Genomic DNA, 144,179 nt, shown 5'->3' with positions numbered 1-144,179 from the left:
TTTTATTTATGTATTGTCTTGCACTCATCATTCCTTGTGCAAATCAAATCATTGAAAAAAATTCGGGTTGATTAGAAGCTTCTAATCGTAATATATATAAAAAAAATTCATACATAATGTTACCAAATTTGCTAAACTGTTGTCACCTTAGTTTTGTGTTTTGAAATTAAAAGGATATTTTAGTCTTTTTAATATTTAAATATCAATGATAAATATCTACCATTTTGTGTTTAAACATTCATTATGTATACTTTTTTTAATTCATTGGGATAATTTCTTTATTTAAAATTTTATGATTTTATAATATTATTTTTTGTATTTTTAATAGTCATTTGATTTGGTCGATTATTTGAAGTATGACCCATCGTCTGTTAACGATTTAAAGAAGCCTATCAACTACCTCCGTAAATCCGGTCCAATTTTGGAGAAATTTCACACGACAGACAAATACAAGCTTACATTTGAAAGAGTATTCGCTGGAGAAGGGAAGATGCTAGAGAGATGGTGTGATAAGAAGAGACGTTATGTTCTTGCACGGCATTGCGTCTGTATTGTTGGTATGACATCTGTCGTACACAATGAAGTGCAAAAGGAGGCATTTGAGTAACTTGAATGTGATAATCCAACTTTGAATTCGGCTAATGGAGATGATTCATGTTACATACTAACGGATGTAATTAAGTAGTTTCTGTAGTGACTTAAATTAGGATATATATTTAGGTGTGTTAAATTTGTTAATACGAACTATCATAATTCTAATTTGTTATTTTCAAACACTTATTAGTCAATCAAAATTAAGTATTGTACATAGTAGTCATTTCAAGGATGAAAAAGGTAGGTTTTTTTTTAATCCCTCCGTGTATTAAATATTAATAAGTGTTGCACTTATTGTGTACACTTCCTTTTTTGGCAAAAAAACTACATTTTAATATTACATCTCTGATCTCTCTCATCTCATGGTCTCCACTCAAAACCATTACTACTTTAATATTATTATTATTATTTCTCTCCTCTCACATTCATTACTTTTTCATAAATTATTAACCACACTATCTTTCTTTTACAATATTTTAATATTTCAACTATTTCACTTACCTCTTATTTTATTTAAGTCAATTAAATTGTCTAAAATTATGTACCAGTTAAAGTGTAACACTTATTAAAACACGGAAGGAGTAAATAAAAATTTAAAGTGGAAAAGTAAAATTACTTGGAAAATGGAAAGAGATCGACTATTCCTTAAGAAATTCAAAGTAGCTAGTCAATTGTCATTAGAGTTTTGAGGAAAATGTACAAATAACGACATTCTTTCCTAACCTTTATAGAGAAAGGAAAAAGTTAAACGATGTCACAATAGTTTTAGCGGGAAATTTTGTTATGAGAAATCAACACATGAACTATAACTATGTCAGGGATAAGTAATCTAGTTATAATTATAAAAAATAAAAAAATAAAAAGTACTCCCTCCGTCCCTAAATTAAATTTCTATTTCTAACATTTAATCCTCACATAATAAGGAAAGTAGGAATGTAAACGGAGGGAGTACTCAATATACCCTTGAAATTTAAAGTTCTTCAGAAAAGACCATTAGTACAAAATTTACTCCCTTGTTAGTGGCAGTTTAAAAAAACAATCAACTAGGAACACACATTCAAGGAAATGTAGTTAGTATTAATCAAAATTCTACTTCGTAATTATTAATGCTTTGGTACATTCAAACGTTCAATACATTTCTGATTATCTCCTATGTGAAAGAATTCAGATACTATTCCTTCATATAATTACAGACATGAAATATTATGTAGGCCATTTACAATGTGAAAAAAGAGTAAGACATGAATTTCGCTAAATGTTGTCTACTCTAATTTGGAAAAACTTTGAGGTTTGCTGCTCGCAAATGCCAACCAAACTACAGTGCCCGTCAAGTAGAAGAAGATCGAGGGTGCGAATAGTGCAATCTGCAAAATAGAATGACATAAAAAGTAAGCAAAACATAGGTCATGGCACGATAACAATTGATGAAAGGTAATGATGACGGGCATACACTCCATGAATGAGTTGAATCGAGTAGATAACCCGTAAGAGCCACACCAACAATGCCCGGTACTGCCCCAACAGTATTCGTTATACCCTATATTAACATCAGTGATTAGAAGATAAGAGAACATTTAAATGACTCAGGAAAGTATTTCTTGCACAAATTAACGTCAACAAGCTAGGATCAAGAAGGGAAAGCATCATTTGAACTATAGACTTTAACATCCTCAGAAACAGCAAGAAAACATTCATCATTGCAGTAATCCTTTCTTAATATATATCCTGTGCAATAAAAGCCCCTTCATGCATCCTCACTAATTTGATTCAGACTAATTCATGTCTGTAAAAACGGGGATGCTAACATTCATTCATACCAGCAGCACACTTGCATATTCACGTGATATATCTTGATGCGTGCAATAGAGCCCTGCATCAAAATAGGGCCATAAGCGATTAAGCATGTGTTCTCCCTAGATAAACTTGCTCAAAATTCAACAACATATCAAATTTGTAACATATTACCGGACAAAGCAAAACTTGAGAGGGCTAAACCACCAGTTAGTAGCCCCACAACTTCCCAAGGTGGTAACCCTAAATCTAACGAGGAAAGAGTCATGCAGAAAGCAGGGGAGAGAAAGGATATAGCTTGGCAAATCTTCCTTACCTGCATGTACAAAAACAAGTCATTAGATAAAAAGACGACAATGTAAAAGCAAAGTATACATAGGTGAGCAACAGATAGGAACCAACGTAGAGCTGGTCAAAGTTAAGGAGTTTATAAGTACAAAAGCTATGTAGCATGTTTGGCTGCTTGATATAGCGGATAGCCCAAGAAAACAACTATACGAAATTGCACTCCTGTACTAACAACTAGAAGATTTAAAGCTAACTGAGAGGAAAAAAATAGAGAGAAAGAAAAAGGGATGGAAGGATTTAAGGGTTGATAGGATCGAGAGGAGATAATCTTTAACTCAAAGATGTGTCACGAGATTAAGGAACGGCAGAAAAAGGGACGTTGAAGAAATATCAGGACAGACAAAGTACTGTCAATGTACCTAATATTAGCTTAAGTATGATAGCTTTCACTGTTATACAGAGAGTGAGATAGCCTTATAGGCAAGGTTGGTAAAATGAGAGAGACATTGATGTTTGGGACTGGGACATCTAAAAAACTGAAAAAGTTTATAGGACGGAGGGAGCAATTTTTACTTCAAATAGTAATTACATTCTAGTTGAATTCACGATTTTAGATTATGATTTTGCTCTTGTTTCAATGTGTTGACAACGTTGAAGAGCTGCTTACTGCTCATATTAGAACTTTAGAAGTTTAGATTGCAAGCAAAATGTAAGCACTTAGACCATGTAAGAACTTCTTACTGTGGTTGTCTCAACTCCACGGGAAATCAAATTATCAGCAAATTGTGCGGCAAGGTTGGTAGTAATAACTGAAGCCAATGGAGGAAGTACAGCAACCTGAATCAGAAAGTATAAAAGACATAAGCTTCTGATTTAACATTCAGTATAGGATATTTAAGGGAGACATTTCCCAATTCAATACAGCAATGTTTAAGAACAGGACATGCATGTCTTTCCAAACGTCCAATTCGAGGACATGAGGTTTAGCTCAATAAACGGTAAAAAATTATCCAACTTCAACCACCACAAGAAAAAGAATAACTTTGAATGCAGAGACGTTAAACAAGACGTATTTGGGTTCCTTTGTAAGAAGCACAAAACTCCTTTTTTGGCTTTTATGAATAGAGTAACGGAGTATATTATGAGTCAAATAATTACGTTATCTTTTCCTTTGTAATTGGTAGGACAGGTTCAGGCCAATTACATTGATGACACACCTGATCTGAATTTGGCCTTTTACTTTTGAAAACAGAGGGGGAAGGGGGGAGAGGGAAAGAGAAGGGGGTTGAGTGCAGCACTCGAATTTAAAGCTTACCCCTGCAGCTTCAGTCAAATTAAGATTAAGTTCCTCACTGCAAGAAACGAAAACTAATGTCAATGCTTTTATCACATTAAACATATGGAAAACAAAGATGACCAAAGCAGACACCAACTCGTCAAATGAATTGTCCCAGTCTCTTAGGCATCCATTTACATGATTAATACTTCTCTTAAGAAATTTCAAGAGTATCACTCTGTGAGGAACGTCAAATAAACGCAGTGTTTCTCCAAACCAGTCAAAATTTCAAGACTATAAGAGAAATAGTTTAAACAGAACATATATAGCATCCAACTATAGATAACAGTTTTGTTCCCCTTGTAATCATATTACCACAATGTTCTTACCTAAAGTAAGTAGGCAGCCAAGATAGGCAAGTATAGTGCCCCCAACTTCCACAAAAATGAGCATAAATCATAGCCCAAATAGCTGGACTTCGGAAAAATGCTTTCCATGGAACATCCTGTAAATAAGGAGGAAATAACCAATCCTTAGAGTCCAAAGATTTAAAAGCAATCTCTTGACCTAATAAATTGAATAATGAAAAAGGAAGATCAGCAATTTGGCAACATTTTATCGTGTACTCTGCCATGCACAAGACACAAGAAAATCATGCATTTTCCAGCCATACAGTAACAATATCTAGTAAAATGAAAGTTAAGAAATTAAAGAGAGCTATGTTCTGAAACTTGTATAACATTATAAGCTAGTAAAGTGAATCAAACCGTTGAAATCTAGTGAATTTCTGCATTTCACTCATCTTGTCAATTTCATAGAGTATAATTAATTATAGATAAGTTTGAGAAGATTTAACGGACATCTCACTTCATAAAGCCTAGACATATTGACATAATCCTCGAGGGTGTGCTATAAGTTTCAGCAAATTCTGTACACGAGACACAGCTACCTTGAGCAGATAGTGCAGTTGCACTTACAAAAATTCCACTTTAGAAGAGATCATTATACACTACTAATCTAAAGCTATCAAATAAATTTCTAGCTAATGACAAACTCCATGTTAATCCTCCCCATAACATATGTTCAACAATAAATACGTTCTTGCACCATAGGAAGAAGATTCTTTCATGAAAAAAATCAGTCAAGTTCTTCGAAAGATCATTTGAAATGTGGCTATCTCCTTTCCATGAAGTGGAGCATCAAAATAAAGGGTCAGCAGAACAGGCAGTAAAATCTTACTTTCTTCTTGCACTGTTTCACATTTATCTCAGTTTCTTTGGCACTACACTAGATACCAAAAGAGCTAATAATGTGTCAAGAAGAAAAGATGTAAGCTCTGAACAGCAGGATCTGATTGCGAAAATAGAATCATGCAAACCATGTTAATGGCTCTTGACATGTATAAACTGCTTATTTAGAACATAAAAGTCCTCAAGTTTAAGGTTGAACAGAAAAGTGGTAGTCCTTCCATATGACGAATACTTAAACAAGAAAAAATGAAACGATTATTAAGGTGACTTATGTAATCAAATGGGAATCTTTGCCCATGTGTCAGGACTCCGGAGAGGATGGAATTTATCACGAAAAGGACCAAAGAAAAGTGTTACAGTTACTGACAACCAGAGGGAGTATTTGATGATAATTTTAAGAATGTACAATCAAAGTATTAATTACAATGTTACACAACAGAGTATGTTGTTCTTACCTTCAATGAGCTGTTTTGCTCCTCCAAGGAATCTAACCATGATTTCTTATTCGATGTAGACTCTACACCTATAATGAAAAGAAGTACTATTAGAAAGAATAGCAATCATCAATTCAATATATAACATATGAATTTTACATATCAATTAGTTTATATCCATGCCTCCAGGGTGTTATCCAGAATCAGTGCGGCACATAGATTTGTTACAAAGACTTGGCTACAGGTGCCAGCACAATATAAATTTAAGTATTTGACATTTCCATTTTCCAAAGACTTTGCATGATTTTTTTCAGAAAAGGTCACCAAGGCTTAATTTTAGAGTCCGACATGGAGGCTTAGGGTGAATAAGTAACACATTAATGTAGACAAAAACATACCAATATGTATGCATGACAGATGTAAGTCAATTTCAAAACAAGGAGAAAATTCACAGGCTTCCTAAAGAATAGATGTACTAATTGACATATACTCCGTAATAAATTTCATTGTCAATCAGGATGAGCTAAAAGGATACTTCTAATTACATGCGCTAAAGGCTTAGCACATATACAGCACTACACCTGGATTATTATTTTATTGGTAACATAACATGCATGATGCACCTTTAACTTGGCACTTACAGGCCTCAGGTTATCATCGGACCACTCCACAGAGTTTCAAGCTAGTTTCAGAAAAAAGTATCCCAGCACACAAGTATATTGTCAAGACGATATACCAATATAATTACTAATGTTCGCTACTGAAGCAGGATAAAGCAGAAAATAATCAGGAAAGAATTACTTGATGTTAGTTACCATTTGTAAGAAAATGCAGTTACATTTGAAAACAAAGGTTTTGAAAACAAACAGGGTGTGGAAAAGGGAGAGAATAATCGTAGCTTACTAGGAATAGTGGAAGCAGCTGACTTAGTCTCTCCTCCTTCAATATACTGAAATCCCAAAAACCTTCAAGTAATTTTTTTGGGTATAAAAGTTATACTTCAGTCAAGTTTGACATTGGCAAGTGAAATTGTATTGCTATGAAAATCCAAGCAAGAATCTTAATGGAGTATGTGCAAAATAGAGCAATCAAACTACTTTCACATGGAAAAAGACGCCCATGTTGAATATCCAGCAAGATAACAGGTAGTACATACAACTTGATTGTTTATTGTATCAAAATCATTTAAAAACCCATAAGTTACTGACTCCCATAAACATATCAAATAGCTGTACCAGTTAACTCTTCACAAGCCAGATATCTACATCTTTAACCAGAAAGTAAAATACTCTTTCCTAAACTCACACAAATCTTTCAAATGAAGTTGATAAGTGAGAAGTTTTTTACCCCTCTTTACATATAGGAGAATCAATATTAACGGTAAAAGCTGAGCAATGCACGTGCAATAGAGCAAACACTTGAATGTTTCAACAATAAGAACAAATCATGACATAAATCCCAACAGAAGCAGGTCTGAACTCTGAACACATTAGATGTATGAACCTAGTAGATACTCTAGTAAGATGGTTTGACAACGGAAAAAATGATTATGCAACATGGAAAATTGGTATTCTAACACTTGAGTGATTCATAATTTTGCGGCGGATGTCACAGAATTTAATTAAAAGGAGCACAAAGTGTAGCGTAAAAATTACCGGAGCTAGAACTTATTAAAAAAGGAGCACACAGTGTAGCATAAAAAATACATGAGCTCACCAAGTTACTCCTAATAAACCAAATAGGTAAAATACAGATTCCCAGCCAAAATTCTGAATAAGTGGAGGAGCCAAGAGAAGCCTGAAGAAAAATCAAAGACAGAAAGTATTATTGGAAAACTATATTATCAATAAATACAGAGTCACACAGCCAATGTTGACACAAGTTTGTTGTCTTCTTTTGTTATATCTTTGACATGCATCACAGTACCATGCTTTCTTTCCTATGCAATAGCAGATGAAAAAAAAAACAGTAATCTTGCACCATTTACATTTATGAATCAATTATCCTGCATTTACAGGTTTTCCTTTTTGATCAATTACTCTGAGAATAAGTAAAAGGAACAATTACACTCTTAAAGCACAATGTAAGACAGAGTCATGAATCTTAAGTCTACCTACTCCAATTACAGAAAAACAATAAGAAAAAATATATAAGGCAATACCCAGCTACACTCCCTACACTTAGTCCACCGAAAACAAATGCAACAGCTCGTGATCTCTCCTCCACAGGTATGGATCTGCATAACCACCAAGGGAAAAATATCAGGAAGAAAGATATTAGCTAACATTGTTGGCTTTGTTGCCTTCTAACAGAAATTAGACCTTGAGAAAATGCATACAGAGCTAATTATACATGTAGCAGCAACAAAAAATTTCCATTAGACAATACATTGCATAGAGCATAATCCTGACAAACATCAAGCAAGCAATTTCATTAAATTCAGATAGGGAGCAGCACAATTGGACTCAAATGATGTAATGACCTAAGTTACCTATCTAATTTTGAAAGCAAACCAAGCATATCTAGCCAACCAAACTATGAATTTAAAGATGCATAGTTATGGACAAGGAATTAAAAGAATCTGCCAAAACATTTATGATACCACTTGGATTTACTTTAAGATATCACTAGCTCCGTGAATTGAGTGTATTTCAACAAAAACTTTCAACCCTTAATTTAATTTTTCTTTTTCTTAGAAGTGGTGTTGCGAGGCGCTTTGGATATGACATGTTATAGTATTAATATTGAGAAAATGACCAGCACAAAATCACATAGAAAATGAAAAACCTGCTAGCTATTGAACCACAATCAGTTGATGGCATATCACTAATTAAAAAACAAAAAACAAAAAAAAAAGTAGAAACCTTCACAAGACATGATTAACTAGAAAGGTTTCATGATTTTAAATTGATGTCAAAATAACAACAGGATTATTTAATTCATACCATATTAAGCTACTTTCTTACAATAAATATACCTGGCAATCAGATCTGTGGCAGCCGATGGTGAAACACCTTCACCTATTCCAACCTGAATTACAATGCAATTACATGCTCAATAATTAACAACTTAATATTGAGTATAATACAAGTTGAACTCAATTGAAAATCAATGAGGTAGCTCAAAGATTATTAACAAAACAAATTAAAATATTAAGAGTGGCATAACGTATCCAGCTAGAACGGGAATGAGGAAATCAAGTAATTACCATACCAATATTCTAGACAAAACTAGTCCTGGCATGTATCCAGCTAGAACAGGAATGAATGCTGTAGCCAACGACCAAGTCAAGACTCCAAATGCAAGAACTTGCCTGTATTTTAGAAGTACATACATCATACATGAGAATGAAATGACACATAGATCTCGATATTAGGGACCACACATGTGTAGAAAGAGTGTAAAGAATCACAAGAATGAGAGAACAATAACTAGGAAACAATCACTGGTATCAGTCAAATGTAAATAAAAAAAATGCTGTAACTCAGGTTTCATGGATACATTATGTAGAGGATGCAATAAACTGATATTTCCAGGATTCATGCATCAACTAAGACAGACAGCTTTTAGTTCTCTTATACCCCACCCCCCCCCCCCCCTCCCCCTCAAATTCTATATATTTCTACACTGTCAGGTCCGTTAGATGGGTATATAAGTATGTCTTCAGGGAACAACAAGACGATATTGTGTTATAGACTAAGTATGGGTGCTGTAAATATTGTAATAAATTGTAAGATGAAGAAGAAAGCTTGAGCATTTTTATTGAAACTAGCAAAAGGTTACAAAGATATATATAGCTTTAGGCTATAACTCTCAATGGTAGCTTGAGGCTACTAATCTCACATTCAAAATATCACTCAATTTTCTGCCTAACTTCCTACTGCTACCCTACTTCTCTTATATACTCAAGCACTACCCTAACATTAATGTATTTTGGCCCCATTATATTGGAGTATCTCAGGTCTGCTATTTCATGTTGCCTCCTCTACAAGTGGAATGTTAATTGCAATTGTCTCCTAGTGCATAGCTGTCCCCTCCTTTGTCTGAGTCTGCAAATTGTCTCTCATTGTTGGTTCATCACATATTGAACACATACAAGATAGCAAACGCAGAGTAGTGAGTATTTTACTAACACATAAACCAAGGACCTTGTTACCTATAAGCTTTTCATGCTCAAACTTCACAACCATTATGCATTGTATAATTGTTCAAGCACAACAATAAATCTGAAGGTGTGTCCAACTTATATTTATTAGTGATGCAGAGATTCTGTTATATCTCAATTCAAATAGGGTAAGGAAAGTTCTCATTTGCACAATGGTAGTTGATCCTTTACTTTAAGAAATGCCAGCTAGTTTATTGGTCACAATTACAAAGAGCTACTGGGCTACTGCATATATTCATTTTTCCCAATGGCAAAATTGACATCGGTAACCAAAATCTATTTTAAAATTCAGGGACAAGGTTGTAGTAAGTTAACCAAATACTAGATGCATAAGATAATAGTTTGGATAAAAACAATAAAACCACAGCAGGCATGCTCAATTGTTTGATAGTAGCAACAGTCACACAATGACTCATTAATCTTTTCAACTTGATGCGTGAAAGACAAAAAGGCTTACAAGAAGATCTTCATTTTTAAAGGGAATAATGAATGTAATTGGATACACAACCTATACCCTTTTCCAACATTTAGCAAGAAAAAGATACCATAAAAATCATCTGTGAGAGCAGATTCCACTATGTCTTATGCTAGGTTCCTCGAAAGCATTATGGTGTCTAATCAAGTAGTAAATATCTCTAGTACAATGAAAGTTTAGATCTAAACAGGTAGTTGCCTAGTTGGTGCAATAGAAACAGACAAATAGGCTCAAAATCTTTAATGTTCATTTTGAATAAGTGTACAAACTAATGGGAATGTTTACATAAAAGACTATACTCAACTTAGGGAGACTTACCCAGAGAATCATGGCGACACAAGTAGCATGTTTTAACCCTGGAAAGAGGGTGAAATAACCAGTAATTAAAAAGAATCGACGAAAAAAGATATTCGTCTACGTGGATGCATAATCTTTGACAATTGAGAGAAAATTTTATACTATTAATTTATCATGCAATATGTATTTTTTTTTTTTTTTTTTTTTTTGGTTACACTACCACCAGATCAACCAAATCCCCCTCAGCATATGAAAATCCATCATGTAACTAGGGCTTGTTGTGCACATGTCCAACCTCTAACTCTTATGAACTACTTCGTATTCAAAAAGTAGGCAACATCTTTTTTTTTCACAGTTCAAAGTGAATAAGGAACTAACCAGTAAAGCAAGAAGGCTCCCCCTTTGTTGTGCAAGAATTAAGAGAAACATAAATCTCAAGGGGACTAATAACCAAAGTACGCTGGAGAAAAAGATCAAATCTTCTTATAAAAAGACCTTGATTTCCCCAGACTACCATAAATTAAAGAATCAGCAAATCGGCTTTGAAGTACATGTGACTAAGGTTGCCAATTATCTGACCAATGAAAGACAAAAATAATGCCACTATTTGTTATGCAAATATCACATATTAATTGGCATTTTCAGCCTTCCATTTTCCATACTCCATAGTAAGCTATTACCAACCTGCCTCCGTATATTTTTGCAAGCCATCCTCCTGGCAACTGACTTAGTGCGTAACCCCAAAAGAAAGATGATTGTACCAATCCAGCCACTGATGAATTCCACCCAAACTGGTGTGACATTGGAATTATAGCCACACTCAAGTTCACCTATTGACATCAGATTAATTCTAAATGTAAGTATTCAGTCTGGTACAAAATACAGATGCACATAAGACATAAAATGCCTTAAAAACCAATTTCCCGATAGTTGATACAGCACACAATTCACTAAACTAGTATAATCAATTATACACAATCCCTTCCATCAAATGATTATTAACCACCATAACAACAGATTTTTTTGTATTAACTACTTAATACTTACTGCCACAGTGCCACTGATATCAGCAGGAACATTCTATGAATGAAGATGAGATTTTGGTTGATACGTTCTTTAACTTTGAATTGTATATTCTTTACGGAGTACATCATACAACCAGTACAGGTTTAATTGCTACCATTAAACTAAAAACTAAATGAAATGCAATGACAAACAACATTATGGCAAACACAAACCTCAAATTTCCAACAAAACCCACTTCCTACTAAGAATAATAACCTTAACATACACAAAACAACCCTACAAACCCAAATAACTTGAATTGCTTAACAACAATAAAAACAAAATCAATCAATCAATAAAAAATACCCAAAAATTTTAGTACCTTATCCATGTTACAAATGACAAAAGCTAAGGAAGTGGTGCCAATGAGCTTATATCTTTGAGGCAATTTCTTCCAAGGTGGCCAATTCCACTCAAAACCCTCCTCCTTCTCACTGCTATTGTGCTCAATTTCATCAACCAATGGTAGTGATTGATCAACATCATCTTCTACTCTTAATCTAGTGATGGTACTGCATACCCTTTTGCCCAAACATTCAATTTCTCTATTCTTAAAACTAGGAAACAATCTCAATTTCAAATGGGTTTTTGTGGGAAAATGGTGAAATAAATTATGAGGGTATTTAAGAATTGGTGTTTGGTAATTTTTGTTTCCTGGTTTTTGAGTAGTAAAGTTGCAAGCTTTATGAAGCTTAATGGTGAAATTCGCCATTGTTACAAGCTTTAAAGCTTTGATTCAGCTCCAAAACCAAATTCATATGACAGCGAAGTTCAAAAATGGTCTCAAAACTCTAAAGTTTGGGTAAAAAAACTCGTTTATTTGCTCGAAGAGAGAAAAATCAGAGGATGCTAGATTACCACGCAAAATTTGATACAAGGTTGTGATATTTTAGGGACCCACACCCATGGAAGAAGTGACAAATAAAAGTGTTCTCAACTTGTTTTTTTTTTTTTTTTTTTTTTTTTTGGTGAAAGAGAGGGGCAAGCCCCTAAGAAAGCAACACACAAACAAAACAGAAAACAAAAAGAAAAAGCAGGAAAAAAGAAAACAAAAGCTAAATAAACCTGGAAGCTAACATAATGCCATAGAGGCACAACTAAGCAACCTTATTTTGCGGCACCATACGAGGCAGAGCAACACCCCCCAAATCCTCCAATAAAACGGTCTGAAGGTCCTTCGGGACCGCCTCAAAGAGAGTAAACTTCGGTGTTGCATCCACACCATAATTCGCAAGCCAATCTGCTGCCCGATTAGCCTCACGAAAACAGTGTGAAATCTCAACTTCCCAATCTCTAGACGAAATCAGGGCTTTGCACTTGCGAATGATATGAATGTAAGGTGAGTTAGCAGGATTTTCATCCACCAACATTCCAGCAACAACTTCCGAATCCATCGAGAGTTGAATTCTCCTATGTCCTGCATCCCAAGCCACCATAAGACCACGCATCACTGCCATCAATTCTGCCTTAGTGCAGGAACAAATACCACAGTTAAGAGCAAAAGCTTCGAATAATTCACCACTACAGCCTCGGATTAACCCTCCTGCTCCAGCCCTTCCTGGGTTCCCCTTCGAAGCACCATCCGTGTTCAACTTAACCCACCCAACCTTAGGAGAATTCCACCGAATAAACATCAATTCTCTCTTGCGTTTCCCTCCCTTTTGCTGCATGAGAACCCTGTTATCCATTGCTTGCTTGATCAAACCAACCCTTGCGAAAATAAAAATCACCTGATCCACTGGAATACTAGGGGCCGGATTGAAAGCTCTCTCGTTTCTCCACCTCCATAACCACCAACAAGTCACCGCAAAGACTCGTGGTCACTCCTCACCTCTGATTTCATCCCCCTCAACAATGTTCTTCACGATCCAACTTAGAAAGGACAACGAGCTATCCTCAGCATTTAACTGAACCCCAAGCCTCTGCCATATTACACGAGCAGCAGGACACTTTCTCACTATATGCTCTGTATCTTCATCATTTGCCCCGCACATTTGACATCGAGGGTCTTCAGTTAGGTGTCGAATGAACCTATTTTTGTTAGTCATCAACCTATCTTGTGCTGCTAACCAAAGAAAAAATCTTATTCTTTGCGGAACAGGTAATCTCCAAATTGCCTTCCATTCTTGAAAAGCATTTGTCTCGACAGATTCTTCTTCCCTGATAATAGCAATAGCCGACTTGATTGAAAATCCCCCAGAAGGTGTACCCTTCCAAAACAATTCATCTACTGCCTCTTCATCTTCAACAACACAATGAGAAGAAATTTCCCCTAGGACCTGATCAGGCAAGTAATCAACAAATAATTCGAGTTTCCACCCCACATTGTAATCCCACATTTCATTAACTGTCATATCTTGGATTGGTAACGGAGGTTCTTGCGTTGCTAAGTCAATGAGAGGTTGAGAAGTAGCCCAACGATGGTGCCAAAAGAACGTGCGGTTTCCATTACCAACCGCCATATTCACTCCCTTTCTCACAATGTCAATGCTGCTCAAAATACCCTTCCAAGTGCTCGAGGCATTAGGCTTTCCTTGAAACATATCCAGATCACATCGATGGTCGCAATACTTAGCACGCAAGATTCTCGACCACAAGGCAGTTGGTTCTGCTAGAAGTCGCCAGCCTAATTTAGCCAAAAAGGCTTTATTAGCATCTCTCATGGAATTAAATCCTAGCCCTCCAACTTCTTTCGGCTTAGTAATTTTATCCCAAGCAACCAAATGCACTTTTCGTTTACCTTCACTCTCACCCCACAAAAAATTACGGTTTTTCCTATCTATCTCATCACAAGTTGAGCGAGGTAACTTTGTTGATTGCATAGTATAGAAGGGGATGGTGCTCAAGGTGGATTGAATCAAGGTTGCACGCCCCGCAATTGAAAGAGTTTTAGCCTTCCACCCCGCTAATTTTCCATTCACTTTGTCCACAAGATATTAATACTCCCTTTTCGAAGTTCGACCATTTATCGTGGGCACACCCAAGTACTTTCCAAAATCGTCAGTTCGATCCATACCCAACACTTCACACACCTTGTCCCTTGTGTCAAAGTTAGTGTTATTCGAAAAATAAATCTTTGATTTCTCAACACTGACTTTACTACCAGACGCTGCACAAAATTGCTCTAAACAATGCTTCATGACAGCATCCTTCTCCTCCGATGCTTCGCAAAACAAAATTAAATCATCGGCGAAAGCGAGGTTAGAAATTTGAGGGCCATCGAAACTAGCTTTCACCGGCTTCCAACTCCCCAACTTAACTTCTCTCTCAATTAAATGAACCAACCTCTCCATACAAATAACATATAAATATGGAGAGAGGGGATCACCTTGTCGTATGCCTCTAGTCGGAGAAAAGGCCTCTAAGGGTTCACCATTCCACAGGATTTGCAGCTTAGCCGATGTAATGCATTGCATGGTCAAGTCAACCATAAGTTGAGGAAGTCTAAGTTCCATCAAAGATTCTCTAATGAACTTCCATCGGAGTCTATCATAGGCTTTCTCAAAATCGATCTTCACCGCCATATAACCAATTTTGCCTTGCTTTCTCCTCATAGAGTGAAGCATCTCTTGTACTATTATCACATTATCAGTAATTTGCCGTTTAGGGACAAAGCTACACTGCGTGGGAGAGATAAGGGTAGGTAAAATCGGTTTGAGCCTATTAACAATTACCTTAGTCACGATTTTATAGGTAATGTTGCAAAGCCCAATAGGCCTAAATTGATTAGCCTTCTCCGGTATGTCAATCTTCGGGATGAGCACCAAAAATGCATCATTTAAACCCTCCGGGAACTCCTTGCCTTCCAACACATTTTTTACCAGACTTACCAAACTCGGACTCACAAGATCCCAAAACTTTTGATAAAAGAGGGGTTGAAAGCCGTCCGGTCCAGGCGCTTTGAAAGGTTGCATACTCTTTAGGGCTCTCTGAACTTCACTAGAGCTAAAAGGCCGAGTCAAAGTTTCCATATCCGAGCTTGCTATTTCTGGAAAGTAATCCCAACGCAAACTCGTATCGACATATCCTTGAACCTCCTCTTGAAACAGCTTTCGCCAATAATTAACTACCAATTGCTGCACACGATCATGATCAGTTTCCCAATCCCCTGCATTGTTCTTCAGAGTCTCGATCCTATTCCTCTTTCGACGAATCACTGTGGACAAGTGAAATTATCGCGTATTTCTATCACCATCACAAATCGCATCAGCTCTTGATTTTTGGAACCAAAGTAGCTCCTCCGCATTGAGAACATCCTCCATTTGCTGTCGAAGCTAAGCCTCAAGGGAAATTAGATGTTTTTGACGCCCTTTTGAGAGTTCAATTTGAATGCCCTCTAATCTCGCCCATAACTCAGATTTCTTGCGGAATATGTTATAGAATTCCTCCTTATTCCACTTATCTAGCAGGTCTGCAAACTTTCGCAAGAAAGGCACTAATGGAGTATCACTTCTCCAATTCGAATGCACGAATTCCTCAAATTTCTGATGAGTTAACCAAGCTGCTTGAAAACGGAAAGGCTTCAAAACTTTTAGGATTGGAGCGAACCCCGAAGTGCTGATCAGAATTGGGCAGTGATCCGAGATTGATTTTGGGAGATTGCGCACTGCTCCTTCATCGAATCTCAACCTCCAAGCATCGTTAGCTACACCCTTATCTAATCTAGCAGATTTAAACGTATCCGGAGTCAAACCATGAAACCAGGTGTGGGCCGGGCCTGAACAACCCAAGTCGATCAAACCATTATTCTCTACCCAATTAGTAAAATTTCTACACCTTCTCTGCATCTCAGAACCACCAACTCCATTCCTCTCAACCATCGACATCGTCTCATTGAAGTCACCTGCAAGAAGCCAGGGACCAGAGTATGCATCTTTTATTCTTTCCAACTCCTCCCAAAGTTCACTTCTCAGATTGCTTCCCGGGCTTGCATAAATTGCTGAAAAGAGCCAAGGGTCTTCGCCTGCCTTTTTCAACTCCACAGTTAAGTGTTGAGTGTGTTCTCCGTAGACAGAAACAGAGATCCTATCCATCCTCCAGAAAAGCCAAATACCTCCTCGAAATCCTTGCGCCTCCACTCGACGCTGACCTGAGAAACCAATCTTATTGCAGATTTGTTGAGCATTCTCACCACTCATATGAGTTTCAATTAAAACTAAGATTGTCGGATCATTAATTCTCACTAGTTCCTTAATGATAGACAATTTATTTCCAACACCCTGAACATTCCAGCTTAAAATCTTAATTGACATATTAAACTCTGGGAAATTTGGGTATCTATCCCTCACGTTCATCGGAACATCAGGCATCAAGCTTAGGAAAGCTTGTCGGAGCGCCTTCATTGGCCCCTCTGTTTCTATCGGCAGAGTGAAATTCGCCATCATGCTTGGAGGGTCGTGTTCCGGTTGGATGTACATATCCACCTGAATCGTCGCCTTGTTTGCCACAGGGTGCACAACTATCAAGTATGGCCCCTCCGTCTGGTAATCCACAAACATCTCGAAGCTCGGGGGAATCCTCATCTCCATTGTTACAGGGACTTGCAACGGGTTCATGGTGAGAAGATTTCAAGTTCGAGAGAATACGGTTTTCCTTGCCTTTGCTTCCAATCAACTTAGCATAAGGTGAAGCCGAGTCCGATTTTTTGAAGCTATTTTTAGAAACAGAATAATTATTCTTATTAGTCAAAGGGAGTCTATTATCTTTTCCTAATTTCTCAACAGAATTCGAAAAGATATTATTCTCCTTAATTCCCTTGTCAATATCTCCAATAAAATGATTATTATTTTTAAAATTCTATCCTTGACTAAATCAACATGATTTCCCCGAATCAAATCATTCACTTCCAAATCTTCAAGATTCTGGTCAACATTCATGACATCTTCCCTATTCTTAGTTTCCAAATTCACAACAGAATTATCTCCTTGCATAATTACTCCAGAATTATCTTCCACCATAATTACTTCCAAATTATCACCTTCCAAAATTGCCTCTTCAGTTCGAAAATTTTCCTTGTTTGTCTCAACAACCTCCGCAGGATTTTCCTCTGCTCCTGAAAATTCTCCTTTGCCATTAGGAACTTTCTTCCAAATTTTATTCTTTCCATCCTTGACTATTGTTGACTGACGTTGTTCAGTTGAATTCTCCATTATGCCCTCCTCTGCACCAAGGATTGCAAATCTAGACCCACTGTTGCTGCTCTTTCCCACCTGAATGCTATTTTTTGTAGCAGGTTTCCCTGTTTCTTTGTTTGCTTGAGCACTTTGTTTTGGCTTCGAAGGAACTTGGGGTTTCATAGTACTTTCTGACTTAGACTTAGGATTATTCCTCCTACTTGGCTTCTGGACAAGCATCCAAGCTCCATATTTATCACTAGTCTCAGGACGTTTCCCTTGCACTTGGCTTTTATCGAACACTCCTCTATTGATATCAACCCAAGGAGCACCAACCTCTGGTTGTTCCTGTCCCCTCCGATCATTAGCAGTTCTGAAAGCAGGGCAACCTTCATCCTTATGACCCAAACGACCACACTTGAAGCAAATCATCCTAAGACCTTCATATTGGACACGTCATACTCTCCCATTTAACTTAAATTTAGACAGTAATGGCTTAGTAAGATCCACCTCGATACAAAAACGAACATACTGTCCTCTGTCCTTCGATTCAGTGTTTCTGTCAATCTTAATGACTTTGCCAATATTTGACCCAATCTTAAACAAGAACTCCCTGTCAAAATACTCAACTGAGAGCTGTGGAATACGAACCCAGGCCGTTAACTTCTTAATAGGTTCTTAATCAGAGACAAAATTAGGAACCCATTTTCGAATGGTCAGGTAGCTATCCCCTATCATCCACGGACCCTCAGTCATCACAAACTCATAATCATCTCTATTATTGAACCTAACAACATAATAAGCATGTCCCACATCTGTCAAGGCAATCTCACCTTTCAAACTCCATTTTAATCTTAGTCTCTTCATGAGAACTTCATAGCTCAGACGCCTATCAAAAAGCTTGATGATAATAACATCTCTCCAAGGGCGACACAGCCTCATTTTTTCCTCTTTTGTCAGATAAATAACAGGACAACTTTCATCATCCGATTCACAATCCAACGGCACATACCAACTGTTTCTGGAACAACGGAGCAGTCCTCCATTGCAGCATCACCAGAAGAGAATTCTTCAATTGCATCCCCATTCAGTTCTAAATCTGATTGGGTTCGTTTGCATTTTTTATTAGATCTCTGTAAAAGATCATTTTCCTCAGAGGACAGACTTTTTTCTCTCTCGCTCTCACTCGACATATTTCAAGTACCAAGTATGTAAGTGTTCTCAACTTGTTCAACCCCAGAAATATTCGACAAAGGATTAAAATGAGGAAAAAAAATGTAAATAACCATCCATTAAAATACCTAAAATTAATTTTACCATTTTATTTATTTATTTATTTTAAAATAACTACTCTTTAAAAAATTACTACTCCCTCCGTTCCTCAATACAATGCCTCTTTTGAGCATTTATTCCTCACATAATAAAGAGAAAGAGGCATTGTATTAAGGGACGGAAGGAGTATAAAATTATCATCCCAAAAGTTTTATATAGTGCGCACGTAGCTAGCCATATGCGAAACTGTTTTGATTTGGCCTTACATCACAAATTTGGTTGTTAGCAATAATGAGAAGATATGTAAACAAATGTCCACACACTATTCTTAAGAGTTAAGAAAAAAATTATCATAAATAAGGGTAAATAATAAATATTTTAGAGGGTATAATTGTCCAATCACTATTGATTAAAAAAAAAACTTGTACATAATTAATGAGGGCATATATATAAATACACATTTGAAGGGTATAATTGGCATTACACTATTCATAAGAGTAACCTCGTACTTTTTATAAGGTAGGGATTTGTATTAGGACTTTCTATTTCATATTTTCATAGTATAAATTAATATGTGTCACAGATAACAATATGCATGCTTATTTTAACAATATGCAATTTTAATTCTGTTTTGTGGTCTCATGTAAAAAGAGATGGGAATAATGTTGCCCATTATCTTGCTAAGATCGTTCCTAATGGTGTCGAACAAGTTTGGGTGGATCATTTCCCTAGGGAGGTATCCCCGTATGTATTCTCGGACACTTTGTCCCTTGATTAATAATATTGTTCGGTGATTTGTCTCAAAAAAAAAAAAATTTAAACCAATTTCTTTTTTCACAAATAAAAAATCTCTAAACCTGATACGGAGTACTAAGTTTCATTAGAAAATCTTAGAGATGCTCTATTATACTTACACATTAAAAATTACTCTTAATAAAAATTACAACAATATTAAATTGATTTAAAATCCTCAAAATCTTATATTTGGAGTAATTTGTGGTTGGTGCACCCGGGTGGTGCACCCAAAAGAACATTTAATATATTTAAAAGAACATGGGTAAAAAATGAACATGTTTTTATTTTATTGCAACTGCAAATCTATCACTTTCTTCTCCTGCAATTTCTCACTCCTCTTTCCCTTCCTATCACTCTCTTTCTTGCTGCCAATTTTCTCTCTCCTTTACACCATTGTTTTCATCTAAGAATTTCAATGAAGTTCTCAAACTGGTCTCATTTTGCTTCAATCTTATAATACTGGTACTTCTTCTACTTTTTGGGTAAAAACCATTTCCAAAGTACTAATTTTCTCTCTCTAGAACTTTACTCTCTATCTTTTTCTATTTTTTCAAAAAAAAAATCAAAATAGCAAAATTGTTCATCTTCAAAGTGAAACCCAAGAAAAAAATTGAACTTGTTTCAACAATTCAACCTTCAAACTTGAACAAATGGTGGATTCAAGTAAAATGTAAGTATAAAGTTTGTACATGCAAATTATTTTCATCAATAATTTTAAAGTCAAAGTGTTTAATTTTGTGAATTTGGGGTTTTTTAAAAAAAATAAAAATAAAATAAAGCTATGAAGTACGAGTTGTTCAAAAAAGAACAATTGGAGGAGAAAGAAGAATAGTAACGAATTGAAGCCAGCTGGAAGATAACCAAGCAAGGTTAATTTTTCAAACACTAGCTTGTTCTTTTTCAAACAGTAACATGTTCTTTTTATTCCATGTTCTTTAAAATATGCCTAATGTTCTTTTCGGAGGCCATGTTCTTTGTCAAACACAAACATGTTATTTTGTTGAAGATTATTATGCATGTTCTTTTTCAAATACTAGCATGTTCTTTTTCAAACACTAGCTTGTTCTTTTTTCAAACACTAACATGTTCTTTAAAATATGTCTAATGTTCTTTTCGGAGGTCATGTTCTTTGTCAAACACAAACATGTTCTTTTGTTGAACACTATTATACATGTTCCTTTTTCAAATATTAGCTTGTTCTTTTTCAAACACTCGTATGTTCTTTTTTTTTTTTTTTCCTCATGTTCTTTAAAATAAGCCTAATGTTCTTTACGAGTGCACCATGTGCATGGTGCACCCGGGTGCACTATACTATTTTCATTTATATAAACCTCTAAGTTTAGCTTTTTTAATCACAAAATTCACAAATATAATACTAACGATGGAGATTGTGAAAATCCCTCCTGCAGTTGACGCCCTTGATGGACCGTAAATCTTCTACCTCTCTTCTTTCTCCTTTAAATTAATTTCCTTTCAATTTTATTTTATTTTTTTCTCATATGATCTTATCAAATTTTAATGTGGAAAATAAATTACCTAAATTTTATCGATTTAATTAATGTTTTTTCAGAGATGCTCTAATGGATGCTTTGTCTTCTTTAAAGGAAAGTGTCGTACACCCCTCACAGTAAGTGTTAATTTCTTGAGTGCATATTGTTAATCTTGGAACAATTTTAGCATAATGTTAATCTTGGAATTATTCTAAATATTCAGTTTTAATTTATATTATAACATGGAAAAGTTGAAATTTTATATACCGAAAATTATCTTTATATTTTCTTTTGTGTATTTTCAGTGTCAATTTTATTCGTCGTGATAAACCAAAATCTAAAAGGTACGTTTTATTGCAAGCTAACGATGCTTTTATTTGTATATTCTCATCGGTAAAATTTTTGAATCCTTTAGAATAATTTATACTTCGTATTATGTTTTAATTGATCAACTTTTATGCTCATTAATGGTGTATACCTTTGACCATTGATACCATTAATTATATTACGTGTTAAAAAAAATTATCAATCATTCTTTATTTGATGATACTTTGATGATTTGCAGTGATACAAAAGACATGGATTATAATGAAATTTCTCGTGAAAGGGTTCAAGTGGCGCTGGACTATTACAATTCAAATCACAAGGTTTTCTTTGCTTGATCTTTTCTCTGTTTTTTTTGCATATTTGTATTTTCTTAGCTAATAATGTGGTGATATATATTCTTTTTGTTTCAAATGTATTTAGGATGATGCTGATTATGAGTGTGTAAAGATTGTTTCCCAAAGTCCATATAAGGCTATGGCACAGCACTATGCTTTTGGTTTTCATATGAACTTCTTTGCTCGTAAAAAAGACGGTGATTCTTCTCCAGTGCTGTTTTATGCCGATCTTTTATCTTCTCCTTCATATGAAGAAGATGAGATTGAGTGTTGTATCCTGAATCCTAGTCCGATTTCTTTTGGTAAGTTTTCAAGGGTATATCCTCGGAACTTATTAAACCTTATTAAAACTTAGTTCAGTTGTAATCTAAACTTGGCTAACCCTTTCTCTTTGTTATTAGATTGTAACATGTCTTAAGGACTAAAATGGCTTTCTTGTGCATCTTTCTTCAGATGAGTTTCGCCCCAATGGTGTTGGTATTGGTTCATCGGTTTACCATCCTTCATATGTAATAAGATGTGGGTATTGCGAGGATATGGATAAGGTGATGGCTAAGTATGAACTTGACAGCGATGATAGTGATGATGGTATTGATATGTTCTGATCTAGGAGTATCATTTATATCTAAGTTTGCTGTTTATATGTTAGTGTTGTGAGGATGTATTAAGTACTTGTTTAGCACTTGCTAGTACCTATGAAAGCTATATCATTCATATATGTGATGCCCAAAACTTATCTAGCATTTGTTTCTGAGTTTGCAAAGAGTGACTGACTGCTATGTTAAATAGCGTCTAATGTTCATCTTTCATCCTCGAAAGATAACATCACGGTCATCATCTACATCTTCCTAATGGATTAGATACTTTGTTAAGAACTGAACTTAACACCATTCCTATTTATAGGTCAAAATTATACATGCCTCTGCATTAAGAGATAATCAATTTTTGCAATAGTATTTGAAATTGCTTCAAAAGGGCATAAGACAGGTATAGTTTTTGATAAAATTTTGATGCTATGATTTATTAAAATCTAAGCACAATCAATAGACCATAGGTCAAAGTTTTATGACCTATGCAAAGAACAAAAGCAGATGAAATCCATTTCGATTTCACCACTAAGACTATTCCTAATACCTTAAAAAACTTATTTATGAATTTTATGATAAACCAATTATTACAAGATGAACACCATTCTGGTTCCACCTTTTTATTTGCAAGCAGGAAGAATGATGTAAGGCATGTGAACAAATACAATCGAGAAAGGTCCTACAACTATCGGCTCTGATGAGTTAACATGTAAAGGAGTTAAGGAAGGTATTTCTCCTGATGAACTCACACCCAAAACCTCTCCATTAAGAAGCATTGTTTGGCTCTGCAAGTCGCCATCTTTTGCTGTCAAATGATACTCGGCTCTTACTCTTTCTGTTGCTTCTTTCTGATGCCACTTAATCGCTCTATTCTTGTGGATATGTGGATGCTTGTTTAGAAGACTCCAAGTTCCATTGAAGCCTACATTCGCTTCAACGGTTGTATTTCCATCTAGGTTGATAAACAGCAGCATTACCCCTTGCTGCAGATAAAATAAAAACATCACTTAATCATCCATTTGTAAGGTAAATGGTGTTGAACTGTTGATCTTTCATGAAATTAATTTTTGTAAGAGTTTTAACTTACAGATACTTTTGAACAATGAGCATACGTTCGGATTTTCTTAGTCCCGGAAAAACTTGTTGATAGCACATTTCTTCCCATCAGTCTATGCCACAGAAGGGCACTGCAGAAAGAAAAATAACCAACCATCAAATCAGAGTTTTTACCATATCTTGGAACTTTGTAATGATCTGTTTTCAAACACACAAACCTGTAATAGTCAGGATTAGGAACAAAGGTAGTGGTGTTGAGCAAGCCGTAGTTTCCTCCAATCAGAGTTTGTCTACAATATGTTTTCGTATCAAAAGTTGATGACATTCCAAGCTGATCTAAATACCTGTTTTTAACATCAAATCTATCAGGTTTTTCTGTCAAGCATAGGAAAAACTCACAAACAAAGAACTGGTGTATGCAGTATTTAACGATTACATACCAGAAACTGAACACGAATGCATTAGTAACATGGTTATGACCGCTGTTATAAGCACCTCCTGCTTCCCCGACCCATGAAACTGCAGAAGTCCCAGAACTCCTGAGAATGTTCTGTAGCCTTCTAAATGTATCAGCCTCTCCATCGAGATATGATGGATTGAGGATCTTATCAATAAGGTGTGTATCAACTCCTACAAATTCATCAAAATGCAATGAATTCAGTTTCTGTCCTATGATCTTAGGAAACAATAATTGTTTAAACAGATTGATGAAATGTGAAATACCTGGCCCTAGGTTGTATATATGGTGTGTCATAACATCAAGGTTGTTGTGTGTTTTATTAATGAATTCTGTAAACCAGTTTTGATCAAAGAAACCTCCAGGTGCTATGACAAGAGGCTTAGAATTGTTCGCCTTGTAAACTTCTTCCAGCATATTTTTCAGAGAAATCAGATCAGATGCATACTGAGCTGCAGAAACTCGAGTTCCAACTCCGCTTCCACTTAGCTCATTTCCTGCCAGACAGAAGGATATTAAAACTCAAAGAACATAATACACAAACTCACTAACTTCCAATATTATAACATTTGGAATATATACAAGTTGAAATATGTGGATCACCTAGCTCCCAGCCATGGATATCATAGCCCTTTTCGACTGTATAACGAACAAGAGATTTGGCATTTGAAGGATCCCAAGCACCAGTAGCTGAGCCATCAGACTGAATGGTTCTTCCAGCAAGAGCATTTAAACCAAAAACAATCAATGCCCTGAAAACGAACGAAGAAAGTTCAATTATGTGTGATAAAAAATGCTTAACTAACAATCAAAGCTGTTAATCACGGTACATTTACAAGTGATGAGATCAAACAGGATTTTTTTTTTTTTTTTTATATTTACCCTGCTTTTTCGAAGAAGGCGTTTAGTTCATCCCATCGCTTCATTGGTAAGCATCCAGGAGTAAAACCAAACATTTCTGTGCTTCTATTGCTAAACTGATTACATGGTAGTTTAGAATCTTTGCTTTCATAAATCACTTTATCTTGCAAAGTACCACCAAGCCTAATCTTCAAAGGCGAAAAGGCTGCATTATTAACATTTTTAAGTAAGGAATTTCATCTATACAACTTTATATGTAAAAACACATGACACCATGCTAAACACTTGACCATCCAATACAAATCATATGAACACTTGACACCATTTTGAGCCAAATATGCTTATAAAATGCATAAAATAGCCGAGTCAAACACTTAAACGGACACACACTCATGTCCCACCCTGATAGTCAAAGTCTGATTAACACAGTAAATGCAATTGTCGAAACTACTCAACATAAGTTAAGATAGTATATTACACACCTTGTATTGCTTTTAAAAATATTTGATTGCTGAGATCCTGCACATAAAATTCATAAACCAACATAAATTTCAAGAATGTACAAACAGATCAAAAATAAAACATTCTAGCCAAAAAATTAACTTATTTTTATTCACTTGAAAACATAATTTTCAAACAAAAATTCAAGATAAATATACTAAAAACTCCACAATTTTCAATTTTTAATTTACAACCAGTTGTGCCTTGAGCATGGTACAACCAAGGCTATTTTTCGCCCATATACTAACAGATTATATGGTAAAAATCCTGCTGAATCACAATGTAATACAACTAGAACAAAATTTTCAACAAAAAAAAAGCTCAAAGTTCATATTTTGATATTCAACAAGAGTTGCAAAGAAAAATTACCAGATTAAGGAGAGAAGCATGATCCCAAGCACAAGTACCATAATCACATTTCTCAGGAGGCCACCAATCTAAAGTAGCACAAATAAAATCTTCATCAATTTTACCAATGGCATTTCTTCCATCAATAAAAAATGTTCCTTTTTCACTCTTTCTTCCTAAAACTGAGCTTGAACTTACTAAAACTAAGTTTAAGCTCAGAAAATACACCAAAATACACATACCCATTACATAAATCTGAGTACCCATTTCAGATTTTTATTTTCCCACCAAAAATATCCCAGATTTATGTGTTTTTCACCTATTAACAAGCATTATTTATGCAGCTTTTTTTTTTCTTTCTTTTTATTTTTTGGAGTAAAATGGGGAAGAAAGTAAGGAGTGTGGGAAACAGGTGGGAGCTGAATTTTAAAGAGGGAGAGAGAGAGAGAGAGAGAGAGAGAGAGAGAGAAGAGAGAGGGGGAAGAAGAGGATTAAAGAGGTGGGAATTTGGAGGTATTCAAGTTATGTCTATTCTCTTTATTTTTATAAGTTTTTACTTTCAAGTAAAAAATAAGTTTTTGATTAACAATCAAGTTTAGTCCTTTTTAATATTTTAAAATTAAAAATAGAGGATAAATCTAACGGGTTTGACATCACTATGTTTTGATCTATATATTTTCAAAAGAACGTATATCTATAGAAATTACTAACTACAATTATTACAGATTTCGCATGTCTATTGGTATATTGGTTATTATGGCATGGTATCCCTTGATATCTTGATTATTATAGTACGGAGTACCCTTTATTAATACTGGGTGTGTGATATTATCAATGTGTATCTTAATATTTTCGATTTATATATCTTAGTGATCACGTGAGACTTTGATACTTATTTTTAAGGCAATAATAATTGTATCAAGTCATTAATAGCTTTCTAACACGTTCTATTATCAACAATATTATTTAATTTATTAATTTCTTTTTAATTGATACGTACATTTATTTATTTTTTTAAAAAATACCTAATCGAACATTTATTTCTTTAGGTGCAATGCGTGAATTTTTGCAAAATAATATCTCCAATTTCTATTAAGAAATTTATTTTAATACTTTTCAAGGTCAAAACATGTCATATAAGAAGAAATAAACAAAGAAATTATATAATAGGCAATAAAAATTAGTCGTACTCTTTAAAGTCAATTCAACAACAACAACAACAACAACAACAATAATAGTACAAGAAGAAAATTTTAAAGCTTTATACTCATGGATGTTATTGGCTTTATGAACCAATAATCTAGCTAATCCATTGCTCTTGCAAATTGCAATAATGCTCACTTTTTCTTGTCAATTTTAACTCTTTCCATCAAAATTATTTTGGGTCTTCCTCAGTGCCTTTTATTTTCATTCTCTCAATCATTCACCTTCTATATTGATGCATACACAAGTAAAAATCTCACGTTTTCAAGCCAATGAACTCATTTTCATTACCAAAATTTAATTTAAGATAGTGAATTCAGTAACGTCACTTATTAATTTACCAAAAGTTTATACTTACATCATCATATACATTCAGATGTTACAATCTCACAAATAATACCCAAAGTTGCAAATAATAAAAATCGGAGGTAGGCCTTGTTTGGCAATTGGTTGCTGGCTGTTGGCTGTCGGCTGGTTTCATTGGCTGGTTTGACTGGCTGTTTGTATTGGCTTTTTTGTTGGCTATTTGACTTTTTATTAATCTAAAAACATGTTTGGTAAAATTGGTTGTTGGATGTTATTAGTAACTTAGGTAGCCAAAAGCTACTCTAAGTAGCTTTTTTATTTTGGCTTAAAAGCTAGCTTTTCAGCTGGCTGAAAAAGTAATTTATCAAACACAAATTTTGGATGTTTGATCAAATGAAAAAGCCAAAAGTCAATCAAAAAGCCAATGAAAAGCCGTTTACCAAATAAGTCCGTAGTATATTATTAGATACAACTCACTGTAAACTTCTAAACATCATTTTTATACGGAGTATTAAGAATTAAGAAAGTAATTCGTACAAAGTAATTTTTAAGTTTATGCTAGACTGCTGTGTTACTCCATGTTAGAAAGCAAGTTAGTTGAAAGTGGGCCTTTTGCATCTCTGGTTCCTTAAGAAAGTAGTAAATCAACTGTTTCCTTTATGCAACTCTGTTATTTCACAAAGGACCACAACTCTTCTTGGGCACATTTTTTGTTGTTTTACACTAGTACTAGTTTTGGCGGGAAGATCATGGTGGGACACCAATTAAATTTAAACGCCTTATTTGATTGTCAATCTTAAATAGTGATAATGAAAATAATGTTTATAAGTATTTACACCCGCTAGAAAAAGAAGGGACATGACACAGTAAATGTATCATATAAATTTTTCTATACCTATGTACTAATAAGCTACTAGCTTAGAGCCTTAGAATAGTTCTTACTGCTCTACTTTTAAACTACCACTCCGTATCTCTCTAACATTTATACATAGAGAAGACTTTATTTTTTCAAACTATGAGAATTTATGGATCAAGATAATTATTACTCTTACATCCAACATTTTTTACTAATCAAATATAATTATACAAGGTTTATATACAGTACTCTGTACTTGACCACAATCCTTCAATAAGAAGTACTAGATTATATGAGTGCATAGTTCGTACGCTTAGGTAAGGTTTCCACTACTATTTTATCAACCAAATACAGTAAGTTTAATGCAAAGTAAAATAAAAAAAATATATACTAGTATATCGAACGTATTAATAAAGGAGGTGGGGGCGGCCGGGCGGGTAGCAACTTGGCTCCACAACCCAAGATCCAAACAATATCCTGAAAAAAAACGTATTAATATGATTTTTTTTTTTTAGGGGAAAAAAAAGTAAAGTATGAGTGTATGACCCAATAACAAAAAGTAGAACTTTCCTTCCCCCACATGAAATCTGTAAAGTGAAATAGATCTTCTTAATCTGATAGGAGTATAAAATTCTAAATATAGATTTAGTTTCTAGCCTTTCTACTGCGTACTCATAATTATTTTTTTGTTACAATAAAAAAAAAAAAAAAAAATTGATGGGTACATCACTTCTCATTTTTAATTTCTCCCTTTTTTTTTTTTTTTTTATTACTCCATCCGGTTCATTCTTTGGGTTAATCCGAATTCGGAGATCATTGTTAGGTTCCAATCCCCTCCCAATTGTTGTTGTGGGGGATCGAACACGGTCCTCCCTATCAAGTTTGTCATTGTAATTTAAAATGTGGTATTATGAATATGGACTATGGTAGATGCTTGGATGAAAAATTATTCGTAATTAGTAATTAATCTCCTTTTAATTTCGATTGCTTTTTACATGTTATTCAGTATTGTTAAAGACATGTAAACTCGTATTCTTTACGTAATATTTTACTCTATTCAATTCCTTTTTCTAAAACTAAATGTCAATTAAGTTAATACACTTAAAAAACGGAAGGAGTAAAACTTAATGTAGTTTATCTAGCCGGTGGGCCAAGGAAAATAGATATGTAGTTAAAAATTAAGCTTTGAAGACAGTGTTTCTGACCTTGTTAAGGTCACCAATGCATGGTATGATCAACTGCTACATATCATTGATTGGAATAAAGAGTTGAATTAATGATTTATAGTACTCCAAATCTGGCAATGGTCAAATGCCTTAAGACCACAAATATTGGGCCCCAAAATAAAACCTAATTATATTACTATATGGTCTTATGAAGTGTATAAAATAATACTAGTACTATTTGGACTGTTGTTAGCAACTTCAAAGAGATTATAATGTTTATTCAAATCCTTAATTTATTAGTTTAATTCCTCTAAACAAGTATTCTGTTTTGGGATAATAGATTGAATTATTCCCATGTTTAACAAAACCATATTGGGTTAACTAGTGTATAGTGACATATTATAAACGGAATATTAATGTCATTAAGCTAACCTACCAAAAAAAATTTATACTTCATTATTGCTCCTACCTTATATCTGGGAATTATTGGTATATTATTCAAATTAAATGTTGGATCTTGGAGTCTTTCATTTAATCACATTTTGGTGGGTGTGTTTGAGTTGTTAGATCTAATAGTTGAAATTACAATATAAGTTTCTTAGAAAATACGGAGTAAGTACGTACACAAAATCTTCAACTTAATATTATAAAGAACATCTTGTTCATACATACATTTCTAAGTAAGGCTGCTAATCGTATATTCAACTAATGAAATTTTATGGTGAATATATATATTTCACTTGGTTGTTAGAAATAGATAAAATGTTTTCATATGTGTATATATATTTATATTACGGTAAAATAAACTACAATCTTATGATACACTTGATAAAGTTAAAAGGAAAAAAAATCATGCTCATGTACACGTAATTTCTAATGAACTTAAATCATGTGGTTTGATTGAAGAGTGCTTTTTCATTCTTTTATTTTCCTAAAGAAGTTCTCAATAATGAGTATATATAAAATTTCTTTATACATCCATATACAATTATACATGAATGAATCAAGTTGCACTTGGTTGGCTTGAACTAAAGTAGTATAGATTTATTTGGAAACAAAAAAGAAAAAGTAATCTTATATCCCAAATTAGACTACACTTTATGTGAATCAAATCACAAAATTATAAAAAATGGTACAAATCATGTGGATCAGGTAAGCACTTATTGAAGACAGATCATCTAAATTTTGGAGTCTAAAATTGATGGGAGTTTAAAGAATACTCTCATGTGTTGTTTGGTGGATAGAAGTTGGAAGTTTAACCTAACTTTACCAACCAATTGGATTCAGTTTTTTATTATGCTTGCCCTTTAATTTGCTTATACCAACCTCAATTTTTGTGCTTTGATTTGATTTTTACTTCTCTATTAACAAGATATTAATTAACGTCAACCTTACTAAAATTATTACTCATAAAGTATTTGACTTCATTGGGGGTTCGGTTATTTGAGTTACGTTTTCTTAAACTCAAAAAAAAAACTTTATATATTTATGCTTGTCATTTATTTTTATTATTTTTATTTTTTCTTTGCTTGTTTTGTCAATGTATAGTTTTAATCTTTAACTTTATGTGTAACAAATTAAGATTATAAAACAAAAAAATTATTATCGAGACAATTTACTAGGATTTACAAAAAACAACTACATTTTTCGTATGTATATACACCATATCACAAAAGATTATCAAAAAGGAATGTGTATATAGAGTTAAAGTCTAAACGTATCAACGGCAAATTAAAGAAACAAAAAAATACTGTACTCGATATATATATAGAATTTAGACAATAAATTGAATAAAACATTAAAATCAACCTAATTTGAAAGTATATATATATATATATATATATATATATATATATATATATATATATATATATATATATATATATATATTTATATATATATGACAAAAGCTTCTAATACTACGTAATTTTAATGTGTACTCAATAAATAATTTCTAAAATTGACAGTCTTTATCCAGCAGCAAAGTACAATTGTATTTGTTGAACAGGCCCACTAAGCAAAACCACACATTATGTTGAGTCAAATATATATCACCTAGACCAAATGAATGCATAATTACACATTTCTTTGTCATCTCTAGATAAAGTTTTACTAGATTTTAAACACTTTTTTCTTAAAAAGTTGCTGATCTAAAACGTAAAGAATTAGATGCTTGAACCAAATGCATGTTATTACTCAAAAAAAGCATTGCTTTTACAGGTTAAAAATGAAATTTTTATCAATCTTTACAAACTAAGATGAATACTAATTAGCTAAAGTTAATCAAAAAGTGAGCATATAACGTTTTATTTAAGGTACAAAGTATTTAATTAACTTAAATTACCTAATGGAGAAAAACATCTAATGTATTATAAAGTTGTATCCATCATTTTATATGGATCTATAATGAAATATGCAAGTGAATTAGTAACACGTTTTACAAAACTTAAAAGTGAGACAAAGTTTTGTATTCTAACAAATATATCCAATGTATTTGTTTTCTAACAAATATATCCAATATCATATTACCATTTTGTCATAGATATAACAAAGTTATGAAAGTTACAGGTGCATGGTGAAAGGTTGATAGTGGCTTACCATCAACCAATTTCAAGTTGAAAATGTAAGTTTCTAAGTCAATTTTCCAACAAATGTTTGTAGTTATGGTACTCCAATAAAAATTGGACACATTGACATTAATTGAAGAGCAAGTATCTTTAACTTGAATTTAAGGTGAGGATTTATAAATTGATTGTAGTCGTAGTAGTCCTTTCAAAATCAGGTAACAAATTTAGAAGATAGTAAAAGAGTGCTTGCTATTCAAGACTCTTCACTTCTAAGAGAAAACCTTGTAAATTAACTTGTCAATTGTCTATGTCATTACAAAGAAATAACTCTTGAATAATTAATGAAGCAAATCAAAGGTCTTAACAAAAATTATAAGGCCAATAAAAAGTGCAAATTTGACATTGAATAGAAATCGAAACCCTCGTTGTTGTTTTATAAGAGATAAGAATCGAACCTCTCTCTTATAAAGGTAGAATCGTAGAAGGATAACCTTGTTGGTACACTACAATATCTCAAAAAATTATTTTCATTGAAAAGTATACAATATTATTATATAAATTAGGAAAAATTGAGTTTATAAATCCCAATTTTGGGCGATTTTCTATGAAAAATCCCAACTATGCATTATCCCTCAAAAATCCTAACTTTGATACTCGTTTTCTTTTAAAGATCCCAACAGGTCACCAAACTTGTTACTTTAGGTTACAATCCACGTGTCAACACGAGATTGGTAAAAAAATAATTCAAAAAAAACAAAAAAAAAAAAATTAATTCAAAAAAAAAATAACCAAAAAAATTAAACAAAGCAGCCCCCACCCATCATGGAAAACAACCTACCCGCACCCCACCCCCGCCGGATTATCGCCCCCCACCCCCGACAACCCCTCCCCGTCGCCAGAATCCAATGACCAACCCTCTCCCACCCTCGAAACCTACCCCTTTCGCTCCTCCCACCATCGCGAAACCCACCCACTAACCCCCCTAACCCGGAAAACACCCCTCCCCTAACCCCCACCTTCGAAAACGCCCCTTCCCCTTCCCCAACCGTGGGTCGATTTCAAGGGTAGGGGAAGGGAGGAGGGGCGATTTCGAGGGTGGGGGTTTTGGGAGGGGGTTTTACGGTTTAGGGTGGGAGGATTCGTGAGGGTGGGGGGAGGGTTTTTCGCCGGATTCCGGCGACAGGGAGGGATTATCGGGGGTGGGGGAAGGGTGGGCGCCATTTTCCAGCGGCGGGGGAGGGGTTTTCGGGGATGGGGGCGATTTCCCGGCAGGGTGGGGTGGGGGTGAGGTGTTTTCCGGGATGGGGGTGGGGGCTGGGTTGTTTTTTTTTATTTTTTATTTTTATTTTTGAATAAATCAGATTTTTTAAAAAAAAAACAATTAATTTTATTTTTTGGACCACTAAAATTCTGACAAGTGGCAATTTTTTTTTAGAAAAAATGAGTTAACTTTCTCTTCAGGTAACCGGTCATCTGGGATCTTTAAAAGAAAATGGGTATCAAAGTTGGGATTTTTTAGGGATAATACATAGTTAGGATTTTTTTATAGTAAACCGCCCAAAGTTGGGATTTATAAACTCAATTTTTCCTATAAATTATTACTAGTAGATAAGAAATTCCAACCTTTATTATCGTAACTAAACACTCTTCAGAGCCATGAGATAAATCTCCCTTTAAACTTTCAGTTTGTAATTAAACACTTGATTAATTAACTTTTAATCAAGGAAATCTATACTAATCTATTAAAAGGCGTTTATAAAAACGTCCATGTGCCACGTAGACTCTTCTATATTACGCCATGTCACTTCACAAACAATTCATGTCGCCATGTCACTTTGCCACATCACTTCACAAACACTTCATAACGCCACATCTCATATATTAAAAATATGAAGACTCGGAGATTCGAACCCCAAACCACTCATAACAAAATTGACTTTACAACCACCTAAGCCAATTATCACACATATTATAAATATGAAAAAGAAATATACAAAAGTGTATATAATTATTTTAAAAAACACTCACATTCATTCTTGATCTTTTAATCCAAATTTATATATAAATACATATAAGTATTATAATATAGAATAAACATAATAAAAAAAATCCAAAATTAGTTTTTTTTTTTTTTTAATTAGAATATACTCATAATATGGTTTCAAAAAAATAAAAATAAAAATAAAATACCCATAATAAAAAAAATTAACATGTCTTTTAAAGTGTCTAAAATAAAAATGAAATTATTCAAAGTGTTACACGAGGCAAAGCCCGGGGTCACATACTAGTTCAATTTTAAAAAACAAGAAAAATTTTCCAAGAATAACAGGACCTTTCGGCGATCTTCCAAAAATAGAACAACCATTGGATTATCTCAAAATAACACGACCTCTGACACAAGTCTTTTGTAGATGGAACAAAAAAATCTTATTTTAAAGGTTATAGTTAACACGTGTTGCGTTGTAATTTGTTAAGATTTTTTTTTTAAATTTGAACTTTTTTTAAATAATGATTAATGATTTTAATTTTTTTTAAAAACCTGAAATTTTTTTTTAAAAATCTGGAAAAAAAAAAAACCACCATTTTCCACCCTTTTCCGCCACCTCGTACTCCCCGAAAACAACCCCACTTCAACCCTAGCACAACGGAAACAACCCACACCAAGTCGACTCAGATCCAGATCCGACGGGTCCAATGGATCCGGGTCCAATACATTTTGCTTAATTTTTTGCAATAAATGTAATGTTTGGGTCAAAAAAATGCATTTCAAACTTTCGTCGGGGATATTAAATGTCTGCTCTGATTTACTGAACTGAACAGATTGGAGCTGAACTAAACTGAACTTAACTTAATATAGCCTTAAATGAATTGTTTATGAGAGAAAGAAATTAGAAATAAAACTGAACTGATCTAAATAGAGCTGAAATGAATCATTTATGAAAGAAGAAAATTAGGAATTTAACTGAACTGAACTGAAATTAAGCTGAAAAGAACAAGCCCTAAGTTCAACCCATTAAACTTATACAACTCATCTAAAAACATAAATCAACCGACTTATAAACTTATGTTTTGAAATAAAAATTATAAACAACGAAAAAGTATGATATTACAAATAAGCAAGCGAAAAAACAACGATGATGTCTCCAATATAAGCATTCAAAATCCATTACTGACAACTTGTCTTGGAAAATAAAGGGATGAAAAATAAAGCACTATTCAATCAAACTACATACTTTATGTTCTTTTTTTTTTGACGAGAAGAAAAAGGATTTCATTAATGAAAGATAGCCAAACGGCACTTACAAACAATTTCAAGGAAATCTAAAATTCCAATACAAATACAAATCACCTTAGAACTAGTTACATAGCAGATTCGATCGACGATCGTCTTAATAAAAAACTTCATCTGAAGCAATACAATTTGTGAGTTAGCTCTAATTCGGCTTGAGATCCACGGATGAGTAGTTGTTTGGGTGAAGAAACTCAAATGGCCTTCTAGATACTTTCGAAGACGATGAAACCCTAAATCTTTAATCTTTAGCACACGAACAAACAAAAAAAAATAAGTCTAATTGAATAAACCCCATCATAAAGATGGGATCCATTTATTGAAAGCAATTAAAAAGTTTTTTGGGGCTTATCACCGGTAAAACCACCGGTGGAAGCCCCTACAAAAATTTACAATTGAGATCAGAAGAAAAGAGATGGAAGAGAAGAGATGGAAGAGAAGAGAAAAAAGGAGAAGAATGAAGGAAAACCTTCAAAAAAGCAGAAAAAAAAATATAGCAATGGAGGCTAAAAAAAACTCTCCCAAGGGAAAACCCTAGAAGGAACCAAAAAAACCCTCCCACATACTTTATGTTCATTACAGATTATGTATATACGTGAATGACTTTTATTTTCTTTAATTTTATCAAGTGTATTATAGGATTGTAGCTTATTGACCATCTTATATACTTCATACATATGAAATAAATTTATCTATTTTCTAACAACCAAGTGAAATATATATATTCACCTTAAATTTTCATTATTTGAATATACGATTAATTAGCAGCCTTGCTTAGAAATGTATGTGTGAACAAGATGTTCTTCATAATATTAAGTTAGAGAGTTTGTGTACTAACTCCGTATTTGCTAAGAAACTTAAATCATAATTTCAACTATTAGATCCAACAACTCAAAATACTCCATACTAAAATATGAATAAATGAAAGACTCCAAGATCCAACATTTACTTTGGATAATATTAATATTCCATTTGTTTCTGGTTTTTTTGAATCCCTAGGGATATAGGTTTGCCTCTGATTGACGGAACATTTGTCTTCGATGGTCAAGTTAGTAACCGAAGAACGAAAATATTTAGATAGAGAAAAAAGTAAAGAGAAGTTAGAGCACTTTTTATGCATTTTTTTAAATATTATGTCTCAATCTATCCCTCCCACCATTAATGATTGGGGTACGCATTTATAGAGTGGGAATGTGTGCATCTAGGGTTATTTGAGTCTTTCACTTCATTGGGGGTTCGGTTATTTGAGTTACTAAATTTATTATAAAGTCTTTGACTTCATTAGGGGTTCGGTTATTTGAGTTACGTTTTCTTAAACTCGAAAAAACTTTAAATATTTTATGCTTGTCATTTATTTTTATTTTTTTAATTTTTTTCTTTGCTTGTCATTGTGTCAATGTATAGTTTTAATCTTTAACTTTACGTGTAACAAATTAAGATTATAAAACAAAAAAAATATTACTGAGACAATTTACTAGGATTTATAAAAACAATTACATTTTTCCGTATGTATATACACCATATCACAAAAGATTATCGAATGTGTATATAGAGTTAAAGTATAAACGTATCAACGGCAAATTAAAGAAACAAAAATATAATGTAGTCAATATATTAGATTTTAGACAATAAATTGAATAAAACATTAAAATCAACCTAATTTGAATGTATAAACTGTGTAAATATACATATATATATGTATATATATATGACAAAAACTTCTAATAGTACGTAATTTTAATGTGTACTCAATAAATAATTTCTAAAATTGACAGTCTTTATCCAGCAGCAAAGTACAATTGTATTTGTTGAACAGGCCCACTAAGAAAACTTACACATTATGTTGAGTCAAATATATACTTTGTATCACCTAGCCCAAATGGATAACACTAAAATCTAATCTAATATATATATTTAAAGGGGAGTTTTTCCCCGAGTTTTTAGAGAGCTACGTAGGATTTAATTTTCTTAGCGCGCCAGGTAGGATTATAAATTTAAGTGGTAGCCAATTAAATAAGAGATTATTAATTTCTTTTACAATTAAATAATTCAAATGCCACGTAAGCAAAATTGGCGAATGAGATTTTAAAGTTTAAATTAATTAAATACAAAATATTATCTTTTGAGATTAGGAATTTTATCTAATATTTTAAAACTAATATAATAACAATTTTAATCACATAAATATGAAGAATAATTTTTTTTAAAAAAAATACTAATAAACCGTGCATCGCACGGGATTCATCTAGTTACGTAGTATTAACAAGTAAACTAAGGAATAACATGTCTTGGAGTATACCTACAAAAAAGAAAAGTTAAAAAATATATTAATAATTAATCTAATTTTTTTAAAAAATATTTTTAACAAAAAATAACTAATACAGAGTATTAATTTACCTTTTCATCCGAGTAGAGGTAATTTCCTCAATCCTCAGAAAAGGGAAATCATTCTCCAATTTTGAGAATTTGAGCACTCATTCCTGCTAGTTGTTCCTCAAATGACAAGATTTTGAATTCCAAACTCTGATTAGGAACAACGTTCTTCATAACATACGTGGCTATCATATCAGCCAAACCATTTCCCTTTCTTGGGATATGTTTGATTACCCAACAATCAAACTGAGAGAGTACATCTAACAAATTGCGTGTTACAAAAAGATTAAAAAACAAATTAGGACTCAAACATATTTATACAATAAATCAATTTGAATAATTTTAAAAATAATTATTATACTAATATTTACCTATAAAGGCCGACATACTCATCACGAAAATACGAACGTCCGTGTAAGACATCTACCCAATCTAAACAATCAGTTACGAGTTCTACCCGGGTAAAACCATTCTCCAAAGCATAGGTCAGGGCTGAAAAAATTGACGAACCCCTTCCCAATAAAAGCTGAGGTTGCAGCCACTTTGGTCCAAAACAACATGACATTTCCTGATGGGTCTATTAAAACTACCCCACCCCCGGCTTCGGTAGAACTCTAATATTTGGAGTAAGATGCATCAACATACATCTTAATCAAACTATCCGATGGCTAGGGATCAAAATTTGAATATGGTGCACTAATTGTTTAACCCGAACTAGGCTAAGAAAGAAGTAAACTGTCCAATAAGAAGGATAAGCTATTAGGTTTTCAGAATGAAGTACATCTACCCGCCTACGTATTAATTCTTCCCAAATCCAAGATCTATACTTAATTGGACATAACATTACTAAATTGACAAAATCTTTTTTGGTAATGACAATTATTTCGTTAATCTTGTCTATTTTCATTAAGTAATAGTCCTTTAAAATCTAATCTCGATAATGATGATAAAATTCTTCATATCTCTCAATCGACTGAAAAATAAAAGACAAATAACAAAAATTAAAAAATAATTGGCAAAAAATCATTCATACATAAAAAAATACACCGACTATATGTTTATGTATTTACAACCTCTGGAAATTTATAGGAAGACCTAACCATTAGGGCATCCACAAAATTGCGGCGGCATAAGAAAAGAAATTCTACAGTATTACTTTGTCTATTTCTACTCAAACGCATTTGGTAAAAATATTTTGAAAGAAATTAAGGATTTGTCTATTTCTTCTTAGTTTAAAACAAAGTTTAGAAAAAAAAATATATTTATATAGGAAGTTTAGAAAAAAATATTTACCAGGGGTCCAACGGCTCCAGGTTCTCTAAAGTATCCAAGTTGTCTTCCCTGCAAATTATGGGAAAATATTTGATCTATGAACAAATTGATAATGAAATATTTAAAATTGATAACGATATTTTTTTAAAAAAAAAAAATAAAGAAAGGGGTTCTTTACTTCTTTTCAACTTAGAAGAAAATAAACATATTTTTATAATTTATTACGCTAATAAAAATAGTATTGTGCCATATGAATTTTTTACGCTAATAAAAATACATAATCTAATAAATCTATGGACTTGTAAAAACTTATTGTGCCATATGAATTGTAATTAGGAGCTCTTAGACGACTTTCATTTGCGCAGTTCACTGTACAGGAGAAAGTACAATAAAAAAAATAAGATTCTTAATGAGTTAAATAAGAAATGAAGTTTCAAAAAATAGAAAGAAAATTACTCTAAAAAATCAGTCTTAGATTTTGATGATATATTCTACTCTATAAAATTAGGCAAAAACTAATAAGATAAGTTGGTTTTGAGAGTTCATGTCTGTTAATAGTTTATTTTCAATAATATAATGACGAAAATTGAATGGTAAGCTTAAGAATAATTGTAATTATAAATAAATTCTTCATATGACACTTCGTCCGCCTTTTTTCATATGACCCAATTGTATCCTATCGTTTACAAAGAAATTCTTAGTATTATTTAAAGACACATCTATCATCAATCTATCATGTTGAATATATTCTGATAAGTTTGAGGGGGAGGGTTAAGAATATTGATTTATCATATTATTTTTTAAAATTGATTGCTGAAAAATCATGTGCAAAAGTTTACGTAATTTGTTAATTTATAAATAATTTATAAATAATTTGTTTTATATTGGTTTGAATCATTTATAAAAAAAAAATGTTTAAACAACTAATACTGGCAAGTGTTCTCTGAATATTTATAACTGCTAACATGGAACCTAATCTAAATTCTTTGTACTATTAAATTCAATTATGTCAATTAAAAATTTCTTTTAAAAATGTGTGCAATCTACCAAGAATCCCTACCCCTTAAACCCCAGAAGTTGTGTTACAAAATCCGCAAGTTTATTGGCCTTCCTGGGAAAATATTTCACCTCCCATTCTTCTAATTGCATTAATTTCATAAACAATTTTCTATAGAAAAAAAATTAAAATATTTCAGATTTAATTAAAAAATTATAAAAAATTGAAATTTACTTCCTATAATTAATATCACTCACTCAAATACACGATCAAAAGTATTTTGTAAGAACACCGTCTCATTCAAAATCTCCGTCAGATCCAAACAGTCTGAATATATTCTGAGTTTTTCTATCTTCTTCTTCAAGGCAAGATCAATAGCGTTGCTGACAGTTTTCAGCTCAGATTCAAAAGGGGATTGAGCAAGAAACATGGTATGCCAAATTTTAGTTCCTTGCGCAGTAACACAAACGATGCCACCATATTGAACCTTAATCTTTTGGACAAACGAACCGTCACAATAGAAATTTGTCCACTTTTCATTGGGAATTGGTCTGTGTATAACTTCAATAGGCCGGGATAATTTTAGTGGTTGAGCTTGAATGTCACTAAAAATTTCTGGAAAAAAGGAAAGACAGTGCTCAACAAGCAAACGGTGTTCAGTAAAAAGAGACCAAAAGATTTCTGGAGATAAAATTCCAGAGGACATGAACCTCATTTTCAGTTGAACAAAATCCTCACACCTAATTAGGTTTATGGGTGTTTTGTTACATTTAACCATCTTCAAATAAGACCTTAATAGGTGAGAGTGCTGAGCAATATAAAAATCATAATAACTGAGGGAACGTTGTGGAAATTCGATATTAGAGGTTGTTGATGGTGCAGAAGACTGAACATGGGAAGAAAGAGGGAGGGAAATGGAAGAGGTTGAAAATTTTATATTAAGGGCATGTCTGGATTTCATGTAATAATTAAGAGGATAATATTAAAGGGGGCTAAATTTACTGATGGAATAATACAGGAGGTGAAATTTCATTTTTCAAACGGAGTAGTATGACAACAATAGTGATGTAACAATTATGGAAGAAGAAATCAAGAATAAGCAACAATTAGAAATAGAGGAGAGAGAATCTAGAGATGAGTATAGAAGAAGGTATAAGCAAAAATGGAGATGAAAAAGATAAATAGGAGAGAATACCAGAGGAGGGAGATGGGAACTTGGGAAGCAAGGCAGAGGAAGGAGTAATATGTAATTGACAAAAGTTGAGTTGTGTTACTATTTCAATTCTACAGTGTAGTGACGATTATACCCTTGTTTTTTTTTTCTTATTTTCCTTGTTGATTGACTTTGGTCTTCAGCTTTGGTTGCCTTTTCCCCTTTTCCTGCTCCACCGTTCATTTCAACCTTTTGTTTTCTCTCTCCTTTGAACCCATCTTTCTCACTCCATCTCTCCTTTTTCTTTCTTTCTGCCATATGTAGAGCTGGGCATGGGCCGGGTCAGCACGCGGGCGGCCCGGGCACGGCACGAGGATGGCCCGGCACGGCACGGCCCGACGGCAGGCCCGGCCCGGCACGATGGCACGCCCCTCGTGCCTCGTGCGGGCTGCGGTGAAAAAAAACCCAAAAGTGGCCCGGCACGGCACGAGCCCGGCCAATAGCCCGTGGCACGGCCCGTGGCACGGCCCGCAGGCACGGCCCGCAGGCACGGCCCGCGGGCTAACGGCTATAAACTGGCGCTGCTCTTGTTTTTTCCCTCCAACGGCCATAAACGGCTATAAACGGCTATAAACGGCTCTATTTTCACCTATAAATACCACCCTCAACTTCCAATTCTTTCCACAACTCAATACTCATCTTCTCATCTCATTCTCTTACTCTCTTACTCTCTTATTCTCATATATTATAATTTATAAATTATAATCTCTTAATATTTCTTAATCTCTTATTCTATTATAAATTTTACATTTTTAATATTATTAGTCTACTACCAAAAAAAAAAAAAAAAAAATTGTTATATTTACATTCGGGAAATTATAATTTCGGGAAATTATAAATTCGAGAAATTATAAATTTGGGAAAGCATTGAAGCGTCATTGTAAGATCTAACTCAACTTTATTTTAATTTGTTATTGTTATTGTTATTGTTATTATTATTATTATTGTTATTATTATTATTATTATTATTATTATTATTATTATTATTATTATTATTATTATTATTATTATTGTTGTATACTTGGAACTACTTAATTACATAAAAACTACTTTCTATTTTAATTGTGGGTTATTTGGATTGTTGAAATCTGTCTAAGGCGGGATTTGGGCTCTGGACAACGTCGATCCTAACCATAACCTACCTGGGATCTCATTGATTTAGATAATCTACTATTATTATAATTATTTTTGAAAATTTATTAACTTACTAATTAAGTAATAATTAAGAAAAAAAACTTACTTATACTTGTTAATTGTTATAATTTGTTATAATTTGTTACTTTGTTAGTGTTATAAACTTATAATTGTTAATTTGTTATAATTGTTAATATTGTTGTTAATTATTATTTATTAGTTAATAATCTTAATTAATCATGGCATCAAACCCGAACCAATCCTCCTCTAAAAAAGCCAAATCTAAACGACCATTGGAAGGCTCTTCTATGCCCCCCCCTACAATGCAAATCCCTACTATGCAAATCCCTACAATGGCCAATCCCACCCACCCCGGGTTTTCTACCGATTTTCCCACCGGATTAGATCAACAAGGGACATTCCAACCATGGCAAAGCACCCAATCTCCACCTTATTATGCCTCCGCACATGATATGCCTTTTGAATTTAACTATCAAACAACTCAAGCAAGCAACACACAACCTGCCGGCTCTAGTGACCCATCCGTCCAAAATACTATTCCCCCATCTGATAACCCATTCATTGAATGGTACACCGAAGAAGAAATGACCCTTTTGAAAAACCGAAAGAGTAAATGTTGGCAATATTTCTTGTTAAGTAGAGATGGTGAAAAAGCCAAGTGTAAAACTTGTGGTAATATTTATTCGGCTCCAGCCAAAGGCGGTACGGGGCACCTAAACCGACACAGTGAAAAATGTGGTGCCCCTAGTACTGACCCAACTCAACCAAAAATTTCTCAATTCCATCCTTATGGCTTCACTTACAATTATGAGAGGGATAGGGATGAACTTGGGAGAATGATAGTCCAAGCCGAACAACCTTTTCTTTTTGCTGAAAGTGATCCGTTTAACAATTACATTAAACGAGCACTACAACCCCAACACAAAAAAATCTCCCGAAAAACCGTTAAAACAGCTGCCATGAAAACTTACTTAGAATACAAAATGAAATTAATTGAAGAACTTAAAACTCTTACTTCAAGAGTTTCTATAACTTCTGATGCATGGGATGGTGGTTATGGTTTACATTATTTGTGTGTTACTTGTCATTGGGTTGATAGTGAATGGTTATTGCAAAAACGTATTATTTATTTCAAATTGCTTGAATACCCCCATACGGCCTTTAATATTTCTAATTGTATTATGAGTGCTCTTGATGAATATTGTCTTAGGGACAAAATCATGTCCATGACGTTTGATAATGCAACATCCATGACAGCTAGTGCTAATCTAATTAAACCAAACTTGCATAATGTCATAATGGATGGAGATGCATTACATATTAGATGCATTTGTCATGTTTTAAACTTGTGTGTTAAGGATGGACAAGAAGCAATTGGTCCATACTATTCCAAAATTCGAAATGCTGTTTTGTCTATTATGTCTTCTAGCAGTAGGTATCAGGAATGGAGGCGATATCTTAAGCAAAATAAGATAAAGCCTATTAGAATTAAAACGGATTGTCCAACTAGGTGGAACTCCACCTATGACATGTTGAGTCAGGCACTTTCGTATAGAGTTCCATTTTCATTGTTTTACAATAATAAGTATCCACAATTCATGATAGCAGACTCCGATTGGGATAATTGTGAAAAATATATGCAATTTTTACAATTATTATATAGTATGACTCACTGTTTTTCTTCTGTTTATGTTCCTTGCATTCATTCTTTCCTTCAAAATGCATGTTTATTTGCTCAACTTCTTTATGAACATCGATCACAACAAGATTACAATGATTATGTTCCACAAATGGAGGCTAAATGGCGTAAATATTACACTAAGCTTCCTATGGTTTATATGTTTGCTTCTATTTTAGATCCTAGATCAAAGTATGATGGCACATTTATGCTAATTGATATTTACTATGAATGCATGCAACTCGGTGATGGTGTCGAACAATATAAAAATCATGTGAAAGATAAATTTTTTGAGTTATATAGAGTTTATGAATCTAAATATGGAACCGTCACTCATTTTGCCCCTTCTCAAACATCCAAAAGCGTAAGTAAAACGGGCAAAAGTTTGGCGGCCCAAGCTGCTAACATGTTATCTAAGTTTTCAGGTAGTGGATCATCATCAAGGCGAACACAAAGCGATGTTTCGGAGTTGCAAATGTACTTAAACTACGACTTCATGAAAGGCTTGGACGAAGATTCGAGGTTGGGGATGGACATCCTAGATTGGTGGAAATCCCAAAGCACAAAGCATCCAATTTTGGCGGCAATGGCACGTGATATTTTCAGCATCCAAGCCTCCTCCGTTGCCTCGGAACGAGCTTTTAGTGCTTCGGGAAGGGTTCTAGACGATAGAAGAACAAGTTTGAAGCCCGAAACACTAGAAATGTGTGTTTGCTTGAAGGATTGGATGGATGCCCAAGAACGCATCCAAGATCGTACTTTTACGGCCAACGACAACATCGATGGTTCCGATCGTTCTGGTTCAACTAGCTCCTCCGCATTAGCTAGTGAACATGAAGCCGAAGATGAAGACGAAGAAGATAATGAAGACCTTGATTGAAGATTACCAACAACTCGAGAATTAATATTAATTAGCGAAAATTCTAGTATTTCCTATGTACTCTATTAATTAGTGAAAATGTTAGTATTTCCTATGTTGGCTATGTACTCTATTAACATTAGCCGTATAATAAAATAACAAAATAAGTTATTCATCAATTATTGTTAGTTGTACCCTTGTACTTCATATTATCTTTTACTTAATAAATTTTTATGAATGAATTTTTTCAACTTTTAATTTTATGGAATATGTTATATTGTTATTTAATTTTTGTCTAATACTTATATAGTTATATGAATAATATGATATATAGTAAATTATGAATGAACAATAAATATTAATATAATTTAAACAATATTTAATATAACTTAACTCCATAAAAAATTTAATAATTATTAAATTCAAATATTAAATTGTATAATTATTCAATTCAATTTTTTCTTTCATAAAAAAAATTCAAGTTTTTTTAAAGTTTTTTTTAATTTTTTTTTTTAAAAAAAAAAAGAAAAAAGGGTAAGCCGTGGCCCGTGGGCCGGCACGGTGGCCGGCACGGCCCGCCTCCACCGTGGGCCGGCACGACGGGCGGCCCGGCACGGCACGACCGGCACGGTGGGCCGTGCCGTGCCGTGGACAGGGAAACCTTGAAGGCCGGCACGGCACGGCACGGCCCGCCTCCACCGTGGGCCGGCACGGCCCGGCACGACACTGTTCATGGCCCGCCTAGGCACGGCCCACGGCAGGCCCGGCACGGCCCATGCCCACCACTAGGCCCATATGCTTTCTCATACCAAGGGAGGTGAACTTCTAAGCTATCCCTCCATTGAAGCAACTTGCGAGGTATGTCTATGCTAATTTGATTATTTTTTTAACTCATAATCTAGCTCTTAATCGTGATTAATTTGATGTTTTTCTTGATATTAAGATTAATGCTTATCTAATTATATTTTATTTGGTCAGTTGATGTAAAGATGCTAGATTGTACTTCGTATTTGATAGTTGGGTGAAATTGGTATTTAGTAGTATCAATTATAGAACAATGCTTCTTTTTTTTTTTCCTTTTTCTTACTTCGATTTCCCTTGTTAAATTGATTTCAGTCTTCACCCTCGGTCTTGCCTTTTCCCCTTTTCATGCTCTACCATTCATTTCTGCAATTAGTTTTCTCTCTCCTTTGAACCAATCTTTCTCACTCCGATCCTCCATTGAAGCAGCTTGCGAGGTATGTTGTTTTTCACTCATCGAATTTTGCATTTCAGGGTTTATCGTTAAATAATAAGTCAATTGCTTTGGGTAATAGTCATGTTTAGCAGATTTCAAGTTGGTATTTGCGGCGGAATTTAAATTCTAGCGATTAGGGTGGCTGCTTAAGGAGGAGTGGGTAAATGGGGTGATTTTTTTTTTTTTATTTAGATTTTGGGGTTTTGTCAAAAAAAAAATGACAGAGTATTATAGCGAACAAATTTTTGCTGATGAATATTGACAGTTTAAACTTTTCGAAAATGAATATTGATAGTAAAAAATTTTGTATAACAAGCTTGCATCACAGAACAAGCTTACCTCTATCAAAAATTTCAACAGAGGTAAATCAATTCTAAATTTACTATATTCTTAAACTTATCGCAATTCTAAACCCTGACAGAGTAAATGGGTATTGTTCTAAAACATGTCGATTTTTTTTTTATTTTTTATTATAATAGCAAAAAATTATTGGCTATAATAGGTAAAGCTTTGCCTTGTTGGAAGAGAGAAAATGAAGATTTTTGATGTTGATGCTTTAGAACAATTAGCTTTACCTCGGCTGGATTGATTTTAATTCTTTAGAATTTGGGGTTTTGTAAAAAAAAATTGATCTTGCTTGTTTATTATACGGAGTACTATATATATATAAAATTAATTAATTAATTAATTTATTGTAATGATAATGAAGTTTACCCTGTATAATTGAAGTGATTTTTATTTTTGGGTATTTTGGAATTGAGGTAAAAATTTGGAGGTAATCGGTGGCGTTGGTTGTGATTTAGTGGGCAATTGAGGAATTGGTGATGTGGAGTTGTTGGTGCAAGAAGTTGGAGCAGCAGCAGGGCACTAGGGTTGCTGGTGGCTGCTGTTCGTGAGGGAGAAATGAGTTGTGGTTGGGTGAGGTGGGGGATTATGGCTCGTTGGTGGGGTGTGTGGGCATTTTTGGTGGTGACGGTTGGCTGTGGTGGTCGGGAATTGGTGGAATCGGGGCTGTAGAAGGGTGGGGGTGGAATAGGGATTGGTTGGTGGGGGGTATGTGGGAGTTTTGGCCTGGTGGGAAGGGGATGGGAGGTTGTCAGCGGTGGTCGGGAAGGGGAGGGGGTCATTCTTGTGGTGGTTATGGGACTGGAGTGGTGTAGTGGTGGTGGGGATGGAGAGAGGGGGTGGAGTAGTGGTGGTGTTTGGGGAAGGAGAGAGAAAAGGATTAAAAATTATTTGGGAAGCAGTAGGGTCATGGAGTGGTGTAGTAGGGTCGGGGATTTGGGGGTGGGCAAGTAGGTAGGCTCGGGGTGGGGTGGTGGGCTGGTCACCGGCGACTAATTGAGATCTCATCATATGACTTTTTCTCCTAATTCTTTCATCCAATAAACTTTGTTTAATTTTTTTATCTTAACCTTTTTATAGCGTTATTGATGTTAATTTTTGATTTGGATTATTTATGTTAATTAACCTCTAATTTCTAACAGGTTGTAGGGGGTAGAAATCAAACACTTTGCAAAGGAAGTACAAAAAGATTTGTAAGGGAAGCAAAGAGAGTTTGAGGCTGACAAGATACGGGGAAATGATGTGCGTGTATCTCAGGTGGGTATGAGTGTTTCGATTGTGTTTGATTTTAGGGATTTTAGGATAAAGGGGATTCTAATGCGTGTTGTTAGTTGTCAGTTTGCTCAAGAAGACAAGGAGATGGGAAAATCGAGGCTGTAGCTTCGGTGGTTTGATTAATCTCAATATCGAGGGTTTTGGTTGTGACAAACTTTTTAAATAAGGTATGGAGCAAATTAAAGGTTATAGTTATAATTATAAATGAAGTTTGTCCCCATTTCCTTGGTTCTGCTTCAACCATTCTCTTCCACCTAACCTTTTCTTGTTCTTGCTTTACTGTTTGTTCTTCAATTTGAGTGATTTTAAGTCACATTAGGAAAACAGAAAGAGAATTTTATCTCTTCTTCTCTAAGGTTTGAATTAATGTTTTTGGATTAATGTTTTTTCAAATTAGGGCATAAAGAACAGTTTGCTCCATTTAATTGCCTCTTAGACAATAAGCCTAACACGTCATTTTAATGTATATGGACTTTCATGTCTTGAGAATAGAATCTCTGGTGTTAATTATCTGCTCTTTTTGAAACTGCTTTTACTTGTGGGGTGTAAGCGCTTAAGGGTGCTAATTTCTGTACTGTATGATATATGGTATTTCCTAAAAGGACTTGTGATATTTGAATAATTTCATTTGCCATTCGGCTTCTTGATTCTCATACTTATTGTACTGCAGCATTTTCAGTGTTTCATGGATGAGTCAGCTGATTCAAGTGATTCCATTCTAAAGCACAAACCCCTTTAAACTACTTATAGTAGCAAGTTCAGCGCACAAAGAGAAAGAAGACTATAAAGAAAGAGGGGAATTTATACAGGACCTATGGGACCTGAGTCATATATACTTATGTAAGTACAAAACATTGGCATTAATGACCATATGTAAATAGTTCTGATAATATAAGATAAAAATGTAGATGTTAAGATGTAGATCTTTTTAGCTGATTAAATTCCATTTGATCTATACATTTGGGACAAGAAAATAATGTTCAGCATTATCCCATGAAAAAGGCAGAATGGTTCGCTATGTAAACATATCTGTCAAATCTTAAGCTATGTCCCTGATTTTTAGTTGGTATCAATGTGAAAACTGCTGGCAATCATTTCAGATATTAAGTTTACTAACTTCTTTTTCCAGTTTGTGCTATCATTAGCTGATGTTGATCCTCACCTTATGGCGGAAGATGACAGCTGGGTTTGGATCAGAAATGATGCTATCATTGTACTTGAGCATCAAAGTGCAAATATACCACTAAGGTGAGTCGATTAAATGAGGAACTTGCTTTGCTCTTTTAATTAGTTTGGGCACTGTTATACATTGTAAAAAGATCCTTAATGTGTCATTGATTCAATATCAATGAATATAGAAAAGTGGATTGATGGTTGGAACTAACGTATTAATATTAAAATGTGTAAAACCTTCACAAGTGTTGTTTCTGTCAGTAGTGTTGAAGTGAAATTTGTGATGGCTGATGGGTATGATGCAAAGTTTTCAATTTTAATTGCTCATATTTTATCTCTAATTAGTATAATTTATCGTTAATTAGTGTGCTATTCTTTTACTTGAGCTCTACAACTCTTTTTGCTACTCAATACAGTCAATATTATGCCCTAAAATTTGAAATAATTGTCATCTAAGACAAATTTATTTTCCCTTTGTTAGATTACTTCAACATTGTTGAATGTTCTCCCCCTTTTTGTTTTTGTCAAATTGCTTGTTTATTGATCGTATTTTCGTTGAATGAATTCACACATTGTGGAGTGATTATGTTGGACGAATAATTAATTTGAATGAAATTGTGTTTCTTTTTCTTGTAATTAGTATGTATGATGGAATTCTGTTGTAAAATCTATTGTGGGTATTGTATATATCACAGGAGTGCCTTGTAGGATTTGCCTGTAAAGGATATGGTTCTTGTATTTTGTATATCTCTTTCTTGTTCTCCTGTTTGAGTTTGGATTGTCTAGGATTTGCATGTAAGTATTGCATTGAAGTTTTCCTGTATTATGCTTTTCTTATTAACTTATATGGTTTGTGATTGATAAGAGGTGGAGTTTAGCTTCAGTACCAATAGCAGCATAACATAAAATTCGAACATTTCTCCATAAAATTCGAGAGCACAAAAACCAAGCAAATGGACAATTTCAAACAGTAACCAATGTTCTGGAATTTTAGTGATGTGGGGTTGTTGTTGTTGGTGCAAGAAGATGGAGCAGCAGCAGGGCACTCGGGTTGCTGGTTGTTGTTGTTCGTGAGGGAGAAAGGAGTTGTGGTTGGGTGAGGTGGGGGATTATGGCTCGTTGGTGGGGTGTGTGGACGTTTTTGGTGCTGAGGGTTGGCTGTGGTGGTCGGGAATTGGTGGAATCAGGGCTGTAGAAGGGTGGGGGTGGAATAGGGACTGGTTGGTGGGGGGTATATGGGAGTTTTGGCCTGGTGGGAGGGGTATGAAGGTTGTCAGCGGTGGTCAGGAAGGGGAGGGGGCGGTTCTGGTGGTGGTTATGGGACTGGAGTGGTGTAGTGGTGGTGGGGATGGAGAGAGGGGATGGACTACTTTCTTTCTTGAATATGAGTAAGTGATTTGATATACTTTGTGGTTTGTTAACTGACAGTGTCAAATTTCTTATAGTAATTTCAATAATTCTTGATAGTTTATTGAAGGAATTTATACAATACTGTTCTGAGTTATTTAGTATCATGCAAAAGTTAGGTTGGGATTTATAGAAAGAGAAAGTTAAATGTTCATATACCTAACTTAAAAAACAGAGTTTCAGCAGGAGCATAGTCAAATTCTTGATGATGAAAATATGAAATTGATATGTTTTAAAATGTTTCTTTCATCTGTTGCTGCAAATATGAAATATGAAGTGATAGATTCTGCTAATAATGAATTGATGATGCAATTTCTTTTCTTTTCTGTTCTTCTAGAATATAAAGACTTAATCTAAAAGTGTCGCTGAAGATAATTATTCTATCAGCATCATACCTCAAAAGTAGGCACAATCATTATGGTAAATTCCGTAGATGATTAAGATTATTCAATTATTTCACCACTGAAAAAGGCATTGCATAATTGCATTAGTTGGCTAATTTAAAATACCTCATAGAGACTTAGCATATATGTTATACAAGTGGACCATTCTTGAACTAAAATCACATATATAGAACAAACCACCCTCCCTCTTTTTAGGATTCATCTTAATCTAATTAACTTATAGTTATACAAAATGCAGTATTAGAATGTTAATTTTTAAAAAAAAATGTGTGCAGTATTAGAACCCTATAAAAGGCAAGTCTATAATCAGGAAGAAGGGAGAAAGAGAGGAAGATAATAAAAGATAAAAGTGCTAAAAACTTTGTTATGTTCTATTATAAAGTATTTTTTTTTACCAGTCGCTTACTTGTTGTTCCTATACATTCTCATGAAATTACAGTTCTCACAATTCAAGTCCTTTGCAGGATATATCTTGCTTATTGGATTAGCTAGGCAAATAAATAATACGGAGTATACGTTATTGCCCTGTGCTTCAGATTTTGAAAATGGCTTTGACATAGGGTCGGAACTAGGAAAGGCCAAAACAAGTGGTTCAGTTTCCAAGGAAATTGATGAAAATACTGAACTCGAGGAAGTTTCATGTGTGATAATGATCCTTTCATACAGTTTGTGGTTCAGAGAAGATTTGGAGGTGCATAAGAGGATGCAAGCTACATTCTCTTAAGGTTTCTTTTTGTGGCTTTACAATTTCATGAGATAGTTGCTATTTATTTCTATGATTTCTAGCATCTATAACTTATTTCTCTTTGACATTTTAGGTCACTCCAAATATCTATGACATTTTTGGGAAATCTACGTGGTAGAAGAAATATTAGTGTTCTGTCACTGTCACTGTCACCAATCTGAGAGTCTTATACATACTATTACATTCAGGTGATTAATTTCCAACTCCTCTTTTAAACTTTTTCCCCAGGTTTCATATGTTGTAACACAAGTTGTGTTTATGTTAGCAATAGACCCCACAAATTTTTATATTTTTTTTGTACACAAGTTGTCTTTATTGTGTATATATATGATGCTTTAGATTGATCTCACATGTATGTGATGTCCCCTTATTCATATATTCCAACATTTTAAAGTCATTGATACATTACTCAGTGATCCAAAATCCGGTCTTTTCTTGCTTAAAAACAAGGCGCTGATTGTGCCGTTTCTTTTCTTGTAGTTGTTTTCTTTGTTCGTAGTATGCTGGTTTAGTGTATATGTAACTCTGGTTTTGCAGGTCTTCATTAATCTGCAAATATAGTTTGCCTCAGGTTATTATGAATTGTGAATGGTTGAGCCTCACCAGGCTATTATTGTGTAGACATTGCTTTGTACCTAAGGAGGGCATTTGATCTTTGATTGTTTATAGGAGCAAATTTTCTTCCATTTTGCTTTTTTACTGAATTGTTTACTCTTTTTTACCAAAATGCTTTTGTTTTACTGATATTTATCCCTTTTGTGGTTGAAGCACATACTTGTATATTAGAATTAGCATCTTGATAATTAATTGTATTAGAATTAGCATCTCGATAATTAATTGTATTGGTGCTTCTTCTCCATTGAACTTTGGTTATTTCTTTATTTTTCTTGAACTATGTTTTTTTTTTTCTTTTGTTCCTTTCAAACAAACCGACTAGCCAAGGCAACACTAGCTATCAACCTACAAGAAGTTTAAGTAGTTATTGATGGATTATATGACTATCAAAATATACTTGTATTACTTAAGTTAGAAGTTATGAGTCCTTTAGTTCCTTATTTTTTGCTTTAAAAGTGATAATGCATTAATTTACTTCACTGCTTAAACTTTAATGTTAACATCATTTGAAATATGTGTAATTTGAGGCATGTGGGTATTTAGAATTGCATATCAATTGATGTATATGAAGGCTATTAGCTTAATTGGTAAAGCACTATGCTATCGTGCATAAGATGTGGGTTCAACTCCTACATAGCCTAGATAAAAATGGTTTGTTAATGATTGATGTGTTTCAGTCATTACTTGTTTTGGTACAATTGAATCTTGTGATGTCTTCACATATGGATAACTTCATTTTTTTTATCAAGAAATTGAACGGTATAAACATGTTTCGATTAGGATATTGGTTGTGATTGGACTATAACATTTGCTTTTAGAATTCTCACTCCTATCAAATCAAAAAATTAATGTTAGCTTGTTGGAATTTCGTAGCTTTATTAACTTTGTGTAATAATGGAATTGGTGACATGGTCAAATTACATATACTTCTTCTGTAAGTGACATTGTTAGAATGGAGATAAACATTTAAAAGACGAAAAAGTATCAATTAAGAAAATATTTGTTGTATTCACATAATCATGAAATTAAAGACCGATGTGGCGAGAAAAGGATTGAAATAGGGGTGCTAATTAATTTGGATAAGGTTGGTTAATTTTATTTTTTTTTTAGAAAAAAAAATAATTATAGTTGCAATCCTGTAAAGAAGATGAAAATAGGAATAAGGGGAAGGGTGTAAGAAAGGAAGCTTGATGATCAAGGAAGGAAGGGTAGAGAATGTGCGAAAAAAGTGAGATAGTATGGAATAAAGCTAGAGGAAGAATAATTGGGGAATACTTTAAGGAACTGCTTTTAAAGTGTTGAAAATAAGATTAGCAAATTTATAAAAAAGAGAGAACGAGAAGGGGAGGGAGGGGTGAAAACATTTTAAAAGCCATGTCAATAGTGAAATAAGGAAAGAATTATAGAACACTTTAGAAAATCTTATTAAAGAGGGTAATAGATGAAGGGGCTTACTAAAATATTCAAACTATAAAAATTAATAGTAAGGGGAAGGTAAGAAAAAGTACAAGGTGGGAGAAAGGAAGCTAAGGGAAAGATATTAAGGGAAAATAAGGTAAAAGAAGGAAAAATATAATAGAGAGGATACACACCATCAAGGAGGGAAGAAAAGATGGAAATTTTTTTAAGATAAGTGATAAAAAGGAGAAGGGGATAGGAATAAGTTGGAACAGGCGTTATTATATTAGCAAAACCATTAAAACTAAGTGACAACAGTAAAATATATATATATATATATATATAATAAAAAAATAATTAAAAAAAAAAACTTTTAAGATCATTTTTAAAGTAAAATTGAATAGGATCTATTGACTCTTTTTTAAGAAAACATTATTAAAGTAATGGTTGTTTTTTTGACAATCCTAAAAACTCAAGCAAGTAGACAATCTAAGATTATATGAAATATGCAAAACCATAATTAGCAAGTGAAAGAGGGGTGAAGATATAAAGAAAATTGAGGTTAGAGGTGAGAGTACTTGGTATATAATTTAAGGAGAGAGACACTAAATAAAAGGTTGGGTGCTAGGATTTAATAATGGATTTGTAAAAATACAAGAATATTGACAAATGCTTATTCATAATTGTAAAGCCATATAGAGAGGGGATATATATGCAAGTATGAATTAAATATAAACTCTACAGAATTAAAGAAACAAGTTTTTACAAAATGTTTAATGCGACCTCAATTAGATGAAGTGTTTATATTTAATTCACATATTTCATTTAGGAGAGTGTATAGTTAATGCTATTGCTAAAATTCAAGGCTAAGTAAAGTATGTACTTATTCTAATAGCTTTTGCTCTCCCATTTTCAAGTTGGTTTCCTAAACCACAAAACCAAGTAATAGAAATTCTAGATATATCATATTCATATATAAAAATTTAAATGATACATTGTTTCTGTTTTATAAACATTGCAACAATTATACTTTTAATACTATATATATATATATATATATATATATATATATATATATATATATATATATATATATATATATATATATATATATATATATATATATATATATATATATATATATATATATATATATATATATATATTCACACACTCTTATCATAAGTCTTATGTAACCACACTATGAAAATATAGTCATTTGAGGTTTGTTATCTTTACATCGATATTTTTCCAATAAAAGACGATGTACTTACCTTATGTTGCAATATACGTAGTAAAAGAAAGGCATGATGTATGTAAACTTAGCTAAATAAAATATAAGAACTAAAAAGTAAAAACATTTCGCATGCATCATCAAAATTTTAATAATATTAGTCAACATTTAATTTCATAAAGAATATCCATTTTTTGTTATATCAACGTTTAATAAATTTTGGACTTCCATTTTGAAATTTCTAGATCCACCATTGCCTAAATTTCTTAGAAAAAAACATTACGATACGGATTTACCAAATTTTAGAATTTAAATTTTAAAAGTTGTAAACTAACATAAAATTATAGTTATAGTCATTGATGACTAAAATTAACTATAAAATTTAAATTTTTAAAAATGATAAAACCAAATTACTAAAATTAATATTTAACTGAGATTTGACCACACGTCACAAATCTATGATATTTTACGACCTCCTACATAATCTAAACCAGTAATTACTTAACTACATCTATAGCCATTTTTAACACAAAATCAAATAATATCATACTAGCCTTTACCCACACTAACTAAATTAAATTGGTACAATATATTTATTTAGCAATAACATTAACTACACTCAATTCGTGTTTATTGGGTTATCGCGCGCGAGGGCTCAACTAGTCAAATAAAAATAAAAGGAGCCCCCAATTACTCACCGTGAGAAACGGGTTTTGTTTCTCTAGTGGCAGTTTCGAAATTTTTTCCAACTTTTTTGCTGTATGAGCTGCTGAGTAGGCATATGTGGGACATGCTTAGGTGGCTAGTGTTGCTCTTCATATGTGGGATGGCGTTAATGTATTCAAACGTTTACTTGGGACCACGCACTAAATATTAGTACAAGTAACAACTTGGGGTTAATCCAAAGTAAGCTTCTTCTTTTTGGAAAAAGAAACGAAAAAAAAAGCTCTTATCCTCTCTCTGTTAATGGCGATCTGTCGGAATTGATACCAGATATGGGTATTGTGCTTGACTGCTGGGTCTGAGACGGTTTGAGGTTAGTTGCAATTTTAATTAAGGGGACTAGACTACAGTACTACATCCCCCATGTTTCTTTGATAAATTTACCTATACCAAACTAACCCCCAATTACAAATTCAATTCAACCACAACCAAATACAAATTCAATTCAACTAGATACAAATTAAAAATTCGTAATGAAGAAGCAAACGATTCAGTTGAAATTGGGTCTGGGTAATGTTTGTTTCTTCATTACCTTACGCTGCAGTTGAAATTGCAAAAACGATTCAGATCTTCACCAGCAGACTCTAGAGAAATTTCAGTCCCAGACTCTGGAGAAATTCGCGCAGTGCCCTTCTTACAAAGTAAAGAACAGATTTCAAATTAATTATTTACTGCTCTTACCTTTGTTTTCGTTTACCATGGTAACTCTTCGAACGACAAATGTTAACACTGTCTACTATACATATACACTCATTGTACAGCTGGACGTTAACAAAAAACACCTCACATTTTATAACCCACTAATTTTTATATGTGGCTGGCCACATGGTGTGGCCAGTCCGTTTCATATAACGGACTCCGTTATACTAAACGGGTCCGTTATTTTATATTAAAAAAAAAAAAAAACGTGTCTTTCTTTTTTTTCATTTTATTACATCTAAAGGTTCTTCTTTTCCAAAGTTTTCTCATTTTCTCTGTTCCATTTTCTCTCTCCTCAAACTGTTCTTCTTCCATTTTCTCTCTCCTCAAATTCTTTCTCCTCTAAATTGTTCTTTTCATTGATAATGACTAAAATCAAGATAATCTTCCCCAAGGGAAAGAAAGGATCGACATATACGCTGAACTCTCCTACTTCTAATATAAATCAAACCCTAATTTTAGTAATTTTTCGATTTTCCTGTCATCTATGCTCTGCAATTTGAACAAGCATCGAGAGATTGTTTTTGGTGGTGTGAAAGAATTCGTGAGTAGAAATCAAGCAATTTATGAAGAATTTCTAGAGAATGAAAAGAAAAAAAAAGGCAGATGAAATGGAGGCTGCTAAGAAGATGCTGGAGGAGCTTGCTAATGTAGAAGATACAACAATAGTTACTTTTTTCATCATGTAGGGATTACTTTTTAAAATTACAGTGTACTTATTTTAGGGGTTACTCGTTGGTTTTATAGGGAGGGGTTACTTGTTGATTTTACAAGGGTTGTTTGTAAAGTTTTAGGGGGTTACTTGTTACTCATAGTTTATTAGGAGTTACTTGTTAGTTTAATTTTACAGAATTTGTTGTTAAGTTAGAGGGGTTACTTGTTAATTTTTGTTAAGTTTCAGGTGTTAGTTACTTGTTAGTTTTATAGGGGTTACTTGTTATTTTTAGGGGTTACTTGTTAATTTTTGTTAAGGTTACTTGTTTATTTTAGTGGTTACTTGTTAGTTTAACAGGGGTTACTTGTTAATTTTTGTTAGGATTACTTGTTTATTTTCGGGGTTACTTGTTAATTTTTTGTTAGGGTTACTTGTTTATTTTAGGGGTTACTTGTTAATTATACATGGGTTACTTGTTAATTTTTGTTAGGGTTACTTGTTTATTATTGTTAGGGTTATTTGTTTATTTTAGGGGTTACTTGTTAGTTTAACAGGGCTTACTTGTTAATTTTTGTTAGGGTTACTTGTTAACTATTGTTAGGGTTACTTGTTTATTTTAGGGGTTACTTGTTAATTTTTGTTAAGGTTACTTGTTTATTTTAGGGGTTACTTGTTAGTTTAACAGGGGTTACTTGTTAATTTTTGTTAGGGTTACTTGTTTATTTTAGGGGTTACTTGTTAATTTTTGTTAGGGTTACTTGTTTACTTTAGGGGTTACTTGTTAATTTTATAGGAGTTATTTGTTAATTTTTGTTAGGGTTACTTGTTTATTTTAGGGGTTACTTGTTAGTTTAACAGGGGTTACTTGTTAATTTTACAGGGGTTAGTTATTAGTTTTACAGGGGTTACATGTTAATTTTACAGGGGTTACTTGTTAATTTCTTCAATTTCATTGTATCTATTTTCATCTTCCAGATCCAATACCTGATTACTGGTTTGGATTTCGAGATTCATCAAAGAATCTTCAATTTGTTCGATCTTTAATGATTCTTGTGAATCAGGTAATTTTTCGAATTCTTCTGCCATTGTTATTCTTGAATTTCTGGAAGAAAAATTGTGTGAGGTTTCGCTCAATTTTCGCATTCGTTCCTCGTAAATGAGTTGTTATGGGTTTTAAGGTTTAGAAATTTGCGCGTGTTTTGTTGAGCCATTTTGTTCAGCGCTTGTTTCCTAATCCCGTTATACGCGCGTCGTTCTCCGTTATTTTGCTGACTTGGAAGCAGGCCACACGGTGTGGCCTGCTGTACCAAAAAGGCGCCGTTTATAACCCACTCAAACCCTCGATTTTACCATATTACCCCCATGAGATACGAAATCTGTTTCTCACGAGAAGAAACAGAGAATTCACCTAAAAATAAAAATAAAAATAAAAATAAAATTTTAATCCAAATTTCTAAAGGATTAGTGGGATTAAAATTTGAATATGATACACAAGTTATATCACACTAAGAAGGAAAATAGTATAAAAAGGATATGCTAATTGATAATCGGAATTAAGGTCAAATATGTGTCTTAATATTAACTTAGACCACAATTAGTTTTTATATTTTGAAGAGCATCTTATAAATAAGTTAACAAAATCGAACCAATTTTATAAGAGTAGGAGGATGATCTTGTTGGCATACTAACATGGGAAAGTATAGAATAGACTCGATGAAATTGTTGACACCCAACGATCTAGTATATCATACGAAATGTGATTATTGTAGGGTTTTAGGTACTTTAATGCAAAATTTCACGAATCATATTCGTTTGCACCTAAACAGGATCTACAAGCATAACACATAAAGAATCACATAATACATACCTTTGACGCGTGATTTCCACAAGTAATTGACTGACAATCAGGGAGATAATAGAGCCTCAAGCGTTGCTCCTCTACTTAGTCCACGGGATAGGATTGAACCTCCATTACTACTAGGTAGTTTGGCACGAACACTTCGAACCACCTTCTACGGAGAGGGGAGGAGAAAACCGAGCCACGAACAACCACGACCATCACCGTGCACCACCGGCGTGTGTAGTCATGAGAGAAGAGGAGAGAGTATGTGCGTGAGGCTAGAGTTTAGTTGCTAACAAGTCTTTTCTCAATTGACTGCTCAAGTGTGTTATATATCAAACCCTAGGCAAGACCTCTATTTATACATCATATGTATAATTAGAGTCCAAACCAAGCCCACAATACTCTCCCTTTACAACCCACATGGCCGGCCACTCCATGAGGCCCAATAATGGGCTTCTTTCTTTTGTTCAATCCAGCACCCTTTTGTGTGACCTTATAGGATCCATTCTATTTGGATTTGGACTATTTGACTAACCCAAAAATCATTGATCACGTCTAGCAACAGATAATGACGACCTAAAAGAACGAACTTAATTATCTCCATAATTCGATCCAGTATATATCTAGTAATTGCACTTGACGAAGACATAAATCCTTCAATTATATCATATTAAATGTGATTATATAATTTGAAAAATGATTTTATCATCCAAAACTAATTAGGTATATGTATCATTTTAGAAATGAATTTCTCATTAAAAAAGTAGGAAAAATTTACAAGATTAATACAACCTTGTTTAACCTTCTTTAAACAAGACAAACTTTAAATTATTCCGGATCAATACAAAATTTAATAAACATTTTCTTTAAACAAGAAACTTTACTGGTGACTTGTTAAACATGTCACTATTTGTTTGTTTCGTTTCTCCTTTTTTGGTATCTTTGTACATTCTGTATGTAATTTTATGTAAAATAATAATTACTCCGTAATTTACCTTTAGTTAAAAAAAGGCACCCCCAAACACCCAGCATAGACGAAACCCATCCCACCACTGAACCCACCATCCCTACCCATGAGGGTCATGAATTCCACCGGAAACCCCACCTATGACCCACTAAATCCACCGGTAACCCACCTGAAAACCCAACCTACAACCTCACCCGTAGAATCCCACACAGAAATCCCACAAACCCGTCTACTACCAAACCACCACAAATCCATTGCCGACCATTGTAATTGGATCGCTAAACAACTCGCCGAAGTATTGCTGTGGGCTTGACGGTGGTTTAGGGTGTGTAGGAAGGTGGTTTGCTGGGATTTTGCGGTGGGTTCATTCGAATGGGTTGGTCGGCGTTAATGATGGCGGGGGTTGGGATTGGTGTCCGGTGGTGGGAAAAAAAGGATTCTTTTGTATTAGTTTGTGTTGATTATACTACGTATTAGTTATGGATTTATTAGAAGTTAATTAGTTTAGTTTTTGTCAAAAATAAATTAGATTAGTGTTATATAATATATGTATTAGTGGATGCCCATTATATCCTTAGGATTATTCAGGAATATTCTAGATATTATTCCTCAAAACCCTAGTTGTATCTCATGTATAAATATATGTATGCTCCCACATATTATTTAATAAGAAGATACTGATCTATTCTCTCCCCTACTTTCTCCTCTTTCTCTTTAATTTCATAACACATCATCAGCACCAAGGCTCTAGCCAAACATTTACATCAATGATCATAACAGAATTCCCACCTTAGAGAGACTTGTTAGCGAGCGGCAGTGGTTGGAAGATCTGGCCAAAGAAGGTGACAGCCCTGACAATTTTGACAATTCGAGAAAATTAAGGTATGCTTTTCCTCCCAATTGTTTGTTAGTCATCTAATATTCTGTGTTGATTTAATATTTGTTTCTGTATTAATATAAATATATAATACCATGGCGCTATTATTAATTTATTAGCAATAGTATAAAGTGTCAGATTATTTTGGTTGATTTGATAAGCTTAGTATTAATGGGTTGAAGGATTACTAAATTGTTAAAGGCATGATCAGATTGACGAACAAGGGTTTCTCGACTCTTGAGTGCAAAGTTTAAAAAGTAAATTAGAGGACATATCTCATATGAATTCCGTTGAGCTATTATCGTAAGTGTTAGAATATATCTTGTATATATAATTTATAATTATCATATTTAATACTTATCCCTTAAGTTGAGCAAATCAGTTAGCAACTTTCCTACCTAACTTTTGCTTGTAAGTTATTGTATATATTGTTTGATTGATAATACTTAATACTAGTACAACCCCCACGCAATAATACATTTCTTTCTGTAATTGATACTCAAAAGAGTTTTACCTACACCTTATTCTATGATTTATGAGTAGTAAATTGTTTCTTTTTAATTCATATGCCCTTTACAAACTATATAATGAAAAATGTTTATTTATTTATTATACAACATTAACTATTTAATGATTAATGATGTTTTGCATAATAGTTTTATATGGTGAAGGATGATTATAAATGTATAGCACTAAAGCATCTTATTGAATTTGATTAAACAACCTTATTTCGTATATATAGTCCCTTCATATGTTGAATGTAATTGGTAGTTTCACACCTCTTACTTTGCATAGGTATTAATAATTGATTTCATGATTATTATGTTTGATGTACTATATCTACCATATTATCACTACTGTTAGTTACTCTTTTATAATAGATTATTTATATAAGTATTATTGGATAGTGGTTGATATATCGTTAAGGTGTTGGTGTCTTGTTTATTTTTACCCAAAAGTGTAAGACGTCTACTAATTACTTTTTGTTAGTGAGATTTTATGTTTTGCCGCGATTTAGCATTACTAAACCATGTTTGCTTTAACGCAACTTTATTATGAATTTCACCCTTTAATCTCGTACGCTACTCATATGTGTTATGTGTTAATTAATTTTGTTTAATTAGATATATATTTCGAGTTGGGTGGTATATTTGTATGACAATTTTCTTATATATTATGCATAGTCTTTGGACTATACATATAAGTTTATAATACATTAAACTAGTATAATGCTTTGGAGCAAATTATGTAACTTTGACGATGGAGTGGTAGATTTTCATATTTATGCTACATAATGTTCATATTTGATTCAATTTAACTTTTATTGATGTTCTAGCTAGACGTTCATTGTACATAAACAACAATATAATCTCTCACCTTACTTCGTGCAACATACTGCTAATATATGATGGTTTAAGAGTAATACTTTATATGAGTATTTTTATTTAGTATGATTGGTTGTGTATAAATTCATCTTTGCACTAATAGAATGAGTATATTGCCTCTTCATCTGCATATTACTTGTTAATTATATATTTAAGCATCCTAACATTGTAAAATTAACTCTAAAATCTTTCATGTGGTGTATGAGATATCCGTCAATATTATGATGATGGGTATATGTTTTTAATTACGTGAGCTATCTTTTGTATTATTCGCTTGTATTACAAATACGTTTCCTTTGATTAGTGAAAGTTTTATCATTCCTCAACTCTATCCTGGTATCACAACATGTTGTATTATACATCTTCCTATCATTCTTGGATTAGAAGTTCTAGATTCTGTCCATGTACATGTTTTAAAATTACACTTATTGAACTTAGTATCATGGTCATATTAATATATAAGTTGATAGTATTGTAGAATATATTGTCATGATGTTTGATGTGTGATCAATATCAATAGTATTTGATAGTATATGTCTACATAAAATTATATTATGGATTGATGGAGTTATTTGAACTTATAATTTTTGTATATATAATGGATCTGAAGTTACCTAAATTTATGAAAGCAATGGTCAAAGACCCTCAAGAATAATACGAAAACAGAAATGACTAATATAGTTTCTAAAGTATGTTGACTAGATTATCCACCATGTTCTTTTGGTTGAATATTTTTAATAACAAATTTCCGTGTGAGATCAAATTGGTGAATGATAGCTACCTAGACTCACTAGCTCATTCCCAGAAGTGAATGAAAAAAGAAAAAAAAAATAAAAAAAAAAGTTGCCTGCTTGAAAGAATACTAAGCATGTTTGCATGATATTCTTTTAATTTTATTATTCATGGAAAAGTTCATAAGAGTTCAAGTAATTACACATGACATTATGAGCAACTTGCTTGAAAAATATATTTATTATGCCCATAGTATTAAGAATTTTAGATATAAAGATTAATATAATTGGGCAAGAGTTTCGAGTACGAGTTTATAAGAATAAATTTATTCTATATGATACATGTATTGCTAAAAGAATTTATGGCTTAAAAGGAGCAAGAGATTTAAAGATTGTTGGACTATTTTATACCCCCATATGCAAGGATTAGGGGGAGATAGTGTTTATTCCGTTGTTTTTATGTAATCCTTGCACATGAATAATTAAATATGTTGATGGTCAGTTTGGTACATACATTAGCAAATATTAACTATAGAGTATTGTAGATTGTACATGGGATAATAGTCATCCACATCATATAGTAGTTATAAATGCTCCAATTAAAATTATTGTCCCAGAAGGACAACATCAATTGCTAATGAACCGATAGCACGCCTGAAGCGTGATTGATAGATCAATAGGTTCCAAGGATAATTAAGTATCTTCGAAAAGGAAAGGAGCCACTATTGACAATAACAACTTCGAAGAGGTGATACATTCTAATTGATCATAAGAGATTATGTTTAGTAAAACTGATATGTACCATGATTATATAAAACACTACAGAAGAGCGTTAAATGTCCAACAAGTTTAACATGTATCAAAATTATAGTCAAAACTCCAGCAGAGTATGAGTAAATTATTGGATAAAATATAATTTGATTGTCTTGCTAATTATATAAGGAAACACATGTTGGTGTTCAAATATCACATCAAATTCATGGCCATGCATAAATTAAGTTTAATAAAGTGATCACTAGTGTTGGAAAACTGACCAGAGTTTTAGAGAAGTGATTGGATGTGATAATAAAATTAGGCCATCCGGGTTTAACAAATACCCATTATGAGAACCTGAAGTTTCATTTGATATGAAAGAAATAATGTGCTGACGCTCTCTCAATGTTAGATATATGAAATGAATTGAATAGCAAGACATAACATTGAGATTGAGATACATTTGAATTGTGATTTAAATAGTTTGTTTTGACGAAAAAAATTTCAAGAGATTGTACATATATATATATATATAAGTTTCCAACAACTTTGTATGGGCATATGTGATGGGTGGCCAGAAGTTCACCAGGATAGTGTATATTTTGTTCAGTTTTAGGTGAGTAGAAGCTCACCAGATTAGGTGACTGAAAGCTCACTAAGGCTACTTGTATGTTAAATTTTTGAGTAACTAATATCTCATTATCAAAGTCTTTTGATGATCCAGAAGATCACTGTCTAGTGAATTACATACAAGTGACTCATATAACAATCTCTTGATTATTGGGGCTATAATAAGTCAGCACAAGAATAAAGATAAGAAATGATGAACAACTGCACAATATACTCTCCCCCCATGGATAATATTCTCCAGAAGAGATAAATTTTATTGAATATGATCTTCCCAATGAAATGAATTTATTTTGCAAATTTATATAATAAGTTGGTTAAGAATTTTGATGCCCCTATATATGAGTTATTTTACCAACTTAGGGGGAGAAGAGTTAGCATAAGTTGGCAAAATCAAAAACTTGATGATCCCTGTAATGTAAGTTTGAAAAGTATATGCCAACTATTATCTACATATTTTCAAGATATGTTGCACATTTATGATTTGATTTGTATTTAGTTATGACTCATGTTGCATAGCGTTGAAGATACATTTTGGTCATATTAATTATGTGTATACATTGAGATAAAATCTTGCCAATTATACTTGAATCACTACACCTGAAGTGTAGGTTGTATGACCGGTTCCAAAATAAAGATATGTCTAATGTATATGATATATGTGGCAAGATAGTGCAGTTAACACTAATTGTGTAATAGTATATAAATACCATAGTGTATGAAATACCCTAAAGTGGTATAGATATCTGAATTATTACAATAGATGGCCTATGATGTAAGAAAATTATGATGGTACCAATAAGAAGTGTATTCAGATATCATTGCAAAATAGCATGCAAATTAAAATAGTATCTTGAGGAATTATATGATACCGGTATATGATAGAACCGACATAATAATATGCATATGCAGAATGAATGGACTTGTGAATAAGGGATCAGAAATATATGTCCATTTTGATGTCGACATGAAACTAAGATAATTAATCAAAAGTTTATTATGGACTAGTAGTCCAATTTGAAAATGGATTTCTGAAATCCTCACTGTACAGTGTTTACATTTTGAGTTTTATTTATATGTATGTTTGAGTTTTAGATTTATGCATTACTCATTGTATGTATAGGATGTAGTTTTATGCATTACTCATCACAAATGTATTTTGTTTAAGATTTTGTCATAAATTCTACATCTCATATTGCATGCATTAGTTCTATACAACAATTGTGTTATATGTGAATGTTTGTGGTATGACGATATGATAATTATGATGAAGGCTTACAAGAAGAAATTTATATATACTCCGATGGGCTTACAATTGTGATGAAATTAAAGTTAATATGATGGCGATCCAATAGCATGTTATGAATCATGCATAAAAGTTCCCGAAGAACTTACATACAATGTATTCAAATATCTAGCCCTGCAAATTTCTATATTCTGAAAATGACAATGTTGATATTGTTATCAAACTCATGGAGAGTATTGATGACTAAGTTATTGAGATTTCAACCTGAAGTTTAACCAAGTGAGAGTAAATCTATTTTTGTATTCAATGGAAAACTCTCGTCTAAAATGAAAAATGTCTAAAGAAGAATAGTAATGAGATATATTACAGTAAGAATAATATTTTTATGGTCCAGAAGAACCATGAGTAAAGTATATAATAATTGCTTATGTTATATTATTAATAATTCATATAAGCTTAGATAATGATATCAAAATATCACAAGTTGCCATAAAATTATATAATCAATATTTGATTAATAGCTACTTTATGACCTCCAGAAGAAGGCATTATTTTGATGGTAAGGCAACTTGAAACAAAATTGTCATATAAGATAGTAGTAAACACAACATAGGTATTGTTGTATATGCATGGATAAATGAAGATGCCTAACAGTGAAGATTTGAAGTTTCAAGTTTGATCAGGGAGGATCAAATATCAAGGAATGTTATTCATCTACAAGTATAAAGTCACTAAGGCATTGGATTCATTACATTGGAAGATCTCAAGTTATGCATTCATCGGGGGGAGAAAAATACGCGCTGCACTCTTTTTCCCTTAACCATGGTTTTGTCCCACATCGGGTTTTCCTGGTAAGGTTTTTAACGAGGCAGCATGTAAGGCGTATTACGAAAGTGTTGTACTCTTTTTCCTTGACTGGGTTTTTATCCCATCGGGTTTTCCCTAGTAAGGTTTTAACGAGGCACACTATTCGATAATGGTCATCCAAGGGGGAGTGTTATATAATATATGTATTAGTGGATGCCCATTATATCCTTAGGATTATTCAGGAATATTCTAGATATTATTATTCCTCAAAACCCTAGTTGTATCTCATGTATAAATATATGTATGCTCCCACATATTATTTAATAAGAAGATACTGATCTATTCTCTCCCATACTTTCTCCTCTTTCTCTTTAATTTCATAACAATTAGCTAATATTTAATTAGTACTCCACTACTCCATATTACTTTGAGGGTTAAATGATAAGGTTTAGGTTAGTTAAGGATTAATTAGAAGCTAATTGGGTTAGTTATAATTTAATTATTTTAATTAAGTCTATTAATAAGTTAAATAATTAGGATTATTGATTATTAATCATAGCTTGTATTTAACCTGTTATAACAGGTCACATACAAGTTGTGTCTTGTTTAAAAAAAATAGATATCAAAGTTTATCTTATTCAGAAATACTTCAAATTTAGTCATGTTTAAAGAAGGTTACATAAAGTTTGTATTATCCAGGTAAATTTTCCAAAAAAGTATCAAACAGTAATTATATCATCCTAAAGATAATTATATCATATGACTAAATAATTTAAAATATGTCTATATCATTCAAAGTATGACTCACATTAAGATAATTATATCATCTAAAAAATTGATTATATCATTCAGAATATAACTATATTATTTGAGAGTGTCCAATATTGAGTCTATAATAAATTATTGTAGATTGGGTCCATACAAGACATGTTGTACTAAGATCTCAAGATTAAAGATCATTTTCATAGTACTCATAATAAGAATACAATATTACTTTACAAATTTTTATTAGATTAGGAATTCCAACCCATAACCCATTAAGAGTTGAGAGCATAAAGATTAATCTCCTTCTAAACTTGTAAAAACTTGATTAATCAGGTTCTAATAAATTAAATTCCTTAAGAAAAAAAAAAAGACTAAATACCCTTGGGCTGAGATCCACTTATAAATTGATCACATTGAGCTTTAAAGAATGGATATATTTTGGACTTAATTTTGACATAAAGGGCCCAATATTTGTCATTCATGACACTATTAGCCTCACAATGGAGTGACACTATTGTCAAGGACTCAGGGCTAAAACGAGCTTTGATGATAGAGTTAAGAACCCTAGTAAACATTCATGGGCCTTGTCATAAAAGGAAATTAAGCAATCTTGAAGATCTCCTTGAGCCCAATCAATTGGGTGTTGTGGTTGTAGAAGTAGGACACTTGATTCAGGACCGGGGACGTTAGACGTGAGTCCGGGGGCACTAGATCCAGGACCTTGGGCCCATCTAGCTAGCCCGATTCGTAATGTAGATACGAGGAGAAAGAAAATAAAGCAGTAGTTAATGGCTAAGGTCGACCTCAGCCAGCACTAACTGAGGTTGCTGGTTGCCTCCAAAATTAAACATTTAGTATAACAAAAATGAAAATTTTCTAAGTAAACATATTTTACAATAATTTTGTATTTCTCAATAATCAAATATTTATTTTCTTGTAGTATGATGTTCATTCTTATAAAATAAATGTTCATTTTCATGCCGTTTGATGTTCATTCTTATAGAATTAAACTTTCATTTTATTTTTTTAATTAATACATTTTTTTGTGTTTGTTCAATTGTAAAAAGTGTTCGTTTTACCACTCGGATCTCAAGCGGTAATGGTGCTTCAATCTCTTTCTCTCTGCAAAACTCTGCTCTCAACCTCCACTTCTCTTTCTCTCTCATCAGACTCCATGAAAATCGACATTGAAGCTTCATTCTAGAACCTTTACTTTCTCTTTCTACTGTAAATTAATGGCGCTTTCTTTCTCCTTGACTTCTCATTCTGTATTCGAGCTTAATTCGTTTAATCAACATATATTTCGCAGAATTAAACTATATTCTTCGTCTTCTACAATTTACAGTTCTCGAAACCCTAAATTTCGGCGAATTCGAGTTGTGAGGGAAATTATGGTTCCGTCACCGCAGGAGATAGGAATTCTAGTTATTAATGAAGTAGATAGCTTGAAATTTAACGGAAATAGTAATGGAAACACTACAAGAAAATTGTCTTTTCGTAGCGATTATTTTGTAGTGATTGTACATTCGCTACAATATGCAAGTATGTTTGTGAAATAATTAAGGAAATCGTATCATTTTACAATCGCCATGGTTTTCCCTTATAAAATCGATACGGAAAACATAATAAGACAAATCCATACTATTTTTTCACATTTATAAAATTATGAGAAATCGTATCATTTACAATCGCCACTAAATCCTAAAAATCGATACGAAAAGCCTTTTCTACACTAGATATATTAATATTGTTTGACAAAGAATACATAAAATATGTCATAGTTTATTGGTGAAACTTTTAATATAAGAGTTTGAGGTTGCATGTTCGAATCTTGTGAAGATCATATGTAAGAAAACAAGTTCAACATTTATAGCAATTATAACCGCTACAATAATCACCATGATTGGATGTAGTTTTTCGTATCGATTTTTGAGGCCAACCCCAGCGATATTGAAAACCACTACTAAAAGCTAAGGCAACGAGGGATATTGTATCGAATGACCATTCGTTGGGAAAGCTTTTTGTTGCAATTATAATCAATACTAAAAGTTAAAATAATCGCTACGAAAAAGTTATTTTCTTGTAGTGAAATTGTTCGATTGAGAGTTATTTGAGTGGTAATGGTGGAGTGAAGGGGAGTGAGAATGGTGATGTTGATGGAGGATTAGTTAAGTTTGAAGAGTGTGGTGGAGGAAGATTCTGGTGCTAAGTGGAAGAAGTAGTGGCAGAGAAGACGAAGGCAATACCAGAGAAGAAGATGACAAAGATGGAGAAGAAGATGTTCAGAAATAAATGTTCATTTTTTTCTAGTAGATGTTCATTTTCTAGGCGCGACCTTAGCCAGCATTGGCTGAGCGAGATCTTAGCCAAAAATTTGCGGAAATCAAGATGCTTGTGAGGAAACTTGGGCCTTAATTTCCATGTTTTTATAATGAAATAAGTTAAATGCATAGTAAATTTGTGGAGGTTTATATAGCGTATTTCTTGTTCACTGTATTAATAAGTTTGGTAACATTATTTAGGTAATTTCTTTTATTTGGTCTTTGCTCAAATAGATTGACATTCTTAACAAGAGCATAACTGTAACACCCTAGAAATTCCTTTCTTTTAAAATACCTGTTTTGCCCTGTTTAAAACTTTAAATAGGAATATCTAAGACATTACCGCCACCGTGAAAACGGCTAAGACAACTATCAAAGACACACAGCGGAAGACTAATTTCAAAACCATTTCAAACAAGTCTACTTGAAAAGTCAATCAACGAAAGTAAAGTCAAACCAAAGTCAAACGAAGTAAAATAAAATCAACCTACAACTTGGAATCATTATAGGCCCTTATTAGAAACCAAACCAAATTCCAAAACCTTTGCGTTAGTCATGCAGAAGAATAATATCATAAATAATTAAAGCAATAACATATCATATACTTATAGAAACTAGCATGATTCGCTCTTCACTCATGCCCATTCATGAATATGCTTCATCACCTGAAAAGCTTCTCTCTACTTGTTTCCACTACTCTCCATTAAAAATGGGTCATCATAGGGCCAAGATAAAGATAAGGCCAACAAACACACAAAACACACAATCAGCAAAGCTGGGTACATAAGCGTAATTAACATACTAAGATGCAATTACCTATCAACACACAACTTACCTTGTTGCACCTGTTTTTTTTCAAGCATACAACATTCAACAAAACTTCTCACTAGACAACTACATAATTTATTTAGTGTTGACTACGCATCGAACGGGTTTCCCTTCTAACCTCCCCCAATAAATTGAGGTTACTAACACGGGAGCTAACCGTGCCAGCATCAATAACCACTCGTAAGTGGCGGAATTCCTGCGCATAATAATAATAAAAGAAATGTACAATGTCCTGTACTCCAGTAGAAGTTATGATCAAATATAAAGTCACATAACTCCCCCCATATGTTCATACTCAAGGAGTCAAGGTATATACGTTCCAAGAGTTTTGGTGCGTAATCTCTTTCACTTTACGTTATTTACATATTATTAAACTTGGTGATGACTCTCAAACCATAATCATTCACTCAACAATAATTATTCAAACCATCAAATATATCAATTTAATTCTTGAATAATAAGTGACCATATAAAGTTTAATGTTGAACCCTTTTTATTTCTACCTCGGTGCCAATGACACCTTAAACGCATTAAGCGCCACAAATCCTATCCCTCGGTGTTAAAAACACCTTAAGTGCACTAAGACACCAACATATAATTTATTCCTCGTGTACTTATACACTTACATAGCTCCTTTCCCATGCTTAAAGCATCAATAAAAATTATATGAACCATAATAAAATTCCCTTTTAATATTCCAAACCAAATTAAACATTTAGTTTAATTAATCATGCTCTCTATCATGCCATAAATAAAAGTGTGGTTCACAAACAATATTCCAAACTATAATTTTCCATCCATTAATCCATTACAAATAAATCATGCTTCATAATTCAATCACCAATAACATCTAAATCATAATTTCCATTCCAAATCTAGCATGATAATACTTGTAATCAATTAAACACATTTAGCATGCTACTACATCAATAAAATTATGCTAAGTACGTGAACATACCTTGTATACGATTTTAAAATCGCCACGACTAGTAGAAATTACTCACTTCGAAGTCTCCTACAATTTAAAATCATAGAAGAGTATTAAAATCCTCTCTACACAAATTTCCAGCAATATATACTATTATAAAACCCCTCATAATTTAATTAAAATAAGCTGAAATTTTATTTAAAACATCATACTTTAATCCCAATTAATGGGTAATTGAAATTCCTTACAGAAACTTGATTTTTAATGCACTACCAAAAATTCCAACATTGTATTTTAATGAAAACTTGCTGTAATTAAGCCTTAAAATACTTTAATCAAAGGTTTAAACCATTATACATAATAATCCTTCAATAATTCATAATTCAAGTACCTAGGGTTTCAAAAATTGGGGCTTTTCAATTAAAAATAAAATCTGAAAATTAATTAACATAATACTCTTATTCAAACATCAAAAATCAAATCACAAAACTCATAATTAATAATTAGATCTAGGATTAAACTAATTTTTAAAACAAAGATTTTTTTTTTTTTTTGTTCGAAAGGAGAGGTGGCAGCGGCATCCACCACGCCTGCTGCCAGCGCCGGTGGCTGCCTGCTGCCTGCGGCTGACGCTGCTGGCGGCCGGTGGCCACCTACTGCTGGTGGTCGGTGGTGAGGGAGGGGTGCCGAGAAGGGGAAGGGGAAAAGAGAAAGAAAAAGAAAAAGAAAAATAGAGAGAAAAGGGTGAGAAGTTACCTTAGGTTTTCTCCACTCTGGGCAAAGTTTGATTTGCCTCAAGTGTTGAATATTTATACCCCTCCTCTAGAAACCCTTCTCCCTAAAATTTCATTTTTTAATCTTTCCTAATCCATTCCCTAATAAAACTTTATTAAAATAAAACTTTCTTAAATTAAACCCCAACTTAAACAAAATAATTAATTAAATAAACTTTTCTTTTTTTAATAAAATATTTCCAAACTCATTAAAATTAATAATTAAAAAACTTTAAATAAAACAATTCAGTTTAATTAAATACTTCTCAAATACTTATTTTAAATAATATATGTATAAAAATACGAGGTATTGCAATAATGTTTTATTTAGTCTAAAGAATAAAATACTCCGTAATTAGGGATGTCAATGGGGCGGGTCGGGGCGGATGTTGGTCCTCCCATCCCCATCCCCACCTAACATTTTCATCCCCACCCCCATCCCCATCCCCGCGTCGGGTCCAAAATTAATCCCCATCCCACCCCGGCGAGTACAACTTCTAAACCATCCCCCCACCCCCACTTGGATATCCCACCCCCACGGCCCCACCTAATCCCCACCGAAGACCTGCCTAATCCCCACCCAAGACCCATCTAATCTTCGCCTCACAAATACACAACTACATACATAATTAATACGGATTGCAATTAAAAAAAAAAGTCTTAATATTACACACATTTTTGTTTATAATATAAGTGTAGTAAAAAGTATTATAATTAATATTTTATTTCATGTAATTATTTTATAAAATAGTATAAAACTTTGTTTTTAAAGATATATAAATGTGGGTATGAGGTAGGGATAAGACGAGTACGAAGTGGGGTGGGGATGGGGCGGGTACAACTTAAAATCCACCCCGCCCCATCACCCATGGCGGGTATGGTTTTTATCCCCATCCCCGTCTAACCACCCGCCAAACCGAGACCCATCCCCGCCCCAGTGGGGCGAGGATGGGGCGGGTCTCCTACTTGACCCGCCCCACTGACATCCTTATCCGTAATATAAACATTAATTATGTATGACAATAAACTTGATAATAATCATATTAGGGTGAAACATTTTCATGCAATGCTATGTATTTAGGGCCTATTCTATACGTTTATTTTCAGTTCAGTTCAGTTCAGCTCCTAATTTTCTTCTCTTATAAAATATTCATTTCATTTCAGTTCAGTTCAGTTCAGCTGATATCAGTCTATTAGAACAGACCCTTAGTGTTGGCTCCATCAATTTGCTCTTTTCTAAAACATCAACACTGGAATCATAATTGTTTATACGCGTCGCACATTTATGTCAAACCAATGTGAAATGGTTGACATCGCAATAACAATGGAGAAACCACTTTTGAGGGCAATGCAAATGGTTTGCGGCCAAGTTAAGCCAAGTATCATGCTTGTAATACTATATCTGTGCTGTGTATCAAAATCTATAACTAATACTAAAGTAGCAACCGACAACCGCTGATATAATGCTATTTTAAAATTAGACACATGTCATGTTGTCATTAAAAATTTTTCCTCCAAAACTATAAATGATGTCATCGTTTTGTGATTTTTATTTTATTTTATTAAAATTCTGGTAAATTACATCATTATTAGAGCACTCACATTAGTGAGCAAAAAAAAAAATTTGCTCATTCTCTATCTAGCCACTTTCTCTCTCTTCCCAACAAAATTTGCTCATGAGCATTTTTTGTGAAGAAATTTTATCCCACTAGTGATAAAAAAAAATGCTCATCATTCTCTCTCCTACTTTTTCACATACGCTACCAACATTTCACTCTCTTACACATCATCATATTATTACGGAGTATTAATTATGTTTTGGTTAATGAAGTTTTAGTGCTACTAATTACAATTATACTATTATTTAACTTAATATAATTATTAAATATTAATTAATAATATTGAAATTTCAATCGCTAAACAATTCACTTTTGGCTCATACCACGAAGCGCATCATCACTTATTTCTAGGTATAAACCAATTAGAGCTTCATCCTCAGCAACCGACCAAATGCGACTCGCTTTAGCGATTGGTTGATTGGCCGGAATCCTTGGAGGTGGTGGAGGGTATTGTGGTGTCTCCGGAACAGCTTTTTCTTGGTTGACATCATACTTAGAGTTGCTCTCTTCGATAATGGGAGGAGTTTGTTGCTCAGTATAAGTGTTTTCATTAAGAATTTGTGAAGGTGTTGATTGATGAACAAAATTTTGAGAAGATAGGTTTCCTAATCTTTCTAGGAATAATTAAAAATTGGGACTAGTGATGAAATCATCATCTAAATCAGAAAAATGTTGATCAAGTTGATAGTAATTAGGGTTGTTTGGATCCATTAAATTTTATAATAAATTAACAACAATAATAAATACTTAAGAGGCACCGAAATTATAATAAAAATATCGTTAATAACATTTTAAAAAATATTAGAGTACTAAAAAAATTAATTAACAATAATAAAAAAAAATAACCTTTTTGAACTCTATATTAGAAAATAAAAAATTAATCTTACTAGAATTGGGAGTAAAAATAATAAAGAGTGTTTTTGTGATTTTTGAAAGTAAAACAAAATATTATAATTAAAATATCGTTAATAACGTTTTTAAAAATATTAGAGTACTAAAAAAATTAATTAACAATAATAAACCAAAAAAATAAACTTTTTGAACTTTATATTAGAAAATATAAAATAAATCTCACTAGAATTGGGAGTAAGAATAAAATAGAGTGTTTTTGTGATTTTTGAAATTATACCAAAATATGTCAAAATGGATCTCTATTTGTAGAGAAAAAAAAAATATTATAATCGTTGATGAATATTTTTTTTTTTAAAATTAAAAATTAGCCAAAATAGCCGTTTTAAATTAATTACCGTTTGAAAACGGTAACATTTTCTAATTGGCTGAAGAGGCTGTGAGGGACGCATGTCAGCTCCCCATTCGCTGGACTAACGCGCCCTTGTCAGCAGGGGACCTTTATTTATTTTTTTTGTTTTTGCTTTTCACCCTTCAAAACGCAGCATTTTGTGGATTGCCTCTTCACTGAGCTTTCCCAAAACGCGGCGTTTTGGGGGGTGAGAAGCAAAAAAAAGGCGCCAGTTTGGATGCATGCTGGGCCCCATGAGATTACTGTTAATCATGAAATTTGCTCATCCTATGTTCTAACTTGCTCATGAGCATATTATTTTTTGCTCATTGATGTAGTACCATTTCCACCATTTTTGCTCATAATTTTTGCTTATGAGCAAAAAAATGCTCACTGATGTGAGTGCTCTTAGTATCTAATTCTGAAAAAATGGTTTTTTTTCTTTAATAATAATAATTTAATTTGTCTTCCTTGAACACTCTTTCATCATTCAATTTTGCTATGAGTTTTATTATTATTATTTTTTTTTTTTTGATGTTTGATTTAATTTGATTTGGGAATATTTATGTTTTTAATATTGGTATGAAAAAATAAATAAATTTTGAAAATTTTGTTTGATGAAATCGTACATCGCACGAGACTAATCTAGTATACATATATATTAGAAAAATTGAAAATCATAAAAGTCACAATCCGAAGACAATTTCAATTCCTTCCAAAAAAAAAAAAAAAAAAAAAAAAAAAAAAACAATTTCAAAAGAGCATCTAGTTTTACAGATTTAGAAGCTGACACAAATTTGGGTTGTGTACTCGGTGTCTTGCTTTTAAGCGTTGGTGCATTTACACACTAACACACTTGTTTGTCCAACATTTCTGTAACTGTAAACCATAATCAAAGACAAATTATAGAATTCTGATGCCGAAATTGCAAATTTTAAATGGAAGAAATGCAAAAATATATTTTTCATATAGAAAATCATGTGCAAAAAATAAGGTTGAGTCATAGACCAGAAAACTACAATTTAGCAGCAACGCCTCAGGATTTCTCATTACAGCAGCATTTCATCTATCATGAACCATATAATATACGAGTAGCATATGAACCAAATGAAACCTGAGGATTAACTTATAACCTTGACGAATAAACAAGCCCTTTGCTTAAGCACAAAAGAATTTATTAACAAAACTAATATCAACTCAAGGATATTTGTGTTGTTACAAGACTCACAGCTACTTAGTTTCAGGCTTAGGCTTAAGAAATAGGTTACCTCATACTATCCTTCACCTGTAATTTCTTCGGGGCATATGACTATTCAAAATACGACCAAGGGTAGCTAAAGCATCTTGAAATTTACGAATTTTCATAAAACCCTTTATCATGGAAACCTCGTTTTCTGAGAACTTTGCTTGTTTCATGATCATATGAACAAGCTTCATTAGAGCATCTTCCATCCCTAGTGAACGAAGACCATCTGCTAGCATCATAAAAGAAGAGAACTCTGGTATAAATCCTTTCTCCAGCATCTCAACTAGAAAATCAACAGCTTCTCCAATAGGACTTCCACTTGAACAAAGACCACGAAAAATTATCTTATGAGTTACAGCATCTGGAGGGTCACCCTTCTCCACCATTTCTCTGTAAAGCCTCATCGCTTCTTTTGATTGTCTCCTTCTAAAAAGAGCCTGTATCACTGGGTTATATGCATGAGGGGTTAGAATCATTCCTTTCATCTGAATGCTCCGAAGGAGTCGAGTGGCAACCTCAACTCGACCTGCTTTACAAAGCCCCTGAATCAAGGTCCCATAAGTAACAATATCAGGCTCACACCCATTTGAAGTCATTGTTTGCACTATATCTGCTGCCTTCTTAATATCTCCTGCCCTACAAAAATGAGAAAGCAAGGAATTATAAGTAAATTTATCGGGTTTTAACCCTTCCATTATCATCTGGTCCATCAGTTCAGCAGCATCTTCCACCCTCTTAATTTTACAAAGACCGTCAATGAGGGTGTTGTAAGTAACCAGGTTTCTTGACACCCCTTGCAGTTCCATCTGATCAAAAACCTCTTCGGCATCTTCTATCCTCTTGTTTTTACAGAACCCGTCAATTAATGTATTATATGTCACCACATTTCTTGCACAACCACTTGATTCCATTTCCTTTAGCAAGTTCAAAGCTTCATCAATTTTCCCTCTAGAACAAAGGCTGTCTATCAGCATATTATAAGTAAATTCATCAGGCTGACACCCATCATTTTTCATATCTCTGAATAGCTCCATAGCAAGCTTGTGGTTTCTGGACAAACAAAGACCTTGTATGATAGAATTGAATGTACATACATCAGGCAAAATTCCCTTGCTTGTAAGAAGGCGCACAAATTCAGTGGCTTTCTCAACTTGATTCTCTTTACACATGGTGTTAATCAGAGTATTATAGGTAACAGTATTTGGTGTGCAACCCCGTAAAACCATCAGCTCAAGCACTTCCATCGCCTCTTCAATTTCACCCATTTTACACAGCCCGGATATTAGAGCATTATAAGTATATATATCCGGATCAAACCCTTCTTCTAGCATAGCATCTAACACCTCTAGTGCATGTTTAACATGACCCAATTTGCACAAACCACTAACTAAAGTATTAAATGTAAAATGATCAGGATGAAATCCCTCAGCAACCCTTTCCTGAACGAAACCCAACGCTTCTTCTATCTTTCCCTCCTTACAAAACCCATAAACCAAAACATTTTCAGTCACATTGGTCGAAACACAACCAGCTCCCACCATTTGTTCTCTAATTCGTAAAGCGCCATCCACATTCCCTTCCTCAATATAACCCTGCATAATCGTCGTGTATGTTTTCTCATCCGGGGTCAATCCATACCTTTCCATCTCCTCCATCATAATAAGGGCAGGCCTAATTTGATGAGCTTTGCAAAGCCCTTTAATCAATATATTAAATGTGGAAACATCTTTCTTAACCCCACTTTCTACCATTTTTGAATGAACAATTTCGACTAATTTCAATTTATGCCCATCAACAAGAACATTCAACAAGAAATTAAAGGTATGAGTCCCACATTTAACCCCATATTCTTTCTCCATCATATCAATCACATAAACAGCTTCATCATACAAACCACAATTAACATAAGAATCAATGAAAATCAAGAAAGTACCTTCATTAATTTCACAACCTAATTCCTTCATTTCATCCAAAACCCTTTTCATTGAATCAAAAGACCCTTCATTTCCAAGCTTTCTAAGAACTTCCTCAATAATTGACAAAGTGGGTGTGAAATTAGACTGTTTTGAAGCCCAATCAAACACCCAGAGTGCCATTTCTGCATCTTTCTCTCTCCTCAAAGTTTCAAGCAGCTGTTTTGGAGTAAAATTTGGGGGAAGTTGATAGGCAGAATCAAATGACAATGAAGAAGAAGAAGAAGAACTGGGATTTTGAGCTAATGAGAAGGAGATTAATGGGGAAGATTTGGAATTTGAAAAGAAAATTGAATTTGATGGAAATTTTTGAGGTAATGGACTCGGATAAGGTTTAAGGTGAGCAGAAAAACACATTGAAGCAGCCATTTTTATGGTAATTCACTATGAAATAAAGAAGATTCAAGAAAACAAACCAAAATTTATGGAAGATTTAAACATGCCAAGAAGAGAGAAATAGGAAAACTTACTGTACTGCTGCTATTTTGCCGGGGTCTGCTCAAGTGACCATTTCTAGATGAGTGAAGCAGAGTTCATCGGATGAGGGAAGCAGAAAACACTTGTAAAGGCACAATCCCAAAGTTTACTTTTTTCTTTGTTACATTAATATTGTTAGCCGTACGACATTTGGACTTTTACATTAATCACATTGCTTGTAATTAGTATTTACGATAAAGAAAAATAGTTACTTGAAAAGTTGAAAATTATTAGATTTGATTGGAGTTTTTTTTTTTGTTTTTTTTTCGATTAAGACGTACGTTGTAACTATATATGTGGTATTATTAAAATATACGAGTAATATGATAACCGAAACTCGTCATGAATTATGATAGCAAATTTTTAACCACTTTCATAATGGTAGAGAATAAAAAAGTAGCTTTAATTTTTCAAGTTGTCATAGGATTTCCCCAATAAACCTAAATTGCCGTTGCACAATATTTTAAAAAGAAACAATTAGCAAAATCTGATTAAGTTTTTTAATAACCATATTGATAGATGATAACCAAAGTGACGAGCTCAACATATCAAGGTTGACAAAGACTATTGAGGACTATTTAGGGAAATTCACAAATCAATAGAAGAAGTGGCCTAAATTTTCAAATAATAAACTCTCATGGCTATTTAATCAAGGAGCAAATGTCGAATCAAACCAACTAAACTAATCGACATATATTTGATAATTGAAACAAAATGCTTACTAAAGATGTAAAAACAATGAAACATAAACAATAATGAATTCATAGTGTATGTATTAGTCAACCTACTTTTTTTTTTTGTTCATATTTAAATTTAGAATTGAACAATAGGATTCTATCAAAGTAAGCATATGATTAGATGAAAAGAGATTGAAATACACACTAGCAAAATCATAGATTAATTATTGGAGTACTACTGATAACACAATCATAATTATTATAGGATTGATTTAGGATCTTTTACCAAAATGGCTAATTTTATAAAAGTATTTACCAAACAGCTATATAAATTTTAATTCCCAAACTAGCTAATTTATTAACTTGGAAGGAATTTATCTATTTCTTATATTCTTTTGAACCGGTTTGGTTCACATTATGTAAAAAAAATTATTTAAAAAAAATAGTTTTTTTTTTTTTAATTTTTTTTAATTTTATTCTGCTAGTGTGTATTTCGATCTCTTTTCATCTAATCATATGCTTACTTTGATAGAATCCTATCGTTTGGTTCTAAATTCAAATATGAACAAAAAAAAAGTCATACTCATAATTAGCCGTTTTGGTAAATACTTTTATCAAATTCAACTACTATTCTATTATCATAAACAACTTGAACAACAAAACAGAACAAAGAGAGTACAACATGCTAGACTTATTACACAATTCACCAATAAGGCGATAACATCCCAAAACAAAATCCACTAAACAAAGTCATACTCATAATAATCAACAAATACATGCGAATGAACAACGTACTACGTTACTAGTACAAGTTTAAGCACACATGCATTGTACGGCTATATTTATCCGCTAGCTGCCTTCACCAATCTGCCTAGCAACAGTATCAACGGCCAGAACAGCAGAAGCAACCGTAGCTGTAGCAGTAGCCACGGTCCCGACAATCGGTCCAACGAAAGGAACTACGTAGGCAATAGGTGCCACCACGGCTGCCATAGGAAGTGTTACATTTGCTACTTGAACAACTGCTTCCCAACAAACATCCATTTTAATCCTAAACAATATAATGCTCCAATAATATACTACGAGTATTATACTAGTACATGTAATGAGATTGTCAATATAGTGGTACAATGTTTTTATAGTGATTTTTTTTGTGAAGTAAGTTAACTGTACTAAAGTAGCCTAGTACTTCGAAAGTCCGAAGGTATTTAAATTAAAATACTACTGTTGTATTGTATACCTAGAGAATAGAGATCATTGGTAAGGCACATACAACGTATTTAATTTTCTTGCATTTTCTACGATAATAAGTAGGAATAATTATATTATACTGTATATCGAGTTTGGGAAATTTTTGGAAAATATGAGATCATTGAAACAATAAAAATTTCGAGTCCATTAAGCTTATTGATTTTTTATGGTCATAGGACTTTTTGAAAAAAGAAAATTAATGCATTAGATCATGAAATTAATTTTCATCTTGAAACTTTTAAAGGCTAAAGGCAGTTATATAGACTCTATAGCTTCTTTTTTATTTCTATTTTTATTTTATTTTATTACGAGTATTTATTTGTTTATTTATTTATTTTTTTGACGAGAAAATTGTACTCGTATAGCTCTTTTTAGAGCGGACAATATCACAATAAATTTAAGGGGCTACGAGGCCTACGACTACGGGTATCAATTTATCATTTTGGATGTGAATCATGTTAAATTATTATGCCCATTCCAGGTAGCTAGGTTGGGTTATTTTTAAACACCATTATTATTAAAATATTGGAAAATTCTACATGGTGGCCTCCTACTTTTAAGTTTTCCACGTGGGAGACACACTTTTTTCCAACTCTCTCAAGTGGCACTATGGTTTTGCAAAATTATGTATAGTGTCCTTTTTTTTTTAGTTTATGGCTAACTTTTATAATTAAAATGGTTAACCTTAGGTTTTTTGGTTTAAAAATTAATTAAATTATATTTTAAAATAATAAAATAAAAAAAAAAAGAATTTTTTTTTTTAAAAAAACATCCTAAACCCACGACCACCCTCCCACCACCACGTCCACCATCCACAACTCCAACCCCCATACACCACCGGCGCCCAGAATCCCTTTTTACCGCGCCGGCGCCGGCGGCCCCGTCCCCCTACCCACTGAACCCACCACGACACCACCTGAACCCCATATCCCAAACCCGAAACCCCCAAATACCCAACTCGAAACCCCTTAAAAACCCTATCCCACCAATTTAAACCCCGAATTAGACCCTCCCCCACCCTTGAAACTCTGACGCCCAAGGTTTTGAGGGTGGGAAAGGTCCTTATTTTGGGGTTTAACGTGGCGGGGGTGGTTTATTCGGGTTTTGGGTCGGATATTTGGGGGTTTCAGGTGGTGGGTTTAGTGGGTAGGTGGACGAGCTGGGTTGTCGGAATGGTGAAGGTTGTCTGGGTGGCGGCGAAGGGTGGGGGAGGGCTGGGTTGTCGGAATGGTGAAGGTCGCCGCCTTCCGGGATGGTGGTGGTGGGGAGGGTGGTCGTAGGTTGGGGGAATGGGGGCTGCGAATTTTCTTTCTTTTTTTTTTTTTTTTTTTTAAAGAATTTGATTTTTTTTTAAAAAAAAAATAATTGTGGTTAACCAAAAAATCAAAAGGTTAGCCATAAAACCTAAAAAAGGGCACTCTACGTAATTTTTCAAAACTTGGATGCCACTTGAGAGAATTGGAAAAAAGTGTGTCTCCCACGTGGAAAACTTAAAAGTAGGAGGCCACCATGTAGAATTTAATAGCTTTACGTGTTAATATATTAGGATAGCCAAAAGGTACAAATAACTCAATAAGTTAATAGCTTTACGTACACAAGGCCAGGTTAATAATAGAGATATTTGTCCATGAAATTAAACTTATTATTTGCAATTTTCTCTAATTAAACTATGCTACAATCGATGAACGTACTTGGGAGTTGGGGTACTTAAACCATATCATAGAGATTAGAAAGGGTGTATTATTGACCACTGTATTCAATTCTTGAAACTTCTGTAAAAATTACAGCAATAATACATCATTGCATATTACAAATACTTCTACCTAGAATTAGGAATGAACTATGGAACGCAAGTTACGCAACATGCATTATAATTACTAGAGCGCGCATGAAAAAGAAACATTATTGTAAATTTAATTATATTAATAATTCTCCTAGGACTTACGTAAACTTAGCTTGCACTTGATAAATTATTTGATACTTAAAAGAATAATAATAGATCAAATATTGGTACGTAGATTATTCTTCTTTAATTAAAAGGCGCGGGAGCAATAGCACCCCCATCGCTCCCAGGGGAAGGAAACAAAGGTGGAAATGCCCCGCCGCTGCCACCACCACCACCAATACTAGGTGGAAAAGGATTTGGTAAAGGCGATGATAAAGGTGGAATTGGAAAACCACCTCCACCGCTACCACCACCACCTCCGCCACTCGAACACAAGCTTTTAAAAAAGGGAACTATAAAAGGATTTTCAGGAAGTAGTTTAGGTAAACATTCATCATGAATTTCCTCTAAAGCCTTGCAACATGGTTGACTTAACTTCCCTAGATTACCCCAAAAGCTAGCAACACACTTTTCTATATCTGATATGGGTGGAATGCACCCTTGAATAGCATCATTTGGAATGGATCTACCACCATATCCAATATCAAATAAGAGTGTCATGCATAAAATAAGGGTTAAATATCTAAACCCTAAAATCTTTGAAGAATAATTTTTTGTCATGGTTGGTTTAATTTATGTAGTTGTAGTTGTTTTGGTTTAATTTGTGTAATTTTGTCAAACAAGATTCGTGAGGTTTTGAATAGTGTGATTTGGATTGTATTATAACTCCTTAGCTTGGGTAAATTAATTCTTTTGAACGGTTGATTAAATGCATTTGTTTTTCTAGGTTAATAGGCTAATGCTAATTACTCAATTCGTTATAAGTTTTACTTTTTAAGGTGTAATAATGTAACATATGTCTTACTAAAGTTTTCAATTTATTAAATTTAATAGAGCATCATCAAATCGGTAATAATGTTGAATTTGTTGAGGTTGATCACTTTATATATATAACATGGGGAATCCGAAGAATGTATAGTACTCTGAAATAACTAGGGGTGCTAATTAATCGAGTGAGTCGATCACGAGCAAAGAGAGCACGACTCGTTAATTTTCTAGTCGAACCGAGTTGTTCGTTTACAGGATTAGGTCTCTTGAATTTCAAACATTTATTGATTATAATTTCTTCTCTTTATATAAATTTTCCTACTTAAGTGTACTATTGGTAAATTTTTATTTTTAAAGATAGAAGAACAGAAAAATAATATTGAATTCCTTTTACACTAATCAATTTTCGAGCTAATTCGAGCAAGCACGAGCCAACTCGAACGAGTCGAGTTCGAGCTGTTTGCAAGTTACCCTACTCAATTAGCAGCCCTAGTAATGACGAATTGACCAAGGTATGATAAATTATATGTTCCTGATTCCTGACCACCATATACGCGGCCTCTTGGAGTCCCTTGGGAGTTGGGAAGCATGGAATATATATATATATATATATATATATATATATATATATATATATATATATATATATATATATATATATATATATATATATAATATTGGAATGCAACTCAATGTTTAATCTAGTTGGATTTGAATTCGATGTCTAATCTTGTCGGATTTAAAATTATTCTCCATGGACTAATTGAAAACTATATACGTAGTATAATAAATGAAATCAAATCATATTTTTTTTAATTTGGATCTATCTTGGGACATGATGTTGATAGCTCAAGTAATACTCCGTAGTATGTAATATATTTTGAAGTCGTCATTAAAGTTGTTTAAAATCTTACTAGTTGGTCACATAAATGCTCTAGATGAATTTGAATTAATGATGAGATCAGCCATGTCCATATATAATTGATTAAAATGATACCATGATCCTCTATAAAATTATGTTGAGACAATGAGACTTAAAAGAGTCGAAATAAAGGAATAGTTCCTTGACTTGCATGGGAGTATCTTGGTGCATGTTAATTTTATGTTTGATGTTACACGAATTGAAGCAGTGCAAAGCTTCCTTTGTTAAGTTTATTATCATCCATTATAGGGTTGGGGATATGGTTGGCTAATTAACAACTTATCTTTTTAACAACGCTAGGTAATTCACCCCATTATTTATTAACCTTGCTTTAACTTGGTAAAAACGATTGAGCTTGTTAACATGTAATCAAAACTTTAAGCTAAGCCATCAGATTTTGAAATTAAACATAATTAGTCTTTAAATCAACAAGCGTGCTCAAATGCTCGGTTTCACAGTATATCTATAACATTGTAAAGGTCAAGAGTCTATAAACTTTAAATTTGACAATTAATCGAATCATAATATACTTGTTTACATGTAGATTTTAAAAATAGTTATGAATACTAACAATGTTGAACGAGTGTAATATCTTGTAATTATTGATAGATCTCTTTTCCATAGATCGATAGATATATAGATAATAGATAATCTACAATAATTATCACATAATCTACTTGAAAATGTGATGGAACCATTGAACAATTAACCAGACCATACCACAATCACAAGAAAAACACAACTGTTTTATAATCCATATATATTAAATTATTTCGTAGTTCATACAATTAAATATCGTGATGAACTAACTAGTATGTAGTTAATCTACAATAGACTTTATTTGATATTTTACTCACTCCAAAGAAAAATAATACTTCATAAATGAAAATTATTTTAGATCATTGGACGATTATTCTTCCTTAGAAGGTGTGGGAGGACTAGCACCTCCTCCGATTCCAGGGTTAGTGGAATACCTCCTCCACCACCACCAATAGGTGGTATAGGCAACAAAGGCGGTAGTGGAATACCTCCTCCACCACCACCAATGGGTGGTATAGGCAACAAAGGCGGCAATGGAACACCCCCTCCACCACCACCACCTTCGTCTTTGCCACCACCTCCAGCAATAGTAGATTCATTTGGAATGGATCTGCCACCATATCCAATCGCAAATAAGAGTGTCATGCATAAAATAAGGGTTAAATATTTGAATCCTAAAATTTTTGAAGAATAATTTTTTGCCATGGTTGATTTAAATTGTGTTGTATTTGTTTTAGTTGATTTTTGTTATATGTTAAAAAAAAAAAGAGTAAAATTGTGAGGCATTACATAGTGGTATGTACGTACTAGTTGTTGAAGGAGGGCGTTATAATTTTTAGGAGTAATGTAGTATATATATATTTTGAACGTTTGATTAAATGCATTTGTTTTTGAAGGTTAATAGCTTAATACGGAGTAATGCTAATTAATTTTGTCTTAAGGGTTTTATTATTATTATTATTATTATTATTATTATTATTATTATTATTTTTTTTTTTTACTTTTTTATGGTGTAATACACTAATACTGTAATGTATGTGTAACATATGTCTTAAAAAAATTTCAATTTATTTAATTAATTAGTGAACCATCAAATCTGTATTAATGTTGAATTGAATTTGCTTAGCCATACTCATATTTTAAGGGGAAAAAAAGAGTTTATTAGCACGCACATTATTGCAAATCAAGCTCCAGTAATAATACTCGGCAAAAAAGAGTTCAGGCAAAAAACTAATTTAACGAAAATAAGACCAATCCGAGTAACAATTTATACATAGTATCATTCACTAATTGCATTAAACATCAAAATGGCATATTAGAAACCAACTTAAATTAGTAACCACGCACACATACATCAAATAAACTTGTACTAGATCAATTATCTCGCGAATTATTACATGTTATCCGAGGCCTCGAAACCTCCTCGATCCACTTCCTCGCGAGTTCCAGCAACCAGGGACCAACGACCCTCACAGCAGTTGCAATAGGCGGTCCGACAATCGGTATTTGCTGAATTAACTCTGTTGCCAGCGTTAGTCCAGATCCAAGTATGAAACACCAGAAACTCATCTTTCGGAACTCGTTATTTCTCAGTATTTTCTACTGTAGTTTAAAGTTTTTTGAATATAATTTGTTAAGACGTAGAAAATGCATGTATAGGAAATGGCATATATATAGAGTGAAAATGTGCAGGGTTTTATTTATTTATTTATTTGCATGGTGAACTCTTGAGTTTCTAAAGATAACACAATTAATAATGGACCAACTATCATTGCATAGCATGCTCCTAGGAAGTTGAATTTTTTATTGCTGCTCGACGTTTACACTATTCTAAGTCCGAAACTAATTGCATTAGTGTAATCCCTAACTAAAAAAATATTTCTTATTGAAATTAAAAATTCTAGCTTGTTAGAAGACGTACAATATAATTCTCAATGCAACCAAAAAACCAATGTCTTGAATCTTGATGGTTGAAATAATACTTACTCCATCCGATTTCCACCCACTTCCATTTTTAGAGTCTTAAAACAGATGCTAGAGCCGCAAACTCTACCCAAACTTTAAGAGTCTGTTCTCTTCAACTTATTTTCAGTTTAGTTTAGTGCAGCTCCAATAAGTTCAGGTCAGTTCAATTCTTATCTTAATTTTCTTCTCTCATAAAATATTCAGTTCAGTTCTGCTCCAATAAGTTTTGTTCAGTTCAGTTCAGCTCAGTTCAATCTATCAGAACATACCCTAAGGTCCGAACTTGAGCATATCTCTTTTCTAAGTCTCCATTTCTTATCTAATTGACACAATTCTATTTTCCTAAAACACATGCTCCAGACTAGTTTACTTACAATTACGAATATTATGAAGTTATGAGATATTCTAATCCAATACAATCTTTCTCCATAAAAAAAATGAAGAAGAAGAAAAATACTTAGTAGCTATTCTAATTTCTAAATCATGACGGTTTATCTATCACGACTCAAACCCAAAATAATTTGTTTATCTATAAAAATAATATCTGTAATAATTCAACCCGAACCTAACCAAACTCAACCCAACCCAACCCAAACCGAACGATATTGATCCAACCCGAATTGACTCCTCTTCTTGCGTGCCTTTCGGTTAGATTTGATTTATGGTTTACAAACACAAAATCAAACCCAGAAAACAAAATCATTTTCAGAAGAAAAAGAGAGAGAAGAATGCTGAGAAGAAAACCTACAAAAATCGAAGTAAAATTAGAAGACAAAGAAGAACTCCAACAGCTCCAATCACGCCACACCACACCTTCTTCCACCTCCGACACCACCTCCTCCGCCGCCGCAACCACCACCACCACCACTCTTCTGCAACACTTCGATCGATCTTCCTCCAAACCCCAACGAATCGGCCTCTCTTCCCCTTAACAATGGAAGTCGAAGTCAAGCTCAGACTCCCTGATTCCGCCGCACACCAATCTCTCTCCTCCGTTCTGTCGCCGTTTCTCCGGCGAACCCACTTTCAGCACAACGTCTTCTTCGACGGCGCCAATTCCGAGCTCTCTGCGCTTCGCGCTGTTCTTCGATTGAGGTTTTATGGTGAAGATCCCCAAACAGCAGAACGCTGCGTTTCGAGTCTTAAAGCGAAAGCAATTCTTGTTAATGGGGTTAGTAGAGTTGAGGAAGATGAGGAAGATATTGATCCGTTTGTGGGTCGGGAGATTTGGGCTAACCCGAATCTAATTGGGTCGTCGGATTCTAGGGTTTTGAAGAGGGTGAAGGAGGAATTTGGGGTTAAGGATGAATCTGGGTATGTTTGTTTAGGTGGGTTTAAGAATGTAAGAGGGGTTTATGAATGGAAAGGGTTGACATTAGAGGTGGATGAGACACTTTTTGATTTTGGGACTTTGTATGAAATTGAATGTGAGAGTTCTGAGCCTGATAAAGCTAAGGAGATGATTGAAGAGCTCTTAAAGGATAATGGGATTCCTTATTCTTGCTCTAAGATGTCGAAATTCGCCATCTTTCGATCCGGGGAACTTCCATTGTGAGTGGTGTTGGATTCCATTGCTTTAATGATACTTGTTTTAATGCTATTTGTATGTTTGGCTTTATAATATGGTCTTTTGTTAAGTACTTATGTGTAATGTTGCTTTGACATTGATTATATAATTGAGATATTTCATGAATTTGACTGCTTATGTATTGTATTTGCTCTGGTATAATGGTGTGTTAGATACATTGTTTTATGATTGCTCAGCTGTATTTTCGCAAATGATAATTGATAATCGTAAAGTGTTTGGTAATCCAGTTGTACATTTGATGAACCTCATCCTCTTGGCTGCTAGAGGCTATGCTCTTTATTGCATTTATGGCTTATAATAGTGTCTGAATGATGAAAGTCGATATAAAAATTGTACAAATGTTTCGTGCAATCACAAATAATAGTGTCTGAATGATGAAAGACGATATAAAAAACTGTACAAATATATCTTGCAATCACAATTTAGATCTTGCAATGGCAGTTTTAAGTTGAGTGGAATCTTTTTCAATGCTGAAGTATTGGGATTGATGGTATAACATTGTTGCTAGATGCTGTTGAGGCATGATCGTATGCCTTGGATGCACAAGCAAATGCTATCACATTCTAACGATTATTTTACATTATTGAGATGTTGTGTGCTTGCTAAAAGATAGCTTTGCCCATTGGAAGATAAAATTCTGATTATGTTTTGGTAGCCATAAAGTAAAGTGTTCTGTGATTTTCCTTTTCCTGTAACTATATATCAGCCTTTTTTTTCTTCAATCTGGGATTGGAAAGATGAGTTTAGGGAATAGCAAGTTAGCAACACTCCTGTCAAGACTAGGTCTTTGTGGTAGAAATATTAGTGGCTAATGGGTTAAAGATTGGCCTGAATTGCCTTTACTGGCAGTCTTATGGTAGAGGGCATAGGGAAGTAACGATATTCTATGTGATAGCATAAAAAATTGTAGATGTAGCTTCTTGTTTTTAAAGGATTTCATTCATTGATGAAGAGCTACATACTTTTGCTACGCAACCATACAACAAAAATGTTAATTTGGGTGTTCTTCAATGATTGTGTAAAGAATTTTGGGGTTGCAAGAAAATGCTATTCAGCTTTACTAGTTGTATGCGGTTGGATAAAAGAACTTTGACAAGATTAAAGCGGGAATGATGATATGATAATGGGAGGTGCTTTATACCAATAGCTTCTTGTTTTTAGCCATGGAATGATTTGTCTCTCTTTCTTATTTTATTCTTTTGAGAGTGATACCTTAGCTCACTACATTTGGTGATGTGAAGGTGAACTCAGGAACTTGGCGCCATAGATTTTTAGCCTTTTAGGTACGATCTAAGGCAGTCTGAATTTGACAATTAGAACATATATTGACAGTGAATGGCAATTGAAAAATGCCATGCTGAAAGCCATGATGTTTATTGTGTGTATATTAGTCAAATGATGTACTTTGGGGTTTTACATGTTTGTAGATATATATTGAAGAGATGGAACAAACGTGGCCTTGGACATTTAGTGGGATGTACGTTTCATCTTAGATAGCTTATTCCTGGAAATTAAGCTAAAATAAGTTCCAACAAGTTCTCTAAAGTTCGGAAATACTCATATGAGCCAATTTCAGCTTTTCAGGTGTAAAATCTACACCCAGACTAGCTTTAACTTGCTGGAACTGTACTTTAAGGGATTGAGGGGAATATGCAAGACTAATAACCAACCGTTTCCCATTGGCAAAGTAATATGATAAGCTTGAAGGCGCAGCCAGCTGGAGAACTGCGACTGCAGATGTATATGCAATGTAGAACTACAAAAGGGAGGAAAGAAAGCATGTGTTTGTGACTGAGAAACTTGAAATGGAATGGAAACAATAGTAAAGATTTAAGTGAAGGGATGGCTACCTCAGTGCATCAAGTGGAAGATGAAGGGTAGTCCCATAACTTGTACAGACTTGACACTTAATGTTCAAATCCATAATCGAGCCTCACGACAGCATTGTGGTAATAACATCAGGTCGGGGGAGTACCTAGCAACTGTGAATATTTTAGGACAGCCCTCACTGACTAATGCAGAGGAGGGCTTAGGCTCGCACACCTCTCCAGTGACTTATGCAGTCAAACATTTTTTTGGCTTTCTAGATTGCCCACAATGCAACCCCCACGAGTCGTGTATAGTTTCACAAAATCTACTCGGTCATCACGATCAATAATATCAGTTTTCTTTTCCATGAACTCAGCAATCATCATTGTCATCGTCCTCTCAAAACAAAATAGGTAACTCCTTGCTGTACCCTTTTGCTCGTTGATGGTCGCCTAAGGTTGTCCCTAAGGGATAATACCCTTTTGCTCCTTGGAGATATGGAAGATGAATTATAAATTCATGTTTGATAAAGCTGATATTACAAAGGCTTGATAGTGTTCATCCTCCATAACTCTAAAATTAGAAGATGTGAAAGATGAACATTATTTAATTTTTTGAATAAATGGAAGAAAAATGAACATTAAAAGTAAGTGATGTGAATAAATAGTTCATTTGATGTGAGATAATTCTCTTTTCTACTTCCTTCCTCTCATAATAATACACGTTAGGCTTTGAAAGTAAGTAATGTGAATGAATACTCGTTATAGGCTCCATCACACCATTATTACATCTAGCACCATTAGCATATAAGGATTACAACCATTACGAAAATTATAGTAACCATAACTCCTTTTCTTGCTTGGACGACTGAAACATTATGGCGATGAAATGGATGAATCTTTTCTTTTGTCTCCGAACGATACTTGCACATAAATTCAGGGCAAGTATGGGCATTGAAAGAGCTTCTTCCCATATTTGATGGTTTCCACGATGAGCATTCTGATTGTAGTTGGGCCATTTTCTTCCTTGCCTTTGCTGCTCGGGATTAAGAGCCAATGAGAAGGAATCATTGCTTGATCTGCATAGAAATACATTATGATGATGCTCATTTGCTACATTGTTTAGAGCTTCTCCGCCATTGTTCCCTCGCATTCATGGAGGACATCGCTCCTCTCTTGGTCCTCATTTTCTCTCATTTCTAGTTCTCGGAGATGACATTGGCCTCATCTTTGAGGCCGCTATTGATCAATGATGATTGGGGACGGGGTATTGAATAGCATATTCTCTTGACTTCTTTATTAGAAGGTTTAATGTGCTGACTAGTTTTTGACTTTTCATAATCTCATCATATTGCTAAAAATACAATGAATTGTTCGGGTTGCTTTAGTATGGGTAAAAACCGTAAAATCGAATATCGGATCACAAACTTTGTTCAAAAGTCAAAACCAATACTCTTGCTATATTTCGAAATTGGAACTCTTGCTATCTTCACTTCCACAGTTCCACCTATTTCCCCTCAAAGACACTGCAGACATTTTCATCATTCACATGAACCTGTATGTCCTGCAAGCTGCAACTGGTCCATCCCATGACCAAATATCACAAATTCATAGATAGTACAGTATAGCTTGCCCAAACTAACATTGCCAAATTGTGGCAGGAAGATGTAACAATATTTTAGTGTACTTCTTTTCCCTTGATATATCGCCATATCACTTGACAATTTGACATAGATGGTTTTAGTATTAAGACGTACCTTAACGGTTCTTGGAATGATCAGAAATTCCCGTGAAGCAAAAATATATGAAAAGAATATAAAAAAGAAATTGTCTACCACTCTACCCAGCAAAGGACCTACTTGTACTTCATAATTCGATAAAGGTAACATTCATAGTAGAATAATCGACAATCCTGCAAACTTTTATCACAACAATGAGTGCACAATAGAGCTACGAATGTCAACCAATGTGTAAACCACCATGCCAAATAACTAACCTGATCCAACTAGACATAGTCCTAAAGGCCCTCCACCCTCTAACGAACTCCTGATAAGAAGCTTAAGTAAAACAAATCTAAAACTCTACTGAACCCTAAACTCATTCTCACTTCCTCTTCTTTGCAGGGGGCTGGTCATCTTCTTCCTCCTCGTCTTCCTCTTCCTCCTCACCATCTTCAGCATCGTCATCATCATCATCCCCATCATCATCATCATCGTCGTCGTCGTCATCACTTCCTCCTTCCCCATTAGCATTAGCTCCTAGCTCATCATCCTCAGGGTCACCCTCATCATCATCATCGTCTCCCCCACCTTCTCCTCCAGAGAAATCCTCATCATCATCATCATCCTGATCCTCTACAGCATCTTCATCTTCTTCATCGTCATCCTCTGTGTCACTACCATCTTTGTTCTCAGGACCAGGTCGTTCTGTTTTTCGGAGTTCCTCTATAGGAAACCTGTACAATCATTGTTGAACAATCAAACGCTAAGAATTTTACATACCAATTACAACTTCACGTAAATTGGAGCAAGAATATATACCTGTCCTCAATAGCAGTCAAACCAGGCAGCTTGCTAACACCCCCCAAGAGAGCTCCAGTCTGAAACCATTTCATGTAACATCAATTTAACATAGTATAATCATATTCTTGCATCATCAAAATTGTTGTTCAGCAAACTTTTCAAGGAGTATGGAATTTAGAGAAAACACAAGTGTCACAGATCATTTATATATAATGAAACCATTTTACTATGAAGAAAAAAAAAATATGCAAGGCTTCTCTCATACACAAACTAACCCCAAAGACCTCCATTACACTCATTAGTCATTACCATCTTGAGTATCTAAGAAAAAGACAGCAAATTCAGAGATGAGCACTTGATAGTGTAGCTCTTACAAGTTTTGATACAGTCTGAAAATCGACTTTACAGTACATCACTTTTTAAGCGAAAACAGTATCCATCCTATTAGCCTCATGATGGCCAACCGAAGAAAGAATGTGTAGCCGCTTACCAGATAATCTTACTAAGTTTACCCTCCAATCCCCAAACAAGACTTACTCTAGAACAGTCAATCATCCTCTAGTCAGGCCATCCATATGAAACATACAAAGTTCGGTCACTTATCTGACTCCCAAAATTTAAAGATTAGCAATCAGTTCCATAGAGAAATAATGGGTGTCAAAAAAATTCCAACCCTGGGAAGCAATCCTGGAGTTTTGGCGGAAGCTTTTCTCATGCTTAAAGATAAAGATTAGCAAAAAAGAAGCCCTTTTTTTAACCAAGAAAAAACAACTGGAATAAATATAGAATCTATATCCTATCGTCTCAGTCCATAGTCCATAAATTCGAAAGCCTAGTCAATCTACTTCTCTGTCCAAAATCCGAAAACATTAATTCAAAAGCTAGTTGTAATCTACTTCTCTGTCCAAAAAACCGAAAACATAAATTCGAAAGCCTAGTTGTAATCTACTTATAAAAGGAAATACTCAAAAGCAACCAAATCTAACAAAGGAAGACAACTGCCCATTAAATTGCAGAAGTAAAACAACTCATGGTGAAACAAACAATAGAAATGCAAAACGAACCCGAAAGTTTGCTTATTCAACTAGTAATTTGATTCAAATACAGCTACACAAACAACCACAATTCACAACACATGCTACCTTTTTCAGACCAGTTCAACCTAAAATCTTGCTGAAATGTGACATAACTGAAATCATATTAACCAGAACAAACTGCAATTATTCCTCTTGAAGCAAAAAATGGAATGTACATTCAGTATAATCAAGGGGTAAAGAATACCAAATTACAAGCCCTGACAAAATTAAGCTAAATAGTATTCAAATCAAAACAGCCAATTTCAAACATTTATAGAGATTTAGCAAAAATATAGTGCATCAAAATTAGAGAAAAAATTCAGAGAATTAAGACAGGAAAATACACAAATTTTACAAGAAAATTAAGAGAAATTATACCAGAAGAAGAAGGCAAGCAAGAGAATTTCGAGCGAGCAAAAGGGTTTCCAAAATGACAAATTCCAAGTTGGAGGAGCCATTAATTTGAGCCAATTGAGAGCTGTAAAACCCTAATTCCATGGTTTCCAAAACCCTGCAAATTTCAGGAGAAAAATTAAAGCAAGAAATTGAAAATTGGAGATAAAACAAAGAAAAGAAAAGAAAAAGTAGAAAGTTGGAGATACCGAGAGGAGAGAGAAAGTGGACACTGGATGAGCAAAAGAGAGACAAAGAGTGTGTGTGTGTGTTTGGGTGTTGGGGATTGGGGATTGGGGATTGGGGGTTTGGCCAACTATGGTCTAGGGTTCGTTTAGTCATAACCAAAATTGGTATTTTATCCGTTCGTTTTTAATTGTAACCTATAGGTATAGCTTTGATTTATTCGTATTTTAGGCTCTGTTCTCTTCACCTTAAAAAAATAATATTAAGTAAAAATAATTTCAGTTCAGTAAAAATAAGTTTAGTTCAGTAAAATTAATTTCAGTTCAGTAAATATAATTTCAGTTCAGTAAAATTCAGTTTTTTTAAAGAAGAATTATAACTGAAAATCAGTAAAAATAATTTTAGTTCAGCAAAAATAATTTCATTTCAGTAAAATTAATTTAAGTTCAGTAAAAATAATTTAAGTTCAGCAAATATAATTTTGTTTCAGTAAAAATAATTTCAGTTCAGCAAAAATAAGGTGAAGAGAACGCGGTTGAATACCTAATTTGGGTAAAATTTTCAAGAATATATTTAATGTTTATATGTAACTTTAAGAGTTATGTATAACATTTTCTTTGTTTCTTTTTGTATTCCTCTCTAATAGTTACTTTGTACGTTTTACGGAATAATTATTTCTTATATTCTCAAATTACATTTTTTAAAGCAAATAACTCTATTTATCAAAATATTTGCATATTACCAATGCAAATATTTCTATTCATAATACTCGGTAATATTTACTTACGGAGTACTTCAAAGGCAATTAAAGTTAATTTAATGTTTTAATACGGAGTATTTGATATATGTAACATCTAATAAGTAATAGAAGAGAAGATGTATAATATTCTGGAAATAGTCCAAATTATAAGTTTTGTGTAAGAATGAATAATAATTATTTGTAAAAATATAATATACTCCGTATTATTTATTACCCATAATAAAAGATTATATCCAAAATAAGAGGATATTATGTACATAGGATGATAGGACAGAGGATATTATTATATGGAATATGTACAAGGTAAACTAAGGGCATGTTCATATTTACTGAACTGAGCTGAACTGAACTGAACTGATTGGAACTGAACTGAACTGAACTGATTGGAACTGAACTGAACTGAACTGAACTGAATTGAGCTGAAATAAATATTTTATGTGAGAGGGAAATTAAGAGCTGAACTGAACTGAACTGATTGGAACTGAACTGAACTGAACTGATTGGAACTGAACTGAACTGAACTGAACTGAAATTAAGTAAATGTGAACAGGCCCTAAGGATATCATATCTTGAAAATTATATCAAGGGATACTCTTGATATTTACCATATTTTGTTTGCTATTCTTTTTTTTTTTTTTTAGGACATTATAAACAGGAGGGAGGATTCGTTCCTGCCGTATGATATGAAATACCCTCGACCTTTGCTACTAGGACAAAATGTCATTGATTTTATAATTATAATTTATTAATTACTGTAATATATTAGCGTATTGAGTTTTACTTGTATGTAATTAATGTGTTGAAACCTATGCGATGGAGGAGATGAAAAATGCAAACTTCTAGTAGGAATGGAAGACCTACATCCGCGCCCAACCTGCTCCATTGACATCCCCACGAGCACGCTCATCTAATAGCAGGGGAGGGATAAAAAACATAGAAGCTTAGGAATTTGGAGAAAGGGAGCAATCTACAAAATTACAATAATCTACATTTGGCATTATCAATAATAATTTCTTTTACTTCGCTCAATTTTCCTCCCTACACGTTGATGAACAAAAATAAAGTTAAATTATGCGGCATAATCATCAGCACCAATGCCAAATGGATATTCGACATCCAAAACCAATTTGATTTCATTGTCATGCTTAGTATCTTCTTCATCTTTCGTATCTTTGGCATCCTTGGAAAGCAAGTTGCAATGGATGACATGCCAAACTGGCCGCTCTTCTTGGAAAAGACTGCAAAGAGGACATTTGGTTATGTAACAAGCAAGATTTCTTTCCAATTCGAATGATTCATCACAACGATTCATCCCCTCGTCATTAAGAATATAACATTATTTTGCAAAAAGATCTGTCCATCATCATGTTATTTTAGTAGCATATTAGGAAATCTTAGAAAGGTCAAAACATTTTTTAAACAACTTGAAACAATGTGACATATGGTTCCAGACAGATGGGGATGAATAATTAGTAATGAAAACAGAACACGGGCAAGAGAGAGACACTCACGGGTGTGAACAAAGCATCGGAGACTGAACTGTAAGTGCATATTTACAAGTGGATAACTCTGTAATAGAGGTAATCATTGCTTTGCCCTCTGAACACACAAATCGTACCTGAGATGAATACAAGGACGGACTTAATAATGAGCACAGGCAAAGTGTGAACAGGTTGACAGGCGAAGTGTCAAAGGTTTATACCTCTGTCTCTCGATGCTGATTTGTAAGGTCACATACTGTTCCATTGGTATATTGATGAGCATGATACCTGCATAGCTCACAACATCAATAGCATATATGTCAGGCAGTAGGAACAACATATATATGCATCAATCTAGTTATATAATTAAATGTTATCATACCTCTGAGAAGCGTCTTTAGAATGTGGATCTTTCAATATAGATATGTCGGAGAGATTCTGGTTAAAAGCAGCTGTAGCTTCAGGATCATATTCTCCCAACACAAACTCCTGAGCTATCTGAATCATCATGGTTTATGTTAGAGCACATAATTCATGCAAAATTATGCAATATTGAATAACTTTCCAACTGACTACTAAAAAAAAAAAAGATCTGTTGTCCCATACTCTCATATAAGGTGTTGGAAGGAAATTGGAAACATCTGATGATGTAAGGCAAACAGCAGATGGTTGGATTAGAAAATTTCACAAGATATAACAGGAAGTAAAATTTAATTGAAATTTGGCACCGCACAAAATCAGTCTAAGGCAGTTAGAAAAGCAGGGGGGAAGACAAGGCGTAAAATACATAGTTTAATTGTGCCCCCCACCCACCCACACACACACAAAACCATCTGCATCAAGAAATAGGATATCAAAAGCAATTGCCACCAATAAATAAATCAGAAAACAAGCCAACTCCTGCTTTATCTCTTCAGTTATGAGAGGTCGCCTATAAGGGAATTGAACTCAGCCTTTTCATTTAAGATTTGATTCACTATGCATCAAAAAGTAAAGCATTAATCATACTACAAAATGATCAAACTATCACCTTGTAATACACCAGGATTCAATTAGTAACATGGTTGGCATTTTAGCAAGATAAGTAGAAAGGGCAACAGACCAAAAGACTCATGAATTTACCTTATCATCTTCCAAATGGACCTGCCGCAGTTTCTTCTTGTAGCAGAATTCATACGTCCACCAACCCTCTTGCTGCAATAAAAGGGAAAAGAACAAGTTACTATCAATTGCATATAATACAGGAAAATTAAAAATTTGCAGCCTCCCCCTCTCTTCACCCATGAACCTGTTATTCAAGTCATTTTGCAGAAGCAGGAAATTAAGATTCTTTCTGCAAGAACAACGATTTGAATCCCCCCCCCCCCCCCCCCCCCCCCCCACAACTCCCCAACTATATATATATAGGAGGGTATAGTGAAACCACTTTCTCTCTTTCAGCTGTTGAATATATGCCAAACAATAGACGCCAATCAAGCCATTAAGACCCTACATTTCTAACTGTTATCCGGTTATGACATGCATGTTATATATTTTTCTTAATTCTTAACATTTTTTGCAAACACAAATACAAACACAAATTTTCAATTTCAGGTTGATTTGCTTTTTAGTTATTGTTGAAATCCATATATTTCTCACTTCTTATATTAATCTCTACCAATGAATAATTCAAGATTATATAGGCATACAGGTGAATATCAAGCCATCAAGGATTTCATATTCAAGATGAAGCATAAAGGTATCTAAAACAGAGAAGAGTCAAACAGTCAATGTAACAAAAACATTCACGTAAATGGGGATTGATACTGACCCTTAGAAGACACTGCTCCTCCAGTACTTCAAGTAGCTCATCTGGTGTCTTGACTTTCATTCGTTTCTCACTTTCCATAATCATGCCACTGGTATTATATTGGCTGACTGGCTTACCACTCTTAGGTTTCTCAATCTTAGGTAGGAAGCACAAATAATTCTTCCCGTCTTCATTTGGCATGAAAACAGACTCCTGGTCATCACCCTGTATATCAATGTCAAGCAACAATATCACCAATATGTGTGGATTAAAAGTAAGACAACCACAGAAAATGATATTTAATCCAAACAGAAGAAGAAAGTATATGCCGAATTGTTCGGCCAACATATAAAGGGGATGCTGCTAGTAAACTGATTCCATTTGCCTACCTCAGCCAATGTGAATGGATGAAAAACTAGGTTGGCCTAACTTTAAGGCGTCAAGACAAGCTTTTGAGTGCTACCAAATCAAGGAATCTACCCAATATAGCTGAACTATATGACTATATCTAACACTAATCTAACAGTAGAATTGGAGTTGTTTGACCCTTTTCTCTTCCAATCCTTCTATTTCTAGATATGGTCTGTGTAGCTACTTAAACAATCAATCCTGAGAGGCTTAGAAGTAAGAATAGCCTATGTCTGAGATCAAGACATAAGCTGGGTCAGATGCATTAAGTTTATTTATGAGAACTAGATTGCAGAAGAGAGCAAGATAACTTAACTTTAGTCACAGAAACTTTAAAAAGCTAATTTCAAGACAAAAGGTAACAAACTATCTATGAATAACAGAATAAGAAGAGAACTTTACAGATACAACGACTGAGTTGTGGAAAACAATAGGCTAATCTAAATAGCTACATACCTAGCACTCCCGTACCAACAACCACCTCATAGCTTCTCACAAGTTAGAGAACAAGCCAAGAGATATTATGTCCTCAACATTAATAATGGAAGAAGTGCTAGGTGGAATAAAATCAGTTACTAGCTTTAATTTTAGAGTAAAAACTCTTGCAAACAATCTCAACGTAGAATATATTGAAACTTAATTGATCCATTAGTCAAGAAAGATAAAGAATGAACCAAACCAAAAATGATAGCTAAAAGCTCAGCAGTATCATAAGCAACCCAAAGATGAATAAAAGGTTCGTGATAGATACAAAGAAAAAATATACTTATATCAGTTAGCTTACAGGAATATATGGCACGTCTTCGGAGTGGAATTCAATCTTGTATTTTGGTTCACGTGACCTGTCAGAATTTGTGCCACCTGCATTTTGAGCAATAAGCACGAGTAAGTTTCCATTTCCAAATGAATGGCCAGGAATATCACTGCAGTAATACTAATAAATGAACAGGGAATAGCAAAAGGTTTAAATTTGCAGCTAATAACATTAGAATGCAGATGAAGCAGGTCATAGGTCTTAAAGTTTGCAGATCATCGAGTAAACAAACCAGGCTATCCCTTATAAACTCCAAGAAGATATGGTAAGGATGTGAATCTATACCATTTTCATCAAAATCTACATCATATGATTCATACCTTTTGATCTAAAGCAGTTCCCAGTCCGTCCACTAATTTGCTAACGTTTGTATGAACCAAAATCCATAACTACAGCATAGGTTGTGTAATATGGTACATGGTGCAATGAATTTCTGAGCTAGAACAACAGTATGAAGCAAATTACATACCCGTTCCACATACCAAAACATACTGCATTACCGGTAGCACAGGTCTAAAAGGAAGCTCTTAAGTCAAGAGGGGACTAGATGCGAGGATATCATGCATGTAACCTTAACCTATTGATAACATGGAGATCACCCTTAATCCGCCCATTCGATTAAGCTTTGGCATGCAACAATACCCATTCTCTAGATAACATCTTTAATCAGATTATGTTCGACACTACCACGAATCAATCAAATTGGTCACAATCATTCAACCAAGAGATTAACAGCTTAAAAACCACTAAACAAGTCACCATCACATAGAAATAACTTGCTCAAGCGAATCGATTTTTCCATAACAATTTCAACCAACAAAAAGCAAACTACTCTTCGATTAGCATCAAATTATGAACCCATTAACTCAAAATCAAAATATAGTCCTAATTTTATCTAATGGAAATTCATACTTAGCTCAAATTCAAAGGCTTTTAAACTAAAACCTCATAATATCCAGAACCTCCAGCTACAGAATAAGCAAATCTTTGTTCTCACATCAACTAAATAACAACAGAAATTAAACCCAGAAAACACTCACAATTAGGGTTCTAAATTACCCAACTGTTTAGAAGAAAAATCGAATCATAATCAACTTTATATTTGTACTATATATTAACATTAGAATTTGAGCAAGAACAATATAAACTAGGCAATTCGATTAAAAAAAAATTGAAACTTTAGAAAGGGATTAGTATGATATGATTTACCTAATCGAGCTGTGATTACTTGATCAGCTAAAATTTTCTGGGTTAAGAAACAAAGGAAAATTTGGGAAATAATTAACCAAGAAAATCTCATCTTTGATAAAAAAAAAAAAAAATTAATCAAAACCCAGGATTAATTCTTGAAATTGTTCCTCGTTGGAGAGAGAAGATGAAAGAATGATGAAGAAGAAGAAAGAAGTTGGTTGGGTCGTTAATTTTTGCAAACGGGTACGGGTGTGAGACCCGTGATAGTTAAGGATATTTTGGAATTTAAAATTGCCACATATTTGGACCAATTAAAATAACCCTTAATTGTTTAATAGAGAAAGAAATAAAAAGAAGAAAACTAAGTGCTTGTTTAACATTGATTTTTGTTGTCTGTTTCCTATTTTTTTGAAATCTAAAATCCAAAAATAGGAAATAAGAAAAAGGTGTTTTCACTTTTTTGTTGTCAGATTTCAAAATTATCATGAATTTAAAAAGTTTGTCTATTTTTTAAACCATTATGAGACATATATCATATGACTTTGAAAAACAAAAAACCAAAAAATAAAAAACCACAATGATGCCAAAACGAACCCTAAAGGGTTACGAGTAGTTTATAGAATAGATTTTCATATTCGGATTTGGATTTGGATTAGGATTTGAATTCGAATTCGGATTTGGACTTGAATTTGGATATATATATATAAATTAGACTTATCAAGAGAAGGATTTGGGAGGTAGATAGTGCATGGGCTTTAAAAGATACAACTAGATTTAGGTCAAGTCTTACCTTCTCTCTTTCTTTTTTTTTTTTTTTTTTTTTTTTAGTAAATCTATGTTAGGGAGTAATTTTTTTTAAACAAAACCAAACAAAAAAATTGGTTGAGCAAACAACTTGAGTGATTGTAATTGTAGAGAATATTTATCGATGATGATACAAATAGAGTATGTAGTGATTATTTTGAAAATTTAGGTCAAGGTAGTCAAAAAGAACATACTTAGGAAATTAATGTAACACTAAAATATGTTCCCATATCAATTTTTTAGAGTAGAGATTTTCTTACCTTCACGCCATCTGAAGAGTCTAACTTGCAATTTTGCAAAGATGGTTTAAAAATTTAAATTGGTTTGAGGGGAATTTCCTAAAAAAAAACCTTTCTATTAAAAATAAGAGTAAACTATTCAGTACAACAATCAATAAATATTTAGGACGTATGGATATAATTTCTCTAGATAGTATAGTTGAATTGTCACCTTCAATAATCAAATTATATTATTATAGCGTTAGCTTTTTGGATATTCATCTCTTCATTATGGTAAAGTTTTGGGTGAGACGGACTCACGTAAGTCCAACATCTTCATTCTCCTTCTTTCCCTTTCTCTCTCCTCCCACCTATTAATGGCGGCCAGATCCTTCACCACTCTCCGCCTCCTCTCCTGCACCTCCCAACTTGCCCGCGATAAAGAATATGCAACTTGCTTTGGCGATCAGTGCTTTGAATTTGGAGTTTCGAGATGATATGGAGAATGACTAAATCCGCGCTGCTACTCTGTTGAATTTGGGGAGGTCGAATTTTATTGATAATGGTCGAGATAAGGAGGATTTTGGTGAGGCGGTTTTGGGTGAATTTGATTAATTTTGATTTTGTGGAACTGTTACTTGATGATAAAATGTAGGAGTTTGTTAGATATGATGTGAAATCTGAGGGTTGAGGAGAGAGAAAATATTGTAGTCATGGAAGAAGAAGAGGGTCAGTGGTAAAGGTGAAAATAATGTCATGTATTAGATGTTTATTGTTTGGTATTTGATTGTTATTGTTTGGTATTTAATTTTTATTGTCAGGTATTAGATTAGTATTGTCAAGTATTAGATTAATATTAATTGGTTTAATATTTGTCCGAAATTAGAAAATTATTTTAGTCAAGAATAAGATAATTTTAGTCAGGAATAAGACAATATTATCGATTTTATAAAATGTTGGTGTGCGGGTTTTGATTGGGTATCTCAGACCTGCGCCTTTTTGTTGCTGAGCCCGGTCTTACTTGAATCCGTTCTACGCAAAACCTTCTCATTCATTATTATAAGAAATGGGGTATTCAAAATTTTTCATCCAAAATCTTTAATCTTTACCCCTACATAAAATTTCAATTCTCATTTGTCTATTTTGTAATCGATTTATTTTAATCAATAAAACTACACTACTTTTTCACAAATTTTTATATGTGGCTTGTTGTACTGTGTAGCAGGGGTTACTTGACTTTCTCGGTCAGGGGTTACTTGAGTTTTCTGAGGTTACTTGAGTTTCTCGGTCAGGAGTTACTCGAGTCACAATTAATTTTTTGTATGTGGCCTGGCCGAGAAACTCGAGTAACCCCTCAATGAGAAATTCGAGTAATCCCTAATCGAGTAACCCCTGGCTGAGTAACCCCTAATCGAGTGAACCCCTTGAGTAACCCCTATCCGAATCCCTCAAGCAACCCTTGACTGAATAACTAAAGTAACCCCTGACCGAGTAGCTCAAGTGACCCTTGACTGAAAAACTCAAGTAACCCCTGACTGAAAGACTTAGGTAATGCCTAACAAAAAAACTCGAGTAACCAATGCCACATGATGTGGCCTGCTACACCAAAAAGTTGCTGATACTTTTTTTATAAAAAAAAATTGTGTTTAATCAACCAAATTGTATTATCTTTTACTCCGTATTAAACAAGCAAATATGAGTTTAGTATTAAAGAGACAACAACTCAATGTCATTCTCATTTGCTAATCATTACTCTCTTCGTCTCTATTTTTTGCCCCATTGTCAATATTTGGGTAAAAATTTAAACTATAAACTCTTATTAATCTATAAGAGATTATATAGCTACGTGAATTCCTGTATGATTAATTTGATATTAATAAAATATACAATGAAATTTTGTTTATCATAAAAAAAAATTTCTTTATATATTTTATTACAGAGCTTTTTTGGTGCAGCAGGCCACACCATGTGGCCTGCTGCCAAGTCAGTAAAAATAACGGATTACGCGCGCATAACGGGGTTACTATTCACTCGCATAACGGGGTCACTGGTTTTGTCAGGGTTACTTGTATTTTTTTTTTTAGGACTTGTATTTTTTTTTCAGGGGTTACTTGTATTTTTTTTTTCAGGGGTTACTTGTATGGATTACTTATTCAGGGGTTACCTGTATTTTTTTTTCAGGGGTCACTTGTATTTTTTTTTTTTCAAAATTTACTTGTATTTTTTTTTCAGGGGTTACTTATATGGGTTAATTCAAGGGTTACTTGTATTAGTTACTTATTCAAGGGTTACTTGTATGAGTTACTTATTTAGAGGTTACTTATATGAGTTACTTCAAAGGTTACTTGTATGAATTACTTATTCAAGGGTTACTTGTTACTTATTTAACGGTTGCTTGTAAGCCCCATACCAAACCAGTAACACCCTACAAGTAATCCCTAACCAAACCAGTAACACCCTACAAGTAACCCTTGAGCAAAACTAGTAACACCCTACAAGTAATCCCTAACCAAACCAGTAATACCCTACAAGTAACCCTTGAGCAAAACTAGTAACACCCTACAAGTAACCCCTAACCAAACCAGTAACACCTTACAAGTAACCCTTAACCAAAACCAGTAACACCCTACAAGTAACCCTTGACCAAAACCAGTAACACCCTACAAGTAACCCCTGACCAAACTAGTAACACCCTCACCAAACCAGTAACACCCTACATGTAACCCCTGACCAAACCAGTAATACCCTACAAGTACCCCTGACCAAACTAGTAACACCCTACAATTTTTGACGTAGAATGTTCGATCTAAGATTCCACGAAGAAAACGAGCTCACATTTCTTTGGTTCTCATCGGTTTCACTATTTCAAATGTTGTTGTTGATGATCTTCAGGATAATTAATCAAAATTTTTACAGCAATTTAACACCCAATTTCTACAATTTCGGGCTTTAATTGCAGCAATTTGGCAAAGAGGAGAGAGAAAATGGGCGGAGTAGAGATATGGTTGTTGGTGATGTGTGGTTTGGCTTGAAGAAGAAGCTAAGAAAAGAGGAGAGAGAAAATGGGCGGAGTAGAGATATGGTTGTTGGTGATGTGTGGTTTGGCTTGAAGAAGAAGCTAAGAAAAGAGGAGAGAGAAAATGGGCGGAGTAGAGATATGGTTGTTGGTGATGTGTGGTTTGGCTTGAAGAAGAAACTAAGAAAAGAGGAGAGAGAAAATGGGTGGAGTAGAGATATGGTTGTTGGTGATGTGTGGTTTAGCTTGGAGAAGAAGATAAGAAAAGAAGAGAGAGAAGAGTTGTGGTATTTTTTTAAAAAAAATAATAAAAATTGTGGTTGGCCACACCGTGTGGCCAGCCACATACAAAAATTTGTGATTTTATTAATATCAAATTTTTTATAGTTTTTTTGTATAAAAATAGAGATGTATAATCATACGTTTAGCATATTAAACATGGTAAAAGGTCAAATGAAACAAAGAAAATAGGAACAAAGGGATTAATAAGACGTTAATATAATATTTTTCTCAAAAAAATAATATAATAATAAAATAGAAATATGATAGTGGAGTAGTGGGGTACGGTGTGACATTAAGGACATTGCATGTTTGGCTTGGTGTCCACTAAAAGGCAATTGGGTAGACGAAAGACGATAGTCCCACACTTTTTGGTGGAGACTTTACAAACAATCCAAACAACTTTTGTTTGCCTTTTTTTTGACAGTTGAAAATTCCCGCGAGAATTCGTTACCCTTTACAACAGAAGATAGCATTGTTAAGAGTGACGTGAACACCACCCTAACATTTTTAAATACGTACGAGATACGAGTACTTCGTATCTCTTCTCTAAATTATCATCATTATAAATTAAGATTAACTATCACTCGTGTATAAAGTATTATATAATTTGTCCTCTTATTCTACATTCATCACGTCTTAAGAGATGAGTTTGAAGTAAAGAGAAATGATAAATATTGAGAGTTATTTTTCTCCAAGCATAAACAATTTTTTTTTTTTTGATGAAGACAAATAAAGGGGTAATCAACAAATCACAATAATGCTCCTTACATTTATGACATGTTAAGTTGATAGTTAACGTTCTTGGCGATATATTTTCTTTACATGAAAAATATAACAACTCTACCAATAAAATCTAAGTGATTGTACAATTTAATAATATGTCATTAAGATCAATTGACCTAGTTTGCCAGCTTAGTGATATTATTAATGTCGATACATTGCAAGTTACGTACCTAATTTTCCAATAATATACTTCTTAATTTCTTATGCATTAGAAATGCATGTATACTATTGTACATGTTTTGCTTGTGAAGTATTATGCTAAATAATCTTAATTGTAAATGATTTTATCATGATTTTTGCTAGGGGTCGAATATTCTTACTAACATTTTGTATTTGTTAGTTGATATCAATATTACTCCACTTTAACAATCTCGACATATCCTCAAATCTACAGTTGTACTCATGTTACTATTTGTAAAACCTTCCAAATTTATGATAAAAGTATCCAAAGCTTACATATATTATTTCTATGTAAAAAAATAATAAATTCCACCAATTCATATGGATCTTGAAAAAAAATCTATATATTTTGTACACAAATTCTTATATCACGCGGTTGGTCACATTGTGTGACCAACCATTATATGGATTATTACTTCGCTAGTGTTATAGGGTTTATTCGGTCAATGTTATAAGGGTTACTTCGTTAATGTTATGAGGTTACTCAGTCAGTAGTATAAATGATACTCGATCAGTGATAGGTTAGACGATCAGTGTCATAAAGGTTACTTTGTTTTTATACAAGTGATCACAAATAAGGTTTTTTTTAAAAAATTAATTTTTCTTTTTATTTTATTTTTTTAATTTTTTATGATATAAAAAAGAAAGCAGTAATTTGAAGAAGAAGGGAATCCGATAGCGTGTAGAGAGAGAAAGAGGGAAAGGAAAAGAAAGAGTGCGTGTTGGCAAGCAACTAAGCATAGCTCAGATCTCTTTCCTACCATACTCTGTTATTTTATATTCCTCCTTTTTTCCTCCCAAAAAAACATTTTCATATCAAAATACAGAAATTCTATATTTCCATTTATACATATATCATACACAAAAATTTATTAAACCTTCTCCAATCCCAAAGAAGATTTATAAAAATTTATGTCATTTGGGAGAAAATGGCAAATACCCAATTTGTATTTATTTGAAAATTTCAAAATTCTGGGATTTTTATCTTTATTTCTGGAAAAAGAAACAAAATTTGCAGCTCATTTCTTATCTTTTTCATGTGGCTTTGATGCTAAGCTGTAAAAAAAGTGATTCAAGATAATAAAAAGAAAGGAGGACCCATTTGTATTTGGGGGTCTTCTTTTACAATTCTTCCAAGTTTATCATTTTCTCTCTCCAATTTTTTGTGGTTGGTGTAATTTTACAGGAATTTTGTTGCCCAGATTACTCTTTTTTTGTCTTCTGAAGATAGGTGTTTTGCCTCCTTGTAAGTTATTTACTTTATAAGTATTATGTTCAATTAATTGATTTTTTAGCTCATTTTAGTTTATTGTATTTATGCAATTGAATATGCTTGATTATGATTCTGATGATGTGATGGTATAATAATTTCTAAATATTGACAGTTGGAAAAACAAAATTTGTGGGATTTTAAATGGGTTTTCTAGCTTGTAAGAGATAATGCTGATACAAATTCTTCCTGCATTTTTGAATTAATTGATACTCTCTCCATTCCTAAATTGTGATTACTCCTATTATAATCTAGAACTTTTGGATTTTCAAGATCGAACTTTGACCAATAATTTCTCTCAAAATCTATAGAGTAAAACTGCTAAGAATATGTATTTTGTTAGATAAGTATGAAGTATATCTAAGAAAGGTGTAGTATATCTGAGAAAGGAATGATCTAGTGTTGTGGAACTGAAAGTTTTGTGAATTTGGGTTGGTAGGTCTGCAATGGGGAAGTCAAGTGGGAAGAAGAAAAAACAAATTGGGGAGAAATCAGGAGATTTGACCCAAAAGCAAAATAGATCAGTAGATAACAGCCCGAGGGCGTATGATAAGGATACAGAAGTTTTCATTGCCATGGCACAGGAGTTGAAGGATGAGGGTAACAGATTGTTTCAAGGGAGGGACTCTGAAGGAGCCTTGTTGAAGTATGAAAAGGCGGTTAAGTTGCTACCGAGAAATCACATAGATGTCGCCTATCTTCGCAGCAACATGGCTGCTTGTTATATGCAAATGGGTATAAGTGATTATCCTCGAGCTGTTCATGAATGTAATTTAGCTCTAGAAGTTACTCCAAAGTACAGCAAGGCTCTTATAAAGAGGGCTAGGTGTTATGAGGGGCTCAACAGGTTGGAGTTGGCTTTAAGAGATTTGAATGCAGTTCTATCCATGGAGCCGAACAATTTAACAGCCTTGGAGATAGCGGAGAGGGTGAAGCAGACTTTAGAAAGTAGAGGTGATAGGGTATTTGACCATCCTCTTCCTGAGTATAATGAATCTCCTAGTGTTCCAGCTTCACAGCCTCTATCCAAAGCAGTAAAAGAGAAATCTAAGAAGAAAAGTAACTCGAAATATGAGGAGGAGAAGGCAGAAGATGACGGAAAATGCTTGGAGGACATATTGGAAAAGAAAACAGTAAACAAGAAGACAGTGGCTGTTAAAGAAGATAAAAAAGCCAGATCCCAAGAAAAGAAGAAGGCGTTGAAGACCAATGTACAAACAAAAGCAGAAGATAGTCAGCTGAGGGAAGTTGAGGATCTGTTAGAGAAGAAAACTGAGGATAAGGTGGTGGTTGAGGAGAAGATGTCTTATGCAAATGGAGATGAGCCAAAGAATAATGTGAAATTGGTTTTTGGAGAGGATATTAGGTGGGCACAACTGCCTGTAAATTGTAGTCTCTTGAAATTGAGGGAGGTCATACAGGATAGGTTTCCAACGTCAAAGGCAGTTCTTGTCAAATACAAAGATCATGAGGGTGACATGATCACTATTACGACCAGTGATGAGCTAAGACTGGCTGAAGCATCTGCCGGCCCCCAAGGTTCCGTGAAGATTTACATAGTAGAAGTTAGTCCAGAGCATGATCCTTTCTATGAGAAAATAAGAGTTAACGATTTGTCAGAGAACGAAAATTGTAGAGGAAAAAAAGTAAATGAGCAGGGGACATTGTGCATTGAAGAATGGATTGTTCCATTTGCTCAATTGTTCAAGAATTATGTTGGATTCAGCTCTGATGCATACTTGGATCTTCATGAGCTAGGGGTGAAGCTCTATTCTGAGGCCATGGAAGAGACAATTAGTTGTGAAGAAGCTCAGGTCCTGTTTGATATAGCAGCTGAAAAGTTTCAGGAAATGGCAGCATTGGCACTGTTTAATTGGGGAAACGTCCACATGGCACGGGCAAGGAAGCGAGTACATTTTGAAGAAGATTCGACCCAACAAATTATGCTTGATCAGGTAAAAATTGCCTATGATTGGGCCCAACAGGAGTATGAGAAAGCAGGGCAGAAATATGAAGCAGCACTTAAGATAAAGCCAAATTTCTATGAAGGTCATCTAGCGTTAGCACTACAGCAGTTTGAGCAGGCAAAACTTGCTTGGTACTATGCAGTTGCAAACAATGATGATTTAGACACATGGTCACCAAATGGTGTCCTTGACCTGTATAATAAAGCTGAGGAAAACATAGAAAAAGGCGTGCAAATGTGGGAGGATTCAGAGCTGCAGCGTCAAAGTGCAATCTCCAGCCTTAAAAACAGCCATGCTCAGATGCAGAAAATGGGTTTTGATCGTCTATTTAAAGATATATCAACTATTGATAGTGAAGAGATGGCCATGACTTTCAGTTCCCAGGTTAATGTTCTATGGGGTACCATGCTTTATGAAAGATCTATCATGGAGTTTAAGCTAGACCTGCCAGTTTGGCATGAATGTCTGGAGGTCGCTCTTGGAAAATTTGAACTTGCAGGAGCTTCTCCGACTGATATAGCTGTTATGGTGAAGAATCACTGTTCTAATGATTCCGGGGTAGAAGGTAGATGTCTAGATCAAATACAGAACTATGCATTAATTTCAATCCTTCTGCCATTTGGAGTGCTTAACTATGTGTCATGATTTTAGGTGTAGGTTTCAGGATTGACGAGATTGTACAAGCATGGAACGAGATGGATGATGCAAAAAGGTGGTACACTGGAGTACCGTCATTCCGCCTTGAACCATTACTGCGGCGACGGGTGTCAAAAATATATTATGCACTTGATCAGGCATGATTAAGATATTTCCAATTCAGATGACATGAAGTATGTCCCAGAACTTAGGTTACTCCTGAAGTACCAAGCACCAATATTTCCAGATGTGTAATTCTTTAATTGAGGTGAGTTAGTGAATATGCTTAGCTTGTCTCATAGTTTCTGCATTCTTCACATGCATCGTTTTGTCCTATCTGATTAATTGTTTGTTTCTCTCAATTATTCGAAATTTATGAAGGTGAGGTTGCCTGGATTTGTATTGGATGATTTTATGGTTGGCTGTTGTTGTACTATGTTAGAAACAGTAGCTTGTCTTACCTGCTTATAGACAATTTATCATTTTTTTCATCCCCTAGCAGCTAGATATTACATAACTGTCCCAACTGCCCAACTGGTAACTTGACTAGAGTTATCAAATTGAGTTCAAGGGCTATATGCTGTGATATACAAGTTCAGAGAGCACAACCCTATCAAACAGTTTTTAAATCACAACCCTGTCAAAACTTATTACTGAATGAATGTGATTAAATTTCAATTCAATCCTATCTAACAAGTCTAATGTTCAGAGACTTTCTGTCATCTTATTGAGAAATTGGCTTCAATGATGTTGATCCTGGTGTATATGTGTGTACTGCCCCCATTAATAGGGACAGTGATTTGGGAAGATATCCACAAAATAATTCCCACTTCCTCGGTGGAGATGAGCTTCCCTGAAGGTCTCAAGTCTCTTTGATGCTAGAGAAGGACACTACCTCATTAGATACCATGTTTAGGTCAACAAGAAAATGCGGGGCTGCTATAATAGGCCAGTTGTTAGTTTGTTGAGTCCGGATATAAGTTTGACATCAGTTGAGATATTGTTTTGCATAGGACAAATATATAGTTGTATTTAAACTTGTTGCTGAACAGATGAATTACTTGGGCTTATGTTGATTTTCATTGATAAATTAATAGATGATTTTCAAGTAGAGGGTATGCCTTATGGTGTAACATGATAGAATAGAACATACATTTGAAGCATAATTTATAGCTGTATCAAATCCTTCTCTGCCTCTAAGTTCTAATCCTATATATTAGAGTAACTTGCCTTCATCTTATGTAGCTGATTTCTCTGCTTTTCTTATGCAGGTCAGGCAATTTTTTTTCTGTGTGCATCAACTCACAGGGCCTTCATTTGGAAAAAGGAACTAAGTTGCAATTTTGTTGTTTCTACATTTTACACACCATATTGGGCAGAGATGAAACAGTTGAAGTCCACTTATGGCAGCGTTTTGCTTTAAATTCATCACATTCCCAATGCAAGAATTGAAAGGCAATATATAATTCCTAACAGAAAGTACTTATCATATTCTTTCTCAGCTAGTGTAGCTTTTGTATTTGTATTTTGAGCTATGGGGTGTGGCAAAGTGGTACTGCACACACACTCCCGATTCTGCAGTCCAAGGATCGAGCAGTCATAGTGACACATGAAGGAGGGCCAGCAGTATCTCTGGGCAGTAACTGAGCTACAACAAGGTTTTGCGAGAAGCTACTAATTTTGTGGCCGACAACATACCACCCCTGCCCCTCCCCCCCAAAAAAAAAAAAAAAAAGAAAGGATTGGCTAGTAATTATTGTATACAAAATAGTGTTTGTCTGATGTCTTTGTTTAGTTTTATTTTGTGTTAGTTTTGCGCCCTTGTTGTAGGAATGGAACTTGGCGCAAGATTAATGGTATGGTTATAGTTTGAAAGGTTTGTATTAGGCAATTTTTTTACTTAATTTTTTGGTGGTTATAATCTTATATCAATGTTAAATTGCCAATGTTGCTGTTTAATGATTATTAACATGCTTATTTCAATAAATTATAGAAAAAAGAATGAATAATTAAGACATATTTCTTCTTTATTCATGGTTCTTCCATCAAAGTAGGTATCACATAATGAAAATGTTTAAAAATCGAACAATCTTATAACTTATCACAACTTTACTTGTTATTAACTGAAGATTATAAAAAACATAGTTTTGTGCCATAATCTTAAAGATACAGCTTTTATTAACTGAAAATTAAATCTTTATCTTGCGGTGTACAAATACACACATCCATGATTCTATATTGAAAAATTTAACATCAGCATTATTTTGGATTTCATTACATTACGGAATGAATCTGATTATATTACAATTGGATCCTGCCTTCTGTTTCTATCTCAAATTGATTTAAAAAGGGAAGAGTAGCACATCTGCAATTTGAATTTGTTGTTGATAATGCATGCCAATTGCCAAGTGATACGAGGATAATTGATTTGGTAATCAAAAGGCGATTGAGCTTACAATTATTTACGTATTAGTATATAAATTACAGGGGGTGATTGAACTTACTATCTTAAAAATTATCAACTGAAGATTGAAACCTTAAACTTCAATAAATTTATAGTTTTGTACCATAATTAAAAAGATACAACTTCCATTTGTGTAGTGAAAGCATTATATACAGAGTTTAGAGTGCATGGCTATAATCACTAGTTCAGAAAAATCAAAGCTATTTACAATGATCCATCAAAGTTACTTTTCAAGATCTCACTCCATTTCTTAATTTTAATCTTAACTTAAAAGTGTGTTTATTTCCCCATTATATGTACAATGCCAGAAAAGAGGACAGAAATGGACTATTTACAGTTGCAGCTGATCTTATTCGGGACGAAAGCTGACCAGATTAGGAAGGGAGGAGGACTGCAGCTTCCGTATCTCAGATGCAGTTACCTTGCATGACTCTAGTGTCAATGAACGCAAGTTCTTCAAAGGCTTCAAGTGTTGCAGGCCATCATTAGTTATACGAGAATTTGAGACATTCAAAGATACCAATGCTGTTAATCCTACACCAATGAACAGGAAGATATGAGTAGACCCAACAAGGGTAACAACATCCAGCTTACATATCAGTGTATCATATGTATATTGCACCGGATTCTGGTAAACTTAATTCAAAATGAAAGTGTTTGTGTGGGAGGGGTAGAGATTCAGGGAAACGATTACAACACAGTTTTATACAAATATCTTAAAAATATGCAGGGTAGATTTTCGTTTTAAGATATTCCCTCCATATGCAGTTAGTAGTCACGCACATAGGCACCCACTGTATGGTGTCTAAAAAATGTATTGCATTGATTTATGATTGAATTAACTACTATGCCACCGCTACATAAATTAATTAATGGGAAGAACATAGGATAAGATGGAACAATGGAGGCTTTGGTGAAAAGTTGGCTGAGATAAGTGGATGGCTCACCCCTTTAACTAGCATAAGAAAGTCAAAACAAGGGTACACAAACCAACCATTTTGCATGCTTTAAAGTAATACAAGTATTAAGATTACATTTGGATTTAATCTTAATTTATAAGTCGAACCCAAAGTGCAATTACTATCAAACCTATCTTGTTGAAAAGTTGAATTGCTTTAAATTAATTGGAACAAAAAATTATATCTACTGAGTAACAATAAAGACGTACCAGAAACCATTTCCAGGGCCTTGTCAGTGAGGTTGCCGTTTTGAGACAAATTGAGCAGCGTAAGAGAAGTAAGATCTTTAATGTTCTTCATACCAGCATCCGTCAAGCCTCCACCGCATATTTCAAGTGACAGGAGGTTCTTGAAGCCTGCAACAGCAATAAAAATTTAAGGTATTTCAACAGGATTTTATCTATACCAAAAGAAAAAATCTTTTTGACAGTAACTTCCCCTTTCCTTCAACCCAGAGAGAGAGAGAGAGAGAGAGAGAATCCCCTCTCAATAGACCATCATCATCATGCTAGCACACACCTTTTTTCTTCTAGCCCACACTATTAGATCGAGGCCAAGGATTAGGGTAGGAGAAGGAAAACAGGCCAACTCCCCATTATCTCCACTCGGGCAAGTACCAGTAAGTTGGGTCAGCTTTCACTTCCCCGAGTATGGGAAGTGAGCAAGGGTGGGAGTGAAGTCAACATATTTTTATACCAATGTATGTACAGAACAGAACTCAAGAGATCTAAGATATTTGGCAATTGATACTGCCAATTATACAGCCTGAATTCACAAGCACTGGAAAACTTGTAAAATCTGTTCAGCATGAGAGAGCTTAGATAAGATGTTAAAACAGCAGAAACCCACATGCAGAGCAAGATGTGAGTTGCTATTCATGACAAGGGGATGAATTTTTTCTAGTATACAAGAATAGTGTAATTAGTGACAAGTGGATTAGTGGACGGAAAGGATTAAATTAATAAGGTGTGGTAATACATTAGTGTTATTTCCCAAAAAGAAAGAACAATCCTGTAACGGACAGAACCTTCTTTAAAGATCAGGATTCAGGATAATATTAATGTTGCTGTCATAAATCAGTACAAAACATTGCACAACAAAAGCAAGTTGGCATGACTTACAGCGCAAATATTGAGTCCCTGAGTCTGTAATTCGTGCACCAAAAAGATCTAGATGAGTCAAGCCTTCCAGACCTGCAACATCATATACAAGACTCCACATATAACTTTTTGACATACAATTCCGATCCACATATAAATGTATGTAGTAAATATGCCAACTGGCTCACAGTTGAAGCAAGCTGAGTAATAAAATACTACTCCGTATCATATTTCTTGAACGATACATTTGTTAATGCACACAAATTGCTTACTTGTCAGAGCAGCTAACCCAACATCAGTGATTTGGCGAGCATCAAGGTTTAGTGATTTCAGAGAACTTAAACCCGACAACTTCTTCAGACCAGCATCAGTAACCAAGGTAAATGACAGATTTATGCTCTCAAGATTCGCCAGTCCTACAAATTTGAAAAAAATTTGATCATATCAAGTCAGTTCTTATCAATAGAACTCTAGAAAAAACATTCCCAAAAAAGCTGTCAATAATGACACAAGAATGATGTCTTACCACTCAGATACCGCAGCCCATTGCTTCCAACTTCAGTATCTGATAACTCCAAATGTTTCAGCAGCAAAAGTCCTATTCAGAAGAATCACAATGCTTAGCATACAAATGCTCCCAAATGCAAACATACAAGATCTAAAGATCATTAATATAAGCCCTAATTTAGCCATAGCCACTGGCACCGAATCTTCAAGCATTCCAAGTTAATAAAATCAATTAATTGCAAAAAACAGAAAGAAAGAAAGAGAAGTTATTGAGCTTCATAGTAAGCAGCAAATTATCAGAAACCAAAGAAACAAAACATTTGCACATGGAAAATGGGCCTTATTGGCATAGATATAACATTATAAAGGACACAAAGAGCATAATCCTATAACAAAATGTAATTGAATCTCAACCCATCAATTTGCCATCAGCTATAAAACGAGTCATGAAGCCAAAATTACAAGCCACAAAGGGCGGGTTTAATAGGAGATTCAGAAAAAATTTCATCTGCAAAATATTGACATGCAAGAATACAATACTCACTTAAACAGACAAGCTTGTTCAAGAGCGAAATTCTGCTATGAATTGATATTAGGGGAGGGGAAATTTAAGTAGTTGTATTAAGTCACTTGGGTAATAACCTATCTAGTTAGAGGAAGAGCTCTATAAATAATTAGAGAGAGGACTTATGTTAGATATTGATGAGTGTTTTGGGTTAGTTTCGAAAGCAAAATTGGGAGTTAGTCCACCCTCCACCTCTTGAAAGTGGGATATTTTTATTTTTATTTTTTTTTTTTTTTTTTTTTTTTTGACAAAAAAACAGAACCTTGAAAGTGGGAATTATCCTATACAAATTGCTGTATTTCAGTTATTAATAAAGGGAATCATCTTCTTCCTATTTTCTGCCATTAATGATGCCTAAGATAAGTTAAATATAGCAAATTCTTACAAAAGCATGCAGACAAGCATTAATACAGCAGCTTTAAATAAATTGATTTTAAAAATAACCAAGTGAACATCAAGACAGATTATAGGTGAAAGAACAAGGGAGAGTTAGGTTAAAGAACAAACCTGTCAGGTTAGCAAGTCCTTCATCACCAATCCTACAGGAGTCCAAGTTCAAGGTTTCCAAATTTGATAAACCTGAAATCACGCAATAAAGGAAGAAAGAAACAACCTGAGCATTCATGCAAGTCGCTAACCCTTCAAGTTAACAAGAATAATGCTTTATAACTGGCCATATATGAAAAACTTACTACATAAGTGCTAAGATTTATTCAAGAAAGTATGCAACATCTGATAAAGAAGCGAGGATGCAGAAGTCTGAGATATTAATTTTAGCAACAAGTTTAACAAAATTGGAATTCTGCTTTTCTGAGAGCCAAACTAAACGTTTTTTCAAGTTAACTAAGAAAATTTATCATGTTTATTGACAATCTTTTCCTTGAAGGAAAGCGAGAAAATTCAGGCTAGAATGTAGCGTATTTTAATCAGTATTGGTTACAGGGTAATTCATTGACCATTAATCGTTTAAATACATGTCCTCTCAGAAGTTTACATAGGGTAGAACCAAGTAATATCTTTTTTTTTTGTGAAAAAACCTATTTTAAATAAGGGCCAAGAAAATGACACAGCCTCCATTCATCCACTGGCAGAAATTAAAAGGAACCTATTACATTCATCAGTGCAAGTACACACATAGAGAATGACACAGAAGGGGGAGAGAGTGAAGAAGCAATAAAACCTTTGAGATGAACCAAACATGCATCTGTTATATTGTTGAAGGCCAGATTGAACACCTTCAAGTTCTTAAGTCCTGTAAAACGGGTAATCAAAGATCCAAATTTAGAGGTAGCATAAAAAAGCAAATTTTAGAGGAAATTACATAGCATTGGTATTGTCAATCAATAAAATCTCAATAAAAATAACCTGAGAGCTTGTCAAAACCATGATCAGACAGGCCGCATCTGCTAAGGTTCAAGTATGACAAAGCTACAAGAGCTGCATCAGCAAAAATAAATTGAGGGATGAGGACCTTCAATGAACAATTCAATCTAAAATGTTTTTCGCTCACAAGATTTGCCATATGATCAAGTTAAAAACATTACTTAACAAAAAAAGGGACAGCACAAGACTTTCCTTTCTAAAATTCAAATATTTGGTGATACACAATTCTACAAGAGAAAGGTAGAACTTATTTCTCTACCCCTTCTCATTTCATCATTGATTTACTGCTGAAGATTAACAAGTAATAAGCTTCTAGGGTTTGCAGACAAGATCCAGGACTCTGCCAAGCCCACAATACAATTTAAAAGCCTCGGAGATGGGCATTCTTGTTAGATACTCCTTCCTATCCTTTCTGTTCTTGTTGAATCTACATAGATTATAGTGCAAATGGGATCTAATCTAATACTTTCACGATAAATATATAAGAAAAAAATTATACTATTGGGATCTTGTTTAATTTGTCTTCGTATAATGTTACACAGAATTAAGTTTTTTAATTCTGCAAAATAATCATTACATCGCCGCCGTTTGCAACACCAGTGTAAAATTGTCACCAATTACTGCCACCGCTCCATAACTACCGTTGGTACAAAAAGACCAAATTTAGCACCAAATCCATGAAAACTACCTAGTACTTCAAGTAAAAGACCCATTTTTTATAATACATGTTTAAAGATGTTTATGCTTAAAGGTGTACATTGGAAACTGTGCAAATAGTAAAACAAGAACAACATAATGATGCGGATGGAGCATTGAGTTTCAGAATATGAAAAATAAAGATGGTGGGTACTAATAAATAACCTGAAATGGAGTCCAAACATGCAGCACTAAGCTGGCAACCTTCCAAGTTCAACAATATAAGATTTTGCAATCCTGACAGCAAAAGAAATTGGCTCCATCAGCACAATAAAGGGGGGAAAAAAACTTGAAATAATAATTGACATAAAAGAATCTGGAAAATTAGCTGATAGACTCAGAAATTTAAATTGGTTAGGAAGGTGCCTACCTTTCAAATATGAAACGCCAGCATCAGTGATACTGCTGCAAGAAACTTGCAGCTCCCTCAAGTTTATAAATTCTGGAGTACCATAAGAAAGAATGCAGAAGAAAAAAAAAAAAAAAAAAAAAGAGTACATCAATCTAGCTTAAACCAAAGTGCAAACATGTGCAATCATTTTGACAAAAAAATAGTCACAACTTAACAATTAGCTATACCAAATATACACATTATTGTTACATCATTGACTAAGATATGTTAAATTGGTCCATGAGAGGTACTGGACAATCAAAAAAAAAAAAAAAAGGGTTTAGAAGCAGCTATTATTGAGAAAGTTTTCACAAATGATGATTGCAAGAGTCGAGACTCATGTACATACATGACAAGTTGATGCTTATAAAGCCAATGGACATGAAAAAAAAGCAAATAACTCACCTGAAATTGCCTCCATATCTGAGTCTGTGACACATTTACAATACCTAATGTTAAGAGACTTGAGCTTCTTCAGACCTACAAGTATATGAAACATAAAAGTTCAGAGGTATTGTACAACAGTACAGAGTAAAACATAGCTTGCATCAAGAAAAAAAAAATATTTCTCAAGAATCTCAACCAAGAAAATTATCCCATCCCCAATAAGAGCCTAAGCTCACTGCTTAATACATATTTTACCATCAAGGTAAACAATAACATGCATTTACCATTTACAGGTTCAATTGCACATCTTAACCCTTGGCAGAATGGTTCTTTATATACACTGTGATTGGGAAAAAACACACACACACACACACACAAATGCCCCACAATACACAAGGAGTAGAGCACATTTAGTGATTAATTATTTTCAGTCTGTTATAATCTAAATCTGAAATTGATCAAGACCGAAACTTTCTTTTTTGTTGAACGTATAAAGGACAGAATAACACTGCTCATCATGTGTGCGCCAAGTAAGAACTCCTTTCACTGCTAAATAATCAATTTTAATGAAACAAATCTTGACCTGATAGGTGTCAAGTCAGAAACAAAATGTAAAATAACTCAGAGCCTCAACGTATAGATCTCAGTATAACATGACATAGCAGGCCGCCAAAGTATGAACTATATTACATTTATAGTAGTGTAATAAATCAAGTTTTAAAAGGCAAAGAAGCATGCCAAGGAGATGGCCGTCTTGGAGCCTAGTTCATGAAGTATAAGCGAAGGCGTGCCACAGCAGAGAAAGCGCCAAGTGAAGAAAGAAATGCATTTTCATAATTTAAAATTATACTCTGTCAGGCAAAAAAGATTTATCCAGAATATGTATCTTGTAAAAAAGCAATATTACTGATAATACTTGATGCAGCATCTATAGAACATCATACTTCCTCAGTTCATCAATAATCGCAATATTTTGACTTTTGTTACTAAAAAAATTAATTTTGACCAATGCTATTATGCAAAAGGTTGTTGGATTTAGTCTCAGCATAAAAATTCAAAATATCATCTAGTTTGTAATTTTTACTATATATATTTACAAATAATAATAGTTGAAGTAGTGTATTGGCAAGCGTAAAAGCCAAAACATTGCAAGTGATTAAGTACAAAAGAAGCATAAAACGAACTTAAATTCATGATCACAGTTGCCATAAAGGCTACTGTATGATGTATCTAGGCATGCCTCTTAATCCTCAAACATCTTAGTGGTTGGTTCAGCAATATTGCATGGACAAAAACCATAGAGTAGATGACCTAGAGACCTAGAGTGCTAATGTGCTATGCACCTCAGCGTTTCAAGTCAACAAAAGCTATACCCAAATGAAGTCAAGACACATTCTCCTCCATGAAAAAGACAAACTCTGAATTTGATGGATCTTCTATAATATGATGAATAAACATCATGAAAATTTGACTTTATACAGGTAAGGATATACCAGGAAACTAACCTTTAAGATAAACAAAACCGCCATGAATCCCAGAACATCTCTCAAGATCCAATTCAAGCAAGTTGACTAAGCTGGAGAAGGCACGCATTCCTTCAACGGTCACAGCATAACTCCTCCTTAAACTCAAAGAAGAAAGGTTTGAAAGCCCTGAAAAACAATAAGTTCATCAGTTTCCAGTCAAAAGGCAAAAGATAGCATATAATCCATGCTGACCCCCCCCCCCCCCCCCCCCCCCCCCCCCCCCCCCCCCCTCCTCTCTTCCTCCCAACCTCTTTATTTGTAAAAGCACCACCAAAGAAAGGGATTTTAAAGTGTCATCATGTAAGGAAAAAATTTAGCCAACAAAAGGATGACTTGTAAATAAGTACACACAATCAAGGAAGACTGTTTTTGAGCAGACAAAATAGGACTAAAGTTAACCATAAAAGAACTTATCCCTTGTTTGAAAAACTTAACAAGAAGAAAATCAAATTTTGGCTTTAGAGAACACACATGAAAAACATTTCCGCTCTCTTGATGAAGTTGATACTTGATACCATCCTGAGCTCTTGACCTACCCGGATACATGTCTTTGTTTTTCATTATCCAGAAAATATCTAGAAAATGCAAATAACAAATTTGCAAAAATGCTATTACTTCAAAACATGACTCATACTTCCATATTATAACTTCCATTTTTAAGCCACATTACCTAGTTATGTTGATGTACCACAAAAAAGATACAGCCTGGATGAAGATGGGAAAACAGTATGTTTTGTCTATTCACACAAAAAATTTGAACTTTACCATATTACTCTCACAAATTTCTACTCCCTCAGTCCCTTTTTGTTTGCACCATGGCCCACTTTCTGCGAGAGCTTTTTGGGTCAAATGGTGCGAACAATAAGGGATGGGGGGAGTTTCAGGCAGCAGCATCCATTTATTCTGAACCCCTCACCCAGATAAGAGGGTGAAAAGTCAGAAAATAACTGAAGCCATAAAGAATGTGACCAAAAAAGTAAGATAGCAGCAATGTTATGGATACTGGAAGATAAACTGGGCGCATGAGGCGCACCAAAAGCGCACAAGGCGCACCTGAGGCGCAAGTGAGGCGCACTTGGAGAAATCTCTGCCAATTTTTTTTAACTGCTTGTACAGTGCGCCTCACTTCAAAGAGGCGCGCCTCGGCGCACCTAGGCGCTGCATGACCCTTCTCGCTTCAGCGCGCCTTGAGCTTTTTTATACATTGCGCACGACCTAGAAGTAAACTATCAGAAAGTTCATAATTACCACAAGCAACTTAAAAATTTACCACTGAAATGCCTCAGGCCATTTGCTGAAATATGATCACAGTAATTGAAAGCCAAAGCTTGAAGATTGGAGCAACTTTTCAGGAGAGCCAACCCAGAATCTGTCACATCGGAACCAGAAAGATCAACAGAGAGTAAAGAGGAGCTTTGAGAAGAGACAACGTCAATCCAACTGTCGTCAACTCCAGGATAGTCTCCCAAGCAAATATCCTAGCAATATTAAAACACAGTCAGTCAAATTAACTATAGGGATCCATACAAACATATCACGGTAATGTCAGTTGCGCCAGACCTCTAGAGCACAGTCACGGAAAGCTTCAAGTGAAACATCAGTTAAGCGATGTGAGCGGACTAATTCATCAAATATTTGCTGACTTATATCTCTTGGAAGCACTGAGAATGACTTGTATTTATCGATATCCTGTACATAGAAAGAATACATATCATATGTATATAGCTTTGACAGATAACATACAAAAAGTAAAAGACAGAGGCATAACATTAACAAAAACCACAGCTACCTGACAAGTTTTATGAACGCATAGCTCCATCAAAGATGGGCAACTGACACCCTCTGGCTGACATCCTGATGTTGTCCTAAAGAATGGGGTGCCCAGTAACCATTTTGAACTCCCATTTTTACTGTATCTTCTATTGACCCCTATGCGCACACCGTCTTCATTGACCTGGTTACCCCTCTTCCTCGAACAAACCCCACCCATTGCACCAACAATATTTCTAAAAAGCTTCAAATGGAGCTAAGAATTTTTGGAGAGAGTATGAAAACCCCATGTACACCTAAATATCTTGTTGACCCTGTCACCAAAGTAACCAACAGAAAATCATAAACTTCCATCAACCATAGTAGAACAGTCAAATAGCATGCAGAATGAATCAAAAAAAAAAAGTTGTCGAGATTTGATTGCCCAGGAATTTTCTCAAGCACCATATCTCTTCACTAAAATTGATAACCTATAAGCTTAAATTAACCATATAGATCATATTAGTAGACACTATGGACCTATCACTTCTAAAAGTCTCAATATAACAAATACAATCATCATAAATTCTTGGACTCAAACAAAAAAGGGGAAAATATTTAAGCCATGTATATGAAGCTTAAGAGTAGAAATATCAAACATTAATAACATAAAGATACACACAATTTGTAAGGGAAATTGCTTAGGGACATGTATAAGAAGCTTAGAGTAGAAACATTAAACATTAAAAAAAATCAATCTGCACATAATGTAAAAGGGAAAATGCTTAGGGCCATGTATAAGTAGCTCAGAGTAGAACTATTAAACATTAATAAAAATCGATCTACACGTATTTTGTCATAAATTCCGAAATCATAACTACTTTGGAAAATACTTTAAAGCTTAAAAGATAACCCTTTAAGTTACTCATAGCAACACCCAAAAAATGTTACTCCATACAAAAAACATTCAAAAGTAGGAAGCTAAACAAGAAGAAGAACAAAGAAACCATGGACTGATCCCTTTAATCTTCTTTTCTACAAAGTCGAATCAACTATGTGAACCACCTAATGTAACAGTCAATCAGTCATTGAAGACGATCACAAAAATTAACTTAGCTACCCAATTTGGCAATTTAAAAAGAGATAACATTTCATCTCAAAAAGTTTTCGTTTTTATACTGTGTCTTTATATTAACACAATGTACCTAGAATTAGAAACTTCCACAGATAATATCATACTGAAAGATATATAATGAAAGCTTGAGCTCCCAATGTTCATTCAAAAAACCACATTCACAAAATAAACCAACTTACAAGTAACTTTACTTTGCACATAGTTAAGTTTTTTTTTTTTTTTTTTTTTTTTTTTTTTTTTTTTTTTTTTTTTTTTTTTTATGTAACAGTGTATAAAGCCGAAGGACAATAACGACTAAATTTGATCTGAGGTCTTAGGTACGGAGTACCAATTTTCAAGTCCGTACCAACTAAGCTAGTTGATATCGAACATAAATTACATACATATTCAAACAAATACAACAAAACAAGCAGATATACATTAATAAAAATCATCACTTTACCGAAATGTCTGATAATCGCAGAAATAATATTCCCTAAACTCTCAAATTATGATGATTAACACCAAATTATATTTTTTTTTCCCATAATTTCGAAAAAATAAATAATTGACAAAAAAAACTTAACTATAATAATCTTCATAATCATCCCAAAATAAACCCAACACAAAAAAAAAAAAAAAAAAAAATCTCAGATAAACCCTAAATGATCAGCTAATTAAAACATAATTCAATGCTAAAATTAAGAAATTAAATACAAAAAAAAGAATTAAAAGAATACCTTTCAAAATTGGAAATTGATGATGAAAAAATTGTTGAAGATGATCAAGTAAAAGAGTGAAGCAAAAAAAGAGGAGAGAGAAAACTGATGATGATGAAGATGAAGATGATGATGACACGAAGATGGAAGAACAAGAAGAAGTAACAAGTTACGAGTGTGGAAGAAAGCTGGTGAGTCCGAGCCTAGTTTTCGAACCTACGGATGTATGACACGTGGACGGTTGTAGTCGTTCGGTGGGAAGTCGTAATGGATAAGGAAGATAATTTGCAAAGGGCTGATGTGGGTCCTACTTTGCTTCCACTTTATCTGGTAAATATGTGTATTAAATATTTGTATTTATCTGTAATCTTGTCAGTGATTTTTTTCTTTTGATTGAAATTATTAATGAAATTATTCTTAATAATTCATTTAGGGGTGATAATATTAATAATACGATAATGTAAGATTGTTTTTTGAGATTAACGTTTTAAAAAAAACGGTTTGTGGAATCATAGGTTGCATACTTGCACGCAAGTGCAAAAGTAGTACTCGTAGCCATCAATATTTATTCAATAGAAGAAATTCTTTATTTGTACGTTGTGATTACATACATAATAGATGGTACAGTCGAGACTTTTTTATATTTTGTAGAACTATTTATATGAAATAGGAAGATATTTAAATGAGTAATGATTATACGAGTACTTAACTTATGATTTACGGAGTATTTTGTAGTGGGTTGTACCAATACTAATGTATAAACATTTTGTGACCCTTTATGTCTATTTTAAATTTTTAAGGACATCCTTATGTATTGCATTAGTATGAACTTAAAAATGCATATGGCACAGTGTTTTAGACTCCACAACACGGGAGGATATTTAGGTAGTTTGAACGGTTTACTTTGTCTTTTAAACTGACAATTTAGTCGTTCATAAGTATAACCTTTTTCAATTTAGCCGCCATGGGCCTTTATGTAAATGACTATTATTGGTCTATGTGTTTCCAAACAACATCATATGGGCCTGGGATACAATCCAAAGAATTCTCGGGGTCACAAAACATTTGAAATTGGTCCGATTTTGTGTATTACATAGCCTTCAATGTTTGCTTATGGAGAACATTCTTGCACCTGACAAGATTAAGCATCAATGTTATTTCCGAGGTTCCAAGAGCATCCAAAGAGACAAACTTGGTGCTCGGAATCATCTCATTCATGCTTTTGCCTACCATATTTTATCACGTCTCATGATGCTTTCATATGCCTTATGATGCCCTTGGCTTGGCCTTGCGTTGTCTTAATTGCCTTTCGAGGCTTTGCATTACCTTGTTTTGGCCCTGAGGCAAAGCTAAGAAGACACTAACCTAAATTGCCAAAAATTATCTTGTTTGTTCTTAGTTGAACTTTGTTTAACACATAAAGATTGTAAATGGGAAGACCAAACAGGATTAGAGGGAATTGTTGATATTATGCTTTGAAAATATCGAAATTAAGATGATGGAGAAAATACAAGACAATTTTGTTAACTATTATACCGAAATATTATGTATCTAACTATCACCCTCTTATTATTGTTACTCCAAATTACCTTTCAAAGAGGTACCCAAATAGTTCTAATTAGGTTCAAAGCAACGTACCAATGGTCAAATATCATAAATATCCAATTGCAATTGGCTTTGGAATACTCTTAATTCAAGTGGACCATCATGTTATTCATGTAGAACATTGTCAACATCACATCTTCAAGGAAATTTCCAATATCTAATCAAGATATATTCAAATTGTCATCATAAAAGATAAAACATACTACGTATTTGTACTGTATTAAGGTTTTATACTATTTGTCTATTTGACTAATTCTGTGTGAACTATATCCATTGTAGAAGAACTTTTATCAAGCACTTTAGCCAAACTTGTGAATTCTTTTTCACTACATCACAACTTATTTTGTCCAATCTAAGTCAAAATAATTACCAAAATGAGGGCTAAGACTTTATCTCATTCTCATAGATCATGAATGACTAATTTTTATTCTTATACGTGTTTAAATTAAGACCGTGTTTAATTGTATTATTTATCAGTTAAATTAATTGGCATCCATGAAATACGGAATATTAAACAACTTGAATGTGACAAGTCTCTTTCTGTGGGTTGAGGAGGACAACGACTACAACCAGAGTTTACAACTTTCAAGACACACCAATGACTTTCATGTCAGTTATTCACTATAACACACCAGTGACAAAGCACTAACATTAGAAAAAGTAATAACCACCAAACCAACTAACGCAAATGCACTTGAGTGCAAAATTGTTCCTTGGTGTAAAATGTGTGAAAATTTCATTATTTATCCCGTGGAAACATAATTGATCCTTGGAGGATTTTACAAGCCAAAGAAAGTCTCATTTTTCTTCAACCACCTCTTTTTTCCATGTCCATGAAGCTCACACCGAAACACATCATGTAATAATATCCTGGTCTCACCAAAAAAAAAAAAAAAAACAACTAGCAACTCCACGAGTGCCCGACGTTAAATGGCTGCAACAACTTTAAATATTCTTAAAAGGCGAAATATGGAAAATAGAAACGAATGAGAACTACCAGTGCCTGAATCAAAAGGATAAATGAGGATGTGATAATACTCAATTGTGAATAATAAATTTCGCTGTAATGTTTACAGACATATACACACAAGTAAACAATAGGCTTTGAACTAGCCAAGTGCTACAATGCAGTTACGGATCGAGAACTGCTTTTACCGAGACCCAAACCCAAGCCTAGGGGAGCACCATTTGTTCTTCCATGACTATGATGATGATTACATTGAGAATGAGAATGACCATGCCCAGTATCTGAATTCTTAGGATCGACATTAATAGCAACATCGCCATTGCCATTGGTTTGGTGAGGATGCACTACCCCATTTGGCATGTTTGGGTTGCATCCCATTTGCACCATCCCGATTTCTTCTTCATGACCTGATTCTTCAATACGCTCCACATCTTCATTGTAACCATTAATCAAAAAATCTGAACAATTTTTCCTAGCCCCGTGATCAAAGGGATTTCTAAATCGACCACCCGGACCTTTTAGATAGCTGTAACGCATTATATTTGCCATTTCATTTGTTGTTATATTACGAGATATCTGCAGGAGAAAAGAAGAGGTAGTCATGCATTAGATAGGAGGATAATACCATCTTGAGGCCAACTAAATGTAGGCTTGTGGATATAATCAATATTCTAGAAAATCAACAAAGCGAAGGTGTGGAGTAGCACAATTGCCAAAGAAGCCATATGAGAATAAGAGATGGATTGAATTTAGCTGCAGATGCTGAAGAGATGCAACAATCAAACTATGGCAATGATGGATTAAATTAAGGTGAAAGAAGAACCAAGAAACAACAGAACACAGCCACATATAATGGCTTATAGTCATTCGAAATAAAACATTCAATAATCAGAAAAAATCTCATGTAAGAACTAAGAAACACGACAGTGAAAACCACACAGGCTATAAAGATTCTAAGAACTGAGAAACAAGCTATGTGACACCCGGATCGTTGTCTGATCTGCACTAGTGTGATTGTGTTTAGTGCTCAATATCTAGTAACAGTTTGCTTGAGAATGTTGTGAAAAAGGCTATAAAGATTCCACCTTGTTTTAGCCATTTAGGGATGTCATGCAACAATCCTGGAGAAAATATCCACTACAAGATCCTTAAAATCTTCAATATCTTTCTAAGTATGAAGAATTCTCGACCAATGATTTTGCTGACCTCACAATGAAATGCCTCTCCACAAGCTGAATTCTATCCATAATGAGGGATAGTAAAATTTATAGAGTTACGTTATAATATGTATCTCCACAACCACTCAAAAGCATTAATGTGCCTCACCAGGTAACTATTTTGGAATCAAATGTGGTGAAGCAAAATCAAACTTACAATATGCATTCAAAGATCACCATATAAAAATGAGTAATCAACCTCACAGCCAGTAGCAATTTTGCCAAATAATCCTACTGATATTTAGGCAGAAAGCCCATATCCAGAAACAGTTAATTAGTTATTATGCCCCCCCCCCCCCCCCCATCTTTTTTTTCAAACACCCCCAACACAAGATATAAGCATCATCCACTTATTAGACATGTACTTGCAGAGCACATGCAGCAAAAAATAAAAATTTAAACTAAAAGAACATTTGGCAAAATCAATAAATACAGACCAATAGATATTCATTATGAACAAAATTCAAAAACACACCTGAGAAGCTTGGACAACAGTTAAGACAGCCACCCCAAAAAAGAGGAAAAAATCAGCAAGTAGAAATGATATGGCACCAATATGATGAGTACCAGCATGATTTAGCCATGCTCCAAACGAAGATGGAGCCAATGGGTCGCTGACAACCCCTGTATTGTGAATTACCAAATAAGATTATGAGCCAACAAAAAGAAATTTTCCAGTGTCAATACAACTCCGTGAAATTAACAACACAAAGCAAGTCACATACTTATAAGAGCAACTAGGCCAGTAACTATCATAGCAGAAACTTCCAGTGCAAGAAACATGAAGAACTCCCATTTGTTTTTCTGCATCAACAAAACAGAGATTTAAGTTCTCACATATATATCAGCTGATCCAAGACATGCAACACCAGATTAATTTGTCAGGAAATGCATAAAACAAAGCAGATTTATATAAATACAAGTAAACCCAATATCCGTGTTAGTAAGCCAACTAGACAGACCAAATGAACCACTACCACCTAAATCAATAATCCATCCTGAATGGTCAGCATTAACATAATAGCATGTGATACTAGTAACTTCTTCAGACAGCTATCATTTTACACAGTTTTACACATTATAGTTAAACACAGATTCATAATTAGCTTCAACAAAAATCCTCAACAGAACACAAGACTTATATTATGATAGAAGAAACAGATACAGAGCTTGTGTACCTTGCCAATACAATTTGACACCCAAGGGCAGTGGTGATCAAATTGTTCAACACAACGATCACATGTTGAACAGTGTTTTGCACGAAGAGGTCTGACAATCTATCAACACAACAAAAAGACAATATTAGTTACTACACACAGTAATTACATGGACCAGCAGCAACCAAAATACAAAAATTCACTATACCTTGCATGTTGTGCACAGTTGGGACCAGTTTCCAGCTACCAGGGCAGGATTGTCTATCTCAATTTTCAACAAGGGTTCCTGCAGGGGTGAGAAGGAAAGCACTATCAAGTTACAACACAAGTAACACAAAAGGAATACAATTTTGTAATATACATCAGCAGAAACTCCAGTACGACATTTCAACTTACATCATCCTTCATATTTTGAGCATCATGCACATTCATTCTGATATAACCCGGATCTTTTCTGAAACAAGCACAAGATGAGCCAAGTGAGAAAGTAAATTCATCGATAAAAGAAATTTCAGGGAAAAAGACCTCAATCATAAACTGTAAACCTTGGTATACAAGTGACGGGATCAACTTCATGAACCACTCAAGTAATATGGAGCCATGGAGATAACTAGGCTTACCTGCTACATCTATAGAACATGACTAATCCAGCGGTAGCCAGGAAAAAACCTAGCCATGCAAGAAGTCCAAAGCCCATTGTTAACCTTGGAAGCTTTGCATCTATAGGTTTCATTAAAATATGTCAAAATCATATAATCAAACACAAAGTTACATTTAATTTGAATGATCAGAAGTAGTTACCCAAAATCACTGAATGTGCATACAATACAAGTAGCAGCAAAATAATAAACCACAACATGGGAGCAAGTCCTAATTTTGAGAGTTTCCCAAGCCGGCTGTTTGGATCCCAACGTCTGTCGAGTAACCTTCGAGCATTTCCCTGCAGGACCAAATGTATCAGGCAACATGAAATCAATGATCAGCATACAGCAATAAGTACAGCAATGAAACGACGCAAAATTATTGCACACGGTAAAAGAGGCAATAAAAGGATCTTAAGTACAAGCATTGCCCTTCTTGATCCTATATACTTCAGTGCACATGAATTGAGGGTCAGTAAACCATGGAGAGATATGGAAGTGGTAGGACCTTAAGATTTAAATGACCTTAAGTTCTCCTAATGCAATTTCTTCCATTGTTCTGATATTTAACAACTATATGATATTATACCTAGTGTGTCAGCCACTTCTAACAATAAACAGATAGTGGATGATGTCAAAAATATTATCTAAGAATTCACATTCTAACACTGCATTCCTGCACCAATATTTATATAATCCAAAGCATAACATGCCAAATAAAATTCTTTTGAAAGAGTTACAGTACAAAAGATGGCACAAACAGATTGCAAAAGTTACGGTATCCTATTGAAGTGTTTCGAGTGGGTTGAAGGATATCATAATTCATAAACACCTTTACTATGTTCAAGCTTCAATTGCCAAGGTTACAATATCTAAGAGCTACATTAAACTTAATTTAAGCAGATTCAGGATTCTTTAATAGTGCAACAAGCAAACAGAGAACTGAGTTGAGTTCACCAAATATGACACATCATTGAGTAGCCTGAGCTAAGGATGATATACAGAAGATAATATGATCATTAAAAAAAGTGTCAATGATCTATAGGTACTTAATAAACACTAGAAAGGAAAAATTGCAAAGGCTCATCTGCAATCAATAGTTACTATAAGTCTATAAACATAATATCAAATGTACAAAGAAGATCCACACCCATACGCTAACGCATTTTATAAATAAGCAAATCAGTTTAAAACGCAAGACCTACAAGGAAAAAGGCAACTTGTCTGTGATTCTTTTCAGCAGCCAATTGTGCCGGAGTGAGTCCAGTGTTATCGGCCACAATGAGGTCTTCTTTCTTTCCAGCTTGTACCAAAACTGTGCAGGCCTCCAAGTTCCCTCGAATGGCAGCCCAATGGAGAGGGGTACAACCTAAATACAAGAAAGAAAATTGAGAACAAAAATAACATGTAAACTAAAATTTTAAACATAGATTCAGCTTCTATAATGGACTCATCATATCAGACTGCACAAAAATAATCAGAAATCAGCATTATACCTTCCTTATCTTGCCGTCCTCGATAAGCATCTAAAAAGAGAAGAAGACGTATAGAATCAGCAAATCCTTTGTATGCTGCCCTATGGTTGTCAGATTTCAAGTAAACAAGCACCAAAAATATTATTTTACTTTTGCAGAAGAGAAAAGAACAACAACATTGCTAAGATACCAAGTCGACCACATGAACAACACACATCTACATTCAAAATCTTACATCATAGAATCTCCTTTTATTCAATACAGATATGCAACTACAAAATGTTACTTGTTTCACTCATTTATTGTTAATGAAAGTACAGCAAAATTCACAAAATTCATATGTAGACATCAAGTATTGTGAAATATCATGTGAGTATTTTTCCCCTTTTTAAAATGAATATATTTATCAGTTTTTATAGCTTAGCCTCTCTGCTAACAAGATTAAACAAATGTTAAATCAGGGATGAATGGGTACTAGAGCCATACATGGAATACTAAGAGCAATAACTTGAATTTATCCACTATCTTAAAGGGAATAAGAAACAGAAACAGAAAAATGTGGAAATGCAATAACTAGAGTAAAATTCAATAATTTTTCTTCGAAATCTAGTGCAGCTTTGCTTATTGTTAACAAAAAATGCTAATAGAGAGAGCGCCAAAGTAAGTTAAGTTTATTTACTTTATTCTCAGTGATTTAAAAAAGAAAAGGTCAATTTGTGACTCTAAACTCTAAAGGTCCTTGAAGGAATGAAGTTTGCTGGCCTTTCAAATAGAACATTTTCTCCTCGGTTTCTTGAGTTTCCAAGTAAATTTGAAAATGGGAAACATGCCCTTCACGAGAGTTTCAAACTTTCCGTGCAATAAAGTTGTATTGAGAGTGAACTCAACTAGAAAACAAATTTCTAATTAAGTACAAGAGGTTCCAAGAAGAATAAGAATCAAGACTGAAAAAACAGGGGAAGAATGAAGAAAAATCTCTATCTGCATAAATATATGCACATCCAGATTTCATAATTATAAGGATTAAATTGCTTAAACGTTGTTTTAGCCATTAGCCCAAAATTTAAACATAGACATCATCAGCAACATTGTGCTAGACTGCTTGTTCTCGAGGTTTACATAAGTCACACGCAAAAACAGGGTAAATAAGAGCATTACTCTCTTTATTGTACTAGCACTTTCATTTTGCCACAATTTTTCTAATCAATGCCCTTATATGATGCCTTTACTGAGGAGTAATTAGATTCAGATATAGACATAATAAGCAATGAAAATTTGACAACAATAGAATTAATGCAGCCGCCTTGGACAAGTAGCAGTTCTAATTCAAGCACAAGTTTCTGTTCATACCAGTGCAAAGGACTTCTTCCATCATTATCCGGAACATCTGGATCAGCATTCCATTTCATAACAATATGATAAAGGAAAGCTGTCTGGCCATACTGGGCTGCAACATGAGTTGTCTGCAAATAGCTCACCAGTTATTACTGTTGCAACATTGAAGCATGAAGCAGAAATACTTTATCCTATTTACTAATCGTGAAACACATATATTTAATTAAAAATAAAAATCATAAAACAATATTATAACCAGCTAAAACAAAAATACAAGCTTGTAATGCCACCAGCTTTCCATAGCTGATCACCAGAGAAATGAGTTATCAGCTATCTAGCCAAGACCATAAAATTATCACTACAAAACTAAAGAAACGGCAAGAGAAACAAACATGCCCCTGTAGCTACACACTAACCTACATGGTGCAGCAGACTCATAGTGAACAAGCAAGTAAAAACTACACAAGTGAAACAGATCTGGTATGCTAGGGGGGTAAAGACATCACAGGATGAATTGCTGCTTAATTTGAATAAAAGAATTTGAACACCAAAGTACACAAAGGATTCCAATTAATCTCTAGTCCACAAATTTAAGTGTCAAGTCTCCAACCCAATTACAGACCAGTGAACATCCTAGCTATACTACGGTAAATGTATTCAGCTTAATCCTTCAATGCACTATAACCTGCACCTTACGATAAAAGGCTCAAAACACAATACGCTAAAATAACTTTTGCACTAAACATATCATATGTCAGAAAACCATAAAAGTTTTGTGCAAAATCATTCAAAAAATTCCCAACAAATAACCTTTGCATTAAACATAATATATCATCCTCTTCACGCATATAAGTTTTGTGTACCTTGTGCTTCATTGCTTCAACAAAAATGCTACAAGAGCTTTCTATCAAATATATCAGATAAACTAGGATGGTTATCAATGTAATGCTACTCGACCTGAACATGAGAAATACTACTTGTTTGGTATACTTACATATCTATTTCCTGGGAAGCAGAAGTATATGCATGTGTTTGGTCGACAATTACACGGCTTCTTCCTAGAAAATTCATGGAGGAAGTTACTTGCCAAATCCCCCAAAGAAAGCAGAACTTCTCATGGGCAAAAGAATTTCTTGTATTCAACCAAACATATTTTGGCACTCCCAACATCTAATCAAACAGAAACTATCCACTTATCCAGTACACGTGTTTATTTAACATATCCTTCAAGCCTTAAAAATCATGGTACAATGATGATAATGCTTAGATACTAATTTGCCTGTCTTCCAGATACAATAACTACAGAAGTACATTTTCAGGTCAAAGTAATCTCACGTAGCATAAGGTAAAGAATGTGTGTCATACTTTGAAAGGAAATTAAAGAAAACTAAACTTTAAGAACATGGAACAAACGAAGAAGACCCCTCCATAAAAAAAAGGAATACGATTTGGATTACTACACCAATTGCTCGACAGCTTCACTAACAAATTAATAAATGACCTCCCATAATTCTATAAAAATACAGATAAAGGGGGCAACCTGATAACCGTACATATCAGCAGCATTAACTCGAGCACCCTCTTGCAAGAGAAGCTCAGCAACCTGGACTGCTCCCCGTACAGCACTCCAATGCAATGCTGTCTGCCCAGTGTGATCAGCTGCATTTACATCTCCACCATGCTATAGATAAAGAATGAAACAACAAAAACCATGCAATTAGTTAAAAGTTTAATACTGACCAAAGTTTAAAGAGAAAACTACTTATACACATATACAACAGCTATAAAACTCAACTCAGCAAACAAACAAATGTTTACACCATGCCTAAAAAGCAGATTAACAGTGTCTCCAATGGCCCTATCTTATAAGTAATATTTCACCATTTCAATATTTCGCCATTTCACCAACACAAACCTATGAGTGCTGGGATAAATTGTGAAAAACAACATTAAGCCCTGTGACAAATAACACTTAAGGAGCAGAATTAGCCAAAACCACCAGTAAATGATCCAATACAGGAAAATAATAAAACCCACACTTTCAAGCATTTAATCTAATTTATACTGCAAATGCTTGTCGACACAGCTCCACAAAGGCTCTCACGAATGAGAACACAATAAAATCACAAAAACTCATCTCACCAAACAGAAACAACTCCCTGATGTTTCACATAGAATACTCAACCGCTCACCAGCATGAACAATTGAGCGTATAAATTAAATCCAGGAAACGAAATGCAATTGAGCCTCCTAAGCTACATATGCTGATAGTATCAAAAACATGCCCAAATTTCTAAACGTCACCAATTCACCAAATAAAAAATCATAAAGAATAAGGACGTTCACTGAGATATCATGACTTTTGGAGTATTTTGACACTGCCTTAGTGTCTTATGTATACTATAATAGGTGTTGTGGTTTATAGTCCATACAATTTATCAATAGCCATTTACCTATAATATGATACAATACTAACCTCTTTTACTTGATTACCCAATATGGCCCATGGTGAATATATATCCTACTCTCCTAGTGTTGATGACAATTGACAATTTTATCCTAAAAGGAATTTGTATGTTATCTTCCAACAATTGGGAACAATCCCTTTTCTCAATAGGAGCCAAATTTCAAGATACCACCAAATACCACCCAACCATGAAGCACATTAGTTATGATATGAGAAGGGGATAAAAAACAAGAACAAAAAAAGGGAAAAAAAGACTGAATATGATCCTTGATACCCGAACTCTTTATTGCATCACAAGTACTTATACACTTGATTATGTGTATGGGCGCTTGTTTGCTTCATTTTGGATCAAAAACATGCAACGTTATTATAAATAACACAGACCTTGATAGTGTCACTAAGAGCAGCATGAATGTTAACAATAAGGTAACATTCCCTCAAGTCCCTAACTCCCCAATTATATGTGATAATCAACAACTAGCTACTCGGCTCAACCAACACCCTGAAAACCCCATCCTATATATTGATTCAATAGCATTTCCACTCGAGATGACATAGGATATCTCACTAGAACAAACCCAATGAACGTCCAAAAACAGCTAGAAGAAGCCCCTTTCGGTCAGTCAAATGTATGTTCAGGTATCACAGGCAAAACTTGCAACAGGCAGGTAGATTTTTCCTCTCTCCCGGAAGACATTTAATGCCAGAAATGCCCCTCTATATTAGCCAAAAATATTCCCGAAACAACCTTATAGTCAGAGTACTCACAAGATACCCACAAGGGTTTCAATGAACCTATTATTATCCCACCCTGAACACACACAAACACATAAATCCAAGTATCCAATCACTATTTCATAAAATAAAAAAAAATAAAAAATAAAAAATAAAAAAAAGAAGAAGTAAATAATAGATAAAAAGTATCCAAACCCAAAATTGCAGAAAATTATAATGCAAAATTAACTACTGTATGAATAAATTATGTACAGTTGTGCTAACTTTGTCCCAAATTAACAAGCCAAAATTCTATTTCACTCCCTTTATTTTAGTAGTACCTTTAAATTTAAATATATATAAGTAAACATTATAAAAAGTTGAGGATTTGAAAGTAAATTTATAGACGAATTTGACAAGATTCCACAAACTATATTTTTCTTTGTGTATAAATCACAAAAGACAGTTAAATGAAGTGTGTGAATAGCAACAAAATGAAACATGAGCAAACCAGAAGAAATGGAAGGAGTAGTTCATTAGCTAAATTCCAAATATAGTAATATAATAGTTTCAGCAGTAGCCTTAATGATAGTGAAAAGAGGCAACATTGTAAGATAGAAATTTACAAAAATGACAAAAGTAGAGGATAGGTGTAATATTTCAGCTAAATCCCTTGAATTTGACCCCAATATCAAATGTTCCTAGGCCTACCTATTATTTCAGGACAGACAGAGGGTGTCTTTATCCAACAGGTGCAATCAGCCAATCGCTTAAACTAGCTCATTTCATAGCCCTCCAAAATGTGCAACAGCAAAAACAATAAAAGTTCAATGGCATTGACCACTAGACCCTTCCAGGAAATTGAGCAATCGAAACATTATCCTGCACTCTTCTCCCAAAGATGAACCCCTATTTGGTAAGCAAGCCCCTAAATGCCCCTAAATACACCACAGATGGTAGATATAGCACGCGAAAGTGGACCTAATCTCAAAGATGAATTCATCATGCCTAGGAGTATGTTATTCAATGCAAAAACATACTATAAAATCTTCACCATAATACCTCATACATGTCGAAATAAACTACGTAGTAATAAAGGACCGGTTCAAAAATTTCTCAATATCTTCCCACTCATCCAAAAAAAGAAACAGTCTTGAAGTTCAACTGATTCACAAAAATGCAGCAACTAACATTGCACAAAAACTCAAACTTAACAAACATTCGAAATCAAGCTCAAGCTAGTAATATCTTCAAATTAACATTTCTAAACACAAACAACCTTCAACCACATTGCTTCCAACATTATCACAAATCACAAAACTAATTCTATTCAATACATACAAGAAATAATCAACATACTAGTACAAAATCAACAAAAAAAAAAAATGAAAAAAATGGCAGAAAATTTTGAATTGAAGAACCTCAAGAATGTAGCGAGCAGCAGCAGTACGATTGTTGAGAGCAGCCCACTGCAACGCAAAGTAACCAAGAGCATCAGGTTCACAAACAGAGCAATTTTCTCTCTCCACTAATCTCTGAAGCTTCTCCATATCACCATACGCCGCAGCAGTATAAACATCGTCTTTCAAACTCTCCTCATTTTCTCTCTCCTCCGCCATTGAAGTCGACGATGAAGCTTCCGCCGCCACTGATCGATCTCTCGATTGCACGACTTCTTCTTCAACTATTTCGATTTCCGACGACATTTGAGCTAATTAATCTTGTTACAAATTCAGCTGGAAAACAAATGAATCCGGAACAATAAAATTCAATTGAATTGAGAAGAAATTGAATTGAAGGAATGTATAATTGAAGATTGAGGAGGTTTCTAGGGTTTTTCGAGGAGTTGTCCGTGTTGACTGGGGAAACGGTAAATGAAGAGAGAGAGAGGACAGAGAGTATGTATGGAGATGGCGATTCCAAGGTGGCCTGTTGAAAATGATTTTTATTGTGTTTTTCTTTTTTTCTTTTAATTAATTAAAGAGTATTTAATCAAGCTACTACTAGTCTACTACTCATTTTTTGGTTATCATTATTGATTAATCTCTCCTCCTATAAATAAAATTTGAACTCATGTTTTGGTTATCATTCTTGATTTTGTTTAATGCTCTATTAACGGCTTTGAATATGTCGTATAATTTATCAAAAAAAACACACTTCAATTTTTCAATTCAACAAATATAACGTTTATAGAAACATTTATCAATGCAATACTTTAAATTACATATTAATAAAGTTTTTTAAAATTTATATCATCAATACTATATTAATATATTTAAAAATAGTTTACATGAAAACATTTGTTTTTAATGTGATAGGTAAAAAAAAAAAAATCGAAGGAGATTGATTGTGAAACCAAGATATAATAAGTGATTTAGATTGTTTTTGGGTCAAACCAGGTAGGGATTAAGGCAAACTAGACCAAGGTGTTGCACTTTGTGCAATTTAGACCCTTAACTAAGACTTGTTGAAAAAGAATGAGGTTTGTCAACATGCTTGAGAATTTAGCCTATCAAAGTTGAATGTTCCAAATCAAATAAATATAATTCGGGCTTGTTCGAATATTTGCTCCAAATAAAACAAGCAGATGAGGTAAATAGACTTCTGTTATAGTCGAAAATTAAGCCAAGCCCAGCCCTAAACTGCAAGTCAAGAAGAGAACCTCAAAAACACCCTTTGTAAATGATTCAAAAGCTGAAATTCTATATAAGTTTATCATTGGTATTTGATCTACTAATGCTAGCCACTTCAAACTAAAAATAAAAAACTTCCTTCCTAAAGAAACTTTAATGGTAAAACAACTTTACAAAACCAAAATCCGATCAAAACCAATGAACCTGACCACTGAGCAATGCAATCCCTACCATTTCTGTACACCATCAGCATATTCTAAAGTACCTCTTGATTTCTTCCTGTCTATGCAACAACTTATTGATTCTAACTATGACTATCAAGAAGCCAATAAATAGTTGACCTGCTGGTTTTTGTTAGATGCATCAGCATCGCCATGATAAGAACTCACTCTATGCAGTATTTACAGCATCAACAGGTCAGACCTCTCCTCTCAGTTACTTAGCCATGGAAGAATCCAGCAAGGCCAGATATTCATTAAGAGCTTCGGCTTCTTTGGTCACATCAATGTCATAATCTGAAAATGCGTCACCTCTATGTAATTCCTCTACGAGTTCATCTTCCATCTCAAGGTCCCGTTCTTCCCCTTCACGAGAACTTGATGGACTCTCTCTCTCTTCACCACTGGAAATTGGCAAGTTTTCTCTTTCTCCGGCAGTTGAACTGGTAGCAGGATCGAAATTTGGTATAGAGCCATCAACAGAAGCAGAGGACATCTGACCTTGTGCAAGCAGCTCATTTAATGCCGCAGTTCTTGTTCCGTGGGAATTAACCACAGCAATCACTGCACACCAAAATTCAACCAGATAAGTCGTTTGCAGAAGGACATGGCAGAAGAAGCATACAACTTACATCCTATGTCAATTTTTTTTTCTTTTTTCTAGTGGGGGCAAAGAGGGCAAACATATAATACAGACTCATTAGAAACACCAGTATTCATGTCAGTCTAAAGGATACGAGATTATCATATAATTCATATACTTCATATACCAGAGAAAAACTGAAAGAGGTTGCACAAATTAACCTCAAAAGAAAATTTCAAACACTCAATAAATAAATGACCAACTAAAGATCCCCAATACTTTTAATTTCCCACAACCCAGGTTCCAAAGGACATAAGGCTTTAAGAAGTAGTAATACATTTATATGGTGATATTTAAACAATTTGAAAGTATGTTATCCTAGGGCTAAAGACATGAAAATATCATAAATGAATTTCCTTTGTCAATGGTGCATTGGTGCACTAAGGTATTAAAGTATCCCTTCAAAATAAATAAAAGAAAATTCAAAGTGGTTAGGACTTACTAAATACTTTTTGGAACAAAATAATTCAAACCAGAGGTCATCAAAATATAAGAAGGATAAAAAAAAAAAAAATAAATAAAAAACTCCATTTAATACCAGGTAAATCTACCTTGTGATCTTTCAAAACCCATGGATACAAGTTCGTCAGTTATTGAATCCACATGTTTCTGTTGTCTTTTCCTCTTCTTAGATTCAATATCAAGCTGCAAACAAAATGAAGGCAGATGAAGAATTTGGAAATATAAATAAAGGTTAAATCTACTCAGAATATCAATAAAAGGGTTGTATTGTACGAAGGGCATAATAGTTACCTGTATCTTAGAGTTAAGCTCTGGGTTAGTCAGATCATCCAAGGCCTTTTGTGTGTCATTCTCATGCCTTCGGAGGACTTCTGCAGCAAGCTCCCTCTCAAACCTGAAAAAAGAACAATTTATAGCTTTGATGACAGAATATGATCTTAAAAATTTTATAAGTTTTTTAATATTAAATCCCTTAAGTCTACTTTTTATTTTGGGTGAGGGTCAACCTGACAGGTAAATGATATAGCAAAATATTTGATGAACAGCAAGTTGCCTTTTCCTGGATTTGACGTCATATAGTACTACAGAATATTTTTAGATGCAGTCATTTACAGGTCAACAATAATTAACTGAAATGACAAATGTGCTTGAAATAGATCGCATCCCTCTTGCATTTTTACACCTTTAGTATGATGTTAGTTCATAAGGATGTGTGAATGACGAACACAAAAGATCAATCTAAGTAGAAAACTTCCTACAAATAATCACCTTTGGCCATAACAATTATAAGTAGGAAATAGCATTGGGAACAAAGTGAGTTGTTTTTTTTTTTTTTTTTTTTAACGTGAAGAACAAGTGAGCTTACCCAATGGTCTCTAACACTTGCACCATTTGAAGATCAACAGCTTTGCCAAGGGGAGTCTTTCCAAACTTCTTCTGTTCCCTGCAAGAAGTTAAACATGATAAGAGTATAGAAGCAACTAAATGGAACAATTAGAGTTAATGAACAAATACCTAATTTCTTGTTGACGCTTGATATCATCTTCCCGCTTCTTTGCCTTCTTTTCTTTCTCCTCCTCTAGAAAATTGATAGCACTTTCAGCATCCTGCTCATTCATCTTCAGAGCTCTCTTAGCTTCATATTCATGATAGCCCATGCCCATTAGCAGTGATAAGGCTTCATCTGATACTTGAAGCTGAAAAAAATATATATATACATCATCATTTAAAGCAGTATGTGAAGCCCGTCTGATAACTGGCAAAAGGTATAGAATGAATATGAATAGTAAATAGAGATACAGCAATAGAGACAGAAAACAAGGATCATGAAATCTTTTATAGTCCCAAAAACCAGAAAAAAAAAAAAATCAATCCATCCACTTCAAAATCAAGTACTACCAGAGAATAGCTCATTATTCTTATCCTGAATCCTCAAACTGTTTACAACGCTAAACAGTCCCCAATCTCATAATCTCTTGGCCAAAATCATTCTATCACAAGGCAGATAGCCAGATACACACTACAACACCTAGAACTCTATAAGACAAACCTGTACGGTGCACTAATGGCACAGAGGAAAAGCAGAAAAGAATCTACATAGAAAGGGTGCCCCTGATTTTTAAGGAGGGGGGGGGGGGGGGGGAGTTTAACAGACTTTTTCATTTTTCCATAAAGAAACATCTACTTCTTGAAAATCAAACAGGTTAAAAGACAATTAAGGAGGTGATCAAAGGAGGTAAGCCGCTCATAATAATCTTAAAGAACACAAGATAGAACTAACTGTTCCACACCTTAGAGTATCTTGCTTTGGCAGATGTCAAAGCTTCTCTAGATTTATCCAATTTGCCACAGTGAAAAGCTGCAACACCTTCCAAGAGCTCTAACCTCAAATATCTAGGAGGAACCAAACAAAAATAGAATTATGCAGCAGTCTTCCTTCCATGGCAAACTACAGAATAGGAAAGAAGGAGGTAACCTACAATGCAATCTCTGGGCTACGACTACTCTGGAGCTCTCTTGCACGAGAGGCATTCTTTCCATGGGAGCGTTCAATACCTACTCTAGCTTTTGCAAGACGCTCACCAGCCAACGCGAGCAAGTTGATGTCACGAAGCATAAAATAGCACCACACCATGTCAATTTGAAGGATTGGAACATTGTCAATACACTGCGAACATGAACCATTGAATAAGCACACACATATTTATATGCAAGAAAAAACATGAAGAAAGCCAATAACCAGATACACTCAGATATGCAGAATAAATACAGTAACTTGCAATTCCTTAAGAAACTCGGGGTAAAAACGAATGACTAATGTAATACCTCTATGAGTTTTGAGTCACAGAGAGAAAACGCCTCCTGAAAAACATAATGCATCTCATGTTAACAACTTCAAATTCAGAGAAGAGTTACGCAAAAAGGTCGAATTTGTATGACAATAATTTCTTATTCACAATAAACTCTCCGCATAGACGTGCTGCCACTAACCTCTCCCATTTCAAGCACCTCTAATGCGTCTTTGTATTGCTGTGTTCTCATTAGCTGCTTTCCTTTAGTATGCAGCATAAGGCCCATCATTATTGCCCTGTCATACACAAAATATAAGGCAAACCCGCACATGTGGTTGCTTCTCATTTTCTCAACATCTGAAACTAAAGAGAGATTCAAAGATTCCAGATGGTGCATACAGTAACTTGCAATAAGCAAACACATACCTTTGATCAGTCTCAGAACCCATATTAACCTTCTGCCCTCTTTGATCCTCAAGCTCAATGTTGTAGTCATCAATAGGTAGCGATCCATCAGCATGTCTCTTAGCAAGCATAGCAACAGCCGCCCTGGTAAATTTAAAGAAAGATAACTTTCAGGCATTAAGCATTAGGGGCCAGCAATCATGCTAAGATTTCTGTTAAAGCGGGCAATAACCAACCTCGTTCTCTTTTAAATTTAAATCAAGCAAGTTAATGTAAGTTCAAACAAACGATTGTAAGCAATAATTCAAAAGCCCAGAGTCCCAAGTGACAATATGAAAGTTCAAATGATTCGAGAATAAGTCAAAGATACCACAGGTGCACAACAATATGATCCACAGACAGCATGCCTTTCTAAAGCAATTCAGTTCAGAATACGAAACCCCCTTATAATCAAACAGAACAGCATAAACATTATTAGGCCCAAAGCTTTCAATTCTCACTAACATTACTATAGAATGGCACTTCTTCCCAGCTTCCCTAGTTCCAATATTTACATACAAGGAGATTAATGAATATGCTTTGATGATTAAAGATGTGAAACCTTTCATAAAGATATAAAATCACCATATTACAGCCCAATTCCTTTTATGTCACTTTTACTTGGTGAAGAAGAAAATACTACTTAAAGTGAGAACATGAAATTTAATCCCCTAATTCATCAAAACAAAAACCCTTTACAATAATTCATGCTATCAAAACATAAATCAACATAATTTCCCCAACTGACTTACATGATCAACAACCCAAAACCCTTATCCCAAACCCAAAAAAAATCAAAACTTTCACAATCAAATCCAACCAAAACAATTAAAACATACGACAAATTAATAGCACAAACAAAAAAAATAAGATTAAGAATTTACTTAAGACGAGTGAGTCTAGAAGAGCGCTGTTCTTCAGCCATCAATTCCTGCTGAAAAGACTTGCCCTCATCAACATTAACACGAGTAACCAAAATCTTGGCATTGTTTTTGAGACCCAATTCACTTAATTTAAGGTTGTTTTGATCATCAGTTTGGTCTTTAAGTAATCGACCGCCAAAAATAAGATTGATTGAAGAAGGGGTACAATTTGATCGGTTAGCAACCTCTTGACGCAACATGGGTACAGTCCAATTCTCTAATTCAACCTCTAAAATACCTGACCATGTTCCTGCTATCTTCAATTTCGCCGCCATTGTTAGAGTGATTGCAGAGGAAAGAGAGAGGAATTGGGAATTCTAAGACTAGAGTCCTTGGTATCTTTCGGTGACGAATGACTATTTATTGACTTAAAAAGGAGAAAATCCAAGGGAATTAAATACCCTTAGAGGGTGTTTGGTATGTGCAAATTTGGGGTGGGAATTAGAGTTTTGGACGGTTTTTTATTTTTTTTTTTTTTAATAATGAGTATTATAATTGACTATTGTGCTATACGGAGTACTTCTCTACAAATTTTTATACTTCGTATGTATTTTCAATTATCAATTATCAATAATTTAAAAAATTGAGTTATCTACAATGTTTCATTTGTTGATGTAAAAGAGTTCATCATTAATCATTAATTTAAATAAATTTATCTTTTAAACAAATTAATACTCCGTATATTGATTTATATACGGTGAAGCAAACGAATACTATACTAGTACTGAAATAAAGCACAACAAACTTTTGTACATCCCTTTTAAAAAATTATGTTTGACGGTTTTGCCCCTGTGTGGAATGATGGCTTTGCCCTTATATTGAATTTTGGACTCTTAACTTTCCTAAAACAATAATAACAAACCGAATAACAAAAAAATTGGCATGTTCATTAAGAGAGCACGATTTACAAAGAGGTGTGACAAATCAAAATCAGCTTATCGACCTTGAGATTTAGTGTTATTGTATATAATTAAGACGAGTTGGCTAAAAATGAGATGTAGCATAAGTAAAAGTGGATCATATCTAAGCAGATGAGAGTAAAGTGGATCATAGTTATTTAATTATATGGTTCATTCAATTTTATTATATATAAAATTGAATTTAAGTTGGATTTGAAAAGCTAAGATTAATATTGGTGCTTTTTTTTATACGAAGTACAAAAGGACTAACATAGATTATATTGTAAAAGTCACATTCTCTACTTTGATGAAATATGTTAAGCTATCAAGTGTTACTAGTAACAAGAATGAAGTTGAGGATTTTTTTTATGTTCAAGTATGAACTTATTTAGTGGTTTTGATAATAAATGTCCCATACATAATATAATGTAAATTAAATATAACTTTTTTAAAAGGATAATTGTACTTGAGTAACATCCACATCATCATTTAAGGATTTTGAAAGATATGGATTTACACACAAGTTGAACAAGTTCCATTTTGAATGGTCTAAAGACATGATACATTTGAATGTTAAGATCGATCTATTAGTTCTATTTATTTGTTGTCTAGTAATAAATCTAGTCATTTTGAAGAATAATATTGTTATAATTGGAATGATCAACTCAAACCTTCTCTTTAATGTTTTTTGCTACTAGTTACAAAAAGGACTATTCAAATTCGAAAAAAATTGGGTAAGACGAACTCAATGATGAGTCCAATATATCAGACAATAATAATCTAATATCTGACAATAATATTTTAATATATAATATTAATATTCTAATATATGATATTAATAATCTAATATTTGACGACACTAATATAATATCTAACATTAGATTATTAATGTCATACATTAAAATATTATTGACAAAATATGATGAGTCCCGTTTCACGTAAAAGTTTCTCATTCAAATTACTTCCCGATAAGCATTAACCAAGTATATACTTTTGATTATTTTTTTCTTTTTTTGAATAATATACTTTTGATGTTGATTGTTCATCCCCAGCCCCTATTCCATTTGAATCAGATTATTTATCAACTAGAACAAGTGTAAATATTATCTACTGGTATATTCTTACATATATAGAGTATTTATCAACCACATAATACATCAACTTAGCTTGTAATTTCATAATCTTAATGATAAAATCATGGGGTAAAAAGATGACAATCAAGTGCAATGAATAGTTTTAAAAGTCTACATTAATTAAAGCT

General features: G+C 33.8%; 11 protein-coding genes across 11 annotated transcripts; 3 read left to right on the top strand and 8 right to left on the bottom strand.

The window, feature by feature from the left end:
- Nucleotides 1–1,671: 1,671 nt before the first annotated feature.
- Nucleotides 1,672–12,493, bottom strand: LOC145579752 (putative anion transporter 6, chloroplastic). The gene is made up of 15 exons (XM_081636993.1): nt 11,958–12,493; nt 11,255–11,400; nt 8,847–8,946; nt 8,611–8,663; nt 7,795–7,869; nt 7,350–7,430; nt 6,537–6,598; nt 5,655–5,722; nt 4,339–4,454; nt 3,989–4,025; nt 3,415–3,510; nt 2,560–2,701; nt 2,412–2,464; nt 2,045–2,131; nt 1,672–1,958 (listed from the first exon to the last, which is right to left on the bottom strand). The coding sequence occupies exons 1-15, from the start codon at nt 12,345–12,347 to the stop codon at nt 1,857–1,859; spliced, it is 1,608 nt and encodes a 535-aa protein (XP_081493119.1). The 5' UTR covers nt 12,348–12,493; the 3' UTR covers nt 1,672–1,856.
- Nucleotides 12,494–21,196: 8,703 nt separating this feature from the next.
- On the top strand, nt 21,197–22,704 carry LOC145578449 (uncharacterized). Its single transcript, XM_081635765.1, has 6 exons — nt 21,197–21,243; nt 21,386–21,442; nt 21,611–21,649; nt 21,871–21,952; nt 22,053–22,269; nt 22,421–22,704. The coding sequence occupies exons 1-6, from the start codon at nt 21,197–21,199 to the stop codon at nt 22,570–22,572; spliced, it is 594 nt and encodes a 197-aa protein (XP_081491891.1). The 3' UTR covers nt 22,573–22,704.
- A 321-nt stretch (nt 22,705–23,025) lies between these two features.
- LOC145578448 (heparanase-like protein 3) lies at nt 23,026–26,265 on the bottom strand. Its single transcript, XM_081635764.1, has 9 exons — nt 25,799–26,265; nt 25,411–25,447; nt 24,950–25,133; nt 24,671–24,819; nt 24,334–24,564; nt 24,051–24,240; nt 23,829–23,954; nt 23,642–23,741; nt 23,026–23,537 (listed from the first exon to the last, which is right to left on the bottom strand). Exons 1-9 carry the CDS (start codon nt 26,042–26,044, stop codon nt 23,175–23,177), a joined length of 1,626 nt encoding a protein of 541 aa, XP_081491890.1. The 5' UTR covers nt 26,045–26,265; the 3' UTR covers nt 23,026–23,174.
- A 49,050-nt stretch (nt 26,266–75,315) lies between these two features.
- Nucleotides 75,316–78,135, bottom strand: LOC145579751 (uncharacterized). The gene has a single exon (XM_081636992.1). It carries the CDS (start codon nt 77,917–77,919, stop codon nt 75,613–75,615), a length of 2,307 nt encoding a protein of 768 aa, XP_081493118.1. The 5' UTR covers nt 77,920–78,135; the 3' UTR covers nt 75,316–75,612.
- Nucleotides 78,136–86,761: 8,626 nt separating this feature from the next.
- On the top strand, nt 86,762–87,798 carry LOC145578447 (triphosphate tunnel metalloenzyme 3-like). The gene has a single exon (XM_081635763.1). The coding sequence runs from the start codon at nt 87,030–87,032 to the stop codon at nt 87,648–87,650; it is 621 nt and encodes a 206-aa protein (XP_081491889.1). The 5' UTR covers nt 86,762–87,029; the 3' UTR covers nt 87,651–87,798.
- Nucleotides 87,799–91,331: 3,533 nt separating this feature from the next.
- On the bottom strand, nt 91,332–93,788 carry LOC145578446 (uncharacterized). Its single transcript, XM_081635762.1, has 4 exons — nt 93,692–93,788; nt 93,468–93,600; nt 92,032–92,090; nt 91,332–91,946 (listed from the first exon to the last, which is right to left on the bottom strand). The coding sequence occupies exons 2-4, from the start codon at nt 93,585–93,587 to the stop codon at nt 91,595–91,597; spliced, it is 531 nt and encodes a 176-aa protein (XP_081491888.1). The 5' UTR covers nt 93,588–93,600; nt 93,692–93,788; the 3' UTR covers nt 91,332–91,594.
- A 1,565-nt stretch (nt 93,789–95,353) lies between these two features.
- LOC145578445 (protein OS-9 homolog) lies at nt 95,354–100,362 on the bottom strand. The gene is made up of 8 exons (XM_081635760.1): nt 100,130–100,362; nt 98,891–98,967; nt 97,720–97,923; nt 97,032–97,103; nt 96,292–96,407; nt 96,131–96,197; nt 95,940–96,046; nt 95,354–95,666 (listed from the first exon to the last, which is right to left on the bottom strand). Exons 1-8 carry the CDS (start codon nt 100,218–100,220, stop codon nt 95,498–95,500), a joined length of 903 nt encoding a protein of 300 aa, XP_081491886.1. The 5' UTR covers nt 100,221–100,362; the 3' UTR covers nt 95,354–95,497.
- Nucleotides 100,363–105,885: 5,523 nt separating this feature from the next.
- On the top strand, nt 105,886–111,213 carry LOC145579750 (protein PHOX1-like). The gene is made up of 4 exons (XM_081636991.1): nt 105,886–106,640; nt 107,104–109,196; nt 109,283–109,535; nt 110,539–111,213. The coding sequence occupies exons 2-3, from the start codon at nt 107,111–107,113 to the stop codon at nt 109,429–109,431; spliced, it is 2,235 nt and encodes a 744-aa protein (XP_081493117.1). The 5' UTR covers nt 105,886–106,640; nt 107,104–107,110; the 3' UTR covers nt 109,432–109,535; nt 110,539–111,213.
- A 569-nt stretch (nt 111,214–111,782) lies between these two features.
- LOC145579749 (uncharacterized) lies at nt 111,783–122,982 on the bottom strand. Its single transcript, XM_081636990.1, has 16 exons — nt 122,849–122,982; nt 121,035–121,329; nt 120,806–120,934; nt 120,516–120,723; nt 119,225–119,371; nt 117,738–117,812; nt 117,312–117,383; nt 117,107–117,178; nt 116,228–116,299; nt 116,043–116,114; nt 115,370–115,441; nt 114,317–114,388; nt 114,063–114,206; nt 113,812–113,883; nt 112,900–113,046; nt 111,783–112,265 (listed from the first exon to the last, which is right to left on the bottom strand). Exons 2-16 carry the CDS (start codon nt 121,233–121,235, stop codon nt 112,081–112,083), a joined length of 1,740 nt encoding a protein of 579 aa, XP_081493116.1. The 5' UTR covers nt 121,236–121,329; nt 122,849–122,982; the 3' UTR covers nt 111,783–112,080.
- A 2,454-nt stretch (nt 122,983–125,436) lies between these two features.
- LOC145579748 (protein S-acyltransferase 24-like) lies at nt 125,437–136,327 on the bottom strand. The gene is made up of 13 exons (XM_081636989.1): nt 135,827–136,327; nt 132,765–132,905; nt 131,240–131,352; nt 129,911–129,990; nt 129,620–129,783; nt 128,575–128,713; nt 128,394–128,493; nt 128,170–128,227; nt 127,982–128,059; nt 127,795–127,893; nt 127,342–127,420; nt 127,092–127,240; nt 125,437–125,975 (listed from the first exon to the last, which is right to left on the bottom strand). Exons 1-13 carry the CDS (start codon nt 136,109–136,111, stop codon nt 125,553–125,555), a joined length of 1,908 nt encoding a protein of 635 aa, XP_081493115.1. The 5' UTR covers nt 136,112–136,327; the 3' UTR covers nt 125,437–125,552.
- Nucleotides 136,328–137,062: 735 nt separating this feature from the next.
- LOC145578444 (uncharacterized) lies at nt 137,063–142,349 on the bottom strand. The gene is made up of 11 exons (XM_081635759.1): nt 141,981–142,349; nt 141,079–141,201; nt 140,852–140,948; nt 140,687–140,722; nt 140,341–140,528; nt 140,152–140,254; nt 139,376–139,557; nt 139,227–139,304; nt 138,653–138,755; nt 138,451–138,544; nt 137,063–137,820 (listed from the first exon to the last, which is right to left on the bottom strand). The coding sequence occupies exons 1-11, from the start codon at nt 142,292–142,294 to the stop codon at nt 137,474–137,476; spliced, it is 1,665 nt and encodes a 554-aa protein (XP_081491885.1). The 5' UTR covers nt 142,295–142,349; the 3' UTR covers nt 137,063–137,473.
- Between the last annotated feature and the right edge of the window lie 1,830 nt (nt 142,350–144,179).

The sequence above is a fragment of the Chenopodium album genome, chromosome 14, assembly GCF_948465745.1.
Source record: "Chenopodium album chromosome 14, dcCheAlbu1.1, whole genome shotgun sequence".
NCBI classification, from domain to species: Eukaryota; Viridiplantae; Streptophyta; class Magnoliopsida; order Caryophyllales; family Amaranthaceae; genus Chenopodium; species Chenopodium album.
Note: the sequence above shows the minus strand (reverse complement) of the source record. Positions and strands in the feature narration are given on the sequence as shown.

Bases quoted from the DNA above. Each gene is read 5' to 3' on its own strand.
- LOC145579752 (XM_081636993.1), bottom strand. From the start codon at position 12,347: ATGGCGAATTTCACCATTAAGCTTCATAAAGCTTGCAACTTTACTACT. The intron at 7,431-7,794 runs GTATTGCCTTAT...ATTTTTCTTCAG, and splicing joins AGTGTAGGGAGTGTAGCTGG to GCTTCTCTTGGCTCCTCCAC. The intron at 6,599-7,349 runs GTGAGCTCATGT...AATTACTTGAAG, and splicing joins GGTTTATTAGGAGTAACTTG to GTTTTTGGGATTTCAGTATA.
- LOC145578449 (XM_081635765.1), top strand. From the start codon at position 21,197: ATGGAGATTGTGAAAATCCCTCCTGCAGTTGACGCCCTTGATGGACC. The intron at 21,953-22,052 runs GTTTTCTTTGCT...AAATGTATTTAG, and splicing joins ATTACAATTCAAATCACAAG to GATGATGCTGATTATGAGTG. The intron at 22,270-22,420 runs GTAAGTTTTCAA...ATCTTTCTTCAG, and splicing joins TCCTAGTCCGATTTCTTTTG to ATGAGTTTCGCCCCAATGGT.
- LOC145578448 (XM_081635764.1), bottom strand. From the start codon at position 26,044: ATGGGTACTCAGATTTATGTAATGGGTATGTGTATTTTGGTGTATTTT. The intron at 24,241-24,333 runs GTATTTCACATT...ATGAATTTGTAG, and splicing joins TATATACAACCTAGGGCCAG to GAGTTGATACACACCTTATT. The intron at 23,955-24,050 runs GTATGTAATCGT...TGTTAAAAACAG, and splicing joins GCATTCGTGTTCAGTTTCTG to GTATTTAGATCAGCTTGGAA.
- LOC145579751 (XM_081636992.1), bottom strand. From the start codon at position 77,919: ATGGCTGCTTCAATGTGTTTTTCTGCTCACCTTAAACCTTATCCGAGT.
- LOC145578447 (XM_081635763.1), top strand. From the start codon at position 87,030: ATGGAAGTCGAAGTCAAGCTCAGACTCCCTGATTCCGCCGCACACCAA.
- LOC145578446 (XM_081635762.1), bottom strand. From the start codon at position 93,587: ATGGAATTAGGGTTTTACAGCTCTCAATTGGCTCAAATTAATGGCTCC. The intron at 92,091-93,467 runs GTATAATTTCTC...AAATGGTTTCAG, and splicing joins TTGCTTGCCTTCTTCTTCTG to ACTGGAGCTCTCTTGGGGGG. The intron at 91,947-92,031 runs GTATATATTCTT...ATGATTGTACAG, and splicing joins TTGACTGCTATTGAGGACAG to GTTTCCTATAGAGGAACTCC.
- LOC145578445 (XM_081635760.1), bottom strand. From the start codon at position 100,220: ATGAGATTTTCTTGGTTAATTATTTCCCAAATTTTCCTTTGTTTCTTA. The intron at 98,968-100,129 runs GTAAATCATATC...CTCAAAATGCAG, and splicing joins AGTAATCACAGCTCGATTAG to GTGGCACAAATTCTGACAGG. The intron at 96,408-97,031 runs GTAAATTCATGA...ATGATGATTCAG, and splicing joins TCCATTTGGAAGATGATAAG to ATAGCTCAGGAGTTTGTGTT.
- LOC145579750 (XM_081636991.1), top strand. From the start codon at position 107,111: ATGGGGAAGTCAAGTGGGAAGAAGAAAAAACAAATTGGGGAGAAATCA. The intron at 109,197-109,282 runs GTAGATGTCTAG...TCATGATTTTAG, and splicing joins TAATGATTCCGGGGTAGAAG to GTGTAGGTTTCAGGATTGAC.
- LOC145579749 (XM_081636990.1), bottom strand. From the start codon at position 121,235: ATGGGTGGGGTTTGTTCGAGGAAGAGGGGTAACCAGGTCAATGAAGAC. The intron at 120,724-120,805 runs GTCTGGCGCAAC...TAATATTGCTAG, and splicing joins TCCGTGACTGTGCTCTAGAG to GATATTTGCTTGGGAGACTA. The intron at 112,266-112,899 runs GTACGTCTTTAT...TCATTGGTGTAG, and splicing joins GGCCCTGGAAATGGTTTCTG to GATTAACAGCATTGGTATCT.
- LOC145579748 (XM_081636989.1), bottom strand. From the start codon at position 136,111: ATGTCGTCGGAAATCGAAATAGTTGAAGAAGAAGTCGTGCAATCGAGA. The intron at 129,784-129,910 runs GTATAATGCTGA...TCTTGTATTTAG, and splicing joins AGGACGGCAAGATAAGGAAG to GTTGTACCCCTCTCCATTGG. The intron at 127,241-127,341 runs GTATGTGACTTG...TTCACAATACAG, and splicing joins TGGCCTAGTTGCTCTTATAA to GGGTTGTCAGCGACCCATTG.
- LOC145578444 (XM_081635759.1), bottom strand. From the start codon at position 142,294: ATGGCGGCGAAATTGAAGATAGCAGGAACATGGTCAGGTATTTTAGAG. The intron at 140,723-140,851 runs GTTAGTGGCAGC...TATGTTTTTCAG, and splicing joins AGGTGCTTGAAATGGGAGAG to GAGGCGTTTTCTCTCTGTGA. The intron at 140,255-140,340 runs GTAGGTTACCTC...GGTTCCTCCTAG, and splicing joins CGTAGCCCAGAGATTGCATT to ATATTTGAGGTTAGAGCTCT.